The sequence below is a fragment of the Zalophus californianus genome, chromosome 10, assembly GCF_009762305.2.
Source record: "Zalophus californianus isolate mZalCal1 chromosome 10, mZalCal1.pri.v2, whole genome shotgun sequence".
NCBI lineage: Eukaryota > Metazoa > Chordata > Mammalia > Carnivora > Otariidae > Zalophus > Zalophus californianus.
In genome coordinates, this window is record NC_045604.1 from 31,176,284 (window position 1) to 31,320,462 (window position 144,179).

The 144,179-nt window shown below is 35.7% G+C and overlaps 1 long non-coding RNA gene across 1 annotated transcript; it reads left to right on the forward strand.

Moving 5' to 3' along the window:
* Positions 1 to 1,803: 1,803 nt before the first annotated feature.
* Positions 1,804 to 48,578, forward strand: LOC113931831. The gene is made up of 3 exons (XR_003522880.1): positions 1,804 to 1,969; positions 37,663 to 37,811; positions 47,992 to 48,578. It is a non-coding gene; the product is annotated as an uncharacterized LOC113931831 (long non-coding RNA).
* The last annotated feature ends 95,601 nt before the right edge of the window (positions 48,579 to 144,179 follow it).

The window sequence follows — 144,179 nt, forward strand, 5'->3', positions numbered from 1 at the left end:
CTTATTATTCCATGGGTTCCAAGCTCTGAACCAGTTGAAGGGCTTCTTAAGCCCCAGACTAATGTTCTGGGAAAAGTGCATTCCTTCAACAAATATGGAAGCTTCTATTGTTGCAAGATTCTGTGCAAAGGCTCTTGTGGGGCCCAGAGAAAAATATGGCTCCATGCCTGGTACTCTAATGCCTATTTATAGTCACATGTGGATTACTTTTAATGGTATGGTCTGGGTCTGAACCAAACACACTTACATGACTGAAGTAGATGTTCTCCATTTATGCTGAAATATTCAAATATATTATACCAGAAAGAAATAAAGAAAAAAAACTTATTCAACATCATGATGAGAACATATATGGCGTGTAAAATGAATGAGAGTTGGTTTGAATCAAGTACCATCAACTACCAACTCCATGACACTGGGTAGTATAGGCCCCATTTTCTCATCTACAAAACAGGGATAACAGAATAACTCATTTACTAATAGTTGTAAAGATTAAACAAGATGATGTGAGATGCTGTACCCATTACCTGGCATACACAATAAGAAGGTACCTATAACAATGATAACCATTATTATTTTAGAAGGCAACATATCTAGTTGGAAAAAATGGACATGCAATCAGTCATATATGGATTAAAACAATGGTAGTAAAGTACCTGTTTTTGCCAACAAGAAACAAAAGTAATAAAATGGACTCTATGGGTTGTTGCAACGATTAAATTAAACAAGACTGACTAGGTCTTAGCAGGTACACAGCAAGAAAGAGCAAACTACTACTCACTTAGAAATCCCTTCACTTATTTTGCATAACTCTGTGGATCAGTATAAATGAATAGAGTTATTATTTGTCAGAGTCCACTTTCCTCACCTTCAAAGCTGGAAACATGGGACTTGATCTCTGAGATAACTTGTACCTCTAAATCGTTACAAATTCACCAGAGATTTTTAGGAATCAGATGAATGAAATCATCCTGAAATAGCTGAAATATAACTTCTGCCTGCCAGTTTTGTGAAATTTTTGCATTACCATAAGAGGTAAATTAAAAAATGACTTTGGAAAAATTATACTTCCTCTTCATCCCTGCTTAGCTGAAGCCGTTTCTTTGATTTCCTTGACATTGTTGCCTTTTAATGTTTTCCAGAGTTATTTTCCCACCTGCTTTCTCCAAAACGTAATAGCTCCTCAAAAAAGTTAATTCTATTTCTGTGTCATGATTGACTAATTTACCCTGCTAGTTTAGAACTGCAATAAAGCTTCTTTATCAAAATAAAATCTGTGAATTCATCACTGAAAAAAAATGATTTTGTGCTTCAAAACGTGATTGAGTTCCACAAAGGAATGAGATTGATAATTTACTTTCTGTCACCTCCAAAGTTAACCGGGAAAACAAACAAATAAACAAACACGTTTTTCTGACAGGCAAACAGGCAAATCACAGGCAAAACTGCAGGGCAGGGGGATCCAAAGGAAAAAAAAATCTTGAAAAAGCTGAGCTTCCAATCTCCTCCCACTAGTCTCTGTGAAGGATGACTTCAGTCCCTTTCTTAACTAATTCTGTCACTGTAAAATCCTACAGTCATTCTTCCACACATAAAGGACAAATAAGCTCAAGAGGAGGATCTAGATGCTTTCAGTTTTAACTATTCACCAATGGTGGAAAAGGCAGAATGCCTAAGCTATGTCCCGGTGGCCAATAGGATGGCTGTGTGTCTCCCACATGACTCGCTGGCCCTGTCTTTCACATGGGCTGTAATTTGGTTCAATTCAGAACTGCAGATAGTACAGCTTTTACAGGAGCAAGGGATGCCCAAGCACAAGTGGCTGAGTTCCGAGTGACTTTAGGAAGCGCTTTCCTGCCTCCCTCCTTCAGGAAAACGGGGGATTCTGCACCTGTACCAGGGACAGTCTGGCAAAAGCCTGCTCTGCCTCCGGGGACAAGGAAATAGCACCAATAACCATTTTGAAATTGTAAGTATACATTTCTTTCCGTCAAGTGTACTGATGAAAATAGTTTTATGTCATAAGCATCAAAGATGTAAGGATTTTTAGGGCACTCTTTTGTATGTGTCCGGAAAGGTATTCGGCAGGCAGGAAGATATTTCGGGGGGACAATTGTTGCATGCTTTGTTATGTTAAGGATAAAGAATTAAAAATAAAAGTCAGGCATTCCAAAGAGTAGCTGCAGGAGGGCTGCACCCCGGAACCTTGCTCCTGTATGCTGCTTTGTTCCTAAGGAAAAAATGAAGGCACACACATATGTACTTAGTTCACTTCTTTTCGTTCTTTATGTCTAATCAGATCTGATCTGTCCCCAAGAAAAATAAAAGGCAAACTTTGCTGACTCCACTGACAAGGGTACCATAGACTTTCCAGACATCTGACAGTTATTATAATTAGCTACGAAAGACTGCTAAGACACTTGGGGGCAAATAGCTCTTAAATTCTGAACAATGGCTTCAAGCCAGAGCTTTCTTTTTATTTATTTTCTAACCACGACTTTTCATTTATAGTAATGATAGAGACCTAGCTGGTTTCGGTGTTTTCGTCCACAAAATGGGAAATAAAGTCCCGGCAGAAGTGAAAGGTGACTGGGTAAAGTGGTCAGTGTAAAGATAGAAGGAAAAGACAGCTTTCTGTATCAGGATCCAGCCTTCCATGTATAAAGATTTTTTTTTTTTTTTGAAATTCCTAATAGGGTGGAGTGAGGATGTGGGGGTGGGGAGGAGGCATGCGGAAGCTTCTTTATAGAATGCTTGAAGAATAAAAGAATTTGGGATTTCTTCTTACTAGAAGGCAAAAGATACACTTAGCATCTAACTTACATGCTTGGTAAGGTTTTTTGATGGAGTTTCAAACAGAAGCGACATACAAACCAGTTTTTTTTTTTATTTATAAAATAATTGGAAACAAATGGGGGAAGAATGATCCTGTATTATTGCTTTCTTTTTACATTGAGCTAGGGTAATCTAGCAATGCGTTATGCCTTTACTTCTAGAATCATCCAAATTCTTAAAAAGTTATAAGCCAAGTCTCATAAGAAATTAAAAGGCAAATCAAATCGATGTGATTGTGACTGATGAAGATTTTGAACGACAAAGCCTCCAACAAAAAGAGAGTTTGTAAGAAAACATTGCCCTCCTTATTTTTAAAAAAGAGTATCAACTCCATCAATTATTGAAAGGAATTATTCAAAGGCTCCAGACATAACTAATTATGGCTTAAAGAGATCTGCCAGAGCAGAGCTTGTGTTCTAATTATAAAAGTCCAAGACGGTAGGATTCATTTTTTAAAGAGGACTTGGACACAAATTTTCACATAATGTTTTTAAAATACACCATTTTTTTTTCTTTGTCTGCTCTCATGTTATCTACACCTCCCCCACCGCCGCCCACTGTGTGCTGAGACACCTGAAGGCTAGACATAATGATCAACAGAGCTCCAGCCTGTCTGGACTCCAGCCAGGTTTTTTTCCCCCCTCTACAATCAAGGAGCTTGCACGCAATGCATGCCGAGCCTATTCCACTGCTATGTGCAGATCCGGGATGGAAGTCTTACACATACTGCGGAAAGATTAAAGACAACAATATCCCCTTTCTTTTACCCCAGACAGCCTCAATTTTTAACCCTTTCATTACCTTTAAAACCAAGACGTCTTATCCGTTCCAATGCAGGTCTCAAGGGACCCTGCAACTCCTGCATCATATTATACAGATACACATGCCTCATTTGGTATAGAAATCTCGACAGACCCATCAGGGGGATATTTTAGGATTAACAGTGTGCTAACTAAACAAAACACAATTTACTCGTATGGGAAATGCATTTTTGAATGAACTTAAGCTGTATTAAATCTGGAAAAAGTCAAAGGTCTGTGGAAAGATTCTTGCAAATCTTGCAGAAGGTTATAGCATTTCTGATGATGCTGTTCTTTAACCGTCTTTCTCTCTCTCTCTCTCTCTCTCTCTCTCTCTCTCTCACACACACACACACACACACACACACACACACACTCAAGAGACACATTCAGCCAGGCAATTATATCATTATATCACAGAGAAACCCTGGTTTGCTGGTGATGTCATCACATATAAAATTTCGCCTTTGTGGGCAACATTTTCAATCACCTAATCGCCAATGTCTGTTGGGTGTGTGCCCATAGGAAGTTCACATGTTTGTGGGGTTAACCAACACCCACAGGAAGGACTATTTTATTTGTAGTTATCTCCTTCTTGAAGATGTGTTTATGGGGCAGTATGGGCATGTTTATCAAGGTATCTGTAGTCAGGCAGAGTTTTCTGGTTCTAGGAAGCCTTACTAATATGCTGGTTGAACATTTTAGAGGTGGCTGAATTTCAATTTCAGTGCTATGAATAGGATGTAGAAATGGTGAACATTTTGCAATCACTTGGATAAAAATGCTACAATACTGATAGGTGTTATGACTTAGTGATTCTTATTTGTCAGTTAAATTTTTGCAAACATTAAATCATTTCACTCTTAACTTATTGGTTAAAGAAAAAATATATACCAATGATTTTAAAAGTAATGCTCATTTCATGTGCTCTGGTTTAGAGGATAATTGGGTTAAAATTTTGTGGGCTGGTGCAGTATTTGTATTTATTTTCAAGTTTATTTTATGGGTCTTACACTAAACAGTTATATACCAAACAAATTGTCTAGATTTTTAATAATGTGTATATTTAAGTGTACTATTTTATTTTACTTAACTCAAATAGAACAAAGTTTAATAATTTTATGGAAACATATTGCCATAGCTGAGACATAAATATAGAACAACCATGCATACATGATGTCTCTTAATTACTAAGTTTTGATATGTAATTTAAGTTAATCTTCATTAATATAGAACGGCCGGGTATACTTAACCAGTTCCTATATACCAAGTATTTGATACAATATTTTCTTGAATTTTGGGATTTGCTCTGAATACTTCTTTCTTGCATACTTAGAAAAGGATTAATTTTGAAAGGATTTGCAAGACATATGTATATGACCAGCACGATTTATATACCAACGTACAAATTAATGAAATTAATTTTGCTGAGGTATTGTGTGATTGTTTTAAAACAAGAGAAAAAGTGTTTTGTTCTTTTTTGCTTTCATGTTACTTCTGTTGAGAAAAGTATATAGCTCAAAGAACAGACACATTTAGTACTTAGAAAAAACAAGCTACACAAGTTAGGTGACATTCTGTGGGGTAAGACGCCAGTGTGAACTAATAAATAACTTTTTTGAGAAATTTTTGGGCTTGACTCCATACTTTTTACATAAATAGTTTTTCCAGCCTATAGTGGAGTTCTTGCCTGAGGATGAATTATATAATTGTTTTGTCAAACATAAAAAATGAACAAGTAGTTGGATTTAAATTTCACCTACTTTCTAAAAACAGAACATGACTTTGCCCACTGGGGATACAGGTTACTAAAAAGGCATCTTTCAAAGAAAAGAAGATAATGGACTTGATTGAAATAGTTGAACTACGTAACGCCAATTCAGAACAAATGGTTTTTCAGAGCATAAAGGAGAAAGAACAATTTACTATAGTACAGTTTATTCTTCTTACACAATAGTAATGATTTATTTGAAACGGCAGAACAAACATAGTAAATATACAAAAAGAAAAAATACAAAACAACTGATATCTTATGTCAGAGATATGTCAAGATTCTTATTTCATATATTAGAATATCCTTAATTCAATCATTTATCTGAAGACTTTAGTGAAAACCTACACTCTTGCTTAGCATATATGTTGATATTATAATCATGTGTTCTTGAACATGTGTATAGATTGGGTATATATAAAATATATTTGAATGTAGTTTTATGACCAAAAATAATCGTTGGTATTTTATTATAGCCAGAGTTTTTAAATTTTTTAAATGATCTTGAGTTAGAATATTAACATATTTTAATACAATGAAATTTAGATGGGGAGGTCAACATAGCCACGTCTATGCTAGCAGGGGGACGTACTCAGATAATGGCTAAATTAATGTATTGATGATGTAATTGCAAATGTCTCATATCAAAACATATTTCAATCGTATCAAAAGATATGACTCTAATGTGGCAAACAGTATAAAATGTTATTTTTTAGAAAAACTTCATTTTTTAACATTATGAAGATGATTTCTAAAAGTAGACTCACGCTCATATTTCTCTTTATTAAAGAACAGATTGGGTTTTTTTAAAAAACTTGCCTTTAGGCTTGAGACCTGAAATTATTTTGAGTAGATGCCCGAGCACTGCGCAGAGAATGCACAGGAACCTCAAGTCACAATGAGAAAAGAAAGAAAATTGGTTTGGTTGCCTCATGCCTCAGATTTTATTCTTTCTAGCCTACATGCAGACAGCACTCAAAATTAATTTGAGTGAAAACTATCCAGGTTATTTTCACAATTTTCAAAAGACCCACGGTCCTGTTGATATCCCATTAAGGAGTAGTGTTCTAAGAGTGATTGAATGTTCCACTGCCTGAAACTCAGTCAAGCTCAGTGAGGCGCTGGGGTCAAATGGGCTCATGAATCACAGATAGGAAATGAACTGTGTATTGCATATTTGGAGGTTGAAAAAGAAACATTTGGGATATTTTACCGTAAACAGATTTGGGGTTGATTTCTTGGCACATCTTTTTAAACATCAAGCCTGCAGTTCAGCTGAAATAACTTTTTATATGTATAGCTAAGACCAGATGGCCACGTGCTCCTTTCTTATTTAGATGAGACTTTTCCTTTCAATAACATCTTTCTTCCTGACCTGCTTAAAAATTCCAGCGAATGAAATCAGCACAGGATTTTCAATTCTAATTGACCATGTGCAGAGGAAGGGCCAGTGGAGAAATCAGTGGAGGCATTGTAAGGCTCACTGCCTCAGTTTTGTCTTTGTGTTTTTCCCTTACTAGCCAATCTAAACTAATTGAAAACATTTAATTTTTATTAAAATTATATAGCTGTGAGATTAATCCTCAATGCAAATTATGTGAGTTGGCTGTTTCTGCCATTTCATCGTAAGTAATCCAAAAAAAGTTATCATGCACCTCCATAGTCTCTCAACTAGCTGGTAAGCAAGTGATTGGTTTAAAAAAGCATTAAAATACTGGCATAATGATTGAGTTAAGAAGAATGATGATACTCAATTTATTTTGAACACATCATTATTGGAACATACATATACTTATAAATTTACCTTGAAAATATCCACTATATAAAATTCTTGGTCCATTATGTGTGTAGTCATTATATAAAAAAGAAAAAAATTCTGGAGATTTCATTTGGACTTGGATTACTAAAAGACAGCAAGCACTGAAGATGATCTAATATAGTCAGTGGCTCACTTAGCAAATCATATATGCTGTGAAAGTGGCCATGTGAGTTTTCAGGTTTTGTTTCTTCTGGACAAGTTCTTGACTCAAATAATTTTCTTCATAGTTTATTACTTCAAAGAGTCAAATATGTTCTCTTTTTAAAAATTGAATTTTCAGATGGTAAAAGTGTTAGATGAAAGCAAATTATCCTTCTGATCCTGTCATTGTTTTGACTAATAAAGATAGAAACATGTACCAAAGGTGCATATTTTAAAAGTATATAATAGATATTAGAAAAAATCTGAATTAAACATCAGTGTCATTGAAAAATATTGGCCTCACAGTAACACTGTCTCTGATTTGGAATTCTTTGCTCATTCTTCTGCAGGTAACCTTTTACCTCAAGCATATCTACTAGTTGTCAAAAGTGAGATACCTCATCAAAGGCACACTAGTGCAATTGTTTAAAAAATGCAGCTTATGACTGATCAGATCAATTAGAATTTCTTTGCATCAAAATTTCACAAAAACTGAAATGCCGTTGCCCATGGGATTCACACCTTTGAAGGCATGTTCTAACTACCAACATATAAAGTCAATTCTTTATGAACCTTGTAAAAAGTCAATTTGTATTACCAAAATATTTAAACTCTCATTACATCATTAAGTATATGCATCAATTACAATGTCTCATATTTGATAATTTTCCTCCTGATTCATGAATTTAAAAAAACCCATTAGAAATATATGACAATGATTTAGCCCATTTTTATTCTGTTACCCTAAATACATGAAGTATATTTAGAAACTTGAGACATCAAAATATAAACAGAAAACAAAGTCTAAGCATAATACAAAGTCTAAAAATTATACAATTTTACTCTTAAAAGAACAAATTCTAGTTGACAGTGAATCTAGCCATTTATGTAGGAGGTAATAGATAATGGGATCTTGGGAAAAAATTAAAATTATATTGGTGCTGTAATTTCAGATGGTTAAAGCTAAGATGTTCATAACAGAGAGGTATAAACAAGGAATATAGTTCTGGGGCGCCTGGGTGGCTCAGATGGTTAAGTGTCCGCTTTCGGCTCAGGTCATGATCCCAGAGTCCTGGGATCGAGTCCCGCATCGGGCTCCCTGCTCCTTGGGAGCCTGCTTCTCCCTCTGCCTCTCTCCCTCTCTCTCTGTCTCTCATGAATAAATAAATAAAATCTTAAAAAAAAAAAGGAATATAGTTCTGAGTTACTCCCACTTTCTCTTCTTCCATGTTATTCTGAAAAATGACGGATCATGATTCTGTAGGATCACTGATAATGACAAATACTAAATGAATTTTAGTATTTTTATTTATATGGGGTCATGGTTGAGATTTGCTAGTCTGTTTTCCTGTATATCCCAATTCTTTAGATGAACAGCACAGGAGAAATTGTGATCAGTTTTGGGAGCTTTGCAGCTGTGTCAAATGTCTGCACCTCACTATATCCCCTTTCCTGGTCTGTAAAACTGTGATCATCAGTCAGAGAGAGAGATCCTCGAGAAACCCAGGCCCCCTTTAAGTCTCCAGGGACACCATTTGTATCTGTTTTCACGTTCCTTCTAAAGAATCGTTCCCCAGACTAGAGCACACATCTGAACATTTGAGGCTTCTCAACCCAGTTTGCTACGTTCTCAGCCATTCCTGCTTAGGTAAGACTTTGCCTCACCCTTAATTATGCAGCTGCGGTTCACACTCAGAGCTGAATTTTTTTTTTTTAATTTTATATTTTTAAACTGTGAAAGAAGTGGGGCAAACAGGGTATATGTGACATCAAAAGAATAAATGTAGGGGCAGATGCAGATATCTTTGGCATTCTGAAAATCTGCAGTGTCGTAAACAGAATAACAGGATTATACTGAATGTGATTGGACAGTTCTCACTTCCAGCACGTGGACTCTACCCACTTTGGAGTGGAAGTTTTCTCTCAAGTAATGCACTTGAGGTGGCCTCTTCATTCCTGCAGTTCATACTTGATTTGGTATGTTTCCTACAGGGAAATTTGCTGTTTTAACTTAAAGGGCCTAACCTTTCCTTAAGCAAATGTGGAATAGAACAAAGGTATGAAAAGAGATTATGTCCATAAGAATATGAGCGTGGGAACTGTACCAGAGAATCCAAAGTGAGGCAAATATGTCAAAAAGTTGATTCTAGTTGGTTCTATTTTTATCATCCATATGGATTATCTAGAAATCTGTATGGAAATGTAAACTCTGTGTGATGGAAAACCAGAACTAAACCAAAATTCCATTTAAGATTTTAAGTATTATGTTTACTGCTTAGAAACATTCATGAAAGAGACATATTTCACTGATTTGTAGAGTCGTCTGATCACCTTGTTGCTATTAACCATCTCTGGGATATCTATCCATCAACGTTTAAGGGGAGAAAATGTAACAGTCGGCCACTGCTCTGGTTGTTGTAAGCACTTCACAGAGTGCCTCCCCCCGCCCCCCCGGCCCAGCCCTGAAAGGACGGGAAGATTTAAGCTGACAACAGTGACCAGGAAGAAATTCATTCTTTGCTTAGTCTGATGACAGAAAAGGGTTAATTTTTCAAATCTCTGTGAGGAGAGGGGGGAAAAAACCCTGGAAGATAAAAACCAAACCAAAGCCTAAGCTGCTAGTGATTTGGTTGTATTTATGGATTATACTACATCTTGAAAAGAAGAAAATCAGAGCTGTAAGATGACGCTGCAGGGGTCGTCTGGACTTTTCACTGAGTCTAAAGTCTGTTTAGTCAATGCTTATTAAGGCCTGGATTTGACCTTTGCTCTCCTCACTCCTCCTTGTTCCAGGTGCAACATTTTTGCAAGTGCTTTGCCATTATTGGACACTATGTACCAGCTTCAGATTGTGAATGAACAGAGCGTGCTTAGCATAAAAAGCAATCCAGTAGTTATGATGCCCGCCTTAAAAAAAAAGAGGGAGAGAAAGGTTAAGAAGATCTGTAAACTTACATCCACTTTCTTTTATAATTAATACATGGCGACTATAGGTGTTCTTCAAGATATAACTAAATTTATGATTCCATTGAAGCTTACATTAAAACCAGTTTGGTACCTTATGATGAATTTTTGTAAGAATATTTAAGGTAGTGATTTCTGTCTAAACAAATTATCCTTGAAATTAACAGAAAATCATCTATAATTATTTTGTTTAAATTTTTACATACACACTCATAGTAATACCTGAAGCTCTTATGTTCTAGGTTTTGTTTTGTTTTCTAGAGGATTAATTTTACTTCTAAAAATTGCATTCACTAAGATAAGAAAACATAAAATGCCCTAGGATTTGATCCTGGAATATAGTCAAACTTGTTTACTTCAACAATTCTATAAAGTATATTTCTGTATTTACATAGTGTTTGATAACTCTAAGAGAAAACCATTTATACATATGCATTAATTGATATTTTGAATAAAATAGCCATGTTTTTGCCTCTGAAATGTTAGATAATATCCATAAAGCATAAAAAATGACTCAAAATTAATTATATAAACATAAAAGGGGATAATAAAGCTATTGGGTATAGAATACATTAAAAGCTTTAAAATTTTATTTTATCTTTCCGCTGAAAGTTTTGATTGACAGTTCTCTAAATTACATCATTACTCATTTTAAATATATAGTTTTGAACTTTGAAGAAAAGGAAATCTCTAACTTATGAGGAAAACAAAGGTTTTAAAATTTCACAAAAGAAGTCATATATAAACTTGTCTTTGTAAGCTAGAATACAGAAAGTAGGAAAAATCCTGATTAATTTAGAAATATTTCAAACTGCACAAAAGGTATAAGCAATGTAAAAATATTTTCATGTTTCTACCACCAAGATTAACAATTTTTAGTATTTTTCTTCATTTACTCCAAGCCGTTAAGAAATTAACTATAAACCGATTGAAGACTCCCATCCCCTTTCTGTCTCCTGATGTCCCTTTGGCTTTAGGAGTAATCACTACCTTTTGCTTGCGAGATCATCTTTCATATCTTCATTTTTAATCACCAAGTTATGTATCACAAACAAAAAATGAACAAAATATCAAATATGAAGTTCTTATATTCGCTGCTTCTTAATTTACCTTAAAATTATTGAAAAATTTTCAAGTGAATATATTCATTGGAAACCGTATTTATTCATTTCTAGTTTAAAAAAATTATGATTTAATATAAAGATTTAAGTTAAAATATTTCTTTGCCCTACCTCTACTAACTCCCTTGGTTGCAGAAATTGAGAAAATGTCTCCTGTCTCCCTTTTATTCAAATTCTTTAGAATTGAGCCTTTTACATTTTACGGTTTTCACATTACATAAGAGATTGGTAATATGACTAAAGCTTTATACTTTAACATGATCTCCATTGCCCTCATTTTATTGTTTTTATAAAGAAGCAGGTATTATAGGTAGCTTCATGGATATTAGTTTTCATATTTTTACACTCATAGTATCTCATACAGATGCTTATTTTAAAGTATTCTAAGGAGCCGCAGAGTTATGTTTGGTTTGATTTGATAGGAAAATGTCAGTAATGTCATAGTTAAAGAAATGAGCATTGACTTGAGGACTGTTTTTTGCCTCTTCATGTGGAGTCAGATTTCCCTTTAAAGGGGAGGAAATGCATTTCTGAAAAAAATGTATTGAAACCGAGATCCTTATTTGAGCACAGTATTGCTGTGGATTTGCATGAGCTATGTGGTAATTCATTGCCATATAGACCTCTTAATGCTATGTATCCCTCTGTGAGGGCATCAGAGTGGAAATCTGCATCAGAACCTTTACATAATCTTCAGAGAGAAAATTTTAGGATTACCTGAAGGTGAGTTTAAATTTATCTTTCCCTATAAATCCCTTACTAATTATTTGGGTAGCAATCTATCAAGAGATACCTAAAGTCAATTTAAAACTTAAGTCAAGATCTTAATGCCTCAGAAAAGATGCATCTAAAATACCTAGGTCAGATACTTGAGCTCGCTCTCCAACAAAACTGTATTTTCAACTTTCATTTATGAACTACATGTGTTATTTCAAGACTGGACAATAGTAACCACTAGTAAATATTTACTCCAGGCAATATGTAGGCTGACATAGTTTAAAGATGATAATAGATAAGTAAGCAAGACTCCCAACTTTTTTTCAGGTTCAAACCAGAGTATGTTGTAGCCCTCAATAAATGTGACCCTGATCTTTTAGGCTAGGTGTAAATAAAATAATAGTGGTAGTAGTGGTAGTAATACAATGATTTTGACTGTACCGTTTCTTAAAAGAATAAATTGCTATACAACATAGTTAAAATTTATCTCTTCTATAATTTTTGTATACCAAATCATTTATTGAAAGATATCACCTTTTTACTATAAAACGAATTCAAGAGTATGGAAAACTGGTCTTTAAAGGCTCTTCTCTTATAACGTGGCCAAAAGAACTGCAAACATATTTATGGAACTTTTTCACTTTTTCTTTCTTTTCTTTTTCTCAGCCACCTATGATCTTCCTTAGCCTTTAAGATACCCTACCAATATCCTTTCCCTTCAGATAATTTCATAGTCAGTGTCACTCATTGGTTTTTTTTTTTTTATTCTCGTTTCTCCAAAACTCTGGTCAATTTATTAACATCTCTCAGTATTTTTATGTCTGTTTCTCATTATAGTCACACAGCAAATAAGAACACTGGGTAAAGAATGAGAAGATATGTTAATAAGTAACTGTGTGACTCTTTGGGGACCTCAGTTTCCCTGTCAGTAGTTTAGGGAATTAGGGCTACTAGATTTCCAAGGTCCCAGGACATACCTCTGCATGATTAGCTGAAATTGAGACTATTAACAGATTAATGAATTCTGTGCTTTCAAAATAATCTCAATACGTTACACATGTGCCAAGTGGTCCAGCCTATTGAAAATCTACTCATATTTATACTTTTTCAAAACGATTCCTTTTAAATGTCTTTTCACTTGTTAAATCCCTTTGTCTATAAACTTTGATTCCTATTTGTGCCTTCCAAAAGATATTCTTCATCTGAATCTGCTGATTTCCTGCATGAAATAGCATATGTAAAACCATACAGTTTAAGGAGAACTTAGATAATTCATAAAATGTATTTTACTGATGAACCAAGTCAGATCAGGAAACAACATGGTCACTTCTTCATAGAGATTGTGTGTGTGTGTGTGTGTGTGTGTGTGTGTGTGTGTAGGATATTCTTTGCAAACTCTGTAATAATCTGGAACCACTGGGTTGTGCAACAAAAGAAAGGATTCACTAGATCTTAATTGTTATTATTGCAATCATATGATATGACTGTGGGGGTTTCCCAGATGCTGATCTGGACAGTAATACTAAGAGTTACAAAATAGACATCTTCAAGGTATTACCAAAGTGGTATTTCAAGTTAGCACTACCCCTATTTTTATTTTTGGGAAGTTGATCATTGAAATGCTGTTGAAGAACTCTAACAATGTTTTTACCCTGAATTTTAGCAATGCAAATTTACTCAGATCTCTTGTTTATGAGCAACTTAGGAAAGTTATAAATTCTCTTGCTAATTCAGGCTATGCTTTAGGTTTAAACTAGTTTATAACTATGGTATATGTAGATACAACTTCCACAGGGAATAAATGCAAGGAGTTGAATTTTCACTTTCAGATGTCAGAAGCAGGGCTCATACTAGAAGTCCAAAAATCAGGAGTGCAGCATGAGTGATGGGAATCCATGGAGAAAAATATCATGTCAAGTGAGTTAAATAATAAATGTAAAGTGAATTATAAAAATACACTTGAAATATAAAGGGTTATAACTATACTGAGGTTTTTTTTCTACTAAAGTCTATGTAAGAGATTTAATTTATCCTTTCAGGAAATTGTGATCAACAATTTAAGAACTATTCAGAGTATGTCATAAATTAGACAATTAGAAACTGATTTCTTATGCCTGTTTGTCTACCAAAATTATCTCTGCCTCTAGAATATGGTAGAAACACAGAATACGTCCAAATTAAATTGCCTTTATAGATGTTCACAGCATACAAAAATTAAGTGTTATAAAATTATCTATAATATGAAATTGTGGAAATGTCTATGAATTTTTTTATCCCTCTTTTTTAAAAAAAGTCACTTTATTCAAATAATCATATAAACCTAATCTTTAGAAAGGGAAAATGAAGGAGAAAAATAAAAGTATCATATTAGGTCTAGAAAGTAGTTTGTTAACTGGAAATGTGAATTATTTAATGAAAATCATGTAGACTTTCAGAAATATTTACCTATATCAGATTTGAATTTTGTCTGTCATTCTGTAAAGCTGTGATACATTATACCATATGCAAACAGTAACACACAATACATTACATCAAATGGTCACATTTGAACTTGGTAGGGAAAACTTTAATTCCATAATTTCTGTTAATGCTAAGTTGAATTTATGCATCTGAATTTCCATTATAACTCCTTTTGAAATGGGATGCCAAACCAAAGGAAGTCGTGAGCTAGGAAATACCAGTGCCTAAATAATATGCATAAAATGAAATATAACATTTTTCATGTTCACAATGTGGATTTCTTTTCTTTTAATTTAAGAAACTTATTTATTAGAGTCAAACTTCAGAGTTCAAGAGTTTGATGATCTAGTTTGTGAAATAATATTATTTTCACTCAGAAAAGGGCCTTAGAGGTTACTCGTAGACAAAGAAACTGAGCCCCGAAAAGAGAAGTGAGTAATCCAAATTCATGGAGTAAATTATCTTGCATGATAAGATAGAATTCTTTCCATTTCTCAGGTGTCTCTAAAAATGACTGGATAAAAGAAAACATAGAGATGAAAGCACAACATTTCCATTTGCTTAATAACATTAGTTCTGATAAAAGCCCTGCTACAGATAAAGCTGAGTCGATTTATTTTAATAAGAAGCATCAAACCTCCTACAGAAGCACTTAACCCCTTTGTTATGCAACTTCCCATTTGTGAACGGTCTCACACATACCCTATAGATCCCATGATACTAGGGATTTTTATTAAGTGCTTACTGCCAGTAAATCATAGTGCTATGTACAGTACATATAATTCTCATTAAAATTTCTATGATGTAAGTCCCATTAGTATTCCTTTTTTGGAAATGAAGAAATTTAATAAGAGAATGGCTAAGTAATAAGTCCAAGCTGACACAATGCCTGTGTGATGGACTAGCATTTGAACCCAAAGACCAGACACTTCACCTGTGCATCTAACTGCTTTTCTTCATGGCTTTTCTTCTATTATTGTCCTAAAATATGGGATAATAGGGTGGTGGGGGGGAACGTCAGTATAATAAAAATGCAAGATGGTATTAATTCTAGAAAGGATGCCTGCCCGATCTCACATTATCATGGGTAATCAATTCTTAGATGTGCAGGTCAAATCTCTCTAATGAGTTCCATTACAAGGAAGATTGAAACAGAACGTATATAAGCACCATAGAAAAGCCCATTTATTTTACTTATTTATTTAAAATTCCTATATACTGAGTTCTCTTGAAAGTCACTATAATAGGGTTTGACCTGTGTGGATAATACACCTTTTATTGTCACGCCAATTATATTTGTTTTATGAAATCAATTTGTTCTCAGTCATATTTCCCTATGGCTCATCAGTATCCTGTTTTTATCTCCTTTACCTCATCAACATATTATATTCTGCTATTCCATCTAAATACCAGTAATGCTGCAAAAAGTGTATATTAGTATTGGTTGCAAATTTAAAAAATTAATCTCATAGCATTTTAGTAAATGCACTGAACTCAGCTTTAAGACAATTTACAGTAGCACAGAAGTCAGCCTGTAATGGCCTCCATCCAAATGAATGCAGCCACCAATGATCCTCATGAAAGGACGAGATTATACCCACAGACAGTGCTATCAAACTGTTACAATGTGGCCATTTCATAATCAATCTAAAATGTTTATTGAATGTTAGCTCTAGAGAAGATATTGGACATCAACGTAGTTCGTGTTCTCATGGTTTTAAAAAGAAAATCTGTAAACAATTTCAATCTTGGATCAGGGTTAATGGAGTCTGTCAAGAAATAAAAATATGTACTTAGAAATTCTAAAATCTCACACCTCTCAATTTTTTTCTTGCATTTTCTAAAATTTATATAAACAACTAAAATTTAGTTTAGTTGGAGGCTTGGTTGGACTCACAAGACTTTCTCTCTCATGATTTTTTAAGTGTTATTCAACTGGATGTTTCTAGATGTGAAACTCTGACTCAAATCAACTTCTCTCTTGGAGAAGAAATGTCAGTCATTGCCCGAAAGTTTTCTTGTTGCTTCTCAGCTTTCTAAAAAAAAAAAAAAAAAAAAAGTTCTTGATTTCATGGCAGGTAGTGAAACTCATTACAGAAACTCATTCATTCCACAAACAACAGTAGAACATTTTTTAAATATACTACATCTGAAAGAATTCTTACTATATGTATTTTTCATTCACTTGAAATTATCTTTGAAGGTATTCACTGTTTTAAAACATGTATCTAATGTGCCTATGTACAATCTCAGCCTACTGTGGTAAAACTTGTTAAAGGTCAAGCATAATAATGAGGGACTGAAGATAGTTTGGCAGTTTCCTGTCTGCAATGTTGCTCTAAATTCTGACAAGTTCTACAATAAATTTGAAATTGTCTTCTAAATCTATGTGGGCCATCCTAAAGAAGTTCCATTATTTATCTCTGAAGAGTAACTACTCTAACCAGTCTTTCAAATGTTACTGAATAGTTATTGCAAAAATCATTTAAAAAACCCTAATTAGAAAGTTTTATATTTAAATACTTGTTCATAATTTGCATCTAGTTTTCTCTTAAACCTTCATATTCATAAGTGATTTTGAAATTATTCAATAAGACATTCATGTATTATTATGAATTTGTTACCATGTACATAAAGAGTCAAGTTAAACTAACATGGTGTCCCTGAAGAGTAGAAAGCAAAAGAGATGCTCACCAAATTACATAGATTCTGGTCACAGGGAAAGGTAGAGACTGGATCACTATGCTACTTTAATTCAATGCCTATTTATAGAACTCTTGTTTATTCTAAATACTGGCCTACACAGGTAGGAAGATATCAAAAACAGGAGAAAAACTTACTCTCCATCCTCAAAGTGTTCATAACCAAGTTGATTCAAAATAAAATAAAAGTACTTAAAGTAGTTAACTTTTATTCAAAATACAGGCTGAGGTTAAAAGACAACTGTCTTTCTATATGGTTGTAGAAAAATTTATCACAAAATTCTTAAATTTGAGGATAGCAATCTCCTAAGTATGCACAATCCAAAATAAGCAGAAATTTCAAGGAATTACATTTTCAAAATTATCCTAATTTCAATAATTTTCAAATAATTGATCCCATAATAAAGACCAGAGGAAATAGAAGCTCAGAATTATAAAAGTAAACATTGGATTATATACCGTATAATTTTGGGATGAAGTCTCTTCTTTGATTCCTACAATATCTGAAAATGGGATTTCAAGGATTAATCAAATGTATCAATTCATTTTTAGAAAAAATGGACAGATCTGTATTAATGTTTCTTATTTCATGATTGGAAGGAGTTTTTTTAAGATTTTATTTATTTATTTGACAGAGAGAGAGACACAGCGAGAGAGGGAACACAAGCAGGGGGAGTGGGAGAGGGAGAAACAGGCTTCCTGTGGAGCAGGAAGCCCAATGTGGGGCTCGATCCCAGGACCTGGCATCATGACCTGAGCCGAAGGCAGACGCTTAACAACTGAGGCGCCCCTTGAAGGAGTATTTTTAATCAGATAATTACTGCTAGTTTTGATACTGCATAAAAAAGTGTTCTCAAGTCATTATTAGTTGACTATAATCACATTCTCCCCAATTCTGAGAGCATATACATGAAAGAAAACACCAAGCATGAGACCCTCAATGTGATCAAACAAGTAGCTTCTGCTGTAGGACATTTGTTCCAACAAATCTACAGGCATTTGGAAGAACTCGGATACATTGCAAATAACACTTGGGATCTTAACATTCATTCATTTCATTCTCTTTGTTCCAGAGTTCATATTCATCAAACCAATGTTATCATTGAGAATGTAGATGGCACAGCATTAACACAGTTAGTGTAATTATTGACCACATGCTCTGGGTCAACTCAGTCCTGTCACTGCTTCAAGAATCTTCAGAATTAAAGTTGCCCTATTCTTGGGTCTTCAGTGTTTGATACCAATATAATCTTTTCAGCAGACCTGGAAACCAAAAAAGTAGTAGTCTCAAAATCATTTCAGAGCAGTAGAATTGATGGAATACCATGGTGCTTGTGGAGTTAGTCAGATGGAAACAAAATCGTCCCATTAAACTGCAATTTCTGGAATAATTTGGAGTCTCATAGCAAGAGTAGCTCTTGGGATCATTGATTTTAGAGCCATTGATCCAACTGACAGGTGAGTTCTTGCCACTTGTCACCTTGAAACTTAGCCCTATATTTCTTAGATACTTTATCTTACCAGTGAATCCTCATATTAATTCTGTATCATTCATCAGTATCACCATGATGACCTTTCTACTCCTTTCTTTGTGCAGGGCAAATGAGAAGGGGCTTATTTTGACTTTGACTCATCCACAATTAACCGTAAGGATATTTGAGCCAGATGACAGAATCATACTTTCTAGAAATTGCCATATCAACATCAGGGATTTTGATTCATTCTGGTGATGGACCTGGAGGGATACATGCTAAATGGAACTGCTAAAAAGACTTTAAGTTATGATAATTTGTGAGACAACATAGAATAGTTTTATGAAGAACACAGAATTTCAGGGAGATAGCAAGGGAACACACCGTGAAGACTAAATGGAGGCCAAGGGGCACCATGACCAGGGAATCAGGATGAACCCTATGAGGCACTCAGAAACAATAACCCCATTTCTAGTTTGGTTATAGAGACTCAGGTGCACAGTGCTACCTCCAGAGAAATTTCAAGTGTCATGAATGGTAGCCCGTGGCATTCTGTTCTCATCTCTCATTTTTGTGGAAGCCACACCTCAGTGTAGGATTCCCAGCAGCTATGATAACAGCTACCATGGTGCTCCTGGGGGAGTGTCCTCTCTTTCTGCTGACTCAGCTCATTATCTCAGTGAGCCTGTCAGGATAAATATTGTTCTTTACCAGCCACCTCTAAAGTGTTGACTATATCTCTTTGCCCCCAATACAGCCAGAGTTTTTCAAGAGTTTTGACTAATTTGTCATAGCTTTTATATGGTTAAATATTATGATGCTAGAGTAGCCTCCTACCTCTATTGAAACTGCTATGATTCCAATTGCTAAGAAAGTAACTGAGAAGAGAGATTTTTACTTAGCTCTTGGTTTTAATAGGTTTTCTCATTGGAGAGAAATGCCACCTCTAAATTAATGGGACCACCCAAGGAAAGAATAAAGAAATCATAATACAGTAACAAGGGAGTCCTCAACCTCTATCTCGGCTTCTTGTATATCTAAAAGTAATAAAGAATTAAAAGGTTTGTAATGGCAGTGCATGCCAGTTCTACAAAATAGCACAATCTGTGGTAAAACATAAAAAACAGAAAATTGTCAAAGCTATTTGCTTTGTTTTGGGTCAAATTTATATACTCTAATAGAGCAGAGGAAGTTATAATACAGGTGTTTGCAATCAAAGTCTTCATCTGTATTCATTTGATTTATCCTAATTTAGGTACAGATTATCATTTCACCTCAGAGGAAATGAAGTGTCAGGACAACTAATTGAAGAAACTGAGTTAGATTCTTTAAGAGAAAAATAAGAATATGTCAAATTGGGCCTTATTACACACACACAATTCTGAGTCACCATTAAAAAAATAAAGGGGTTATAATAACAGTATGAATCATTTTGAAATATATGGCATAGACCTTTGAGCATGCAGGCTGAAAACTATTTTATGGAGAAGGTCATCCAAGAGGATACACATTCTGTAGGCAGGCTAGTTCTTCAGGGAGAGAATGAAAGAGAGAAACACACACACACACACACACACACACACACACACACACACAGATGGATATATGCTGGGTCACATGCACAGTTTTTCCTTCCAGACTTACCAATTAAATGCCTGTCTGGAGTAGAATGAATAAGAGGGAAGAGTATTATGCTAGTGTGCTAGTGGAGTCTCTACACATGAAAAGTCAGGAACAAGAGAAGGAACTTTTCCCCATAAAGATATGCATGAAAGAAATAAAAGGCAGTAGAATATACAGTAGAAAAAATAATAAAATACAGCTTTAGAGTAAAAAAAAATCCCATCTTCTATTCTTTATCTAAATTAATATTCTTAAAGACAGCTAACAGATAACCTATATATATATGATCAAAAGGAGAGAGTTCTCCACAGGGATGAGTCATGACCAAAGGTTGAAGTGATTGCCAGAAGTTTCCATTCAGAGCCGTGGGTAAAGAGCCCTTGGAGATTTGCACCAGAGGCAAATTCCCTTTATTCCCCGCCCCCCCCCACCCCAGGGCTGAGCTATAGGGTTCCAAACTGCAGAGAGTAAAGTAAATTGATCCTTCACCCAAGCCATCCCCAAGAAAATTGCTTCTCAAGCTTCTGCCCACCCTTCTACCAACCATTCAATTCTGGTTTCACCATCAAATTAAACATGTCCTTTTAAATAGAAGATTCTATTCAGTGTTTCTAAAAAGGCTCCTTCTAAAACCACCTCACTATCCTAATACTTAAAACAGGGCATGGGCAAATATCTAGAAAAAAATTTTTTGTCCTATGAAAAGTTTTGTTATCTGAGATTCATATTTGTTGAAATTCTTCCACAAATACTTAAAATTGTGATCACAGGACGAATACCTCTCTAGCCAAGTCATTTCACCATGTAGTATTAATTAACTGTTGCAGATATCGGAAACAATTTTGCCCAAAATGTTGATGGAGGTGTGGGATTCTCTCCTATTCTCCCCCATTGTCTTCTATTCTCAGCCTTTCCATTGATATCAACCCTTTGCCTCCTGGGGCAGCTACCAGCGGATGCGGCCATAGCAGAAATAACCTTCAAAGTTGCTGCTTTTCAGCACAGACATTCTAGAGATGCAATAGTGACTACTGGGGTTGCCAGTCCTGAGTGTTGGAATAATTTGAGTACAAAGGTGAAGCCAATGCATCCAACAGATCTTTACTGACCTAGTTCTAAAATAATTCTAAGAGGGAGTCTGTGACAGGATTTGACAAGGAATTATATGGCAAAACCTACCTGAAGAGGGTGGTTGGTATTCATATAGCCATCTTTAAGACATCCAACCTTCTTGTAGCAGTCAGTGTTCTCCCTAAAAACAGAACAAATAGGGTTTGCCTGTTACCCACTTGTGTTTGTGTGCATGCCTGTGCGTGTGTGTGTGTGTGTGTGTGTGTGTGTGTGTGTGTGTGTAGACATAAAAAAAAAAGAGAGAGAGAGAGAGAGAGAGAAAGATTGATTTTAAGGAATTGCTCATGCAACTGAGGAGGCTGACAAGTCTGAACTCTGTAATATAGGCCAGCAGGCTGGAGACCCAGGGAAGAGTTGCAGTTTGGATCTGAAGGCAGTCGGCTACAGAATTCCCATAAAACACCTCGGGTTTACAGAGGCATTTATTCAATTTTCACATTGGGAGTACTCTATTCTGGGAATCCCATGTAGCTCATTTGTAAACACATGGTTCCTTCCCTCAGCCATGAAACACTTGCTACATATCAGGTAGTGAGGGGTGATTTGGTCATTCTAGGATTACAAACAGAAAGTATGGCAGGCGCAGATTTGCATTTTAGAAGGAGAATGCAGGCATCGGTTCAGATGAGGTAATGTTGTATTTGCCAAAAATTAAATAATGATCCAAGCATGAACTCTAACTTGTGTTTTTCCCAGACGGTTTACCCTCTAAACAAAACACTAAAACACGCAGCCATTTATTTTCCTCTTTATTTTGTCCTCATTTACACATTTGGAGCACATGCTTAAGTCAGTGTAGGTAGTTTCAGGCTAAATATAATTTTATTCCTGAAAGTGTAAAAAGCAAATGCAGCTCCCATAAGGAAGAATTCTAGGTTGTTAATCTTAAGAGCATGTGCCTGGTCACTAAGGGGCTGATGGTGGCTTGGGTCTCCCAACACCTATGTACCTGCTGTGCCTTGCTCAATATCCACTTCGCACAGGAACATTGACATTTTTCATTTGAAAATGATGCTATATAAAGTGTAAGATGCTTTCAGATGTGGAAAATGCACAATGCTGACATTCTAACTGAAAGTAATATTCCCTTCCTTTGCCACATATTTGCTAGTAATGCAACGGATCATGAAAGCTATAGTGAAATTATAAATTGCACATGGAAGATAAAATGTTGACTCTTACTAGAAATATAAAAATGGAAGAACGGTATTACCCTAAGGTTTCTCAGCAAGTTTGCCGTGTTTATATTCACTGCTTACACAAAACATGAAAACTGTCTCAATGTGCATATGTAAGCATGCATTGTACCACATAAGCAAAGATCTGATCCTGTTAACACACTTCCGATGTGAACTAATGTATGTGGCCATTTCCTAATTCACTGCGTATAAAGAATGGTTTAAAAAATTTATGTAATTTGGGGCACCTGGGTGGCTCAGTCAGTTAAGCATCTGCCTTCGGCTCAGATCATGATCTCAGGGTCCTGGGATTGAGCCCGCATCAGACTCCCTGCTTAGAGAGGAGTCTGCTTCTTCCTCTCCCTCTGCTGCTTCCCTGCTCGTGCTCTCTCTCTCTCTCAAATAAATAAAATCTTTAAAAAAATTCTGTAATTTTTTTTCTTTTTTTTCTCTTCAAGTGCTCAAGGCTGGATATGAGTACATTACCTGTGATAATATATGATTATTACTTATGAATTTTCTAATCCATTGAGATCATTGAAAATTTCATTTTGTTTCAAAATGCAAAACTGGGGAAAACTGGAAATTTTTAGTTTTTTTAAATGCATATTTTCAAGTATATACGCAAGTGCATTTAAATGTAGGCCTTACTATGTATTAGAGTTAGTATATTCTTATACAGAGAACTTAAGTGTATAAACGGTCATAGCCTACAGTTTCCCATTATTATGTTCCTATTGTTTTGTTTTCCATATACCTCCCTAGTTCATTTATGCTATTTCCTTCTACTGAAATGATTTTTTCCCTACTCTTCTCCAAATGTCCAAAGTCGCCCAACTCACTACCTTCTCCAATACACCGCCCTATCTATCACTGCTGGGCTTCATCTCTTCTTTAAACCCTAATAATCTTTCAGCTCTATGGCTCTCAGGGCATGTAACACTTTGCTCCTTGTGTTATTGTCTTTTCATCCTTAGAAGACCAGTCCTTGAAGGCAGGATCCCAATCACTCAGCAGAGTGCCTTTAATCTAGTAGGTGCAAAGTGAGTATTTGTTGAAATGCTGAATGGATGGGTGAGGACTTAGAAAACCCCTGCAGAAATCAAGAATTGGTTCTAAGAATGAAAAAGCTCTAGCAATTTTAAGAGTCCTAAATTTTCTCTGTCCAAATTGTAATAATCAAATGGTCCCAATTTTCTTTATAAGTTGAATACAAAAACAGGAATTGAGGGAATCAGATAGGAGTTGTAGGATTTTATCATATAAATTGCATTTCCTTTAATTCCCGTGACTTTACAAATGTGACCAATAAATGGCCAGCACTGAAGACAATGGTTACTTTTACAGATTTTAATGAGACCCTAAGTATTAAACCTTAAAAATACAGATAAAGAACTCATCAAAGAATAAACCGTGAGAAATAAATGAATCACAGAGAGATACCATTGTTAAGATTAGAAGAGGTGACTGTGGAATACAAGAAAAAGATGGAATCTTAAGAGATTTTATGGCTTATATACCTCTAAGACTGCCATCCATTCATTCTGTTATTCAACACATATTTATTGAGTACCTATATTTTAAGTCTTAATGTGCTTAAACAAGCACATTCTCTACTTAACAGTAAATGCACCTATGAAATCAGTAAGGTGACAGGCAATAAGTGGGATTTGAAATTTTATATAAGGCTGTCAAGGAAGACCTCTATGATATGGTGGTATTTGAGCTAACTATTGAATGAAAGGGTGGTGGGAACAATACGAATATTCAAAGAAAGCTTTTTAGACCAGGGCACAGCAAGAGCAAATGCCCTGGGGAATGAATGTGATTAAGGTGCTTGAGGAAGAATAAGGAGACCATTAGAGTTAAAACAGAGTCAACGAAGGAACAGTGGCAAGAGATAATGTGTGGGTGTGGGGTGGGGAGACCTCACAGGGCTCTTGCAGGACGTGGTTATGATTTGGGATTTTATTCTGAGTGAAATGGGAATTTACTGGAGAGTTATGAGCAGTGGACTTAATGTGATTTGGCTCTAACCCTAAAAGGGACACTCTGTCTTCTGTATGAAGAGCATGTTAGGCTAAAGAGGTGGTAATGTGTAAGGACGAAGCATGGAGAGCAGTTAGGACATGGTGGCATTAATCCAGGCAAGAGAGGCAGGTGCCTTGTATTAGGATGGTAGCAGTGGAGGTGGTGAGAAATAGCTGGATTTTGGATATATTTTAAGATAGAACATAGATCAAATTATTCGTTCAGATTTTTACTAAGTAGGGTTCTACCAGATGTCAATGAAAGAAAAGTCTCTCTTCTAAGAGACCCCATGATATCATGTTTATCATGGCAATTGTTTTCCTGCTTACTCTTTGGGGAGCTCATCTGTTAGGCCTAATCCCAGTTCTCAAAGAAGCCTGAGTGACATGCTTTGTGTCAGAAGTGAAGCCAGACCCCTGAGCTCCAAAGCTACTCTTCCTTCCACTATATTTCACATTTTCCCAGTTTTCTTCTGCATACCCAAGAAAAATTTTGACCTAAAAGACCATATGTAAAGTATTTTTAGCATTAAGAAATATCCTGAATATTGACTACATGGTTCGCTTCATAAAAAACCATTAGTATTTTCTTTTCAAAAGATTATTGTAGTGAATTTTTTATCAATGCTTTGAATTTTGTAGGCCCAAAACAATGATGCAATAATTCATATTTGAGTGATTTTTAAAAGGCACTCAATGTGGGGGAATGCTTACATTTGATTAGTGATATTTTCTTTGTTTCTTTGTTTTTAATATGTGTGTTTAAAATTTTTTTTTTAAAGATTTTATTTATTTATTTGAGAGAGAGAGAGAGAATGAGAGATAGAGAGTACGAGAGGGAAGAGGGTCAGAGGGAGAAGCAGACTCCCCACTGAGCGGGGAGCCCGATGCGGGACTCGATCCCGGGACTCCAGGATCATGACCTGAGCCGAAGGCAGTCGCTTAACCAACTGAGCCACCCAGGCGCCCCGTGTGTTTAAAATTTAAATGTTATTGAAAGCAGACCTGAAGATACCACTTAACAAACTATTTTTAAAAAGTAAAAATATAAGTGTCTTTCTGGTCTTGACTATTGACATAGTTTTTATTGTGAAATGTTAGCCAAGGAACTATTTATTTTAATTCTGAGAAATTTCTCGATCATCTATGCATTTACTTTAAAATATTAACGAATCAGCTAACAGGTTTTATTGTAATGATAGTATTGTGCTCAACAATACTTTTTACTGGACCATTAGGGTTCTACCTCATTCTTTTTTTCCTGTTCTTGAGTAAGAGTTGAAGTATTCTTAGAGAGTCTTAGCTGCTATTATATTTAGACTGCTACAGCATGATGCAAATGTCCATATTTTAATCAGGAAATATGGACATTGACATTAAAAAGTCTTCCCCCTCACATTCTTGTGAGTCATTTTTCCTCCACAAGATTCTTTTCTGCATATTTCTACTAGACCCACACCTGACTTAAATAAACTCTCAGCCTCTTGAGTCGAGCATTCATTTCTCTCTCTTCTCCGTCCTTTTCCTCTGAAAACTCAAATAGAGTTTAATGCATTGTGCATCTTTTGATGGTCCCTAAAATGCCTGATATTCAAGCCAAGAGATGGGAAGAATAACAGAGAATTGGACACAGACCTTGCTTTCTAAAGTCTTGACTCCTACATAATCATTTTAAATGATCTAAGGAAAATCTTGCCATTTGCCTTCAGAGGCTAAATAATTGATACCTGGTGACTCCTACCAGTTGCTTATTCTTAAAGGAGAAAAAAAAAGAGCATTTTGTCCAGTGTCCAAAGGAAAAGAAAATTTTTAACCTTTTTCTGTCCCATCAAAGGTAAGTTTCACCATCTCCTTTAAGATAGTTTCCCTTTGGATCTCTTTTTTTATTTTATTCCTCAATGTTGTGCTCACCTTTGATCATAGGAGAATTTGCAGATGTAAGTAAGAAAACTGAAGAGCATAAGAAACAGGAAACATCAACCATCTTCTACCAGGGTTACTCATTCCATGCATATTTACTGGACTAAGGATATATTAAAATACAGAAAGGAACAGGGTTTGTTTAAGTCACCAAGGGCATTCAAGATGGCACTATATATTGGTTAGGTATAGAGTGTCTTGGTCAGTTGGTGTCCAAGGCCCCTTCCAATGAAAATCTTCCATGTTCCCATACAGATGTTAAGGGGAACAAGTGATTTTTTTCCTGTCTTAGGAGATGCTATAATGGATGCATGTAGATACAGTGTAAGTAGGATAGAATAATTTATCCTCTCAGAGTCACTGATGCTCAACCTTATCTTTCTAAAAATTGGATTGATTGAAAGCCAGGCATGCTTAAACCCTGATTGCATATTTTAGATGTTTTCAAAAGATTATGTAAGAGTAGAAATTGGAATGTATTATCCTCTGTGCCTTCAATTTAACGTTCTGTTCTGTTTTCAATGAGTGTACTAAATATGATGAAAGATTATAATGAAATAGCTATTTGGTAGTTTTGTTAGGTTCCAGGGCCCCAAATTTTCTAATCCCATTAACAAAAAATACATTGCCCCTCAAAGCCACAAATATCTCAAATATTTAAGTTTTATGAAACTAATAATTAGCATTAGAAATATTTTCTCATACTTACAATATAACCAAATAATTTTTTCTTGAAATTATACATGGAAATTTAGTAACATAATACAAAAAATAAAGAAGTTCTCTTTTTATACTATATTGACAATAAATTTCGTAATCTACAGTGCTATGTAAGAGCTAATTATAAAAAATATTGCTGCATTATATATAATTAACATTGTGTGTTATGCTGAAAGAAAAACAAAGGTTGAATGGTTTTTCTTAAAAAACATTGTTAAAGGAAGAATTTTTATTATCTGAAATTATAATTCAAACTCGTATAGCCAAGTTTGGCTTGATCGCTATATACTGCCATAGAATTTACAAGAGAAAGTGCAAGACTTACCAAAAAGAAAAGAAAATCTGTGGTTTTCCTGTTCAATACATTTTTTCCCGAAACATGTACATGGCTGTTGATTCTTTTCCCACCCTGTGAAATGGAGAAGCCAATGAAGAAATAGGGGCTACCAAATAAACGGCACACACCCTGTTTCTATGAGCAATAAATGCTTATTTAGGGAATGAAAAAAACAACAGAAACAAGCAGAGCTGATTTGTGTCCCATTCTCTATGTACAATTTGACATGCCTATTTATCACACTTCAATAAAAGTGAGCTGAAAACTTTAGGGATATTGTATCCTATGCAGAATGGAAATGTAGACTGAACATCCGTCCCTGAAAGTTGCACACACATTGTTCTAGTTCCCTTTCATGGAAAATTTATGTACCATGTTTTTAAAGTTTCAATAAACCTTTTATCTGGAAGCAAATAAAATTTAACAAAATTCATGATGCATACTTAGGTTTTTTAAGTAATCTATAAGAAAATTCACAGGTTCTTGAAACACCAGGAATTCTCTTTAAGCAATACCATTCAGATTTTTTTCATTTAAACTTTTAAAATGCAAATTATTCTTTAATGTTATTTTTATCCTTAAATATCCACAGATTTTGTAAAGCAGAATAAATTCAGCTTCTGAATATATTTTGGATGAAATATATTCTACCTGTTAAGCTACCGAGACAAACTTCATGTTTTTACTTTCTTTTTTTTCCTTTTTTCCTTTTTACACTTTTTTTACTTGAAATTTATACACATAATTTCCTCTCTAGCAAGGCAAATTTGGTTTTCCTTGAAGGAGTACTACATGTAACTGGTAGGAAAAGAAAATGAAAGAGAATAATATGTGTGAAGTGGCATAATAATTCACCATTTGCTCTTATCGTAAGGCAAAAACTAGAAAGGTTGATTTTATATCTTAGGCATGTTCTGTTGTTTATTACAGAAGAATCAGCATTCCTGGTATTTATAGACCATGTACATGTCCAGTCCTGACCTATATTTATACTGCAAATAAAATTTTAATTGTTGCTTCAATGTAAGTGCCTTTGCAACCACCATTTATTCATGCTTGGGTCTTTAAAAACAGCTCTTCGATCTTAATAGTTTCTGCTGCTAGCACATTATTAACAAAATAACATGTTTCCCATCCATAGGTTCAGTGTATATTGCAGGGTGCATGCTTAGAAAGACAACAGCAATAAGAAATATGTTGAGGTGTGCTAACTCAAGCACAAAAAAATGCAAGACAAAAAGAGCTCTAGAAACCTGGCTGAAGTTTGGAAGAATTTTCTTGTTTGAGAAGAGTGGGATAGTTTTAGAGTTTTGTTTGATGATAACAACGAGGCTGAAGAGGGAGCAGGGAGGGGGGTGTTGAAACTGCTAAATCCTCTGTTAGAGAATTGGACCAGTACCCCAACTGTTTCCTAGCTCTTCAGCAAATGGTGTGAATGGAGATTGCCCAGCTCACACCTGACAGTCACAGCAGAAATTTCCCAGGTCCTACTGGAAATTTGCTAGGTACCAGGTAGACCACAGGAGCTATTAAAGATGTTAGAAGGCCAGAGTCACCAAGCAGTCAAGAAATAATTTTGCCACCTTCCATTCATATCCATGTTTTATCTCTTTGAAATACCTTTTAGAGAAAATTTACAAAGGACTACATATATAAATAAATACATACAAAAGAAAATAAAAAAGGGAAAGGCAGAAGTTAGGAGATAGATTTTCAGTGTTTCCTGAGGCAGGTTCCTAAAATGCAAATAAAAGCTAGAAAACAGTGTGACAGAGAAACCATCAAACATACATTTATATGATGAACAAACAGAAGAGTGAAATTCACATACCATGCACAAACCACTTGAACCAAAAGATGTTACTATTAGAAAATTTACACAAGTTTATCTTTGCTTTATCTATATTAGCTCTTTGATCAAAGTATTGCTCCAAGCCCAGTATAATACCGAGGTTCATATCCATAATATTTTTTTCCTTCCAAATCGCATTTTCAGGATATGAAATTTTAGTTAGTCCTTTCCTACATAAGCAAGATGATTTACTGACTGTGATAATTATGTGCTGAGCTCATTGTTGCTCTCTTAATAAATACACCAAATTTTCCCCATCAGGTTCATCTAAAAACTAGTAGTACATTGTGCTCTGATGGAGTCAAAGAAAGGAAGGGAAAGTTAATCTTGCCAGGCATTGGTAATTCTATTCAACCTAACCTACCTGAGAAATAGATGTAACCAGATCTTGGATGGCTCTGCGATCATTTCTTTGAACAATGTAACTCATATCATCTATATGATCTTTAGGAAGAACCATTTCCAACAACAACTTTTAATTTTATGACATGAATGTGTACAATAATGAATTTGCCTGTGAACATGATTATTTTTAAGTTTATCTTCATTGTTTCCATAAAAATTTATGGTTAATAATCAAAAGTTTATAGTTTATACTTAAAAGTCTTCCAAGAAGATCCTTACCTAAGAATTTTGGAAAAATATTTTATATTTTTCAAAGCATCAATTTGCAAATGGCATAACCTAGTACTAAACCTGCTGGGCTTTACTTTTCTTTCTCTAAGGATCTAACAAAAGAGAACTGTGATGGCATTTTTTGAAGTTTGGATTTACTAATTTGTTTTTCTTACAGAAAATATTCTGAATGACTGGCATATTCCTATAATTAACATATGTAGTCCACCCTATACTTAACAAAAATCCAAATAAATATGCTTTAAATTTAATCATTTTAAATTTGTACGCACTTTTCTTGCTCCTCTACAAACTTATTACATTTTACAGCTTAGAAAATATCTTACTTACATTTGCAATTAACAAAGCTTTACCCTGATACTTTTTTCAATTCATTTTTTTCTTTAAATTCAAGATATTCATTTTGTGGGTTTCAAATTCCACAGTGAATATAAGATTGTGGAGATAAAGTGTGGCATCCTTCTTTTCCACACCCATGTATATATAAAATATGAGAATTCACATTTATTTTTAATTAGACCCAAACAGCTCTGAGTATAACCCTTCTGCTTTAAATTTATATTTACTGCAGATTTTGCTAAGAAAAAAATTAATTTGGCTTTTAGCTCCTAGTTCAGTTACATGGGTGTATATTACCCATGGACAAACACCTCTGACCCTAAAACCCAGGCACTTTCCATTCTCATTTTTCTAACGTTAAGATGACACTCACTGGGTGCTTACCAGGAAAATACATAACTCTGGCTATGTGACACAGTTTAGGTTTCTTTTATTACACTAGAGTAGTCAAAATACATCCTTTAATTTGCTATATAGTACATCATAAAAACATTTCCTCACTTTTGCCATCATTCTTTATTTTCCTATTCATCTTGCAAAACCAGAAATAGACATTTGATAAAGCTTAATTTTGCATTTAACAGCTCTTGGATGGGTAATTATCTTTAAAATGTAATAAAACATTGTCACTTAAAGGATCGCCATTTATACCTAAAAATTAACTGCAAATTAAGTGGCTAATGCTGTTAAAAAAGAAAAAAAAAGAAATTCAAATCGAGTTCAGTGTTTCTAAGAAGCAGGGAAACCACGTATCATATCAGTTTGCTGCTTTCAAGGTCAGTACTAAGATCAGAGAGTCCCCACTGTATAATACAATTGGAAGATAAAGACACATTACTTCCCTGGGAAGCTTTGTCTGAAGCTTCAAGCACAAGTGGGTCAAGTTCCCAGTGATCCTTTGCGCCTGTCTAATTAATGATTGCTACATTTAGTTTGCCTGAGACTTTATGATGATATCCTCCCCTCCCACCCCCCCCCAAAAAAACCAAAAAAACAAAAAAACCTTACACACACCAAAATTACCCTGTTAGGTGTTCTCATTTCCAGAAGTTTGCAGTAAGAATAGCCTTTAAAAATCTTGTAACAATTTTTTTAAATTAGTTTCCTTCACGTATACTTGATTGTCTAGAAAATCTGTATTCCAAGAAATGATGATTTTTCTGCCTAAATGTTAAACACACAAATAACCTGAGATCACTTCAAATACTAATGAGTGGGAGAAATGATTACACTCTACAAACATGTGTTTAAATGGTCAGAATTCGCCTTGAAATGTAAAATTAATGATCATTTACTCTGGAGTTTTCTGTGAGTATTGCACAAGTTTGTGGAAATGGAGTCACTCTGGTATAACTATACAATGCTGCATTGTTTCATTTCCCATGTTTCTGTGTATACGTTACTGTTTCAGTTTCATTTGTCAGCAAATGTCTGTTTACTCCTCTTCCTGTTATTAATTATGGGAAACAGGTTTTCTTGAAATATATTAGAGATTCTTTTAACTCTTGTCCAGAAACTTCAAGGCAAGATATCGATGATTCCTTTAATGTCTGTACAAAGCCGGAAACTGAGTTAAAATATATTGTTGTCTCACAAAGCTTACAACTTCTTATCTCTCACAAAAAAAAAAAAAAAAAAAGAGGCAGAAAAAAAAAATCACAGCAGCTTCTATTCCTGTTACTAGACACCGGCATAACAGAGTTGGATACTTTCTTCATCAGCCACAGCTAATTGACTAACATAATCACCATGTGATTTCTGACCTCAAAAATGTTTCAAAGATCAACTCAAATAGTCAAGTGCTAAAAGACAATAAGATATATCCTAATGTAAGTGTATCCACAAAGAGACAAAAATACCGACCTTATTATTGGTGTATTACAAAGCTTTTTATACAGAAACATATGGTCAGTCCATCTAGTTCTCTGTCTTTGAAATAGGAGCAAATATACTTGCATGCATTAAAATCATAAAGGAGCCAAAACATCTGGAAGTTTTAGAAGAAAAGCAAAATAGTTATGGGAGGAAAGTCCAGATTAAAAAATGCAGATGTTTAATTGGGCTGTCAGTTATGTTACGAGGAAATAAGGGAAATAAGAAATAACCAGAAGCCACTGGTGGAAAATTAAAATAGTTTCATGAACCATTGCCAAGCTAAAAGCAATGAAATCGGTAACATAATATGGACAGGGGCTTTCCAAACTGAGATCTGAAAATGTTACCATGTGCAATTTTATAAATTAGCCATTTCTAAAAAATCTTTTTCATTAAAGCACAATAAAAGTTTTTCAGACTCTCCTCTCTCTCTTCGGTCATTAACATCGGGCAGTTATTCGGAGTTTGGCTTTCATCAATGACAAGCTCTCCCCCAACCCTCCTCACTCGGTTTCTAAGACCCTCTAATACTGCTGAGTGGCCAGAAATTACAGATGCAAGGAAAGCTGACAAATGCCTGCCAGACCCCTCCCCCAGTGCCTCGATAGTCAAAGCCCCTGCCAGAACATGCCTGAAAGCAGCGCACCGAGAGACAAAGACACAAAGATCCCATTTTCTCAGTGAAAATAGATTTCATGTGTAAAACACTAGTGAGAAAAAATTGAAAGCTGACACATATGTGCAATTTTAGAGAGGCAGGGCTGAATATTTCAAGAAGATTGAAATTGCATTTGATTGCATCAAAGCTTAACAAATGTTGTTTAACCTAAAAGTCTTTTCAGTCTGTAAAAAGACATTCAGTGGCAAGATATTTTATTTTTTTAAGCACATGGTTAAAAAGAAAAAAGAATCTTGAGCTCAGTGGAGAGATGTTGATTACATACTACTGTTGCATAAAAAATTAACACTGGCTCACATCACAGGGTCTACAAAATAAAGGGGGAAAGTTAAAAAAAAACCCTATTGAATCAAAGGGTTCAGAAAGATAATATTAAATCCTTATGAGTATGTTTCCTATAAAAAGAATCCCCTCCCAGCAGCCCCAGGGTATCATTACTGGAGAGGCAGCGAGTGGTTTATTAGAGATTCAAACCTTGGCATCTGAGCCTTGCCAAGCATGCAAGTTTTAGCTTGTGAGCCCAGGGCCCTTGGCTTGCATAGTCCCTTCTGGCATCTAACAGTGAGGGCCGTCTGGTTGGTCTCCACACGCCAGGCAGTGTGTGGGTGCAAAGGCTCAGACTGGGAGACAAAGGAAGATCATCATTTGCTATGGAAGGTCATGCTTCACGTGTTTCTTCCTACCTAAATTCATATATGCCAGCATAACATTTAGGGATGAAAGGAGAAATATGTGAAAAAAAAGAAGACATAACAAAATGAATCAGGGAATTAACCTATAACATATCTTCAAGTGATATTATAAATAAATATACAGAGAGAAAGAGGGCGAGAAAGAAAGAAGGAGAAAGACAGAAAGAGGAAGAGAGAGAAGGGAGAGAGAAAGTTCGAAGGTTTGACTTAGAATGATCTTTTCATGCACGGGAAAAAGCTTCTCCCCTCTACCTCCTTAGATTTTTAACTTTGGTGGGTGTTTGTATTTCTTTAACTTCATATACCATGCAAAGGCAATTCAGTTGTATATGAAAAGAAACTGTGAGGTCACTTTTATTTGTTTTTTTAAAAAATATTATTGAAGTGTAATTGACATACAATACCCTATTAGTTTCAGGTGTATGTCATAGTGGTTTGATGTTTTTATACATTATGAAATGATCCCCAGAATAAGTTTAGTTACCATCTGTCACCATAGAAAATTATTGCAATATTATTGACTATATTCCCTATGCTGTATATCACATCCCCATGACTTACTTATTTTGTTACTGTAAATTTATAACTCTTAATCCCCTTCACCTATTTTGCTAACCTAAACCATCCTCACTCTGGTAACCAACAAATTACCTCCTGTATCAATGAGTCTGTTTCTGTTTTACTTTGTTTTTTAGATTCCACGTGTAAGTGAAATCATACAGTATTTGTCTTTCTCTGTCTGACTTATTTCCTTTAGCATAATATCCTAAAGGTCCATCCATGTTGTCGCAAATGGCAAGATTTCATTCTTTTTTATGGCTGAGTCATATTCCTGTATAGGTATATACCACAGCTTCTTTTATCTGTTCGTCTGTGGATGGGCACAGCTGCTTCCATATCTTGACTATTGTAAATAATGCTGTGATGAACAAAGGGGTACATCTCTTCAAATTGGTGCTTTTATTTTCTTCAGATACTTACCCAGGAATGGAATTGCTGGATCATATGTATTTCTATTTTCAATTTTTTGAGGAACCTCCATACTGTTGCTGTACAAATTGACATTCTAAACAACAGTGTATGAGGATTCCCTTTTCTCCACATCCTCACCAGCCCTTGGTATCTTTTGTCTTCTTCACGATAGGCATTCTGACAGGTGTGAGGTGATGTCTCCTTGTGGTTTTGACTTGCATTTCCCTGATGATGAGTGATGGTGAGCATCTTTTCATGTGTCTGTTGGACATCTGTATGTCTTCTTTGGAAAAAATGCCTATTCAGGTCCTCTGCCTTTTTTTAAAATCAGATTGTAGAGGGTTTTTTTTAATATTAAGTTGTGCACATTCTTTATAATTTTGGATATTAACCTCTTATCAGATGTATGATTTGCAAATATCTTCTCCCATTCAGTAGGTTGCCCTTTTCTTTTGTTGATGGCTTCCTTAGCTTTGCAAAAATGTTTTAGTTTGATGTAATTCCATTTGTTTATTTTCCCTTTTGTTGCCCTTGCCTGAGGAGACTGCCCCCCACCTCAAATATTTCTATGGGACCAAAGAGCTCACTATGTTTTCTTCTCTCTCAAATTGAGCCTGCTTACATTCCCGTTGCAATCCTTTCAACAGCATGCTGTTCTTAAGAGATAGGTTCAATATTTGCAGAATACTTGGAATGGGCTTAATATATGTTGAAAAGCATTAGACCATTAACAGGTTAAAATGTAATTAGTAGTAGCTGTCAGGAGTTAGAGACCAAGAAAGTGTACTGGGAATATTTTAATTAAAAAAAAATTACAATAAAGTTTTTAAAACTTGAGAACACATTCTGTACTCTGCCACTCCCTTTCAAGCTCCCGCAGTTCTTAAATTCCTTTAGTCAATAGGAATATCAGAGAGAGAAAGAAAAGAAACTAACAAAGTACTTCATAATCTTAGATGACTGAGAGGAAAAATGAGAATATTAGGTTAATCCTATGACCACTAAAATGTTTTACACAAACTCTTAATTTCCACAACAATATTCATGTCAGGAAACATTCCAGCTCTCCTTCCCAGTCTAATCAAAATACTATACAGCATTTTGAACAAGATGTTCATAACATTAATTAATCAAACTGCTATTTCCATTAGGTTATTAAAAATAACCTAAATGTTCAAAGCATTCATCTATTTACTATCAAAAGGGAGTGTTCCACATATTTGAGAGTTGGGAGCATAATTACTTATGAGTATTCAGCCACTATAAGTTTAGTGAGTCTCTGAGCCTCAGTTTCCCTTTGTATAATATGAGGAATTTTGTCAATCATAGGAGATTTGGGGAGGGGGGATTAATCCACAAAAGCAGTGTTGGCCCCAAAATGCTAACATACATGTGTGCACAGTGGGAAGAGAGTGTAAAACTTTTGTTGTGTTTTAAAACTTTAAAGTTTAATATGAAGAGCAATCCCATGTCATTAATGGAGAAAGGAAGTCTCCGGTGAATTCAGTAAAATAAATCAGACAAAGGCTATGCAATCAGCACACCACGGACCGGTTAACTGATGTATTTGTACACATTTCAGAATATTTCTGTAATTTTGAATCTGATACTCTGCGATCTCAAATCTCTTAAAGTATATGTGACATATTTATATTAACTTTCTTCCCCCGTTAGTCATGTTTCTGCTAAGCGGATGTGCACAGAGTAGCTGAGTGAGCCAAAGTGAATCCGCATCAGGTCCCAAACCCCAAACAGAAAATGAGCTACCTTTGGCCCCACCCCTCACCGCCAAGCCCACTACGTTGGCCTCGCAAGACTTCAGAACAACAGTGAGGAGGATGTGTGAAGTTTTTCAATACACTTCCTAGCAGTACCAGCCAACAGGGTCACTCAGGCCTCTTCCGTCGCCTCCAAGCCCACTACGTTGGCCTCGCAAGACTTCAGAACAACAGTGAGGAGGATGTGTGAAGTTTTTCAATACACTTCCTAGCAGTACCAGCCAACAGGGTCACTCAGGCCTCTTCCGTCGTACTTCCTCGGCGGCCCCTAGAGCATCACCTCAGGTGCCAATCAACAAAGAAGAAAATTACGAAAAGAAAGCATATTGTTATATGGAAGATACCGAGGAAAATATTGATACTCTTTTAACAGAAATGCATTCTCGAAGAGAGAATACATATGTCTAACCTAAGAAGATCAACAAACTTACACATTCGAAACAGTGTTTCTTACAGTAATTTTTAAGCAAATACCAGGATTCCCTAATTTAAGAGTAAAAAGGAAAATAACAATGTGCTTGTCTTCATTTAACCTAATTGAAAGGGAGAAAACGGCATCGCTTAGTCACATTCAATATTTTCTTCTTTGAAAATTCAACTGCTATCATAGACTAGAATAATGATACAGAGGTAACATTGTATTATTTAGATAAATTAGTCTCTATAAGGAAATTAGGTGATGAAAAACAAAGCAAATATATTTAATATGTCTGCTAATAAAATCTAGATTTATCTATCAAATGTACTAATGGTAGGTAATATTTTAAAACCTTTTTAAACATGGGAAATACATCCAAAGGAAAACGAATCCTTATAACTAATTAGCATAGCAAAGTAGCCAAAGCTATCTATTTTATCTCTTCAGGGGTTTCTGGTTGTTACTTGACAAGACATTTTATGGTGGGGAAACCCAGACAGTGTTTTCTAGGGCCAAATTAGTAGCCCTTGAAAAGGAAAAAATTAGGACATAAGAAGTTGGCGGATCTTCTACGTCTTGTTGGATTGGAAAACATCCCCATAAGAGGACAAAAATCAATTTTAGCTAATTTGCTTAGCATGGCCTGAGTTTCATTTAATATCACTTTTTGTTTTGTGCAGGGATCTTGGCAAAATTTGCAACGAATCCATAAAGGAAACTGAAAGCAGTTTGATCTTCATCTTCAATGACAGTCCCACAAAAGTTGAAGAACCACGTTATGTCTCCAAAGAAGATTACAGTGGTGCCCTAAAATTAGGACATGATTAAGGTATGACATTTCTTAAAACCAGTTGCAATGCTTTTTCTTTCCATAATTTCTTCTTCTTTTTTCCCAGTCTCTCTCTCTCTTCCTTTTCTTCCTCTCATTAGCAGATTGTCTTTTATAATTGATGTTGTTTATTGTCCTTTCATCAAATATATGCCACATCACTTAAGCGAGCCATCCGACAGGGCACCTAAATACACATTAGAAGGTACTGGGAGCCATGAGTCGCTTTGACCGCCTATCAGGGAAGTTATAATAAGCATCTTGATGCCACTGAATGCAATGCGGTATTCAAATAATAGCCTTCATCTTTGCCCTCTTTAAATATAAAAGTAAACCTTGAAGCCTTTGAAGGACCCAACCAAACAACACACATGTGAAAATAGACCAGTGAGCCTTTGGGGAAAAAAAAATCCTTATGTAAAATCTGTAAAGAATCTTAGCAGTTTTTCAAGAAAGACCTCCAGGTAGATGATGGCTGTGAATGAGACACATGACCATCTCAATTATGAGGATCATTATTATGGGCCCTTTGTGCCATTTTTGCTCCCCGCAGGATTTTTCTTTTCTCATCAGGTTTTCAGGGCTATCTACTGTTCTCTGTGTGTAAAGCATATTTAAGTGGTCCCACAAGGCTGCACTAATTAAAAAAACAAAACACACACATACACCAAAAAAAAAAAAAAAAACTCAACCAAAAAAACCCCCCAAAACACAACAACAACAACCAAAGAACTTTGTCAAGTGGTCAGACAGACTGGAACTAGAGGATTATAGGTGAGAGGGACAAAATGAAGGGTTGAAAGCTATAATTTCTATTTCTGTGGTGGCAACCGCATCAAGCTATTGGAGTCAGGCAGTTTAAAGATATGGCTACTTAAGCATAGAGTCTGGGAAGAAGACATTTCAAAATATAACAGTAAATCAGGCCTCGAGTGATAAAGATGCACTAAATGATGGGCATCCCTTGCTGGGTCCCTTTCCTGATCGTCCTGGCTCCCCTCTTCCCCACACCCATGTCTTCCACTTCCGTTTGATTCCATCCCTGTCTTTGACAAGGCCATCTATTACTTTCTTTCCTCCCATTTTCATATATATATATATATATATTTTTTTTTTTTTTAAACCTTATCTTTTAACCCTAGTTGCTTGGCCTCTGACTACCATCGCATGCTCTGTGCTCCTAGAAAACAGAGAACATATTTTAAAAAGGAGACGCTGCATCTCAAAGGGCTTTTCCTTTGGCCAGAGAACAGTTCATTCTTGAACATGATCTGACTGTCGATTTTCAAAAAAAAGCCTCCCTAAAAATGGCTTTAAAGAACGTGTGTGCACATATGGGTGTCAGGCAGTCAAATTTGTAGATGGAGCAATTTGAAGAATGAATTATTATAGTGACAGGATCGCTTATAAAATGATGAGAAATATAGATGTCTGTCTAGCCTATGTAATATTCACTATGATCTTGGGAATTTTGGTTCATAATTTGGCCTTATCCTTATTTTTTTATTGGAATTAACAGAGTCAGAGAGTTGGTAGAAAGCATAGAAATTTTGTAATACAGCTCTCATATTGAAATGAAGCTAAGTCATTCTGCTTGTCTATAAATGCCATTGGTTTAATTTTAGTTTTGCATATATTTAGACAAAGAAAATATTTTCCCAGAAACTGGTTACAAATGTTTGAGGAGAGATATAATCATTAAAATATGTATGTAGTAAAATGTAACTATCATTCAATAATTGATAATCTATATTGAAATTGCCTGGGGATTTTATTCATATAGGAAAACTTACTTTCATTGTTAATATATCCTCTGATCTCTATATATGTATAATATGTAAACCAGCTCAAAGTATCTATATAAATGAACTTTATTTTTGCATATAAGTACAACCCCCTTTTGACTTTTTTGTGTTCTGATTACATATTACTCACAGTTCTGTAGTTTTAACCAGAACAAAAGGATTGCCCAGAAGAAAAGAAGGTAAGTTATTTCATAAGTTGGGTTGGAAATTCAGAAGTTCTTTTTCCATTACCAGCATTGTGTTCTTAAAAAAAAATAAGACAGACTCTTACTTTTTCATTTATGAGTATTCCCATAAGAGCTAGCAGAAGTCGGGGTAGGGAGGAAATCCACCATAGATACACAGCTAGACCCTATTATTAGAGGCAATTGGTTGCATCCTATAGAAAATATAGTTTGCTCTTGAAGATGGAATAGGCTTAATGTTAAAAAACAACAAGATATTATACATACCAAAAAATATATTTATAAAACAAAGATTTTAAATTTTTAATTATACCCCTAAGCTGGCTTTCTAGTTTTTCTAGGATATCAAGGCATAAAAAAGAAAGAAAGAAAGAAAGAAAGAAAGAAAGAAAGAAAGAAAGAAAGAAGAAAAGAAAGAAAGAAAGAAAGAAAGAAAGAAAGAAAGAAGAAAGAAAGAAAGAAAAAAGAAAAGAAAGAAAGAAAAGAAAGAGAAAGAAAGAAAGATATTTACTGAGATTAGTGTTGGGAACATCACATAGAAATATGTGTGGTGATGTTACTGGAAATGAGTATTTTTGTAAAGTAAACAAGTAGAATGTCTGAGCTTTAAAAAGCCTGCCATACTGCCTTAAGGTTAAAAATGCAAGTCTAGATATATCTAAGAAATTGTAATTTCTTTAACTTTTTTAGTTCTAGGCATTTTCTGATGCAAATATTTAAAAGATGGCTTTGTCTTCAGTTAAAAATGAACATTTTGATGAAGTAGTACTACTTAGGTTGTTTTCACTGTCTATAATTAAATGCTACTTGCTACTTATTCAGGGCATACGTTTCAGTCCCAAATCACTGAGGACACATCTAAGTGACATAACATTTTTTTAAATTAAACAACAATTTTGTGGCAGTTTTCAAGTTTATTTTAATTTGTGTTTTAGGGCCTTCAAACTTAGTTAAATAGCACCAAGATCTTGTCTCTATGATTGTCATAATTTAAATAATAATATGGAGCATGATAATATAATGAATACAGACTTAGGGAAAAATTACATTCCCTTAGCCAAAATGTGGGGGAAATCAGAACAAATGAGGATGAACATGATTATTTTTCGTGGTACTTTCATAGACTATAAAAGTTGGGTTTGATATATCTTGTCTTAATGGTATATGAAGAAACCCATGGCTGACATCAAAGTTTGTAGGTGTGTGGTATGTGTATTTTTAATAAAGATATCTATGATCCAACATTGCAGTGATAATTAGGCTTCACGTTAAAACTACCTCTTCTAGAATCTTCAGGGACAAGGAAATGCAGCTGTGTATCACCTGCCCTTTCTACAGATAGTGCCAAAGGATCTAACTCAATGCAAATTCAAATCAGAATGCACAAAAATACAGTATTCCCAATCTGCTATTTATATTGCCAGATAAATTTTATATGCACAACAATATTTGTCCATTGTTAGTTTTTATGTTGCACAATTATACTAAATTTTGAATGGCATCTTTAACAAAAGAAGCCTAGAAACATCCTTTGGCGAATAAAGGAAAAAGTCATCACATACCCTTGAGAAAACATTTTCAAAGCTATTGTAGGGATTGATGAAAGACACATTGAAAGATGTTTATGGCTCAAGAATATATTTCATTTAGAAGCTGGGCTGTGCTTTAGTATTTTATCAACTTCATAAAATACTTGATTGATAGTGTTTCAATTATAAAGGAAATTTAGAAAGAGAAGAAATGTAAGTGAAAATCTTGTTAGGAGCAGTAATTATATAGATAGCGAAGTGACTGCTTATTTTTTCAAGATGAAGTTTCATTTTAAGTAAATAACATTTTCAGGGAAAGAAGCTGATTAACAAAACTGAACATTCACACAAGGTAGTGCAAAAATTGAATCCCCCCATAAAAAGGGATTCAGTGCTGGTCTACAATAATTAGCCATATTTCTCCACTAAAAAGAGGTCTCTTCAGATCTTGATGGCTAGTGTGGATGTGGACATTTTGAGTGTAAGAAAAGGGAATTTGATTCATGTTCCATAGTTACATGGCCATGATGGAAGGCTTTAATTTCTCCAATGGGTATCACGGAACTTGTATTGACTAAATAGTACTTAATTTTTCTCTCGGCCAGGGTTCCTCAGCAGAGGCACGTGATATTTTGGACCAGATAATTCTTCGGCATAGGAGATTGTACATTGTAGCATTGTATGTTGTAACACTTTTATTTTTTTTTAATTTTTTTAAGATTTTTATTTATTTGCAAGAGAGAGAATGAGAGAGAGCATGAGAGGGAGGAGGGTCAGAGGGAGAAGCAGACTCCCCGCCAAGCAGGGAGCCCGATGCGGGACTCGATTCTGGAACTCCAGGAACATGACCTGAGCCGAAAAGCGTTGTAACACTTTTAATCAGCATCCCTGGCCTCTACTCACCAGATGTCAGTAGCATGCCTCTCTTACCACATTGATATTATCAGACATTGCCTTTGGTTGAGAGCCACATGTCTAGATATTTTTCATTTCTTCTCTTATCTCAATTGAAAATGAGTTTTGTTGGCTTTTTGCATTATCTTTAACAGACATTTTCTATAAAGTACTCTTATGTACTAAGTGAAAAAGTGGTTTATAATGCGAATATTTCAGCAGGATATAAACAATTGGAATCTCAATGGTACATTCATTACTTGAAACATTAAAAATTGTATTAAAAATACACAAATTATAAAAAAAATACACAAATTATAAGGGATATTGAATGTGAGCTCATACTTTGTGCCATACCTGAAAACTTGCAATGTAAGCCAGGGAAATTAATGCAAAATATGTTTGCCTCTGATTGGACATGAAAACTTTTTTCTTGTGTATTATAGTTAAATATAGCAATACATTTTCAAAGGTAACTTTCTGCAGCAGAGAACAAACTAAGACGCTACCAGATAATTCTTCATGGAGCTGATTATAGCAAGATAGTGGCCCTCATTGTGCTTTCCATAAATGTTGGCTTTCTCCGTGTACTAAAGCACAGTTTCCTTGGAATGGCACACAAAAGACTGAAAACAAAAGAAAAAAGTCTGCAGAGAACTGGGGAGATCATCATCAAAATGGGCTGATAACCATGTATTTAAAATGCAGATTATTAGCGATTTTTTTAACTAACAACGAGGTAGTAGAGAATTATTAATTTGATATGTCTTTGGGACTTGAGAGTTGTTTTTTCTTTTGATGGAAATATGTTGATAAGAAAGGAAAAAAAATAAGCTACATGGAAGTCTAAGAAGCAAGCCATCAAAAGAGAAGTATGCAGAAAGCAAGGAATCCTAAGTTTTAGACAATTGGAAAAAAAATATGTTGATAGTATTGATCTATTGGTCTTCTAAAAACTGTGAAAGTCATTAAGCCAATAAGTTTTAGCCTGGTTTAGCTTTAACAAAAAAGCTATATGAATGATTTCAATATATTAAATGATGTTTTATTTAGCTTTTGTATACAATTATAAATATATTATGAATGTGTTTGGCTTCCCCAGTGAGCACCTGGGAAGACTGAGCTGATTTGCCCTTCCTTCTTGATGGCATTCATGTACTTTTTCCAAAGCTCTTTAAGATCGTCTACTTAAAGACCCTCTACTAATGATATGGAGGCATTAAAATTTAAATATAACCAATATTTATTTTTTATTATATTTTTCAGACTTGAGATTAAAAAAAAAATCTCTGGATCCATGAAAGATAAAATAACAGGTTTGCCTTTTAAAGACCTTGAGTTGTACACTAAGAATAGATATGGGCTGAGTTCCTTTCTAGCATGACTTGGATTATCACTGAACATATAACCATGAATCTATAATGCCAAGAGTTAGACATAAAACTTGGAAAGCTTATAGTTCCAACTTGTAGTAATGAAATTATAAAATAGAGTTATGCTTATAGCTTTTTCTTTCTTTATGAAGAACTCAGAGTAACAGTGCTTTTTTTTTTTTTTTTTAATCAACAGTGAAGTCTTTCCCTGGTAACATATAAACAGAAAAGTGGATATAAGGACTTATCATTGTTACTGAATTTTTAAAAGTAATAAAGCATTTTTATGGAAAATATGTAGAAATTGAAAATACAATTTCCTTTACCAATGCACTGTCAGTATTTCTTGCAACTTAATTACTAAAGGATGACTTTGATTATCACACATTTTCTAGGTCAAAATTTCCCAAACTTCTGCCATATCAGAATTACTTGGAAGGCATGTTAAAATATAGATGGCTGGGTTTCAAGCCCAGGGTTTCTGATTCAATAGGCAAGGCCTGAGAGCTGCATTTCTTGCAAGTGCTCAGGTAATCCAGGCCCAGAAAGGCCCATGGCTCTAGACACATGTTTAATTTCTGATCTAGCTTCTTAGTGTGCTTAGTAACTTTCTCTTTATTGAAAATGGGAAAGGCTGCTTAAAGGAGTTGTATAAATTTCAGTTTACTCATCTGCAGTAGACCAAATCAGCTTTGTCACTGGGAAGAATGACTTATGACAGTGGATGTTTTTAATAAAAGATTCTTCACACAGCATTGAAAGACAGGAAACCTTAAAAGGAAAAGAAAACTGATAAAACTATGCCCAAACAGGGATTTAAATTGCTAAAAACCTTTTAAAAAAAATGCTGCCTGCTTGCAAAGCAAAAGTTCATTTTCCCACACTAGAAAACACTTAGTTATCAATATTTTGTTCATATTTTTTCCTTAGTCATCTTTTTTCCACTTGCCAGAAAAGAATTAATCATTCTCACCACTCACTGTCCTGCCTCCCAAAGTATACAATTGCTCTTGCCCTTATATATTTTACAGCTTAAAAATGTACAGCACAACCCTACTAATTCAAGACTTTTATTTAAACTTTGGCAAGGTCCTATTAAATTTAAGGTGTCATTAAACTACAGGACATCTATTATATTGGATAAATTATTCAGGATTCAAAACAATCTTTTCAAAGGTATGCAGGGCTATCACCTACAGTTATATAGGCTGTGCACTGCACAACTTCAGGAGGCACCATTGATCTAGACGATGATGTAAATGGTACTCTCTGGAATTGTGCAATCAGGTGTTCCTTAGTCAGAAATAATAGGCCAGGTTTAATAAGACAGCCATAAAGTTCTTGTCTTAACTCCAAAATTCTTGGAGAATGAAAGAGACATGGCAGAAGAATGGCACATGTGATTTATGTCTGATTTAGTAGACTGCTGTTAGCTCAATGTGAGTCAATAATAATCTACACCTGCCCACAAAAACCGTGAAAAGCTTAGTGTTTTAGTGGGTTGGGTTTCTGGTGTGAGGGAAATGAGAAGTCTCTTAGCTTCATAGTTGGTAGAATGAATCCAGAGTTGACCACTTCTCAGAAACTATTTTCAATCCTGCCTTGTTTGTAGGTAAACCGAGGCACCAACTGCTAATGTTCATTTACAAAGAGCACTAAACAGATGTTCCACACTCAGCATAATAACTGAGAACCTTAGACAGAAACGCAAGAAATTGTTGAATTTTTTTCAGTTAACTTCAGTGACCCGTGAACAAATATGTACTGGTTTTGCCAGTGAGGTATGCCAAAATAGCACCTTGATTCTGGCTTTGGAATAAAAGTTCATGGAGTTTTTTGATGACTTCTAGCCTTTGACAACACAGCAGGGGAAGCTGAGAAAGGAGTTATTTTTAGCTGAATCCTGGAAAATCATCATCCAGTTTCCTCTGCTCAGTCACTAATAATCACAGACAGCCTTAAATAGAGTTGTTGATTAATTAATCTATGTCCAAACATTTTATTTTTTTCTTAATGCTATCGTTCAGGAACACTTGCAGTTAAACCTTGTCGTCTGGTTCTTCTCCTTAGAAGATCGTTAGCTGATAATGCCTATTAACACTTTACAGACGCTTTATAAAACCAGCAATATAATGCTTTGAGAGCGCCCACTCTTTATTTCCCACCCATTTTAATAATTCTGGCCCATCCTTTTCCACAGAAGCAAATGTACAAATGTGGAGACACTTCCGCATGAAGACCGAGTTCATAATGTGCATATCCAAAGCATCGACATTGATGCCGTATCCATGGTTCTCAAAGGGGAGGGTAATCTGTGATAACAAAATTGTATCCCTTCCTTCCTGCAATTACCTCACTATCCTTATAGCCTTGACATCTGGAAACCGACTGATACAGTAGCAGCTGTGATTCCTGTTCTACAGCAGGAAGTTGACTACACGTTCCAAAGTGCCCTCATTGTTTTGATATTTTCTGGCTGCTTCAGGAGCTTGGATAGAGGAGAACACACTCTTTTGTACCAACCGCAGTTTGGAACCATACAACAAAGTGTATCTTGTCACAATCTGAACCACTTATACGTATGGGAGTTTCTTTTTCTTCATGACAGATGACTGTTCATTGTGGTCATAGTCCAAAGTTAGCCATGTTAGACATTGTACACTTTATTAGAGAATTAAACCTGATTTTGTTCATAATCGCACTATTTTCCATAGTTTATTTGGTGGTTTAACCTCTGCCATAATTTTCTCAAGTAATCAGCATGGAAGAAGTCTTATCCAAAGACATGCTTCTATCTAAATACTTGGAAGATAATTGCTTAATTTAAGTTAGAAATTGTATTAGTATTAGAATAGCATTACAGTATTAGAATAGTATTGTGAGAATCATTATGCCTTGCATTTGCTCACATAGGGTCTCACTTAACAGAGATTTTCAGATCCTTATCAATCTGCCAGAAGTCAAGAGATCTCCAAAAGTAGTGCAGAATTATTAGTATTGGGCAAACGCAATTGTATTTTATCTTCACTAAACGTCTGAAACTATTTTGTGTTTTTGAGCCAGTAAAATTATAATATTGTTTATTCAGAATGCTTTTATTCCTTAAAAAGAATCAAAAGAAGTAACTACTGTGTTGATTTACTGTTAATTTATCTTTAAAATGGCTACAAATAATAGTTTTCTTCATTATAAGAGCATTAGTGCTTTTTTACTCATCAAATTAAGAATGAAATGGATTTTAGTAATACCCTACAATTACCTTATTAATCAAAATTATTACCAGTTATCTCCGTGAAGCTAAACTGGTTTGCTGCAGAACAGGTTGAGGACTGCTGTGATTCAGAGCATAACTCTCCAAGAATATATTGATATGATTTTTATTTAATTTACAAATTTTACTAAAGTTTTCCTCTTTCCTATATTTCCCCCAAGATATAACAATATCCCCCATTGTATATTTTTATTTGCCTTAAATCTCCAATTTAATTTAGTTTTTCTTTTTTTTTAAAGATTTTATTTATTTATTTATTCATGAAAGACAGAGAGAGAGAGAGAGAGAGAGAGAGGCAGAGGGAGAAGCAGGCTCCCAAGGAGCAGGGAGCCCAATGTGGGACTTGATCCCAGGACCCTGGGATCATGACCTGAGCCGAAGGCAGATGCTTAACCATCTGAGCCACCCAGGCGCCCCTTTGCTTAGTTATTTCATCTGGAATTTTATACTCATAAGTGATGAAATCTCAATCTCTCTTTCATAATTGAATAGTTGATTTAAAATAATTATTTATGTCTTCTATTCTAGTGACTATAATCTCTGATATTCCCTTCTGGCTAGAAATATTTTTATGCTGGATTTATAATAAATTTCCTGTGATACTGATTCCGTGTATGCTTAAGCATTTGTCAGTTTTATCCAACTGTTCCTGTGATAACCAGAAGTTATTGTGCCTTCTCCTAGTATTTTAATACTCCAGTGTATATGGAGTGTTTAAATAACCATAAAAGCAATATTTGTTTGCATAGTTATTGGTTTGTTTACCTTCACTGCTCCAGAAAATCTTGCTGGGCAATCTGCCTAGGGCTGATACTTATAACCATTAGCAATTATGGATTCCAGAAAGTTGTTGACATGATTTTTTTAAAAAACCATTTCAAAATCAGATACAAAATATACAGTGTATTCCTAGGGTAGTTTTTTGTAGCCATTCATGCTCTTTCCCTTCTTGTTTATCTTAGCTATAATTCACTTTTCATCAAGGTGCATTGAGTAATAGAAAATTCTATATCAACTTTGGGTTCTTCCTAGACATTCATAGGCAGATGCGTTATTTTCAAAATTAATAAAGCAGAATTATTTTTATATGATGGTATTTTTACACATCATTTGTGTTTTGCAGGGGTTTGGGTAATATGCCAGTGATGTACTTTTCATTGTCAAGGAATCCATCTACACAAAAGAGGCACGGGTGCAGCATCGAGCAGGTGGGGACTTCTGTCATCTGACATACGTATTGAGCTCTGGGGGAGAGAACAAGAAGAATGCATAGGACACTGCTCTCAGGGAGGTTACACTTTAGAGTCTGTACTAATACTGTGCCACCGATGGGCAACAACAAAAGCTAGGCAAAGACTTTTTAACAGAAACCTCTCCATTCATCCCCTCACTGGGACAGGCAACAAAAGAAGCCTCCGTTTCTGAAATATTTAGAAGAACAGCATTAATGAAGAGTTCAGTTACAAGCTTTGGTTGTGATTTTGTTTGCTTGTTGATGGGTGTTTTGCAGAAAAGCCTGATGCGCTTGAATTGTCCTTTGAGCATGATCTGCTCTAGAAATAGTGCTGAATAAGCTTTTTCCTTTTTCTTTCATTTTTTAAATAACTTAATTTTCTAAAAAAAACCTGTCAGTCAGAAAGTTGACTTTTAGAATTTTGTTATGTCATGATAGAACAAAATGTATCAAGGAAGAAAAAAATAAATACTATTTGTGCATATGACGTTTCACCTTTAAACTATTTCCAACCTGACTTCAGTAATTTATTATCAAGATTTTAGCAGTTTATTGTCAAGAGAGTAAAATTTGACAAAATAAAAATATGATTTTTGGCCTTTAAATATGCTACTTAGTCATCCCCAAAGTTTCACCTAGAAAAGAAACCGGAAATAGTTCCTAAGCATAAGAATAGAGAATAGAAATAAATGATATTTATTTAATATTAGATTCAATCTTGGCAAAAAATATTCTTAACTTGGGATCTATTTTTTAAAATTATCTCTCATTTTTTAAAATTAAAAGTGTCAAAATGTAAATGCTTAAGACCTAAAGTTTACTGGATTCTGGAAACTCTCACTGGCATACTGTGGACTAAACACAATATTTGTTTTTGACATAAATTTACAATGAGCTACCAAGACTATGTGCAAATCACAATGAGTGATTCCTTTTGTCAGATTTTCCAAAGAACAAGACATAATGAATCTATTATGAACATCTCCCAGATCATATTTTCCCTTAAAATGTAACATACACATTTAGAATTTAAAGCTAAAAACTTGTTAACATATCACAAGTTTTCAGTAATTAAGAGACTTGGTCAGGAGAGAATTCAGTGTGATTTTGCAAATGGGGTTGCAGCATAAATTTTATTACAGATTGTTAGCTAGTGTGGTTCCTCACGAAGGTCAAATGTATGTTTATGTTCTGTGAGTCTTCTAAGCAAAGTATGTCCTTACTCTTTAAGAAATACATAGAGAAGAAGAGAAGAAAACAACAGTGTTCTTAATTCCTAAGATACAAATGCCAGTAAACTGTACACATCAAGATATTTGGAATTAGAGTCTAGTCACTTTAAACCCAGATGTGTGTATTTTGAGCACATTTTTTTGAGCACTACATAGTCATAAAGTAACCTAAAATAACAATGAAAGAAAACTAAGCTCTGCTGATAAAATACACTTTACTTTTTATGTGGTGTTAACAAAATGACTTAGATGGAAAATGAAATCTGTCTTAGCTTAAGACAGAAGCACAAAGACATTTCCCTTCTGGACAACAGACTTTGGCATTGAAAGATCAAAGGAACAATTTTATCTGCATTGTGACTACAGACCAAAAAATTTTACAGTATTCCTGTCTCCATGCTAGAGCTTATGTGTCTTTAATGGCATTTAAATTATAGCCCTTCTGCAGTCAAGCAGTCAAAACACCACGTCATCTGATGAGACACCATATTATAATCTGTCAGTATGTCTCATTTAAAAATTCTCCTATACTGTACTTGCCCTCATTTTTCACTTCTGCAAGAAAAATGGAGCAAATTGTTTTTTAAACTGGGTTTACAAGTTGACCTAATCAAGCTAGACAAAAGACATACTTTGGTTTATATTATTTTAACTTAATTAATTTAAAGCAATTTGTAGTTTTTTTTTTCCTTTTTATTGTGATAACCCCTCTCCGCATTTTTTGCTTGTTTGTTTTTGGGGTTTTAATCTTTCTTACATATGAAATGATACATGGTTTATTATAGACAAATATTAAATGAAAATCAAGAATGTGTGTCCATTAGAGAATAATAGCTAAAATATTTTGTTCTTAAAGCAAAGTATTTTATATTAAGCTAATATATAATAGAGGGATTATTATATATAAATGGAAGGAGCTGTTTTCTGAATTTTTGTGTATCACACAATATAGATGGTGTTTCAAATGTCACTGGGGAAACAAGTTTCAAATGTGTTCCTTTAAAATAATGTTTATTGTAGTGATTTAGCAATCAAAACTTTCTGAAAATGAGTATTTCGCTTAGAATGTTCCTGCAGATAGGAAAATAAGATGTTACATTTTCTACAGAAACAGTGAGTTTTTTTCTCAAAAATGTAAAAATTTTAAGAATTTTATTAAAAAGATATCAGCAAGAATATGTAATCAATTATCTTATACCTTAATACTATCTAATATTACATCTATTTATAAGTGGTTATAAGAGATATTTAAAAAAGTAAAATTTATTTTGTCTAGAAACATGTTAGATTAGTAACTGATAGATAACTTTGTTTCCATGTTTCAAAAATATAACGTGGGAATTCATGGATTTTCAAGTAGATTCACCTAAGTTTTTAAAATAATATTTTTAAATCATATTAAGGTTGGGATACAAGATGCTTGTTGACAATAAGTGATTTTAACGTGCCCATGCGAAGCATTTATTTTTTTTAAATGAAAGTGACACTACCTTAGATAAGCTTCAACTGAAAATATTTCTATTATATTATGTACATCTGCTTTGGAAAGAGCCAACCATTACAAGTAAATTGATTCTTAAATTTTCAAACAATTTTGAACAACTTTTATCGCTAATAATTATGTGTAGAAAATCACAGACGAGTATGCTGCATGCTACATATTGAGTAGGAATGATGGGAATCACCAGACATACAGTAGGTTTGAGGAGTTAGGCCTAGAAATGCCAGGGTCCTTCAATGTATTTTACTTACCTGAGGAAATGCAGAAGATATTTACTGAGCTTGGGACAATTTAATATATCACTTTTTCATGGAATCAGGATTGGATGTCTCCATAATTAGTTGATATTTGACAAGAAATTATGACAAGTATTTTATTTGCAGAATTTGATGTAGCTAAATGGGGCCTTATAGTGCAATATTCTGATTTAAAATATGTATTTTTTTTCCTTAGGTAGCAAAAAAAACTAGTGATTTTTAGTGATGAAACAATAGAGTAGAATAAAAAAATTTCCATGTATGGAAAATAGTTGATCTTATATCCCCACTCTCTTCTATCCTAAAACCCAAGATATATCTTAGAATTATTTCTGGGAGTCTATTATTTGATAAATACAAAAAATTATATGCAATACAATGAAAACTTATAAATCCATTACCCAGTTTAAGAACTAGAACAGTATTGAAAGTGTTTCTTCTTCCCTCTCTCCTTTCTTCCCCAGAAGCTACAGTTATCAAGGCCATTACATACAAAGTTGTGCAAAGTGTGTACTTAACAAATGTACAAGATGTGCACTTTCATATCCAGCTGGGCCTGATATGAATGATGCCCTTTGAAGTGTGCAGTGTAACCTACACAGATTTTCACAATGGCTCTGCCACTTTCGAGACTTGTTTTGGGATTATCTTTTTATGTATGTATGATAATTTTGCTTGTTTAAAGCTTTGCAAAAATGTCATTTTCTAATAGCCTTACTAGTACTGGCTTTTTTCACTAAATATTATGTTGCTAAGGGTCATGGACATTGTTGCCTATAATTATATGTTTGTTTACTTCACCGCTATATAGTATTCAATTGTGCAAATACCCTCAATTTCTTTTTCTCTTCTCTTCTTTGACATTTGAGTTATTGCCTGCTTTGCAGTTAAACATGCTGTTGCTATAAATATCCTTGCATATGTCCTTTGGTGCACATGGGCAAGAAATGTTCTAATGGACTAGAATAGGAATTTTGGAATCTTAAAGCTTATGGATGGAGTAAGGGTGTACGTGAAAAGTAAAAACTTAAAAGCTCTGATGAGGGTATATAAAGAATATTATGATACTCGGTTACATAAGACTTTCTTTAAAAGACCCAATTATAAATACTTGCAGCATTTGTATGAGTACTATTTGTGTATAGACCTCAGTTCCATTTATAGGGAGCTATTTGGATGGCTCTATAAAATGCCTGCCTTGCTAAATCAATCAATCATTCTAGTCCAAACCCATTAGCCAGAAGAAGAAGCAAACCCAGAAGCCATTTTGGTTATCTTAACATGGATTAAATGAATTTATTTTAAACTCAGAAAATGGGGATTAAAATGAGATGATTCAGCCAAAGCAAAAAGGATCAGTTTTACTCCCCTTTCCACATCCCATTCAGATTATTTTTGGAAATACTGAATACACACCCAAAACTGAAGGTTGTGATTACGATTCTGAGGCAGGAAAATGTACCAACAATTATTAGATAGGGAGATATTTTTATGATGTAAAATATATATAACCTAAACTTTAGACCATTTTTAAGTGCACAGTTCAGTGGCATCAAATACATCGAAATCATTGTGCAGCCATCACCACCGTCCATCTCCAGAACATTTTTTCATCTTCCTAAACTGAAACTCCATATCCATTAAACAGTAGGTCTGCATTCCCTCCTTCTCTTCCCTGGCCCCGGCAATCATCATTCTGCCTTCTGTCTCTATGAACTTGACTACTCTAGGTACCTCAAGTGGCATCCTATCATGTTTGCCCTCTTGTGATTGGCTTATTTTACTTAGCCTCTTCAAGGTTCATCAGAGTTTAACAAAACTTCCTCATCTTTTTGGGTGAATAATATTCCCTTGTATGTATACACCACATTTTGTGAATTCATTTATCTATTGATAGACAGTGGGTTGCTTCCACCTTTTAGTTATTGTCAGTAGTGTTGCAAAAAACGTGGGTGTACAAGTATCTGTTTGAGTCACTGCTTTGCCTTCTCTTTAGGTACGAAGATTTTTAAGAACTCCTATAAGTCAGCCTCCTGAGCAGCTACTCCCCTAGGTGTCAAAAGAAAACCTAAAAATATTTTAAGATTGACAGAAGGAAGGATAGAGACAATCTACATTTTATAGTTTTTTTTTTTACAATGTTTCCCTTTTACTTGAATGCATTCATTTCTTTCAGGAATTACAATTAAATATTGATATAATATCCTATTTGTTATTCTCTAACTTAAATAATATGTAATTGCTTGAGAATTTTAACTTTAGACATAAAGTTTTTACTTTAAAGAACACATTTGAGAAATACAATTTTTCTCCTGCTACTTCCATTAATAATGGGTTATATTTGCATGGAATACTAATCAGCAAAATATTTTCTCCTACTTTGTTAATATTTGCCAGCACTCACAATGTGATGATTACTTGATAAATGAGTATATTAGATAGATAGGTAGAAAGATATGATACATAAATAGATGATAGAGAGAAAGATAACTAGCCAGTCTGGCTCAGCTTTCTTATACCTGTTTTACAGAAGGGAACTGAGATTTTGAAAGGTACAAGGCCTTCAGTTAGAAAGTGGCAGAACTCCGAATTCAAACTTGGTCTTCCTGGCACCAAAACCCATTCTAACCATTATAGATTCTGTCCTCCTTTAGCTATGCTAATCCTCACCACAACATCATGAAGTTGATTGGGAAGTTGAGAGCTATTCATTTTCTCTTGAGAAATGGAGTTCTGACAGATTCAATCATTCATTTAAGATTTCATAGCTGATAGGTGGTACAGCAAAAACTCAGGTCTTCTCTTCCATTCTTTACACTCCGCCTCCACCCCATAGCTTACGCAGCCATGACTGCCATTGGTTTTTGTGGAGTTAACATATTGTATCCCAAAAGTTAAAGTCTGAACTATCTAAGCATTCCATGCTCATGGATTGGAAGTACCTTAAATATATGTAGTTTTTAAAATAAGCAAAGTGTGCAACTTGCCCTATGCCATACTTCTTTTATCAACAGAGGAAGCATCACATTTTAGATTTGAGTTTAAAAATAGTTCTCCGTCATTTGGACCTTAATCTCATTACTCTTAGGAAGAATTACTGTGAGAAATTTTCCTAAATATAAACTGAAGAGTGCATTTGTACTTTTGTAGTGTTAAAAATACTTTAAAGCTTTGATGCAAATCCTACTAGTCCTGAGCTGATGTGACAGGAATTGTGCAGGTACTTCAAGACCGAATCCTTCAAAGGGTTCCACCTAAGCTTGTCTTTATAGCTAACTGTGGATCACTAGCACTATTCAGTATCTTCCAGTGTGCTAGTTTTTAACCCATAGAAAAATTCAGTAATTATTGCTAGAACTATTAGTAACCTAGCTGTGTTTGAATTTTAGTAAATACAGATGTTATTTGTGCATTAACGTGTGAGGAAGAGGGTATCTCCTAAAGGTACTTACTCATTATTTTTTGGATTAATCCAGTTTTGTGTCAAAGAACTGTAGTTTCCACACACTCATATGCAAATGAATAAGCATAAATGTAATGAATTTACCTTTTTTTATATATAGACTAAAAAAATTCACACTCTAGTCACTTCATCAAAGTATCTTTGCCCCTTTTATTGCGACGTATTTTCAAAAAGAAGGGGGGGAAGTGCATTGTAAATGTTAAAATACAGAACTATATGAATGAAGTGCTCTTTAAAAATCCAGACCCAAACCCTCTTTGGTTTCTATTAAGAAAACAGATATTACATCCTCTTATTACAAGTGTGTTTTTTTTCTCACCTCTCCCACTGCTGGGCTTCATTTCCACCTAGAGACATCTGTATACCAATCCCAGTAGTAATGCCCCTGCTCTAACAAGTCACAGCTCACATGACCCTCTCTCCTGGAGAATGAATTATTAGGTAATGTTTACTTTTATCCAATTGATTTCACTTCCTCCACATTTCAATTTCTTTGGCATAATACAGAACAGAACTTAATAATGACTACTTAAAACTAAAATCAAGGAAAGGAAAAAATATTTTGTTGGTAAAAGATGGTTGGTAATAATATTAGAATATTTTCAGATGCAAACAAAGTAGAGTTCACTGGAGAAAACTAGGAACATACCTATGTTTATACTTTTAATATAGACACGACTTTAAAGATGCAAACATTCTGAAATATTTGTATAACACAATTTCATTTCCAAAGGAGAATGGTTATTTGTCCTCATTTCTCCGCATTTAAATGAATAAACTTTGTTTTTCTTATGATGGATTAGCTAACTGAAGAGAATTTTTTTCCCCAGACAAAGTATAAATAGTTGTTTCCCAGACATCAACTTTGCAAAAAGCCTGACATTAACAGCTGATGTAGTCGTGTATGTTTGGAAGAGCTATGTTCTGATTCTCAGAAGATACCTTACCAGAGTCCATTTGTTTTAAAGTTTGTGAAGTGGCCCTTCTGTAATGATACTCTTCCTGTCACTTCCAAATATCCCTGTACTAAGGTACCTAAAAAGTGAGACACAGACTGTTTTTTAAAACTCTAAATAAATTGAAGGTAAGACATATTCTAAAATAATACATGGGGATAGATGAGTAAAAGAAGGCATTAACTAAAACAAAACAAAATAAAACAAAATAAAATAAAATAAGGATGGTAGTCAAGAAGGCAGAGAAAGGGAAGCAATATGGAGAAGTAATGGGGGAGTTCTGTGGTTGTCTCTACTTTAGAAATATGAGGAATCTATTGGGAAGAGGAAAATAAAGTTTTAGATGGCCTATTTACTTCTAAAAAACTCATTACTTAAAGCAAGGATATTATTTTTAAAAATATATACATGTATATTACTAAAATACAGATATATGTGACACACACACACACACACACACCCCAAAACTATCAATGCAACAATTCCTTTGTTTCTTAGAAACTACACATGAATTTCATTTTTTGAATAAAATGTACTGGTAAGCACTGTAGCAATTTCTAGAATTTGGTCACTCTTCTTTATGGTGGTAATTTGACTTGAATGTGTTAACTTGAATATTTAGATTTGAATGTGGCTGGAATTTTCTAATATGATCAAAATCCAGAGTATTTATGCGTTTTTTGCATCTGTGTTTTATATATATATATATATATATATATATTTTTTTTTTTTTTCCTTTTGACTTATCTGTTCAGAAATGGATTTCTACTAAATTTTCTTAGGTGCACTTGACAAGCTGTTGCTGAAAAGTATTTCTTACTTTTTTATTGACTTATCTTGTAGATGCACTAATGTGCTACTGGCCATGCGAATTACATACAATTCTAGGAGACAAACACAATCTCCAGTTACAGATGAAGGGCACACATGGGTTATCCAACATGTGAGTCATCAAGAAATGCAATACTGTGCAAAGACTGGTGAATCACACAGTCTGTAAACGTGGCTTTTTGAGCTTTTGACACCAATGCCTGCTGCAAAACATAGCAAGGAATAAGCAAGAAGAGGAGGGAGGGGAAAGGAGGGGAGGGGAAAATAAAGGGGGGCTCTCTATAATCAGTTTTTACTGTTCCTTAGTTTCTTGACCAGTGAACCAAGGACAGAAAGGACACTTGCATTATTTTTTGTTACAGTTTGTTACAGTTTTTGTTTGTTATAAACTCTTTGTTACAGTTACCATTCTCATGTACATAGTGCCATTTGAAAATTCTAAAATTGATCATATTCAATTTAGAATTGTTCTTTAAGTTTTGTAGCCTATACACTATAAAGTGACCCAAGGAGTAAGTTTTTGCGTTGTTTATTTGATGTTGTCTTCCACTCTGTGATAAGCTGCATGGGAGCAGGGACTGTAAGCCTCACAATTACAACGACCCCAGTGCAGGAAAGAAAGAAGGGAGAAAGGAGGGTCTTCTAATGTTATTTTAACATCTGTGAAATGTATTCACTTTCTAAAGCTCTGTCTCTTCCCTGTCCTCCTCGTCTTGAAACAATTCATATCAAAGAAAACATCTTAGCACAAAAAACATTAATTGTTGCTCTAGCCCATAATGTAGATATACCGCTAACCATATGAAAAACAAACAATAACCCTGGTAATTCTGTGTAGAAACTGTCCATACATTCAATTACCCATCAAGTAGGATCCAAACTCCTTACCACAGTGCTGAAAACTCTTCATACTCTAAGCTCAGAAACTGAGCATCTTCAGACATCCCCTTTGCCTCTCTCCTTACCCTATGTTCCAGCCATATTGGTCTAATATTTGTGTACTATTTCCCTGGCACATAAATTGTTATGCCCTGTTGCCATCTCCTTAAAACTCTTTCCCCTTGGAATGCCTCTGTATGTACATTTTTCTTCACAAATAATTTCTACTTGTCTGTTAGTGGACAAGAACTGCTCAAAACTTTCCAGAATATTTTCATGGACTTTGTATTTAGAGAAAAAAGAACATTAAAAAGAAAAGGATTTAGGGATTGTGCAGCCCATCCTTTCCATTTTGCAGCTGAGGAAACTGAGGCACAGAGCGAAGATCCTGCCCAAAGTCACACACCAATCAGCCATAAGGCCAAGACTAACTACCCATCCCTCGCTGTTCTCTTCAGTGGTGATCACATCTGCCTTCGATTCAGACAATTCTGGAGTTAACCTTGGGAAATGTGTTAACCTTTCTGAGTCTAAACCTAAAATTGGACATAAAAATAGGTAATCTAGAATAGTTTCTTTCTTTCCTTCCTTCTTTTCATAGTCTTTTGTGATTCCCAGTTTAGCCATTTAATCTGCATACCATACAAACTTTCTTACTTTCAGAAAGAACTGGGCTATAGCAGCAGAAAATAGTAGTTAGCACATAGACTACGGGGTTAGATTTTTTTGGTTCAAATCTTAATCTACCTGGGTGCTTTGGGCAGGGCACTTAACTGCTGTGCCTCAATTTTCTCATTGGTAAACTGAGAATAATTAACTTACTGAATTCATTCACACATGCTTAGTCAGAGCTTTCTGTTCTAGGCTTTGAGGATTTGGCAGTGAACCACACAGATAGAAGCGCTAATGGGGTTCCATTCCAGGGGAGAGATAATCAACTGATAAATTATACCTGCCCTCCTCTTCCTCCAACCCACAGTAAGTGCTCTTTCCTCTGCCTGGGAGTTGCCTTCCTGCAGCTGTCTAAAGGGTTAGCTTCCTCCCAGGATTCAGGTTCTTATAATCACCTTCACTGGGCACCTACTTTAAATTTCAATCCCACCCTTGTCACAGTTCAATTCCCTTTTCTGCTCTATTTCTAAAAATAATGATTCCTTTTTACTGTCTAACACACCATATATTTTTATTAGTTTGTCTAGTTTATCTTGCATCTTCCTTACTCAAATGTAAACCCCATGGGGGCAAGGATGTTTGTCTGTTTTGTTCTCTGCTGTATCTGAAGAACCTAGGCCCGCTTCAGTATGGGCCTAGTGTGGGCCTGGTATCTATTAGGGATTCCTTATCTATTTATTAAGTGACTGCATTAATATCTAGTGTAATGCCCTGTGGTGATATTTGCAATTAAGTAAAATAAAACAGAATTAAGTGTGTAGAGAGAAAGATCTGGGCACTATTTTAGATAAAGTGGTTAGGGTAGGCCTTACTAAGAGGGTGACCTTTGACTAGAGACACGAATGAAGTGAGAAAAATAAGCCATGGGGATAACTGATGGTTGAACGTTTTAGATAGCAGGAACAGCAAAGGTCCTGAGGCTAATTCATATTTGACATGCTCTATTAATGGCAAGGAGACACAAGTGACTAGGGCAGAGTGAGTGAGAAGAGAGGTAAGAGACAAAGTGAGAGAAACCATTCAGACCATTCGTGTATACCATTGTGAGGACTGTGGATTTGATAATAAGAGAGCCAACCAAATTGAGGTATAGAGAGATGTTGAGAGAGCTGAAGCCAAGTATCTTTGGTACAAGTTAGTTACTGTATACCAGGGACTGAGTCCCACTTGTAAGTGACAAATGAAGGCAATGAAAAGAACAAATAAATGAACACCAAATTTCCTTCCCAATTTCTACCCTTTATAACAACAACAACAAAATGCACAGAAGGCAACTTAGGATAGAAAGGGACATGTGGAAATTCACAAGTTACACTGAAAAAAAAATATACATAAAGACTGGGTATATATATATATATATATATATATATATGATGGGTTATAATCTTATTTTTAAAAAGGCATATCACATGTAGCAGTCACACTCATAGAACCTGAAACAGTGTAGTCCTAGTCTGTGTTATGGATTTTTCTGCGCTTACTTTTACTCTTATAATACACAGCTGTATTTTATCAAATAATCAGTTAATGAAATGACAATAGTTTCCTGTCACAGAATTTGTTTATTCCAAACTGCTGTTTGATCTCACAAACACACCAAGACATTACCAGCCAGACCATTTAACCTCTTTAAAATATTCCCCCTGGAGGAAATGAGTTTTTACTATTGATAACGTCAATCCAAATTCTGTATATGTTTATATTCATCCTAAAGCAAAAAAGTACATGGTAACATTAAGATTTTGCTTTACTCTATACCTTATTGATCAAGATTTTGTATTAATTATTTTCTACCTGCAGCACAGCTTCTGGAATCTTCGATAAATATGGCGGCATTTCTGAAGAGAAAAATTTCAAATCACCTAGTAATTAATTCATTGTCAAGGTGGCAATAGATTCAGTGTAATACCGAAGCCTTTTCTTTCAGCCTCACCAGAGAAAAAGGGAACTGCTTTCTTAAAAGACTCAAAATAGGAGTCTTTGAGGGTTTTTAAAATGAAGGGTCATGCTTATACTTCTTTATTTAGTCCAATTCTTGTGTAATAGTGAGCATCTAATTCATTTAGCAGATTTTATTTGTCAAGCTAAAAAAGCATATGCTATATTTAGTTCCAGCAAGAATTGTAGAAATCAGTAGAAAAAATTCACATAGAGTTAGTAGAACATGCAGCCTTTTAATTATTTTACTTGTCCAAAGGGCACAGCAATTGGGCAGACTGCCTACTATACATTATAAATTAATTCCATTTGTCCTGAAAACTCATTCATTATTTCAGTACTTGGAATTTTGGCTGCCCTAATTAATCTCTGTTTTATAACTCAGGCACTTGAACCTCTGCAAAGGCTGCATTTTTCCAGCCTATAATCACACTCTCAACAGACAGCCAAGTGCTGGGGACAATGGCTCCTTCACCCTCTCAGCTATACCTCGGCTTCCGTGGAGACAAACTTTCTGTCTCTGATTTATGTGCTGAGTCCTCCTTGAGAGAAATGCTTGGGTAGAGAAATGCACATCCCTAAGGCAGATTACTTGCCTCAGTCTGTGGCCCTATTACCCGAATTCTGTCCCTTGAGCACTGGTAGAGAGCCAAAAGCACCTTGGAATATTCCCTAGAAGATAGGAACCCACCTTGCAATCAGCCTTTGCAGGTTACATCTGCTTTCTTTTAAATCCATGCACTGTGAAGTGTGTTGTACTCCGGGGTCTTGATGCTGCGCTTCCTCACCATGGCAGAGGGGCCTGGAGCAAAGGGATACTGGTAGGCGCATGCTGCCAACTCAGGCCTTGGCAGCATAAAGGGTCAGCAGTTACCATCTTGCAGTTCGCTCTCACAGTTCTCTTGCTACATGACTGCTCTTTTGAAATGAATAGAAAACTATTTTTAACTTCAGTTATTGTTCATTTAGAATGAAAAAAAAATGTGCTTTATCTGACCTTTTCTGATTATTTTCCTTTTACTTCATATAATGATGCAGAGAAAGTCCTTACAATGAATTCTGTGTTCAAACAAACAAACAAACAAACCCCAATTTACTTGTCAGCTAGTTCTTCATTTATTTCTGGAAAATCTACTCCCTAAATCTTATCAAGGAATCATAGAAGAAAGCTAGCACATTGTTTTGCTTATTGATTCTTCTGGTAATTGTAAAGGTAAGAATGAGGCCATGACTCCATCACAGATAAGGACAGGGGTCCAGGATGGCTCCTGATGCCTGACTTTATAGAAGATTGCAGACCTCTGAAACGAGCTTTGTTCCTGCTCAGACAAGGCTTCAGAAGATTTGTTTTTTCCCATGTGTATGGACTTCCCACTTATCACTTTCTATTTTTCTATATCTTTAGAGTAGTTTTATATTTTAAGAATCCAATTATCTATATTTTGGTGTGTTTAGATTGGGTTGGGAGTAAAAGGCAAGAGACAAAGCCATAAATAGCAAAATTCAAACTAGTGTAATAATTAGCCCATAACCTAAATGTCTATATTAATAATACAGGTTGGTAAATGTCTCTCACAATGTATTTTTAAATTATTTCTCACATAGATCAAGTAGAACTTAAGCTTTATAGTATTTTTTTGGAAAGTCAATTCAATAACAGGAAAATATACTGAGAAAATTCTATTTTAAGGTCCAATGTATAATTCTGCAGGTAATGTATTCTTTCATTCACAAGTTACACTTTACCCTTCTTCATTTCAAATATTGAAAAATAAGGTGGCTATTGAAGAAGAAGAAGGAGAAGAAGAAGAAAGAAGAAGAAGAGAAGAAGAAGAAGAAGAAGAAGAGAAGAGAAGAGGAAGAAGAAGGAGAAGAAGAAGAAGAAGAAGAGGAGGAGGAGGAGGAAGAGGAGGAGGAGGAGGAGGAAGGGAGGGGGAGGGGGAGGAGGAGGAGGAGGAAGAAAGAAGACAAAGTATCCAGGGCTTTAAGAATTAGATAAAAAGTTTTTATTTATTGCAAAACATAAAACATTCAGCTTCTTGTCCCCAAGAAAAATAACAAAGGAAAAAATCCATTAAACATTCTTGCTCTTCAAAAACAAAATTAATGGAAGTTTGTTTTATGACATTTTGAGATCAAACACATTTCCTAGTGGCTTTTTGGGAGATGGGAAAGAAGGGCTGAGTGGACAGAATAGCTGTCTATGTGGTACCAGTGTGAGGACGCTAATGTGAAGGGACTGTGAAATTCTAGATTCTTACATGCAGTTAAAAAAAATAAAAGAGCTTAAAAAACAATTTGAATAGGAGATAAGTGATATTAGAATTAAAGATTATAAAACTCTGTTATCTTTTGATAAAAAGATATTTTATGAGTGTGTGTTTGTGTTTTTAAGTGAATGAGAGGTAATCCAAATTTATACTCACTTTCAGCTAATAATCTATAAGCAAGTAAGTAGTGCAGATCTGTTTACTTAAGGTATAATACATGCTTATTTGATGTCAAATCCTCATACTAATATTCTCTGAAATTAAAACATAAACTCTTATAATTTTAAATTTTACAAAGAAAAACCAAGATAGAGCATATTTAAAAGGGTTGTTTGTTTTCCTTTTTCTTAAGATGAAGTTGTTGTTCGAGCAGGCCACTTAAAAATCTTTCCTTTCGCTCCCTCCCTCCTTCCTTCCTCTCCTTTTCTTTTTGCTTTTTGTGGTGCATTTTACTAAGAAAAAATGGTGGTAGCTTTAGATGAGAAAATATTTTATTTATTTGTATTTGAAGCTTTGATGTGCAGTTACTAAATTAGCAATAGAAGTGGAACGTTTGATTCTCACGTTTGCTTCCAGACATAAGAAAAAATAGGTTGTTCCTATTTGGAATTTTGAACTTCAGATTCCTGCAGCTTCTCCTTATGTTTGCAAGGTTTTGTAAAAACTACCTGAACACACTCTACTGAGAATTCCAAAACAAACTTTATAAAGTCATAAAGTAAGAAAATTGATGCAGCCTCCAAATTCAGCCTTATTCCTGTGGAAGGATATTTGAAAACAGCTCTGGCACACATTTTTATGCACCAATCTCTGAAATCCCTGAAATCGTTAAAAATATAAAATATAAAAATATAAAAAGAAAAGGAATGAGTACTGAGCAAATGTTTCACAGGGCAATGTACAAAAGCATGAAAATAACTCGACGCAAATCACCAATCTTTATTCTTTCAAATATTCCTCCAAATGGAAATGTCCTGCACGTGGAAGAATTCTAAAGACTCAACCTCGTTAAGTATAGAACTTTGAATAAAATATGTTTTTCCTTTCCCACCCCCACCATCCTATAAACACACAAATTGTCCTAAAGAAGAAATGTTATGTTTTGGAAAAATACACTGTTTTAAAGTATGTAAATATACTGAATTTCAGGAGACATCTGTTATGAATTTCTTGGTGTGCTATATATATATTTTATTCCATTATTTCTTCTAAACTATTCCAAATTTGTGATAATGGATTTACATCTCATTTTAAATTTTACTATCCATTCCAATAAGATATCTTTAGAAACTATAGAAGCTTATGAAAATTGTACTTTCAATGTAATATTGGTTTTAACTGAAGTAAAAAGTTATATTTAAAGGCAGTAGGAAAATTGAAGCCCTTGCCATTATTTCTGCATGTGCCTCAGGCCATTTCCCATAATAGAAGGGAAAGCTTATTTGTTGATATATCTTTTGTCTCCGATAGATATTTTTAGCTTTTTGATAATAATTTTGCATCCCAAAGAAAAGATATTTCTCTGGAGTGCCTTCAAATGTTTCCCATATAGGATGGGAAAACTGTGGTAACTTGAAAGTGCTCATTGAAAGATATTTCATGAAGCTAATCTTGTTTATTGGAGTTACAGTCTTGTAGTTTGTGTCCATAGAACTGCACACTTTTTATGGTGGTTCTTAAATCAGTATAAGTTAGCAAAATTTTATATCATTCAGGTGACCGTAACAAAACTGGGCAGAGTGTAGAATTGAGAATGTGAAAGAAACTATTTTGAAATGAGCATTTAGGTCAGAAACTCCGTTTCATAAAAATATTTTTGTTGCCCTAAAACAACAAAAAGAATTGAGGGGACTCTTTGACAAGTTATTGCCAAAATTATTTTTTCTTTTTTTGGCAGAAAATAAAAGCTGAAAATAGACTGAAGCATAATATATTTTTATGGCTCTCTCTCTCCAGAATGACAGAACTTTCTGTAAATCTCATTATGTAAAATATGCCTTCCCTGTGGTAAGTATGAGGTATGGGGAGAAACTAATTGGATTGCTCAAATTAGTCATTATGTCTGAAACTATTTTGGGGATGCTTCGCCTTTTGGGTTAACTATATAACACAATTTGTTGCTTTCTTGTGAGAATTCTGCTTTTGAGCAACAAGCAGAAATTCAGTGTAACATTAAGAAATGCAATTTTAGGCACAATACGATGACCACAGATGACCACAATGTAAATAGGCATCTCAAAGAGAACGATGTACTGAAAAATAAAGTAAGAGTTGATAGCATGACAATGGAATGATTGTTAACTTTTTGGACATTGATGTAAACTGAATTTAATAAAAGCAAAAGAAATGTTAGAGAAAGAAGACTCTAGAATAACTTATGATTTTGTTAAGGTCTTTCTAATGGTAACTTCTGCGGAAAATATCTTCTAGCTAAAATGATTTTAATTAAAAAAAATAAAATCCCAAAAGGTGAGAACATTTGCCTTTGAGAATATTATAATTGATAGCATCTTAACTATTAGTAAATAAGCCCTTGTGTTTCTTTAAATCAGCTGTGAAATAAATATTCCACTTGCTAAGATTTATTATAAATATCAATATTTATGTTAATGTGACTGATTTTTGGATAAGCATAATCCTATATACACACCTGAACTCCATTGGCTCCTTGGAGTTAATTGCCTCGGAAGGTGGCACCACAGGCCAGGGAATCTGCCTTTGATCACGTTTTGGGAATTGTCTTTAAATCCAACTCTATTTATTTTTAAACCCCATTTTTTAATTTAATTTAAATTCAATTACCCAACATATAGTACATCATTATACTGAAAGAAGACAAGTCTCCATCCTTTGAGGGTGATTCATATTTCAAGAATAGCTGGAAAACCCATAATGTTACAAAATTTGGTGCATAAAATAGTTTGATCATTGATTCACAAGGACTGGAATAAAACAACTAATCTAATATTCATCTGTGCTGAATGAAATACCTCTGAAGTTCATTTTGGTAAACAGAACCAGATTAGCTGGATATTTGTTCTGAACACCCACTTAGAGGAACACTGAAAAAGTAATGAGATGGGAAAATAATTTTTACTGGACCTCAAGGAGGGAACAATATGTGGTTAATATATTTAGATAGAGGGCGTGAAACTCCCCCTAAAGGTATGTTCTGGTAAGAAGAGAAGTAGGTAAGGAAGAACTTTTATCTAACCAGAGCACATCGCTGCCTCTCTGCTCTCTTTTATATCGTCTTTTACTAAACAAAACTTGGGGACAGTTAAAGAATATAGTTTTGAATGGATCCCAAAATTATTATGCTTCCCATAGTACCCACATGTCTTGTTCAATTGAGATAATATAGAAATATTTTCAAAAATGAGAATATTATCAGAAGTATAAAGTCTCTCAAGAGATATTTTGGGGCTAGACACATGTTTATGATTGCAGTGTTTAAAAACATGATTATCTTTATTCATGTCATCTGAAGAAAATATATGGTCCATTGCACAGAAGAGTAAAATTCATAATCTAATAAGATGCTTTTATTAAAGAAAAAGAAAGAGTTATTTGTCTGAAATTTAACCCCATGCATTGCTTTATATCAATGAATCAGATGGTGGCCAAGATCTCTGATCAGCATTAACCCGTTTGCACTTTTCCACACCAGAACCTTTGAGGATGATTAGCTTCTGTGATTGAGGCTTGAGATTCCAGGCCATCTGGATGTGTGGGGCCCCAACACGGAAGTTAGCTGCTTCTACGCTGTTTTATATAAAGTCAGGAAAATGAGGAATAGATGGACATCGACTGTGTCTGGTTGAGCAGTTAGATATAGATGTGTGCCTGAGAATCAAGGAAGAGACAACAAGCACACATTGAACACATACTATGTTCAGGGAAACATGCCAGGTCCTCAGATGACTTAAGAAACAGTTCCTGACCTCAAAGATCTCACGGTCCAGTGGGGGAAAACAAGCAAAGAAAGAGAAGTATACAAAAAAGCACTTTTTCATAAAAGTATTTGTGTATCTATTTTTCATTTTCAGAGTCCATTTCACAGAGAAAATATATATAATATTGAAACTAGAATTCTTTGTCTTCTTGCTGTCCATGTTTTTAATCCATTATAATTGCTTCTTCTCCCCTCATTTTAAAGTTCAACAGGCAACATTAAATGGCCTTTAAAAGTCTCAGGGTGTATATGGAACATTATGTTGTCTTCTTGCACAATTGAAAATAATTCTTAGCTAATAATTATGCAAGAAAAAGTATTAAAAATAGATGCTGAGTAATTATAAAGAGAGAATTTGATAAGGAGGTGAGGTGGGCAGTAACCATAGAATTCTGTCACTCTCTGATAGCTTGTGTCAAATTATCCAGAACTTTTGAGTCTCTGTGTCAATTGAGTATATAATTTAATATTTTTTAGAGAATAAATATTTGTCTTTATCCTATGGCTATACGATATGTTTATTTGTACAATAATCATCATTTTGGCATATCTACAGTCTTATGTCTGAAATTCTTTGACATCTAAATACTCCCCCCGCAAATCTATGCCTTTGAGACCCTTTTGCAGAAGAAATTTAACAGTATTTGCATTTGTGTAATTTACTCATCGCTAACTTCATGCTTGGAATGTTGCAGCTGTTTAAGCTTCAAGGCAACACTAAAAAATAGTTTTAAGACAGGAAACTGGGAAGAGTAGTGTATTTAATTCGAGTTTCAGAGGGGATATAAAAACAACTAAATTGACTTTGATCCAAGATTATCTGATTAATACCGTCACTGATTAAAAATTATAAGCTATAAAGCCACTCCATTATTAATAGTAAATAACTAATTGTTACAAACAGTTCTACAGAGTGTCACTGTGTCTGTTTCCCTCAGTATTAATCTCCAAAAACCATTTATAATTAATACAGGAGAGAAGTTGCTCGTAAATTAAGTCCAAAAGGAATAATTTCAAAAAATATAGTACAATGATATCATATCTTTGCCAGAAACTAAGAGTTTGCTAGCTGGATTAGTGGTGGTGGAAGGGTGCCTTTTCTGGGTTGCAAATAATAAATTCATAAAGATTGCTTAAATCAAATCACAATTTTCCACTTTAACCTAATAATATCAAAGATGGCTTACCTCCATGTCTGATAGATTTTCATATATTTCATGGTACTTTTTGCAAATTTACGTCATCCAATTTTCTGCAAATATGTAAATATGAAAGGAAAGCAGCCCAAAAGTGAAGATTTGAAGATTTAGATGGGAAGGAATCTTTCTTACTATGAAGTCACTTTCCTCTATCTGTCTCTCCCAATCTCAAAACAGATTTTAACATACAATAATTTCCATGTAACTTTTTTTTTGGAGAAGAAACGTTATAAAGAATATAATTAGTCGTATAAAATGGTCAACGTATCTGGATTATTGCTACACACTTAATAAGGAACATTCTTACATTGGTACAAACATCAAGTAACTTCTGAATGAGGTCTTTTGTCTTTCCTCTCTTCAATTATGATTTCAGTGATTGAGTTGCCACATGGTCTTATTGTTCAAGAAACAACTGATCTATTAATATTTCTTAGAAGAGAAAAACACTGGATTTTTAACTAAATATTGGGTTTTTGCCTGTTTATTCTTTTAAAATGCAGAGTGGAGGAAATATTAATGAAGCCCTATAGGAATTATTCTCTTTGACTAAGAAAGATAAAAATAGAATAAAAACTATAAAAATCACAGAATCTTAGGTCTAGACAAGGTCATTTTCCAGGGTTCAAATCAACGCATAAGGCCTTTAGACAATTAATCCAAATATGTCACATGACATATATTTGATGAATACCTGTGCTACAGCATTTCATTTTCATAAGATTTAAAGAGCAATATGATACTTAATGGAGTAAAAGAGTAACGGACTCTTGACTTGTGGCTGGAATCCTTTCTCAGCCTAGAAGTCACTGTGGAGAGAACATAGCAGCCTGCTGGTTGTATTAGGTAAAGTTCTTGCATATCCGAGTTTACTTTAGGTGATTCATTCTTAAAGGATAAATTCTTATAAAGGTGATTTTGATGGAGTAAAACAAAATCCATGTAATGCATATCAGAACTTAATATCAATTTTTATAAACTTCCATATTTTCCAAATATCGTATTTTATATAATATTAGAGCCATAAGAAATAACCTTTTAATAGAGGAGCAGCTTTGTGGTTAAAATTGTCAAGTTCTGCTAATCTTACTAATTTTAAATGTCTATGTGGAATAGAAACGTAGAAAGGTATCATAGCTACTTTTTTAAAAAATTTTTTATTGTTTTGTTATACCTTAAATTCTTTTTTATTTTCTATTTTTAGGCTGCTTATCCTATTCTACTTATTCTATTTTCTTTTTTTAAAATTTTCACAGACTGTCCTACTTATAATACATTTTTTGTTTACTATTTTTCATCCCCTTTCCGCCATCCTAATCATTGAAACATTTTTTACTACCAAGTCAGTGCTTACTCAAAGCTCATGGGAAATAAAATAGTATTATATACATTGTTTCACACAGATTGATGTAAAAAACATTTGGTATCCTGTTGATTGAAAGAACAGATGCCCGTATAATTCATGAAGCCAGAAATACCTTCACAATATCTTCCAAAAATAGTGAGGTATTTTAATAACATAGTTAGTGGGGAATGAAGTCAAAAGCCTAGAAGAATTTAAATTGTAGACTGAATTTTGAATGGAACATAGACAATTTGAAAGATGTTTCAATATTTAAGAAATATTATTGTAATCATTCATGTGTAATGTAACATAATAAATCACAACTTAGTATTTGATTGTTTCACATGAAAAATAAAAAGTCTATCATCTTTTTTTTTTTGATTATGCATCTCTGGTCTCTTCCACAGACAAATTTTAAGCAATCTATATAAGCAAGGTCTGCCTTTTTTCAAAAACTAATACGTTTTTCCTGGAAAAAACACTTATTTTCTTCAATACATGTGTTACTTTTAATTTTCCATAATTAATTTACTTGTTTAAGAATATAGCCGTAATAAGACAAGTTTTGTAACTAACATGGTATGTTTATTGGGGGTTAATTCTCAAATTATTTTAAATATCAGTCAACATGCCTATTCTTTCCAAACTGAGGGATTAATCAACCATTCTTGCAAAGTCTTAGATCAAGGGCACTCACCATGTTTCCTTGCTAAAAAGAAACACTGCCAACCATGGCATTGACACAGTTTGTGGAAGTCACAATGGTTATACTATTGGCATAATGAATCTTCATTATGAAAAAATATTTTTTAGCTTCAGTTATGACTTGAATTTTTCATTATATTCAGCTCACTCCAAACTTCACACTAGTATTGTGCCTTTTCTATAAAAAAGAGGTTTTATTCTAGTTAAAAAAAGACATTTTTTGTAAATTGGTTATTTACATGATTGATTATTCGTAAAGGGATAGTTTAAAATCCCAATATAATTTAATTACAAAATATGCAAATGGATTTTGGGAGAATGTAGTAATGTGTATATTTTCTTTTCTTCTTTTCTTTTTTTTTTTTTGCTTCAGGAAGAAGTTTAAATTTCAGAGCAAAGAAACACTGAAATATTTTTCCAGTAGACAAACCTTCAAACATTAAAAAATATGAAGATTTGATGAATGTTTAAAGATAAAATGATACTTAAATACTAATCTAATTCTATGCATAGTCAGTTACATACTTATTTGATTTAAAATAATTTACAACATAACCTCAAAAACAAGAAACTATTTTGAAAGATGACAAATCATCCTGAATCCACTCTAGTCCCCACACTGTGCTAATGGGGATTAAGACAGGGATGCATTAGGTTAATCAAGGGCTCCTAACTTCAGGAGCGTTTAAGATTAATTGTAACTTTTAAAGTAGACATCAATCCATCCTCTTTAAAACTACCTGTCTTGGAAGAGTTCTCCCTGCCTGTCAGTACCACCTACCAGGTAAGGAACAAACATAGCAGAGTGCTGATCTTACTGGGAATGTTATTGTGCTTTTATTTTTTTTTTTAAGTGATATATCTTGAGGCTATTTAGAAAAGAAATCTAACATTTCTCTCTCTCTTTTTTTCATCTTAGAAGTGGGAAAGCAGCTGTTTTTAAAGGGAAGAAGCATTAGACTCTTGGAAGACCTAGATAAAAACCTCTATCCTTTAAAAAATAAGGAATATTATGCTATCCTTTGCAGAATATCTATTCTAAAGGATTATTTGGAAATAAATTGAACTAGTGTAGTGAGGATGATTTTATTATCCAGATTTTATCTAGGAAATTAAAGCTCAAAGAAGTTATGTAACCAAGCCAGTGAGTGGCAGATCCCAGTCCATTGACCCAGTTTTGGTGCTTTTAGTTATTTTCCGGTGCTGTTCAATAAAGAATACCTTTCAAATTGCCTCAATACACATACATGGAAAGCCTTTGTACATATAAACATAGTTTGTATACGTTCTCCGCAAAAAAAGTTTTAATCCAGCTGTGATAATAAATGATTAACATAAGGAAAGTCAGAAAAGCAAAAAGTATCACTAATGCTAGGCTTTTATTAAAAGTGGTATTCATGTTGAAGTTATAGGTTCTTTTTTTTTAACCTTCTCTATTAGATTAAACTTTGATTTGTGATAGTATATATAGTTTTTAAACAAACACACCAATATTTATGTCTATGAACATTTCCAAGAACAAACACCACAAAGATGGCTAGTCTGTAGATTTCCACATCTTTCCAGAAAATGAAATTTCCTTTTAAAATTATAAGGGCCAATAAGTGTCCATTGGACTGATTTTTCTGTGAAAAATATTAAAAAATCATTCGTGGTTTGTTTTGGAACATATACACTATATGGGTTATTTATATGTAAATCCAGTTAATATGTATATCAAAAGGCAATCTTTTTTTATTCAGTTGCTGGTAATGTTGCCAAGTAGTACAAAGGTTGTGCTGGAAATGCTTCTTTTCTCCAAAGCAAATTCATAAGATATTTTATGAAGTGAATAGTGTGGAATTATTTCCACAGTTTGGGGAGGGTAGGAAAACCAGAAATATTCAGACCCTCTGCTGTCACCAAGGGTTAAAGGCTATCAGGAATTACAAAGCTGTTGGAAAACAAAATTACAGGCCCCTCTGGGGTGTCAGTATTTCAGTAGTAAAAGATGTCTCATCTGAGCCAAGCTCTGGCGTGACTGGCCCTGATTTTTCTGCATTCTCATGAAGAACGAGGTCCAAGTATTCAACTTGGCTCTCTTTGAATCGAGTCAGTTTCTTACCTCTTTGATGCTTTCACTCTTTCTACTGAAGTAGCCAGAAGTCCCAATAATTCCAATTATAATTACCAAGAACGAGCATTTCTGTAATAGGCACTCTAACTGTATAATTGGTAAGGTGAAAATGTTAGTGTTGAAACATTTTATGAGATTTCATATCCTGAAGAGAGGAAGAAATCGTCCAAGAAAATGGATATGAACCTGAGAAAGGAATCTAGGGGCCCCAAAATACCACTTAAACTGGCATCTCATTTATTCTGGGTTTTAGAGATGGTGTCACTTTCTTCCAGGGGACTGGGGAGGGAAATGCAATGGCTATTTTTCTAACACAACATTTTCACTTTTTATGTTTCAAAACAAAGATTCATTTCCATAAACAGAAAATAAAACTGACTAAAATATAAATCTGTTCATGGATATGTGCTGTCCCTAAAATGTTCAAACCAACTAGAATTAATAAAACTCACATGGTTGCAAAATCTCATTCTCTTTCGTTTGTCCAGATCAACGCCCACATGCTCAATTTAGGTCAAGGCATCAGGCAGAGGAAAGGACTGGAGACTGACATTGAGATGCTCTATTTCACACACTTGCCCTCTGGAAGCACTGGCAGAGGCAGTCACTTAAATTAAATACAGGTCATCAGACAAGATATATAATCTATTCTTAAAACAGACAACTTCAGCATCCCAAATCCCTATGGCCTTTTACTGAGGCACATCACACCACTTCTTCATGTTCCTCTGTCAATTCATGTTAGGGTGTGCTGTGTTGAAAAGTGGTATTTCATGTATTCTGTGACCCTCTTGCTCAAAGCAAAGAAATGGCTTTGGTTTATTTACGACCTACTAACCTTAAGCAAAACTGAAATATTTAATGTTCTCGCAAGCCTAGAGATGAGAAATAAAGGTTAAAATAAATCTGGCCTTTTTTCAAGTTGGTCTTATTCTGTCCACACAAGCCTCCAAAGTTATGAGGAGGTGAATAGAAAGATATTGATCCATAAATGACCTACTGCCGTGGCTCCTTTCATTCAAGGAAGACGATGCAAGTATGCAGGTTGCTACCAAACACACCAATATTTATGTCTGTGAACATTTCCAAGAACAAACACCACAAAGATGGCTAGTCTGTAGATTTCCAAATCTTTCCAAAAAATGAAATTTCCTTTTGAAAATTATAAGGGCCAATAAGTGTCTATTGGACTGATTTGTCTGTGAATTGCCATCTCAAAGAATTCTGGAATTATGAACAATGTGTTCTAAAAAAAGAAACCATGTTTTCTTAGAGAAAATTTAAATTTCAGTACTGTTGAATCTCAGTGTTTCAAAAATCATTGTTTTATAGCTAAGGATTAAGTCATGAGAATAAAGGTGTGGAAGAGAGAGATTTAGAAGATACGAGATAATAATTGAAAGCACACATGAATTAGTAGAAAATTAAGTTGACCAGCAAGTAGAACACTTTTTCCATATGGAATAAAAATAACCTAAAGTTTATTCTCTTGTCTGACACAAGGGAACCTGCAAGTAAGAACACAGACATCTTATTTCCACTTCTGGAACATTTACATTGCTCAGAGATGAGATTTTACCTTCAACAAACTATAACTATATGAAGCATGCATCTAGTTTATCCCAGGGAAAAAAGAAATTAATCACTGTATTTATCATTGCTATTTTATGTGTATATGGCAAGACATCTAATGGAATTTCTTATTGTTATAAGTGAATCATTTTTATAGTTAGGAATTTTAAGTTAATTATATAAAAGACTTGTAGGAAAATATTTTGGAACACAAATAAGAACATAGTTATGCATTGCGATTAATTGTAACTGCCCTAGAGTTTTGCTTATTAGTAAGCCAAATGCATATTTTGTATTAATGCAAAATACACAAGTTAGAGTCTTTTATCATAGCATCCCTATTATAATAATATTAACACATGTAGCAAGAGAGGAAAAGGCATGACTGAAAATGTTTGTAAGTTGACCTGCCACTAATATTGTAACAGGGGCAAAAGAGCAGGAGTGACGTGCCCTCAGTTGTAATTGATAACACAGACAAATGAATTCGCAGTCCCTTGATAATATTCTTTCCAGCAGCAACCCAGAAATACCTACGGATAAAGCATTCTCCTAAAAAGTTTTATTTTGTAGGAAAAATTTGGTTATTTCAAAAGAATTAAACACTGTAAAATTTAGATTAATCACTAGCTTATATTCTAAGATTGTCGCCTCAGTACATACTCCCCGTAGATAACTAAAAAATCAGTTTCCACATAAACATTTATCTAGAAGGCACTAAACAATCAATGGCTTTAAGATATTAAAGTGAAATATTAGAATATATAACCGTTTAGAGTACATATTTCACTTACATTTCAAGAACAATTGCCTTGGTCGAACAGACCATAGTCACCTTCAAAGCACTATTCTAAATTGTTGTGGGTCGTCTTACCCACAGATAATTGTAACCACACTGGTTGCCGCTTAAATGTATGAAATAGTGACTTTCTATCCTGGTTTTGATACATACAAAGTGACTTTTTTAATTGATGCTAAAAAATTATTGAAAGTGGTTCTAAAAATATATTCAATAGAATTTGCAATAATTTAAAAATAAGCATAAGTCACAAAGCACTTTGGATAAAAGGAATATGAAAAGAACCCCCAAAAAGTGTTAGGATTTTCATATCCAAAATAGTTAGAAATGAATGGTGTTGTAGCATACGTAGATTGTTTTTACCTTTTAGCATTTTAATGAAATCTTGGTGCCAAAAGCAAAGAAAAATGTGTGGAGCTGGTTTCTTCACTTATTATTTGTTCAATAGTTTAGAAAATGTACTAATTTTTATAGCCTTTTTAAATTTTATTTTTCTATAACCTATTTTAGAAAAAAATACTAAATAAAAAAGGATAACACTAACATTAATTTGATTTTAGGAAATTTATGAAAATTTCTGTTTAATTTGTATAATCTAAATACCTCATTTTACCTTCTATAAGCATAACAATATTTAAATTATAAGATATTGTTTTGATTTGATACTTCAGCCTCCTTTGAATAACAAATTCTCCCTGTCATTAAGAGTGAGATAATTTCATCTCTGGAACTAAGCCAGAATAGGCATATTTTTTTTAGCTCAGTGAAACAGATCCTTTCCTCTCACACAATGTGATGTGGAGGTTTGCCAAACTCTTGGTTGGAAGAATCACATTCTTCTTTCATATTCTTTTGAAATGGCTTAAAATGCATAAATGTATGACTAAAGTTACTCTGTTGTTTCTGTCTCCCGCCCCTTTCTGAGACTTACAGATACTGTAAAGTCAGCAGAATTCTCAGCGTAGAGGTTGCTTCAGTGAACATTCAACGCTGTCGGTGAGTTTGGAATTAAAATCAAAACCATCGACCGTTGATTGTACCCTATGGCTAACCATCATCATCATCTACTACTCCACGACTTTCAGAATTTGCAGAAGACGGAAAACCAAACCTGGACACCCCAGGATGTTCTCTTCCCCATGCAGAGATTATTTTTTAAAAGGTCACAATCAACATTCATTGCTGTCGGTGGGTTGAACTGTGTGGACAAGCTCACTGAACAATGAATGCAACTGTGGCCCCACTTTTTGCAGACACAATCAAGAGATACCCCACCTTTATTGCATGTAGTAATATTGATCTTTCACTTTTCCAATCAGCAGCATCATCAGGTTTACTTACTCAACTTTTATCATAATGATCAGATTTGGATGAAAAAGGCACTAGTTCAAGCAAGAATAATACTTCTCTACATTTCTGAATGGTACAGAGCACTTTTTTTTTTTAAAAAAGGTAACCTGTTTTATTCATAGAATCTATAAGATAAATAGTTTAAGTGAGCACGCCTTCCTACTGTCGCAGTGTGGGTGGCAGAGAAGACAGAAAGACACACATCAGCACCCACGCCATCTGGCACCCATGCCCTTAATAACAACAGCACTTATTTTATCATTCTATCTCTTATTGGATTTCTTGGTCAAATTAGGACAGAAACACCCGATTATTTTATATTTCTGTCACTCTGGGTGGGGACTGACTCAAGTAATCCTTCCTCTTGCTATGGTATTAGCTAAGGAGGAAAAAAATGCATAAATAACTATGTAACTATCAGGACCCTGTGAGAGTCATATGGTAGATTGATTTCTCTAATTAAGTCCAACTTGAAGATAAAACTTTACCCACTTTCTTTGTGCTTTGCCTTCCAAGATGCTGATCTGTATTATTAGACTTACAACCGTGGTCTATTAATTGCCTCATATTACTCATCTGACTTCTTTACAAAAAGGCTATGTATGTCATGGTTTTTCTGAAATAGTTTGGCTCTCTGTTTTTATATTGAACTATTGTCACTGAATTCTACCACAGCAGTTTTAAGTTTATCATTTGAAATAATAATTATTGTATTGCTATGTGTAATAATAGTAATTATAATAACATAAATCCTTTAAGAATGTTTATGTTTGGAATATTTGGAAGGCTTGGATATTCATATTTTAAAATCTGTCACATACATTATTCTTTTCATTCCTTGCCCTTTTCAACTTTATTTTCCTTCAAGTCCCATTGCAGAAACCCATTCCTGGGACCTGGCTCCAGATCTAATCATGACCATAAAATATTTCACCACATCCAAGACCTAAACTCTGGTATCTCACTTTCTGCCTATCATTTCCTACTATTCTAGTTTCTCACTCTCTTATCCACAAGGCGACTGTCTTTTCAGTTTTGGTGTTGCTGGGGAAAAAAATGTCACAGAATCATGTGGATGTATGTTAGTACGTATCCATGGGTTTCCAAGTTCCTTTGTCCCTCAACTCTGACCTAGCATTCTCCTACCCCACTCTCCCCTGTCAGCCCAAATGTTTTCCTCCTTCCTCAGCTGCTTCATCATTCCATTCCCAATGGATGAACTGACTTCTGGTTTTCACTGAGTAGCTTTAGTCCACCAAATTGCTCCCTCGATTTCCTCAGCTATACTTACAAACATATAGGTTCCTGCCCCATAGTTATCTTCCTTCTGTTTTGCTCAGGACACACCTTACTCTATGATATCCCTCTCCTCATTCACTGTCTTGGTTCTTTCCACTTAACATGTGACAAGGTTGGAGCACCTGGGTGGCCCAGTCGGTTAAGCATCCGCCTCTTGATTTGGGCTCAGGTCATGATCTCAGGGTCGTGAGATTGAGTCCCACGTCGGGCTCCATGCTCGATGGGGAGTCTACTTCTCTCTCTCTCTCTCTATCCCTCCCCCTCTGCCCCTCCCCCTGCTTATGCACTCTCTCTCTCTCTCTCTCTCTCAAATAAATAAATAAATAAATAAATCTTTAAAAAGAAACTTATAAGGTTTAGCTTTCTCTCTTCTCAAGCAAAAAACAAAGGAAATTTAAGAAAAATCTCTGTACTCACTTCATCCCCTTTGTTTCTCCTCTTCAAAGCTGAGACTTTCAATATAGTATACAACACTGTCTAAATTTATTGGCTTCCTATTTTCACAACTACCTGTAATTTGTCTTCTTCTTCCATTCCTCTCTCCACCTGTGTATGCTATTGTTCTACTGAAACTGCTCTTGACCAAATCACCAGCAAGCTCCATATTGACAAATACAAATCATGCTTTCCTGCTTGGACTCCCCTTGATGTCTGTCACTATTCACACTTCTTCCTCCTTTAAAGTCCAGCCTCCATTGACTTTTGTGACCCTAATCTCATTTGAATTTTTCTGTCTTTATAACAGTGATGTCTTTTTTCTTATTTTAGAAGCCTATCTTAATCTGTTTAATCTACCATTGTTTTCTTGTGAGACACACTGTTGACTGAAATTTCAGAGTTTCTTCTCTTCTCATGCTTCACAATCTTTGAAGGAATTCAGCATATGTATGATGTTTATATCTACTTAGATTCTGCTGATACTGAAATTTTTGTCTCCAGTCTAGATGTCCCAAATCTGCAAATATAATTATCTTCTGCTTTTCCCATAGACCCAAGTGCATCCATGGCCACAGCAAACTCATCATCTTTTCCCCAAGGGATAACACCTTTCATCTACTAGACAGTCAAAGCCAGAAATTTTTATATACTGCATCTCTTATCTCTTGCTTTCTGTTCTCTTCTGCACATGTAATCACAATGTCCTAAAGATGTGCACTTCTTGGAGCACCTGGCTGGCTCAGTTGGAAGAGCATGCAACTCTTGATCTGGGGGTCATGAGTTCAAGCCCCGTGTTGGGCATAGAGATTACTTGAATAAATAAAACTTAAAAAAAAAAGATGTTCACTTCTTGTGAACTAAAATTCCAATTGTTCTGTGTACTTCTACTACCTAGTTTAAAAACTCATACTCCTTACTTGGACCATTCCAACAGTCTCCTAATTAATTCCCGTCTACAATCAACCATCTGTTCAATATTTTCTCCACAGTATTTTTAAATTAAAAACTTGATTATGTTGTAGAACTCTTTAATGCACTCTGAATAAAGTTTTCTAATATGTTTAGTAGATGGATTGTTCTGGTGGAAAAAATGTGAATATTAGCCAAGTAGAAAAAAAAAATGGAATTTTACCTGGAATTTCACATAATCCCTCAAGATTTAGTTTAGAACATTAAGGAATTAACTGAAATTGTAAAAAATTTTCTAAAGTTACTGTAGTTGAAGATTTACTAATCTTGAAATAGTGAAGACCTTTTTTTTGATATTAACAGAATCAAAGCAAAAAGAAAAAATCATGGGAGGATCTTAATCTTCAATCTGTAGCATGTCCAAAAAATACATAAAAAGACAAATGTCCAAATGGAAAAGAATATGATCAATAAGCAAGACAAATTAAAATGTTCTTAATACATAAAAATTTAAAAATGTTCTTAATATAGAAAAAGCAATGAGGGAAAAATTAACACCTCAAGAGATAAATGAACAACAGAACCAAACAGAGAATCACAGAAGAAATGCAAATGAGTGATGTAAATTTTACATATTTTATGTAAAATTCTACTTCACTAATGAAAATTCAAACTTAAAACACTGAGAAGTAATTTATCTTTAGTAAAGCTAATTGATTACAAAAATGACACAGAAACTATTAATGCTGAAATGAATGTTCTCATATCCTAGATATGATTATCTTTGATTTCTCCTGATACTTACTTCCAAGCCTGATCTTACTGCCTATTTTAAACATGTGATCTCCCTGGCAGTGCCTGATTGACCAGGTGTATGCTCTTGTCCCAAGGGTAACCAATTTGTAGGCTTGGCAGAAACTTTTATATTTTTTTCTTAGGAATTTGAACTAAAATACACTAAATCAGTCAGGATGTAGTAGGTGTATACAAGATCTATAATGTCACAAAGATAAGGGGTGGATTGACATTTTACCCTGCGTATATGTCAGTAAGTCAGAAGTAGAAGGTGGTCAATGAAGAGCAACAATAAGAAGCAGGTGTGATATTGTACAGTTCCCTGAGAGATGGATGGGGTAACTTCAGTCCACAAAGTTCCAGGTCTAGAACTCATTTTCCCAGCTGTCTTTGCTGGTTTTGTGTGTGTGTGTGTGTGTGTGTGTGTGTGTGGCTTTTAGATGTCTACAGAATGACTGAAGCCTTGAAATAAACCCTAGTTTATTTGTTAGCTAAGGCTGGTATCTATCCTTTGCCTTCAGAACCATATAATACTCATGAGAGTTTGAACTGATGCCAACTTTATGGAAACAATTTGGCATTATTTATCAAGAACTGTAAAATCTTCATAAACTTTGAATCAATAACTATATTTCCAGGATTCTCTTTAATGTAGATATTCAAAGCAACATTATTTTTAGAAATTTAATAATGGAAGCAAGCTATATGTTCAACAGTGGAGAATGGGGCAATGAATTATGACAGGAATATGATAAGAAATAATAATAACCCAAAAATGTTTTAATGAATGGAGAGCCTGCTTATAATTAAGTAAAAGTCAGATTGAGGATTAGATCCCAATTTACTAAAGGAGAAACCATGAAGAAATTAGTTAGCCTTCCTAAGCCTCAATTTTCTCAGCTGTATAGTTGGTATAATATTTCTTACCTGATAGTGTTGTTTTGAGAATAAATAAAATAATTCATGTAATGACTTGAGTATAATTTCTGACAATTAATAAATATTTAGTAGTAGCAGGGAGTAATAGCAGTAAACTCTATCTTATGTATGACACATTATTTTTGTTTAATTCTTAGTGCTGAAATTTTGGTGATTTTTCTTTTCAAATGCATTTATCTTTTCTTCTCCTTTTTTTTGCCTTGCTATTTTTTTGTTTTGTTTTATTTTGTTTTGTTTCAAGCTGATAACACATATATCTTTACTGTCCTAAAAGACAGTAGGTCTTGGGGCACCTGGGTGGCTTAGTCAGTTAAGCATCTTACTCTTGATTTGGGCTCAGGTCATGATCTCAGGGTAGTGAGATCAAGCCCCATGTTTGGCTCATGCTGAGCATAGAGTCTGCTTAAGATTCTCTTTCTGGGGTGCTTGGGTGGCTCAACCAGTTAATCATCTGCCCTTGGCTTGGGTCATGATCCCAGGGTCCTTTCTCAGTAGGGAGCCTGCTTCTCCCTCTCTCTCTGCTGCTGCTCCCCCTGCTTGTGCTCTCTCTCTCTCTCTCTCTGTCAAATAAATTTAAAAAATCTTTAAAAAAAGAACAAATGTTTAAACTGAATAATTAAAAAGAAGATTCTCTCTCTCCCTCTCCCTCTGCCGTAACCCCCACCCCTGCCACTCAAACAGACACACTCTCTCTCTTTAAAAACAAAATAAAAATGTTAAAAAAAAAGGCATTGGTCAATTGCAAAAGGAAATAAAGTTAAATAGAACTATCATTTACTTTATTGAATTTACACAATGATCTAGGTGTCCTTCAGTCTTCACAAGAACCATTTGAGGAAGAGATCATTATTTTGAAGATGGGGACAAGACAATAAGTAATATGACCACAGTCACAGAACCAGCTGAGGGATGGCTCTAAACTATACCACCTAGTTTAAATAGAAATTTTGAGAATCTAACCTTCAATGAATAACTATTTCTGAGAAAGAATAGTGTATTCCTTTAAAAATAATGCCTTGGCCAAAATTAACTTTTGTTGGGATTTACATAATATATAAAGGCATGATCTGAGAATAAGGTATGTACTCCCAGACTCCATATTTGGAAGAATGGTACTATAATTTAAGTGATTTAAGACCTTTTTTTTCCTTGTTCATCAGAGAAAATAATCTCCAAAAGTCAGAGCATTTACCTATTTCATTTGTTGCTCTAACCTGCATTAAGAGCAATGTCAAACACATGATAAGAGCTCTATAAATATTAGTTGAGTGAATGAGTCATGAACATGGCTACTCAGCAAGCAGCACCTCCAATGACTGACTCATATGATACAATATTTTAAACTAGATGCTATGAGTCAAAGTTGAGTCTCTTTGAAAAGTATTTTTTTCCAAAAACTACATACAGAAGTAGCCTTTATTTGTAGCCTCTAGAGTGGAGTCTTAACATTTACTTATGTATTTACCACATATGAATTTAACTACTATATTTCTTTCAATCTAATAGATAATTAATGACAAGACAAAACAGTATTGTCCAAAGTAATGAGAAAGGGGAGAAAGGAAGAAAGAAAGAAAAAGAAAAGAGAAGAAAAAACAGAAAAGGAAAAAAACAGAAAAGAAAAGAGACCTTATAGAAAGCCCTAAGCTGTGTTATCATATGAGGAAACAGTAAGAAGGCGTTGGCTTGAACCAGGAAGAAGGCTCTCATCAGACTGCAAATCTGCTGGTGCCTTGATCTTGGACGTCCCAGCCTCCAGAACTGCGAGAAAAAATTTTGGTTGTTTATAAGCAACTCAGTATTTGGTATTTTCTTACAACAACCTAAATGAAGACAGATACATGATTCAAACTAGATTAATGAAGTGATGAGAGAGAACCCAGTTATCAGGACATAAAATGGAGTAGAACCTAAAATTCAACTGAGCGAGACTTCACTAGTTTATCAAAGCTATTTCCTGATTCACATGAAAATTCAAAACCCTGAGGATAAATAGAACATTCTAAAGTGTGACAGAAAAATCAGCTGACCTATAGGGATCTGGAATTTAAATGACATCAAACTTCTCAAAAAGTCTGAAAGTCAGAAAACAATGGAAAATTGTTTTCAAAATCTTGGAAAATAATCTATCTAGAATTCTATATTCCTAAAACTTTCATTAAGTAGAAGGGCCAAATAATGATATTGAGTGGAAGCCAGCCTCTTTGTAAGTAGTCCAACTGCCTTGAGGGCGCCATGTTGTGAAGAAGACTAAACTAGATGACCACGGAGAGAGAGACCAAATGGACAGGCCCTGAAACTACATAAAGAGAGATGCCTGACCAATCCCCAACTACTGTATAAATGCTGTGGTTCCAGCTTCAATCTAAATGCAACCTCAGTGAGAGACCCCAGGCCACAAGGGCCCAGCTGAGCTTTTCCTAAATTCCTATTTTACAGAAAACAAGAGGTAATAAATGATGTTGTAGCATAATGTCACTAAGCTTTGAGGTGGTTTGTAACATAGCAATTGGAAATGTAACTAAAAATTTTTACAATTTATGAATTGTGGTCCACCAAAATGAGGAACTAAACCAAGAAAAAGAAAAACTTTAGAGGCCCAAAACTCAAGATTGGAAAGCTTGGCTTGCAGGTCCAGATTGGAGCAGGACAGAAGATTCTAGGAGAGAGAAGTCTGAGAAGAAAACAAAGCTAATGGAATATCTGCTATATTCACTAATCCAATAAGGATTTAGGTGCCTTCTCTATGCCAGAAACAATTCTAGACACTGGAGATACAACAGAAAACAAGTGCCTATTCTCAGAAACTTGCATTTTGGTGGAGGGTGAGACGTAATAAAGAAATAAGCTAATAAACTTATAAATATATCAAAAAAAGAAGGAAGGAACAAACCCTGATCATTATAATCTTAAAATGCCTCAATTATAAGACACATCTCAATTTCAGATATGTTAAAATGGAAAAGAAAAGATTCATCTTAGAGTCAACAAAATACAGTAATTATCCTCAGACCTCCACCATTGATGAGTTGTATTCCTTATATTAAACAACAAATACAAATAAATCTGAAAAGATAATGCAAGTAAGGAAAAAAATGGTGGAGAAGTTTTGGGACTGATGTCAACAATTTTTTTCCCACCATTGACCACAAGTGAAACACATATTTTGAAATTTACATGTGTTTTAAGAGTTTTCAAGGGTTGTTTTAGTTATACATGATTTTTATTCTAGATGCTAACTTTAAAATCTAACATTCCCCTTGACCTTAAGTTAAAAATAAATCCTGGTATATGAACAGTTTTTTTCTTAATTTCTAATGCTATAAATTATAGCCTAATAAGAAGAGATTGCATTTACTTAGCAGCCAAATTTGTATTGTACAAATCTTTTCTTTTACTTTACACAATGCCATCACAATTCAGTATAATTTTAATGGGTCTTAATCAACATTTTCCAAGTCCTCACCTTCTTGAGACAAATTCACTTATTGTTCCTTCTACCTCTAAGAAAGCAATTGTGAATACCTTCAGATTGCTTTAAACCACCCCTCCCTAGGCAAATTTTCCTGAAAAATCAACAGCAAGTAATAAGAATAAAAGATTCCACTATGTTCACTGCCTGAATCTCTCTCAACCCTGGACAGACAGATTGGATCCATGCACGCAAAGCCTTAGCTAGTGGCGCCAAATCACACAAAGCCATTTTTAAGATGCCTGGTCTATGCTATCAATCCTCTTACCTTAGGCAACCCCCTCCTGCTGGTTAAGTGCTAACACATGCTTTACAACTGCAGGAAGGGATATGGTTTACAGATTAAAATTAGATGCAGAATTAAATTGCTTGAACACAGCAAAAAAGAAGCGGGTAGTAGAAGGGTTGGAGAAGACAATTTGGGCATGCGAATACTCACGCACACTTAATTCCAAGACTTGTATTTTCATGAATTTCCATTAGAATTCTTGGGTTCAGGTTCTACTTTCATTACTGAAAGTCACTTTCAGAGCAATAATACATAGGATCTGTCAGAGGATATGCAGCCCCATGAAAATGCATGTTCAAAATGTGGAATTTACAGTCATAAGAGATCTCTGAGTCAAATACCAGAGCTCCTTTTAGAACGCCAAGTAGAGTAATTTAATGACTACTAATGACATTTGTAACTTTTCAGGCTACTATAATAAGAGTAATCAGATCTCAGGCCTCAGGGTGTAACATGATCACCTGTGCCTTTCAGAAAGGAATTTCTGTACACATGGACAGTGCTGCACAGCTGGTCAAGCACATTATTGGTAATGTCAAAAGGAAGGGGAAGAGAGATCACCTTCTCCAAATCATTACATGCCTTTTGCAACTTGTAAACACAAACTAACAAGCAGTTAAGATAGATGTGTCTTTATTAGATTTTTAAAAATTGCCAGTTGTTGCCTGAAAACCTAAGACCTAAACAACTAAAAAAATGAAAGAAAAAGAAAGAAAGAAAAGAAAGAAAGAAGAAAGAAAGAAAGAAAGAAAAAGAAAGAAAAGAAAGAAAGAAGAAAGAAGAAAAGAAAGAAAGAAAAAAAAAAAGAAAAAAGAAAGAAGAAAAAGAAGAAAAAAGAAAGAAAGAAAGAAAGAAAGAAGAAAGAAGAAAGAAAGAAGAAAGAAAGAAAGAAAAGAAAGAAAGAAAGAAAGAAAAGAAAAAGAAAAAAGAAAAGAAAAGAAAAGAAAAGAAAAGAAAAGAAGAAAGTTCATACTATATACTTTCTTGGTGTAGAATATAAGGCCATAAAATGAAAGTTATTTACTCATCACTAAACAAATATGTGTTAGGAGCCTATTTATTTACTGGCATTTTGCTAAGTGCTGGGGGATACCATGGTAAGTACAGTTACCACTTCCTAGGAACCTGAAGTCTAGCGGCAGAAAAAGATATTTATCACATAGTTGCATAATTAGAGAGCTCTAAAGTAAAAGGCTAGAGAATAAAAGGAAGACCACCAGAACTTAAAAAAAAAAAAAAAAAAGATCAAAGTTGCATCTTATTTAACTTACAAAGCAAGAGAAGGTATACCAGTGAAGAAATTCACTGGGTCATTTGCTGACATGGAAAAGTTACAGATTTTTAAGTGCTAGACAGGGGTATTCTTAGTGATGTGCTAAGTAAGTCTTGAAAACTTGCTCTCTGGATAAGAAGATGAATGAATCCAAGGTCTATACATGGTTGGGCAAAAAAAAGAAAGAAAGAAAATCTCATAGTTTGTTGGTCAGTAATCGGTATTCAGTTAGGTCAAGTAAGGGTTTGGTGTACCAAGGTCATTCAAAGTTTCATCATTTTTATAAGTTTCAGATGGTTTGAGCTAGTTATGATGAAATTTAATTTTTGTGTCATTCAGGCAAGGGCTGCTCTGGTGCAAAAATTTCCATTTACAGATGTAAGAGATAATTGGTAAAGGAGTTGGAGTCGGGGGGGTCAGGGAAGAAAGACAGAGCATCCCAGGCAGACATGTGAGAATGACATGTGTAGATGCCAATCGTAGGATAAGAAAGACAGTTCAAGGAAATGTTAGAGGCCCATACTGTGTGGCTGGAAAAGAGCCTATAGAGAGACTGCTGTCACTTGAGGTTGAGGAGGTGGGTTAAGGAAAGGCCATATAAAATATTTAAGCCACATTAAAAGTTTTGGTCTACTGTCCTAAAAACAATAGGAGTCTACTTAAGGACCTTTAAAATACATGGGGCTGAAGGGTATTGGATGTTCTGATTAGTGTTTCAAAAAATCACTAGTTACAGTGTGAAAGATGAACTGAAGGGTTTGCTAGTTGAGTTGCTTCTATAGCATTTAGGAAGCAATCAACATTGTCCACAACAGAGATGACAGAATTTAGAACAGAGATGACAGAATTTAAAACAGAGAGGATTCTGGTAAATATGGATGATTTCAACAATGAAAGAAAGTGATAGTGTGAGGGGAAATGATAATTAGGGCACCCAAATTTCAAACTGCCCCCATCATTCAACATAATACCTAGTCCTTGATCCACCCATTTCCCTGTCTTAAGGACTGTGGTTGGCAGCTTCTCAAAATGGGCCCTAAAGATCCCCATCTACTGATATATACATTCTGGTGTATAAACATACACCTCCTCTTGAATCTGAGTTGTACCTAGTGACTTAATTCTAACAAATTGTGGTGGAGGTGATGGAGTCACTTCCAAGATTAGGTTACCAAAAAATGTAGTTTCTGTCATGGTTGCTCTCTTTTGCTTTCTCCTGGATTACTCTGGGAAAAACCACCTGCCATATCATAAAACAGTCTCATGGAAAGTTTCCTGTAGCAGGGGACTGAGGCCTGCCTGTAGCCACTTAAGTGAGCTTGCAAGAGTGGATCCTCCTGTAGTCAAATCTCCAGATGACTGAAGCTGAATGGACATCTTGATCACAGCCTTACAAAAAGACGTTGGACCAAGAAGAACCCAGACAAGCCATGCCAGACCCCTGACTCCAGAAACTGTGAGATCATGTCTTTATTCTTTTAAGCTGTGAAGGCTTGGGGTGCTTTGTTACACAGCAATAGATGACTAACTTTCAGCAAGCAATTTGCCCTTTTTAAGTCACTTTCATTAAAAAAAAATAAAGCTCCAGATATACTACTTTACACTCCTTCACTATTTTATCCCTTATCACTTTTCTTACTGCATTTTCTTAAAATGTTATTTTTATTGAAATCAGTGTACAGACATGATAGAAAATTTAGATAGTTTAAGTCTGAATGATTTAAAACATGATAAAAGAGAAAAGAATAGGAATCGTGATATATTTATAAACTCATCTCTATTACAAGGCTAGGAGGTATTCTGCCTCAGTAAATTTGGCATTCTCAAAGAATAAATAAACTGAAAGAACTCAAAGTACATTTATCTTTTCTGTTTCATTAAATTTGAGTTATTTTTAGTAAACTCTAGTAGTACTAATTAAGTAAAAATAACTGCCTTCCATTTTCTGCTGTAATTATATAATGATAGGAGAAAGACCTTTTCTGTATCTTGTTCATAATATCGGCTACTACAAAATAAGAATGAACTTTGGGCATTTATAAAATATGAAATTAAGTTATTTCCATGAAAATCTTGCCCTCTGGATACTGCAGGACTTTAGTCTTCAGTAATTCCTTCCCCATCTCTAGCCCCAACTCAACAGATTTCATGGAGGTTCTAGGAGATTTCACAAACCCAATCAAACCTTACATTGTACTACCCACCTTCTTCCACTTCTCCTTTCTGTTGAATTATAACCATTCCTATTTAGCATCACTGTTCTTTTGGCTGCATGTAGTCACACCCAGCAGACACTGCTTTCTCCTGCTGACAGAGCAGTCTCATTGGGTAACAACAACATGGTTGCCAAGTTCTGCCACTTCTGGGTACCACCTCTCCCCTGCAGTGCTGACTCAAGCTGCCAAAGCTTCACAATATGGAGAGCTAGAGAATTTCTTTCATTTTTCAGTGTCACACTCCCGTAAAATGCTACCAAAGAACTGAATTTTTTCCACTACCACATAAAGCTGTAATGGAGTAGTTCTTTCTGTTTATTCAGAGACTCAAGCATAAATCCATAAGGTGAAGCCAGCAGACTCATTTACATACATGTCAAGCACCTTGCTAAATTCAGAACTGTTTTTCATATTAAGGCTAAGTCTGAGGCTAAGGTTTTATGATTGTACCAACCCTAAAAATCTTTTTTTTTTCCTTCTTAGAATGAAGCTGTCTGTAAGGAAGTTCCTCAGCTCTTCATGAAATAGATTCTTGGGAAGCCATAGTGAGAATCATCTGAATTACAGCAAAGGCAACTACTTAGCCTCAAACTGGTCTGCAAACTCTGACTTCAGAGTGGTTCCATAAAACACCAGTTAAGTAATCCTTTACTCTTTAATTTTTCCTGTTAACATCTACAATGACAGTAGAAATAGTAAATACCTCAAGATTTCCCAGTAAGAACACTGAATTAAGAAATTGGGAGAATTGCTTCAGCCCAATTCTACCATGAACTACTTCTAGGATGCAAATCAGACTGACTATTCTTCCAGAATCTTCCATGCCAAATGATTTCCTCATCTTTAAATAAAATTTATGGAATAGTAGATATCGAAAGTCCCTTGCAACTCTAAATCTATACAATTGAATTGAAAAAAAAGAAAAATTTAGAAAAATTATTTAGCCAAACAATCATATATCTTAGAAACTTTGTTTTACGTTTGCCTTTATTGATATTGGAATTTTTTTTATTTTCATCAATTTTAAACCATTTATTTATTTTCTTACTTGCTTACTTATTTCTTTTGAGAGAGAGAGAAAGAGAAAGAGAGAATCCCAAGCAGTTCTTGGGGCTCTATCCCATGACCCTGAGATCATGACCTGAGCCAAAATCAACAGTTGGGTGCTTAACTGACTGAATCACCCAGGCACCCCTTATGTCATTTATTCAACAGAGACATAGAGAGAGGAGGAAGTATTTGCTGGTTTGGATCAATAATCACACTGATCACTCTAAAATATGTAGATAAGATTCTTTTAAAGAGCACACCTTCAAAGAAAATCAAATAGAAAAATATATATTAAAGCAGGGCAAGTATAAGGAGGTATAAAAACAATGACAATAAGAGCAAAGGGAACAAAAATAATCCCCAAGTTTCCATTTTTGGGTTTTATTTCATTTCCACACTTTGAGGAAGTCAGCAGCAGGTTATAGTTTTTGCTGTTTTCTTCACACTTGTAATTCCCAATGTGTTTGAAATCTCATTCCAGGCTAATTGAAATAGGAGGAATGATTCAGACTCCTGATTTCAAGCCTGGGCATCAAACTTGATTCACAATGCTTTTATTACTAACTTATATTCTACCAAGAGCACCCCCAATGTAAGTAAAACATGCCAAATAATTATACATGTAAATTATCAAGAAGCATAATTTCATTGTTAAATATTTACTTGATCTTGTATAGTATTTGCATGGGTATACAAGCTCTCCCTGGGTAATAGAAACACTATATGTCTTCTAGTCTATTTGACTCAGTGCCATCAGAAGGAAATATCAGGCACTGGGGGAAAATTTTGCACTTTGATTCCACAAGAGTAACTTGCTCCTCTTGCAAATCTTTACTGAAATGTCCAAAAGGAACTAAGAGTAGAGCACAATTGAAAAAAATAAGAAAAATGTGCTATTCATACTCCCAAATTTTTTGCAGAATTTTTTCATTAAATTAGGAATATAGGCCGATGAGCTTAGACTGAGGGAAAGACTGGCACCCTCAAATATTGCAGATGGGAATGCAAAATAGTACAGCCTCAATGAAAGAGAATTTGGCAATATCTAATAGAATGATATATGCATTAAATATAATTAAAATACTTAACAAACAGTTCACAAAATTAAAAATGAACTGAAATGGATCAAGTTAATTGCATATCCAGTTGGTAGAAGACTTGACATAATACATGATATTATGATGGTACTACCTTTGTGGAATATATCTCATACAGAGATACAGAGCTATAAATTTCACTCAATAGTTTAATTCTTCAGTAATTTGGTATTAGAAAGCTATTTTATGTAAATTAGAGAATAATATAAATAATTACAATAATACATAATATGTTAATATTATTAGAACCAAGATTTTTAGTATAAAAAGTAAAGAGGTACAAATATAAAATCAAAGAATTTAATTAAAAATTATGTAATGCTATATTTTAATTGGAACTATTAGAATAAACATGTCTTAAAAGCCAAATAAACATGTTCTCCCAAATTTTGTCCACAGCAAAGCCCAAAAGTAACAACAATCTTGGTAAATTGCATTATGTGTTCAAACCATTATCTGTCTCTTTCTACTAGAGCCATTCCTGCAGGACCACTATCAGGCATCCCTTCCTATGGGAGAAGCAAACTTAACAGGAAAAGCACAATCACAGCTTGGAGAAATGCCTACATAACGTGCAAGGTATTCAGCTCAAAAGGAGAAGGCAATGTCAGTAGACTGCCCCAACAATTCAGGGACACAATTTAAATGTGAAGGGATAGTTTGAGTTCAAATATATAAAGGAGAAAAGAAAAACTGGGAAAGATATTTTAAATTTTTCCAAGAAAACACTGTTTTGTTTTGTTTTGTTTTTTCCAATTACAGTTTCTGAGGCAAAAGTGTGTATGTAGGATGGATTTACTCTCAAGGTGTGGGAAAGATGGGAGTCAATCATTCGCCCCTTGATGGGAGAATTTTCCTAGCTGAGCTTTATGATCATAACTGGTAAACTCTGATCAAAAGATATTGATTTTTTCTTTTCTGATTTTTCTCTTCCTTCCTATTATTTTTTTATATATAACACTAACTCTCTCCTGGGACTATGACTAAATTCAAGTTGTACTAAATGATGTACTGGTATTATGTATAGCATAGCAAAGCATGTTCACTTGAGCTCTGGGCATAGCATGTTTACTTGATAAATATTACTTAAGGAATTAGTAGTTAAATTTTCAATAGCTGCCATGGCATCTTTGTTATGAGGATTTGGCTGTGTTTTCAAAATGTTGGGCAAATAGGAAAGGTTCTGTGGATTTTTTGAGGCTCTGGAGTACAAGGGGTACCTGAAAAGATGCTGAAGGAGCAATGCCTGTCCCAGTGGAAGGTAATTGTGGCTGCATCGGCTGAAGAAGAGACCAGAAATCACTTGGGCACCTCAGATAAGATCCTTTTAATGAGGACACAGCAGAGGAAGACTAAATTGAGAGAAGATGATTTTGCACAAATTGTTGTATTTTTACATCTTGGCTATAAAAATAGAGATAAATTAATTTTATCAGATATTTAGACTTTGTTAAAATAAGAGACATATCCCAAATATAAGTTGATTCTGAACCCCTATTTTTCAGCAAAACAATCCTCAAGATGTGTTTGAACCACCTTAAATATAAAAAAAATTAAGTGAGTAAAAAGGATCTATTAAAATATGTAATTTATTTTTTAAAATCACATATTCTATGTTCTCAAGAAACACTTACTAACATTCTAAGATAAAGATTTTCTGTAGACAAATTTGGGAAATGTCTCTATAGAGGCATGTCTTTCTGCCTGGGGTAGACTATGGGTCTCCAGTGAACTGTTAAGTGCCCATAAGACACACCGGCCTGCGTGTGAGACAAAGCCTGTGTGGTAATTATTTTCTACTATCTTAAAACATCTAATATTTTAAATTAGGGTAGGATTTAAATACAGTTGACTGAGCACAGAGCTTAAATGGTGTTGGAACAACTAGATTCACATGCAAAACAACGAATCCAGACACAGACTTTACACCCTTCACAAAAATTAACTTAAAATGCATCACAGGCCTAAATGTAAAATGAAAATTATTAAACACCTAGAAGATTACAAAGGAGATAATCTAGATGAACTTGGGCTTGGTAATGACATTTTAGATACAACACCAGAGTCTTGATCCATGGAAGAAAGAATTGATAAGCTGGGCTTCATGAAAATTGAAAATTTCATGAAAATTAAAAATTTCTGCTCTGCAAAATTCACTGTCAAGTAAAGATAAGCCACAGACTGGGAGAAAATAATTGCAAAAAACATATCTGATAAGAAATAATAAACAAAGAATAAACAAAGAATTTAAAAATCAACTATAAGAAAAAAGACAAATATTAAACAATAGGCCTCACAGAAGAGATTTATGGATGACAAATAAACACGTGAAAATATGCTCCAAAGCATGTCATCAGGGAAATGCAAATTAAAACAATAATGATATATCACTTCATACCTATCAGAGTGGCCAAACTCCAGAACACTGACAGCACCAAATGTTGGCAAGGACATGGAGCAACAGGAACTCTTATTCATTGCTGGTGGGTATGAAACATGGTACAGCTACTTTGGAAGACAGTTTGGCAGTTTTTTACAAAACTAAACATATTTTTCCCATACAATCCAGCAATCAATTTCCTTGGTATCACCCAAAGAAGTTAGAAACTTAATACCACGCAAAAACCTGCACATGGATTATAGCAGCTTTATTCATAATTGCCAAAACTTGGAAGCAACTTCAAGTAAGCAAGTGAATAAATAAACTGTGGCAAATCCAGACAATGGAATATTATTCAGCACTAAAAATGAATGAGCTATCAAGCCATGAAAAGGCACAGAGGAGCCTAAAATCCATATAAGTGAAAGAAGACTATCTGGGTGAATAGGTAGAACATGGAGGATATTCCGGGCAGTGAAAATACTCTGCATTATAATTATGGATACATACCATTACACATTTGTCCAAAGCCATCAAATGTGTAACACCAAGAGTGAACTGTAATGTAAACCATGGACTTTGGGTGATAATGATGTATCAATGTAGGTTCATCAATTTAACAAATGCTCTAGTCTGGTGGGGGATGTTGGTAATGAGGCAGGCTATGCATGGGTAGGGGCAGGGAGTATATGGGATAGCCCTGTATCTTCCTCTCATTTTTGCTTTGAACCTAAAACTGATCTAAAAAAAAAAAAAGTCTTAAAGAGCATGAGAATTAATGTAGCACTCAATTTCTTATCAACACAAGATACCATAAAAGAAGGAAACAATACCGTCATGACATGAGAGGAAAAATACATTTTTCAATCTTAATTTCCAAACCCAGACCAACTGTTACCATCCTTGATGACTTGAAAGTAACAGTAAACTTGCCAGAATGTGGGAAGCATAAGAAAAGTTAGAGAATAGCAGTTTGGAGGCATTTATATCTTCATTTGAAGAAGTAAGCAGTTAAAATATACTGTCAATAATGATGGAAAAAGAAACAGCAGTTTCAGTATATTTTTTAAAGCCACACGATTACCAACAGAGAAGCCATATACCAGAGGGTTGGAGAGGAAGGAGTTAGGGAGAATCACAGCAAGCTATCAATAAATTATGCTAAAAGTGGATACATTAATAAGTAATTGCATAAAGATACCATTTAAAAATATAGAAAAGACAAAAATTAAAAAAAAATGATTTCTGAGAAGTGAAACTTGGGGAGGTTAATACTGTTGTATATATGAACCCTTCTATACAATTTAACCTTTTCAAAACCCTGATTTATGTCATTTTATGAAAAAAATGTTTTTAAAAATAGAAAATGAAATTGCACTAGCTTAATCTGTGTTTGACTAGTTCTAGATGGAGCTAACGTGTCACGTTTGTTTTAATAACCCGTGTTCGCATGACAGTGTTCACGGTCACTAAAGGAGCTCTTCCACCACTGACACCTTATTACTCTCCATCCTGAAGCTTCACAAAATTATTTCTGGGAGTCTCTGAGATGTTTCACAGGATTCCAATAACAATTACATTCTCGTTCTCTCTGACCCCTGCTGTCAGTATCAACTATGAAGGTTCTGGTGTCCTTTCCAATGATGCAATTGCCCAAGCCACTAATGACTTGACTCTGACTTGACAAACTGGTGCTAAACAGATACCATATGGTTCTCAGGAGTAACTGGGGTGGCTGCCCCTCTTTCCCACCCCCTCACACTCATAACTCGAGGTTTCAGAATTTTCCCCGTAAAAAGAAAATTCTTTCAGCTTCTGGCTACAGTTTTTCTCTACATAAAACTCAGGGAGGGATGGATCTAGGGGGTCTAGCAGGGGACTCTCCTGGGCAGGTCCTGTTCTGGCTGCTCTGTATCCTGCTTCCTACTCGTAGGATGACAAGGGTGTGGCTGGCCTCAGTCATTTGAAAGATGACAGAATCTACCAGTTCCCTCATTTCAGATTCTTTTTCCAGATTGGCTTTATTTTTTCAGACACAAGTTCTCTACACAGTAGGTGTTATGACCGCATAGCTACCAAAACAGACCTCTCCCAGCTTTGCAAACAGAATGACACTAAGAGTGACTCATAATGTACTCAAATTCGAAAACCTTAGGATAGGACTCTTGCTGAATCAGGCAATCTAGGCCAATCAACGATCACAATCTGAGTGGCTAAGGAGGCAGTCATGTAGGTCCATGACAGTTCCAACAGAAAGCCTGTAATCAACAGTGTAGGGAAGATCATTTTCCAGAAGGATGGGAGGGAAGGGGCAGTGTTAGTTCTCTGCACACTAGAAGATACACTGAGGTACAGGAAATATCCCAGTTGCAAAGTCCTGTAATGACCAATTAGAGAATACAAGTTGAATGATTTATAAATTGAGTGCTTTTAGGATATGACCCTCCTCACAGATAGCTGATATGTGTGTTCAGATGGTGTAATTTGAGATCGGCAAAATCAGAACTATATTCATTCTCAATCTTATCCTGGAGCCTAAATTTTCCACAGCTATTTTGTGTTTGGTTTAGGTAAAGGCTCTTTTCAGGTGTAATAAAGGGTAAGTGCAAAGTAGGGGAATTATACATTATCCCATTATAAATATTAATAACTTCCCTCATATTGGTTTCTCAGATTAGCTGTATAGTCAAGGAAAGGCTTGGATGAAATGAATTATATAGCAAGAGTTTTAATGCCTATTTTTGTGATGTGATGCTTAGGGAAAATATCAAAGTATGAAGTCCTATAAAAAACAAAACTATTATCCTTAGCAAGAAGTAACTCAGAAAACATGAAGCATGTGGTTGGGCTCAGGAGGAACAGGACCGTTCCCACATGCACATACTGGTTAAATGTCAGTCTTTCGAATTAGAATATCAGATTTGAATTCCAGTGATGAGAGCTTGAGCAAGTTCCTTCACACTCTGCTTTGGTTTCCTCACTTCTAAGCTACAAGTGCTTTTAAAACTAACCTCATGAGGCTGTGGTGAATTTAAATAAAGAATATATAGAAAACACAGAGTGGTGCCTAGCATATAATAAGACTTGAAAAGTATTAGCTATTACTATTAGCAGGAGTCAGCTGCTCTGAAGGAGCAATGGTGAAACGAAAAGGGAGGCAAAGAATTCGAGAGCCCGAGAGGCACCGACGGTGATGTTTTCCTACGGCATTCCATTACTGTGGCAAGCCCTAGTGACTATAGAATTGGCCTGGGCGCTCTGGTGCCCAGAGCTTCCCACACAGGTTTTGAGATGGACTTCTGAGGTTTTTGCCATGCCGAGGGGGCAATGCTTTATTAGACAGTACAATGCAGACATCACAGTTTCACGTAAATTGGATACTTTCCTGAGTTTACTCAATAGCTGCTTTTAACAAAAATCTAAACATGGATGTTACTTAGCCAGTCAGTAAGAATGTTGTATGTATCTTTTAAAAGAAAAAAAAAAGTGTAGGGTTTCCCTACTTCTCCATCAAGTTGATAAGAAAGTAGACACACACACACACACACACTCTGGATTTGGGATCCTAAGATTGAACTGAGCTTCAGCCCAACTATTAATAGCCATGATATTGCATGAGTCACAGAACTTTTGGGTCCTCAGTTTTTTTTTTTTATTGGTAAAATAACAAATTGGATTAGTAAAAATCGTTTGTGAGGCTCTTTAGGAAAAAACAAAAAACAAAAAACCTTGCCAGGCAGCCTGGGGTATAAAACAGATATCAGTGACGCTTCTTTGATTAAAATAGAAAAGAGGTCCTAGAGATCTGAAGATTCAGATCTCCTCCAGCCCTTTCTGTTTCTAGTCAAGTATTTCAACTAGATTACCCACTTCTCTGAAGTCGAGTTCAGTTAGTGTACCACAGCAGTTCTTTACCACATCTTTCACCTTTTCTGTTCTCTACTATATATTTTGTCTCCTCTTCACTTTAAGCCTCCTTAAAAAATATTTTTATATGTGTCTTAGTTATTTTAAATAGAATAATCAGTAAGCCATGATAAGAAACCATTTTAGAGTATGATAAAAGTACACTAAATGTTCATATTAAGTAATCATCAATGGGTCGCTCTCAATAATCAGTGAATTGCTCTCAGTTTTCTGGCCTCAATTTGGTTTGAGTTTCTTGTTGAAGACAAGAAAACACTTCTCTCTTGCAACTCATGTTTGTATCTTTTTTAAATGGGTATAACAAATATAGCTTATTCTCTAGGATTCTAGTGCTTGGGGAAAACCACCTGGATTTGAAGTCAAACAGCTGGTTTTTAAATCCAATTTCTGCTCCCTACTAGTTTTACAAAATTTAATATAATTGTTAAACTTTTTGAGCCACATGTATAGATAAATAGTGTTCTTCATTGCATTCGTGTTACTTTGAGAACACCACACTTCCCTGCTCATCTTCAGGGTTTAAGCTCCTACCTCCTTGCAGCCCTCTCCGATGATCCCTCTGCTTTCTCAACTCTTGTCCTTGACAGGTCCCAGGGCCCAGATCTTGGTCACGTGCTTTATTTGTGGGATTCACTTGACGATCTCAACTAGACTGAAGATTTTGAGCAATTTCTATATCCCAATGGTTCCCAGAATCATCTCTAGCCCAGCCCTGTTCCTCACTCCAGACTTGAGTATCCAACTGCATCCATGGAATTTCCAACGTAATTTTCAATACTTTTAACATGTCCAAAACCAAAGTCCTTGATTTTTACCTCCAAATCTCTTCCTTGTACAAATTTTCCCATCTCAGTTGAAACAACTATGTCATGATAATGGTTTAGGTCAAAACTTGAGAGTCAACCTTGATGCCACTTTTCCACCCTTAAAATCAAGTCAGGCATGGAATTCTATTGGCTATTCCCTACAAAGGTTACCATGCTGGTCAGGGCCACCCTCATTTCTGCATGAATCATTATGATAGCTTCTAATCTCATCTCTCTGGCTCCCTGTTTCCTTTGGCTACCTATCTATAGTCTTCTCTTTATAAGGTAAAGAGAGGAATCTTTTTGAAATGTAAACCTGATTATGTCACTCCTCTCCTTAAAAGTCAGCAACTGTGCCCCATTTTACCTGGAAAGAAAGTCCCTATAATGACCGACAAGACCCTACATGGCATGCCGACTTCATCTCCCATTGTTCTTCACCTTGTTTACTTGCCTCCAGCCATACTGGGCATCGTGCTATTATGCTTACAGGACAGTTACACATTTGACTTAAGATCTGTTGTGAGCTATGCCCAGTGCCTGTAGAAACTTCCCACAGATAATCTTATAGCTGACTTTCTTATCTTTTTCAAGGCTTTGACCAAATATCACCTTCTCAATGAGCCTATTCTGATCATGCTATTTTATTAAGCAAACTATTCTCTACCTTCCAAATCCCCCTTACTTATATTTTTCTTTGTTCCATACACTTGGCCCTTCTTAATACATTACATAAGTTATGTGTATATTACATATGCTTATTGAATATTTTCTCTCTTCCACCATTGGAATGTAAGCTCCTTGAGTGCAGAGATATTTACTTTCTTCACTGATACACACTAACCTGAGTAGTGCTTAGTGCATAGCAGGAAATAAATAAAATCTTGGTTGACTGAACAAATGAATACATACATACATACATACATATTTTGCTGTGATTTTGTGAGGCTTAAATAAAATACTGTATCTCACAGCAACTATCGCAGTCCCTGGTACAGAGAAAACACTAATAAATGCTTTTGTTCTTAATCAATTTGTTCAGAATAAATTCTGGGGTCATTGCAGCATTGAAACTACTATCTTCATCGTGTAGAATAAGTTCCCTATATGAAGATTTATATGAATCCTGAAAATGATTGGGTTTTAATGAAGAAATTTAATTTGAGGGATTTTTGGTTATAAAATCTCATGCTTATTTACACAGCGATAGAATTTTTGTTGTAAAAAGATGTTTCATGAGCATTTTCTCAAAGCAAGAGTGATTGTACCGTAATTTTTCTGCCTGGGATTGAGTAGCACATCCTTTTAGTCGTCTTGCAGGCTGTCTTTATCTGAACTTATTTAAAAGACAATGTCTCTAAAAAAAAATCACCACACTTTATTTTGAAGATTTTGAAGAAGTAACTGTCACATTTCTTACACGTATTTCATTAAGAGACTAATAAAGGAAAGAATTTCACATTTTGCTGATTTGAAAAAGGAAAAGATGTTCTTAATGTCAAGCCAACTATTCAGTTCCTCAATGTCTGTGACAGGTGAGGCTTGTCAGATCGTATTTCTGGAGTTTGCAGGCCTTTGGTTTCCCACTTGAGATAAAGGGGACGAAGAACAATTTGAAAATTCCTCTGTGTAGGTGATTCCAGAACGGGGATAGTCTGTGTCATTTGCAGCATCTCGGGCATGTTTATAAGTGCTTGACAGGGTGCTAGGTGCCCCTCTCCCAGGAGCTGGCTTACAAGAGGGACTGGGGAAACCTCGTGGGTAGAAAAATGTGGTAAAGGAAAGGCTACTCTACCAGAGCCTCTGCTGTGGTGAAAGAATCTAATTTCATGTCTGTCAGTTTCTTTCTCTTCCCTGGCCTATGCAAGACTTTTCAGAACGAATCCAGTTCCAATGTTTATTTTAGGTATTAACATAATATGGCTAGGGCAGATAAAAGATGTAAATCTTTGCAGCTGCAATAAAAAGACACATACACAAAGCAACTCACTATGGGTTTTCTATTGTTATCGATATTTAGAGCTGATAGCACAGATGAAATCACCATGTGGAAAACAAGATTCTGATCTACAACACCTTATAAAAATAAAAAGAGCATTTATCATCCGTTTAAAGGGTAGTGTGTTAACAGGCTCCAGTGTGAGCCCCGCCTGAGCATGGGGTAGAAGGTTTACAGTGGTGTCACTTCCAGCTACCAGCAGGTGCTGGTCTGGATGTCAGTCTAAAGACCCGATTCATTAAGTTCTGCCACTCCAGGGCTGTACTCTTTATGACAAGAAAAACAAGAAGGAACAGTGAGTCTCTTATATTTAACCCATAAAACTTAACACTCTGACCTCAACCATATAAACCAGAAGTGAAAGAGGCAATTGCAAATCTGACCAATAAAACTGGTAAAGCACTTACATGCTGAGATTAAAAGACTGTATGTCTAGGTACATGAGGAAAAGAACAATTTGCAAATTCCTCTGTGTAGGTGATCCCAGAACCAGCATAGTCTGTGGTCTTAGCAGCATTTCAGGCATGTTTGTGAATTCTTGGTTGGCTGCCATGTGGCACCCCCAGGAGCTGGTTTACACGAGGAACTGGGGAAACCTCTTGTGTAGAAAGACATGCTAAGGAAAATGTCCCACCAAAGGGCCCCACCAAGCCTCTATTGTGAGGAGAGGTGGGATATCACGTCTGTCAGTTTTCTTCTCCATGTCAGGAGACCCATATATGGATCTAAAAGACCCACGTGTCTTCTAGAAAGAGAGAGGCCTCCAAGTAGAAATGAGAGAACTCTTTTATCGTGAAGTGCAGACACAGGTCATAAGGCAGTGCTACAGAGGACATGATAGAGCACCAGGGTATAGAGAGGAATTTTCCAGGTCTCTGGCAAACATGAGGCTTTGGTGCACAAGAGTTTCAGCTCACACTGCTCCACTTAGACACTGGTGGGACTGATCGTGAGTTTCTTTACATGGGAGAAAACAAACAAACCAAAAAATCTACTATTTCTAGTGTTTTGCTGTATACAGGGCTAAAATAAAGTTTTTGAAAAAAAAAAACCTTTCTATATTCTACTGGAGGTGAGGTAGCAGGGAAGGAGACCATTATTGAGAATGAGGACTTGGCTGATGGGTCTTTTGTCAGAGAAAGCTCCAGAATGTGTGCCTGAGTAAATCTGGATAATTTGGGTAGGCGACAAACTGTAACCTTGACTTCTAAAGAAGTCATAGATAGTTAGAGCATGGGAGAAGGAAGAAAAGGTCTTTATGAAGAAGAACTGACCCTGAGAAAATGGTCATGAACCAAGTATTAGGACTTGACCAGGAAGAAAGTTTAGTACTGTCTCATATTTATTTAAATTACTTTGGTATTTATTATGCTCTGATATAATCTCATACTAATACCCCCACTGGTAGTAAAGTGCATTACATACAAGAGTTTTTTATTTGCTATATTATTGATGAATTTAGAGAAAGTGTTCAGGATGGGACAAAGCTGTGTGAGGAAGAGGTGAGTGGAGACTAGGGGTTCAGAAGAAGCAGGCGGTGAGAGTTGAAGTAAACTTCCTCAAAATACCTTGTGTGGTAAGCAGCATTTTAGAATGACTCCCTGTGAACTTAATAAGGTGTAACTATCCTAATTATGTTATATTACTTGGCAAGGTAATCTTAGAGATACAAATAGGGTTATTAATCAGTTGACCTTAAGATAGGGAGATTCTCCAGATTGGTCCAATCTGATTACATGAGCCTTTTAAAAACAGAAAGTTTTCTCCAGCTGATGGTAGAAGAAGGAGTCAGCGAGATTTGAAGTTTAAGATGGATTTGACAAAAGATAGATTCATTGCAGAGCTGGGTTGGGGGGTTGGAGACAGAAGAATTTGTAAGCAGACTTTTAGGAATTAAAGTTACCCTTGGGTTAACAGCTGAAAAGAAGGCTGGAACCTCAGTCCTAGAACCACAAAGAACTGAATTCTGCCAAAAACTTGTAAGAAGTTGGAAGTGGATTCTTCCCCAGAGCTTCCAAATAAGAACCTAATCTGGCCAATATTTTGATTTTAGTCTTGTGAGACCCCCATACAGAGAGCCCAGTTGAGCCCTCCTAGGGGTCTGACCTAAAAACTGTGAGACAATAAGTGGTTATTACTTTAAGGTGCTAAGGTTGTAGGAATTTGTTATGCAGCAGTAGAAATCTAATATACCTGAGTAGACTTGAGAGAGAAAGTGTTGGCTTCCTTTATTAAGTGGCAGATCCTACCACTGGTAGGTTAGGTTGTCTCAGAGCATACCCAGAAATGCCAGAAGAGCAGGAGTCAAAGAGAAAGACCAAGAGAAAGTGTCTGCCCTCCTGCCTAGAGCCCAGTTGGTAGTAATTCTGGTCTAGATGCCAAATGGGTCAAAATGACATCTCAGGAGAGGGAGAATGGCTGACACTTTGGCTAGACTACCTCAGTTGGTTGGAGGGAAGGAGGAAAGAAATTATGATGAAAAGGGCTTATATTTTTATTTTCTTTAAAATACCATCCCATAGAAAATGTAGCCCAATTCATGGGCTGGAAACTGATCGATCTATCATAATTTCTCCTCTTTGGGGAGGAAGTCAGTGGAGAGAGGATCATTGAGGAGCCTTGAGATCTTTCCCCAGAGAGTCATTGTCTAGCTTGTGATCTCCAAAACATGAGCAGTCCCAGCATGGATGTTTCTGGTGGTAACATCAGAAGACAGGACTTTGTGAGGAACCTCAGTCTTTTTGCGTCTGACCAACAGCAGTATTAGGGTGAGAAGCTCTCACCCTAGCAAGCAGCGGGATGTCAAGAAGATACCTCCCCACCTCCAGGTCCCTGGTCAGGAGAGGAGGAAATTGGCATATATGGGAGGATAAAGTAGTACTAGACACATGCAACTCACCTTAGGAATACTTCAGCCCTTCAGCCAGATTGAGCAATAATTTAAAGGGAACCCAAAGTCTTGAAGCAACAGACAGGGGTTAAAACCAGGGTTACGAGAATTATACTTAATTTGAATAATCCTTGGTAGACATAAATGTGTTTATCTGCTCATAAATATATTTGAATTTCATGAATCTCACACTTGAAAACAAACTCGGTAAATACACTTTCAAGTACTTACTTCTCAGTTCAACACAGGCACATTAATCAGGACATTATCCTGGGAATGAGAAATGCAGCACCAACTTGGTGCTTCCTTCTTCCCTTCAGATTTAGTTGGAATGCAGTCCTCCCTCCTAAGATGGTAATTCCTGTGTTTTCCAATAATATGCGTGCATTAAAAATGGATTTGGCAACTGCTTTCATTTTATCAGTCACAAGTGCACTTTATACAAATATTTCCAAATGGTAAGTGTTTTTGAAGATGAGATATTTTAACTGAAATCTATGCCCAATTCTGAGAGAAATGCATCACACTGAACCATTTTATTTCACAGGATTTTTCTTTCTTGGCCACTGGCCCTAATTTCCTTATCTTGAGGAAAGAGTAAGAGTCAGAGGGATATAGTAGAGTGGAACCTATGCCAAGATGTAGGATTGAGAACTGGTACCAGCAATTACGGACTGTGTGAACTTAGAGTTTTTCAATCTTTCTCAGCCTTGTTTTCCCCATTTGTAACTGTGAAGATTAAATATTATAATTTAAATGATGGTTTAGTACTACACAAATGTTAGTTTCTATGATTTTTAAAAAAGCAGCTCTACAACTAAATGACTAATTATTTCATTATTCAACTATTATCTTCTGGGAAACTACACTCTCCCATTTAATTCTTTTCATAAAAATAGTATGTTTTGACTTCACAATCTATAAAATCTTTTAATGAGTGGAAATAAGAATATGTTGACTTTATCCTATAATTCATTTCCAAAAATCATTTGCCTTAAAACTTTTGGCATCCCTAAAAATGGTTTAATTTTAACTTTAAAACAATAAATGAAGTTAAAATGTCATTATGAAAGAAAGTCAAATTTTGTAAGTATCAACCAACAGTAAGCATCATGTCTTTGTATTAAAATGGCATTTTTCTTTACTCCAGGAGAAGGGAGGGGGGTGTCATATACTACAGTTGGCAAAACTAGTGAATTATAAATTAATAAGAGACCTATTGAAAATACACTTATGGAACACCTGGCTGGCTCAGTCAGTTAAGCATCCAACTCTTGATTTCAGATCAGGTCATGATCTCAGGGTCGTGAGATGGAGCCTCACATTGGGCTCTGCACTCAGTGAGGAGTCTGCTTGAGATTCTCTCTCCCTCTCCCCTTGCCTCTCCCCCTCCTATCCACCAACCTCCCATGCACACATGTGTGTGTGCACTCTCTTTCAAAATAAATAAATAAATCTTTAAGAAAAAAAAAAAGAAAATAGACTTTTGATGAGAAACCCTAATTCACCCCTTAAATTCAAGATAGAAGGCACCTGATCTCCCAGAAACTCTTCTGCATATTATCTGGCTAAACATTATCTGGAAAATAAAAGTTCACTAAAGCCAAAGATGGCTTTCTAGTATGTTCTTACCAACACATATTTGAAATAATATGTGAAAACATGATTATAACAATGGGGAAAAATAAACTTTGGTTTGGAGAGTAGATCAAGATTTTGGGATCTGAGAGATCAACAAAACTAAATTTGATATACCTAGAGACCTTCAGACACATTATTAAAGCTGATTTGATATTTACTGCTGCTGTTGTTCATTTCCAGAAGGAATCAGCACGGGGGTAAGGAAAGAGAGCTGGTTTTGCAATAGAGTACAAATCACAGCCCTGCCATTTACCCCTGTGTTACCCTCTGGAATTCAGTGTTGGTGTGTCTCACTTTGAAAGCAAAGGAGGGGGCACCTGGGTGGCTCAGCTGGTTAAGCATCTGCCTTCGGCTCAGGTCATGATCCTGGAGTCCCAGGATCGAGTCCTGCATCGGGCTCCCTGCTCAGCGGGGAGTCTGCTTCTCCCTCTGACCCTCCCCTGTCTCATGCTCTCTCTCTCTATCTCATTCTCTCTCTCAAATAAATAAATAAAATCTTAAAAAAAAAAAGAAAGCAAAGGAGGTAATACACATGAAAAAGTGTGACAAAGAATTAAGGGTCTTGGGTGCCTGGGTGGCTCAGTTGGTTAAGCGACTGCCTTCAGCTCAGGTCATGATCCTGGAGTCCCGGGATCGAGTCCCATATCGGGCTCCCTGCTCAGCAGGGAGTCTGCTTCTCCCTCTGACCCTCTTCCCTCTCGTGCTCTCTATCTCTCATCCTCTCTCTCTCAAATAAATAAATAAAATCTTAAAAAAAAAAAAAAAAGAATTAAGGGTCTTAAGGGTAACTAGTCCCCATGTTTCAGGTAATGCTATTTTTTTTTCTGATGCCATTCTGCCAGTTCTTCAGTCAACTCTCATTCATGGCAATCGAGTTTGTTTTGGAGGCCAGGAAGATGGAGGGCAGTGGGGAAGGCCTGATTAACTGAAACTGATTGAAACTTCAGGATTCTCTAGAGACTGACTGCTTTAACCTAGGCTTTAATAAAGAAACAAACAAACAGACAAAAAACCCAAACCAAAGCAAAAACCCAAACCCCAAAAAGCCTGTTTTATGTTTTATTTGTTTTTACTCCATTTCTGGAGATACCAAAGCTCAGCCAAGCCATCAAGCAAAAACAGAAACAAACAACAGCAAAAACTAAGAGAAGGGGAAAAGAACATCCCAGTGCGTATAATTCACAAACTGATTATTAATACTAGACATTGGAGAGTTGACTACATTTATATGATTAAAAGGTACAGAAAGCTCAGAGGGTCCCCCTGATGTAGGGCAAGTCCTATACATTTTGCCAATTTTTATGGTGAGCCAAGAGAGAGAATTCAACCGAATAATTTCCCTCCACAGTATTAGGCATGTGACAGAATTGTTTAATTGTAAAACAATAACATCATTTTATGTGGTTTGACTTCATGCTTGCGTACAAGCCAGTGTACTCAGTAGCGATGACCAGGTATTACACATTCCACTACAGAAGAAACTGTAAAGAAATTTAAACTCTTTTCCTTCTCATTCCTTTCTTAAGCATGAAAAGAAATTTACTTGGAACTGAATGTGTTTGTGTTTTAGGGCTTTGTAATGGAGTTATGATAAAAGCCCTCTTGTCCCTTCCCTTCAGGTGTTTTTAAATGTTTTTATTTACTGTTTGAGCAATTCCAGGAACTACTCACCTGTGGTTCATGGTATTGACAGGTCTTTATAATGAAGCACAATTTTGGGGGTGATCGTGAAGCTTTCATAGTTTTCTGGGAAATCTCTGCTCTTGCGGTGGAAGGCTGCCCTGCTCTGTTTGATACTCATAAAAGGAGCCTGCCAATTGCAATATAACAGCAAGTACTCAAATAGACGTGTGGAAATAAGAAGGAAAATATTTGAGCTAACGGATGTCTATGGAAATGATGCATAGGAGAGTTTAGCTGGATGGGAGTTTATGTGGTGTCCACCCTGAGGCTGCTTCTGACCCAGCCTGAGCCTATACAGACATAAATCTCACCTCAGAGGAGGGAATCTCTTTGCACAAGAGCTGTCTTTCTCCCTCTCACAACTGTTGGGAGGCCTGGTAATGGCTGAACTCAGCACTTTTGTTGGTGAGCTCAAATAAGGACTAAGAAATGTTGGCAACCCCTACCAATCAATGGCAATTGGAACTTTCAATAAATGATGAAGATTTAATGCTCTTCTGAGGTTAGGATAAACTTTACAATATAAAGAGTGGTTCTAGGCCATCTTTTATTTGGTTCTCATATAGAATTAAAAGTAGATTTGGGAAAAATGTGAAGGTAGGACCAGATTTTGAAAAGAACAGTGATAGGTCTTCCTCCCACAGTTTATTATATCTGCCTGAGCTATTAGGCAGAACGATGCTGGTAGTGTTGAATCCTAATTTGCTGATTTGTTAGGGTGTAAGCGGTACATGCACTGATTTATCTACACCCATCTACTCTCCTTGGTCTCTGTGGGCTTTCAAAAACTCACAAAACTCATTTGGCACCACCAGGGACCCAATGCACAGTGATTTTTTTTTTTAAATTGAGGTATAATTGACATATAATATTATATTAGTTTCGGATGTACAACACAGTGATTCAATATTTGTATGTACTATGAAATGATCACCACAAGAGATCTAGTTTCCCCAGTCCTAATTCCCCTGTATTATTAACTATAGTCACCAGGCTGTATATTTTCTCCCCATGACTTACCTATTTTATGACTAGAAGCTTGTACCTCTTGACTACCTTCTCCCGTTTTGCCAACCCCCCAAAACCTTCCCTTCTGGCAACCACTTATCTGTTCCCTGCTTCTGAGTTCTGTTTGTTTTATTTTATTTTTGTTTGTTTGTTTTTCAGATTCCACATGTAAGTGAAATCATACAGTATTTGTCTCTTCTCTGTCTGGGTTATTTCACTTAGCATAATACTACTATGTTGTCCCAAATGGCAAGATTTCTTTCATTTTTATGGCTGAGTAGTATTCCTCATTATATATACGAATGTGATATGTGATATATCATCCACTGATGGATACTTTACTTATTTCCATAGCTTGGCTATTGTGAATAATGCTGCACTGAACATAAGGGTGCACGCATCTTTTCAAATTAAAGTTTTTGTGTTCTTTGGATACATACCCAGCAGCAGAATTGCTGGATCATACGGTAGTTCTATTTTTAGTTTTTTAGGAACCTCCACACTGTCTTCCATGGTGAGGCACCTAGGACAAAAACCTCAGGGTTGTCTCTCACTCCTCCCTTATCTCTCACATGACATTTGTTGGCTGATTCTGACATCTCATCTCTTCCTCTTCTATCCTCTTTCTTACTGCATGCCCTGGTTCACTGCTTATTATTTCTCATGTATATAATGCATTAGCCTACTCATGGGAATACTTGCGTCTGAATTAATTTATTTGTTTAGCCACTGTCTCCTCTATTAGTTGTGAATTGGTTCAATGGTAGAAACCATGTTTTAGTCATATGTTTACATTGGTTCTGTAATGTCTGATAAAACCCACTGCTTAACATTTGTGTATATGTTTCTGTTTCTGTATGTTTTTGTGGATATGTGTTGTGTGTATGTGTTGTGTGTGTGTTCTTCACTAAAATCCAGCATCACATCAGTAGGACCAAGCTGTAAATACAGGTGAGCCAGGTGACAGAGTGAATGATATAAGTACTATTTTGTGAACGCCAACATTGTACCAGGTAATTTTGTAAGATCAGTCTCACAACCTTCCAAGGCAGCTCTTATTAGTTACATCTTCCAGATTAGTAAAAAAAAAACTCCAAGAGGTTAAGAAATTGTCTAGATCCATCTGAGTCCAGAACCTTTATATACCTAGAGACAAGTGCTGGGGAAGGAAAGAGAAGGTGTTATAAACAAAACAAAACAACAACAACAACAACAAATAGGGAAGTCTTGATGATAAGCTTTGCTTGTTTTAAGTTTTGCCCAGATTCCCAATCTGTCCACTAGACTCTAAATAAGATACACTATCAGAATTCATTTTTATCATGAGAATTACATTTGGACGAACAAGAAAAAAGAGTACAGAGTTAGATTCCCACTAGATATTTGCATATAAAATTACTTTCTGATTGTAGAGCTGCCATTTCAGTTTGAATGTGCATAAGCCCATGCATGCATGTGTGTGTGTTTTAATGTTTGGAGACCCAACATTTGGACTCCTTCAACTGATTTAACTGAAAAGTCCCCTGGCAGAGAAAATTCAACACTACGCATGTGAGAATAGCTATAACTTTGTGCAGTTTGCTTGTTGCATTTTGAGAATGCTGCAAGTTCTTTCTACTCTTGACTTGATCTAATGAGCTGGTACCTAAAGTTGATTACGTGATTATATTCCAGAGTATTTAAAATAGCTTATTTATATCTAGTCAGATGTGGTAAGTGTTGAGAGTGACAATTTGATATTCTTTCTCAGATTGGGAATTCTTTTCAGAATCAAATCATGAACTCTCATGTACAACATATGCTTGAAGAAGATTTGATCAAGTTACTTTGTATCACATGTTTTGGAGAAGTGTTAATGGCTGTTATATTTGCTCTGTTAGAATTTATTTTTAAAATAGAGTTTAATTCTATAGGCATCCTCCTGTTGTGCTTTGGTGGTTCTATTTTTACTTACTTGGCTAACAAGAAAAAAATCCCAAGTCAATCAATTTGACAACACTGGTTGTAGAATCACCCCATTTCCATAGAGGAGTTTGCTATAATTCATCCAATACTCCTTAAGAGTTTTCCATATACTAGGAACCGTACTGTACGTTTTTATCTCATCTAGTCCCCAACAACCCTGTAAGTTGGGTACCATTATCTCTATTTTACCGATGAGGAAGCTGAGACCCAGAACACATGAGGGATCTGACAAGGTCAGGCATTGGGTAACGATATGAATCCTACCCTAGGCTTTTGAGAACAGAGCAGAATTGTATAGACAGTTTCCCTAAGCCTCAAAGCCTATTAGCCATTCCATATCTATTTTAGCAGTTCCTTGTGGTGTCTGAAGTGTAAAGACTACACTATCCAAAACACTTTGGGAACTAAATGAAGCCAGATTCCTAGCCTGCTTAAATAGACCAGAGACTTGAGTAACATAGCATTGTGAGTACAAATTCAAGAAACTGAAGAAACACAAAGGGGGTTTAATTTGCTTTCTCAATCAATGATTAACATTAAATTATCTTCTAGTAATATAAAAGAAAGCTTCTAACTATGTAGTTCTCACTGATAAATAGCTCAAGCTGTAGAGTTGGAAGTTTAAGAGATCATCCTACTTTCTATACTTTTTTAGCTTTGTGACATTATGCAAGTTTCTTAACATCTCTGTTTCAATTTCCTTTTGTGTAATATGAAGATAATAACAGCACTTACGCCATAGAATTGTTATAGTGATTAACTGAATCCTCACTGAGAATTATTGTTATGATGGTTATTAACATTCCTTTAAAACTTGGAAAATATAAGTTAGATGATAAAGCTTTTCCCATGGTTATTACTATATTTCAAGATACGCGATTGTAACTGAGGTATAAATAATCTACGTAATGCACTATTTTCCCCCTGCAATTTACATTGCGTAGGAGATAGAATTACTCCTTTACTTTCTGTTTCTCACAATAAAACATTTAAGGGGAAGTTAATGTAAAGTACTCTTCTTGTCTCTAAGAAGCATTTTATAAACTATTCTGAGAAGTCAATAATTTCCTATAATTTACATAGCACTTTAAAATTTCTTGATGTGTTTTTACACATCTTACCTTATATTTACAATAACTGTGATGTCGGGAAGCTAAATATTACAACTCTTATTTACAAAAGTAGAAAGTGAGTTTGAAGGAGAAGTTTCAGCAAAGGAAGAATAGATACTCTGTCTTCTAATTCTTAGTCTCTTGTGTCTTCCTCTAAGAAGACCGACAAAATAGCAATGCTTTGTTCAACCATAAAGTGGAGTATCCCCTCTTAGCCCATCCCAGTGGAACATTTCGCCTAATCAGGAAAAAAGAACACAGAGAGAAAAGAAAAGACTTTAAAATCACCTTGAATCACCTTTAAAAGTACTGGAATTTTTTTCTCTTTGATGCTAAAGCTTTCTGAAACCTTCTAAGCCAACACAGAATTAATTATAAAAGTGAGGGCCCAATTTATTAACTAGAGATAAGTTCTTTTCTCCTCAAAATCATCATTCACAATTCCTTCTCTTACTGATTAAAGATTGTTGGAGAAACCAAGCCTACAAAGGAATTCTATAAGAAATCTTCTAGAGGAACATCATTCTAGAGTTATCTTAATTTGCATCTTAATATCTTTGCATTATGATTCAGTGTCAAAATAAAAAGTTAAAATACTATAGAGTAAAATAATTTTGCAGGTTGCTAGTTTGAGAGATTGTTACATTCTCCTGTGGAGACTGGATATTGCAGGGTAATGTGTTCAGCCTCAAATTTACAAATTAATTTAAAGATTAATAAGAAAGTAAATAAATGTTGACTATAACAGGTGATGGGGACTAAGGAGTGCGCTTGTTGTGATAAGCACTGTGTGTTGTATGGAAGTGTTGGATCACTATATTGGACACATGAAACTAATATTGCACTGTATGTTAACTAACTGGAATTAAAAAAAAAAGACTTAATAAAAAATGTAAAATAGGGGTGCCTGGGTGGCTCAGTCGGTTGGACATCTGCGTTCAGATTGGGTATTGATCTCGGGGTCTCTGGGATCAAGCTCTGTCTTGGGCTCCCTGCTCTGCAGGGAATATGCTTCTCTCTCTCCCTTTGCTCCTCCCACCCTCCACTCATACACTCTCTCTCTCTCAAATAAAAATAAATAAAATCTCCTTAAAAAAATGTAAAACCGAAAAATAAACACACAACCCCCCCAAAAAACAAAACATTAACAGAAACAATTCACAAGTGTTTCTCTCTTCCTTTGAAGCAAAGGGAAGCCATTATATTCTCACCAATAAGATAAAACAGAAGAACCTGGGTAGGTTTACCAAGAAACTTTATTTTTTTACGTCAAGAAACTTTTTAAAAGAGAACCAACTCCTATCCTTTGCGCTCCTTTTCCCTTTGTCTGGAATGCTGGCAGGATGACCGGAGGTGCAGCAGAAATGAGGGAAAGGCCAAGAGAATACAAACATCTTCAGTCAGGATATCACTGAGCTCCTGCACCAACCATGAATGGCCTACGTTTCAGTTTCTTATTATCACCAAATGAATGAATGGATTCATAAATGAGTGAGAGGACAAATAAACTCTGATTTTTATTCAAGTCATTATCACTTGGGATTTCTATTACATAAGGCCACACCCCATTTTTAAGTGACATAACACCTGTGGACAAAAGTAAGCTCTGACAGTAGCTTAAAGTCGGTGAGTCTATTCCACCCCCCCAACATATACCCACCATCTGTGCAAAGATACAACACAAATCAAGCTCTGTCATTCGTGGGTAATTTCCAAAGACATTCACAAATGTGGTTTCTCATTAAACACACACGCACACACACACACACACACACACACACTCACACTTTTTAAACATGTGTTTTCTATTCTTAAGAAAATTAGTTCTATAATGACTATTTGGATTAAAACATAGCAATTGATACTTGTTTTCGTTGACTTTAAATAGGGATATGGCAGGAAAATGGTACAAAAAGCCTTTTTAGTATATTAAAGCGGTACCATGACAATATGTTTGAGAAACTCAGCCCAGAAGCCTGGATGCACTTCTAATGTTTGGTAAGAGCAAAGGTTGCTGGGGACCTGGATGCTGACATCTCTCAGGTCAATGCGTGTTCGGAGCGCTGCTCCAGAACCTGTTCTCTAATCAGAGGGACTTCTCGTTTCCCTAAGAGACAGAAAAAACTTCAGAGGATTCCTCAATTTTGTCATGGCAAGCCCTGGATATTTTTTTTCTTTTTGGTCTCTTTTGAAATCTTGCCTTAGTAACAGATAAATTCTACCCTCAGGGTTTTAAAATAATGTTAAGCTTTATCATAGATAAATAATAAACTCTGTAATGAATGACAGCAGGTTGAATCCCTTGTCATTATTTCGATTTAAATGGATCTTATAAATGACCTATTTTGCATATACAGTAGACAGAATATAGTTCTAGATGTGTCAAATTATAAAACTAGAGGCTAATTTTGGGGGGTGTTTGATAATGAAGAATGAGGATAGGAAGATTATCTGGGTGGGCCCACTGTAATCCCAAAGGTTCTTATAAGTAGAACAAGGAGGTCAGAGTTAGATAGAGAGCTTTGAAGATGTCATGCTGCTGGCTTTGAGGATGGAGAAGGGAATCCATCCATTCCACGAGCCAAGGAATGCAAGTAAACCTCTGGAAGCTAGAAAAGAAAAGGAAACACATTGTCTTCTGGGGCCTTCAGCAGGAAGATAGCCTTGCCGACACCTTGATTTTAGCTCAATAAATCCATTTTCTACTTCTGACTTTTAGAATGGTAAGACAGTACATTTGCATTGTTTAATGAAACTAAGGAAATTTGTTACAGCAACAATAGGAAATAATAGAGGGCTTATGTTTGATTTGAATTTTGAATTCGGCAGAAAGATCAGAGAGTGTGCATTCCCATCAAATGGAACAGTAAGTTCTAATGCATTAAGGCTAGATGGAGAATGGCAAGTTTATTGGAATGAAATGTAGGATACATGTGAGAAAGAGATATGTATGTGTAGGAGGTGAAATTAGGCTACAGGAGGTGCTCATGGCCTCAAAGAATTTATCTGCCATTCTAAGGAATTTGAACAATAGAGAACCATGGAGAATGACTTCATTGGGTTTGCATTTGGGCAGATTGAAAAAAACAGCAATCACGTGAAATGAAACTAAAAAGTAATGATACCAGTTAAAACCCAAGGTGCATAGGACCCAATGGAAACCCTTATAGGAGCCCCAGGATAGAGCAAGAGTAGAGCTGAGGTGATGGTTAGGCACCAAAGGAAAACTTGCCTCCAGTTCTGCTTTGTATCTGTAGTAATTGAGAAGACCTGGCAGTATCAGAGGAACAACTGCTGTTCAAGGGCCTTAGAAAGCGCTCTCATCCCTCCACCCCTGCCAAGGAGGACACACAGTAAGAATGTTCAACAAGCTGGAGGCTTCACTTTGGAAAATCAGCCTTAAAAGTACACAGTTTAATTACTGTGGACCAAGAAGGACAGTCCTATTTGTGATTAGAATTCATGAACTTCTACAGGAAAAACTTTAAGTTTTGACTTATCTTAAATTTTAACTTGTTGACATGCATAGGAGGTTAATCATATCAATTTCTAAACTAACATAAATAAATAAAATGTCATTTTGACAAGTCTTTAAGTGCTAAGTAGTCAACATAACTACCATAACCACACTCCCTAGGAGAGCTGTCTTATGTACATCACATATATAATAATGGTAAGTCATTGATTTTGACATGTAACAGAATTTGAATCTTCAGTAGATTTTCTTTTGTTGAAGAAATTCACCTGAAGACGTGATACTAAACGATGCCTTATAAGCATTCTTTGTTAAAAAGGAATTTCAAAATATTTTACCGACCTTTTTACTTTCCTGCATCTGTAGCCCAAATCCTTACTTTCAGCCATTAGCTGACTTCCAAAAATGCCTCAACATAGAGCAAACATGTGCTCAATTTCCCTCTCAGGATGTAGCCCCATAAATAAATGTATTTGTGACAATCTGTGTGAATCTTTAACGTGTATTTTGAAAATTATTTATCAAATGCAACATATTATCTAAATAATTTTAACCTTCTGTCTTCTCTACATAATTCATCAACTTGTCTTTTCACCCAGAAGTGTGGATCAGCAATGTGATAGACCTCAGTTGATTTGACATGCTTCTAAAACTTAGGAAGAACGTGTCGATGGAAACACTGTTTACTATATCTGAAAAAAAAATTTTGCTGCTCCACAGATCTATGTGAACTATTAATAAAGTTAATCCTCTCAGCATACTAATTTACTAAAGGAAATCACCATTAGGTCCACTCTGCATAATGACAGAACTATAATAAAATGAATTAAGACTTATTACGATGATTTCAACCTCATGATAATGATATAAAAATGATTAGACAGAACAGAAAATTGAAATTGGAAACATGTGGGGACCATCTTTCTGGATTAACTTCAAATTTTCTAGGAGTATTACTCAGCTGGTTGCCCTACTTTTAGTCCTATTAGACTGCTAAAATCAACAAACACATTTCCCCAAGCAGCCAGGCCAGGCTTAGATCAGTCCCTAACTCAGGATTCGCAGATTAGAAAAGAGCTGAGATATGCCTGAATTTGACATATAAGAGCTTTCTATGTAGTTTTAATAAAAATGAACAGCTGGATTAGACACTAAGTTAAGGCAGTATATGATGTGGATACATAGATGATAGAGAGAGAGAGAGATAGATAGATAATAGATAGATGATAGGTATATAGATAGATCTGTCGATAATCTGCCAGGTCCTATGCAGTGCTCTGAAGAGGAGAATCCATAAAGAGTGAGGGCAAGTTGAGGTCACCAACTTCACTATGATAAGAAATACAACTTTGGAACTAATACGGCTCTCATTACTGTCCAGTCTTTATTATAGCTATTTGTCATCTTATATTTCTTCCTCTCACTAGACAATGATCTCCTAAGATAATAGATAAGAAAATAAGTTTTAACCGGTTGAGTCCTGGCCCCGCCTCTTATTAGGTCAGCAACTTTGGCCACATTATCCTACATTTTTAAAATCTCAGTTTTCTCATCTGTGATGGAATGGAATGATAATACCCTCCTCAAGGGGCACTGTGAGTTAAGGTTAGAGAACATGTTGAACAAGAGAGTTTGAAACCCAAATTTCCATTCAGCTTCAGCCTCGACCTTTGGAGGACCACTAATCCCCTAAGAGAGCCTACAGCGTTGTCATGAGAGACATTGCCGTGCTTGCCTATGATCAAGGATTGTGTGATCATGGAGGCTGCCATCAGAACTGCTAGGCATCTCAACATTAGTAATATAAGCAAGGCGTGCCTTAAGATTTGTCATTAATATCTACTCTCCTTCAAATATAAATAGATGAGCAATCTATACAAAATTTGGGTTGACAAAAATCTCTTTATGCATAAATACATCAAAATTCTATTCATCAATAGAAAAATAGATACTTATGATTAGTAAAAGGATGTAGAAATTAATAATGATGGTGAAAGCTATTAATCTCATATGCAAAAACAATTAGACTTTTGGTTGTTTTAATAAATAGAGAATAGACTGACAGTTAACACAAATCATAAGAAATTTGTTAGTAGGTAACTTTACAAGGAACCTTATATTCTTCAAGCCAAAAAATGTTATAAAAATTCTTATAAAATAATGGCCCAAAGCAGAATAATAGAGATCAGATTATACTCAGTTCTAAATATTGTAGTGTAATAGCATTCATAAATAAAGCAAAATGCTTTCAAGAAGTCTATTTAATTTTATTTAAGTTAAGTTAGGCCCTGCCTCTTTTAAAGAAAAAAAATACTATTTGGGAATTTTATTTTGGGAATTTCTATAAAAGAAAAATGTTTGCTTTGTTATTTTAAAATTTCGTAAAGAAAAAAGTTCCAAAATTATGCAATATTTGTGATAAATAATCTTTTTTGAAACAATGTAGAATATAGAAAAGTATAATAACAAATAATTATCATAAATAATTTACTAATTTTGTTAATTTATTATCTTTATAATTATTAATACAATAAATCAAAAACAGAATGTATGCTTTGTTATTTTAAAATTTTATAAGGTGGAAAAATATTTCAAAATTATGTAACACCTATGATACACAGTCCTCTATTGAAACATAACACAGAATAGAGAATATGAAGAAAAGATAAAAGGTGGGTTTATGACTCTAGAGAGCATGAGAAGTTGACAGATCAGAGGATTTAGAAGTTGGATATGGAAGGGACAGGAGAAAGGTGACATCTACATCTGTGGCTTAAACAGCCGGGGACATGGTTGTGTCATCTATAGAGAGACTGCTACAGGGGGACCAAATTCAATGGAAAGAACATAAGTGTAGACTGGGTCAGGCTGAGATGAAAAAACCCGTAACTCATCAAAATAGGCAGAAAAGATAAGCAGTTAGGTGCTAAGAAGTCTGGAATGAATGCATCTATTTCGCATTTCTGTGTAGACATAATAAATTAAACCATGAATATACATGATATTGCTGAGAAAATTAGACAGAGCCTAGAGGAACTGCAACATTTTCAGAGAGTGCCCATGGATTGTGTCTACACTTACACAAAATATTAATAAGGCATTAAACTCTCAGATGTTTTCATCTTTTAGCTCTCACTAGGAGCTTCCTAAAAGCCCCAGCTGCTATAACCTAAAACTCTTAAGTACAACAGTTTATCAGTCCACGCCTTTGCCTGAAGTTTCCATCAACTCATTCGTTCATTCTTTCATTCATTTATTCAACAATACTATTTTTTGAGTACTTGTTATGTGACAGGTACTCTTCTAGCACTAGAGATATAGCAATTAAAAAAAAAGATGCATAATTACCACACTCAAGGAGCTTACTTTTTTAGAAGGAGTTGTGTTATAAAAAATAACAGAAATATGTATTGTATCAGGTAAGTCCAAAAGGAAATATAGTGAGATCAGAGGTATAGGCTATGATAGGGATGATATTTTATGCAGGGTCAGAGAAGGCATGTCTGAAAAAGTTATTTTTGAATCGAAATCTGATAGAAGGGAGAGGATGAACATTCTGAATGGAAGAAATAGCAACCACAAAGGTGCTGTGAGATGTTAGCCTATTTGAGGAAGGGCACAGAGACTGGTATGATGCTGGGGCAGCAAACAAGGATGAGAATAACGGGAGAGGACATCAGAGAGTAGAGAGAGGGCCAGACTTGTAGCATGTATAGGCAACTTTAGGCAACTTGCATTTCATAATGCCTAAAATGAAAGATTATTCAAAGATTTTAATCTGGTCAGTGGTATGATCTGACTTCATATTCTGAATTGAAAGTTGTGATCTGACTGATTCATGAGGAATAGATAATAGGAAGTCAAGGGCAAAAGAAGGGAATAATAAAATAAAAAATAAAGGGAGTGAAGGGTTATAAGTGAATGGATTCCTGTTACAGTTTGAAGAAAGAGTCAATAGGAATTTCCCATTAGGATTTATACATAGAATTCTGAGGAAATAAGAGGCGTTGTGGTAAATTGGTTGCAAAATCAGCCTAAAATTCTTTTACCTATGTCTTTATTTATGCCTGTATCATACTTTTGGAGTCTATTTCCTCTTGAATCTGGGCTAGCCTTTACTTTGTTGGGTAAATAGAACAAGGCAGAAGTGGACTGGGTGCCAGTTTGTAGCTAGGTCTCAAGAGGACATGTATATTTCCACTCACTCTCTTGGAACTCTAAGAGTACCATGAAACAAGCCAAGAGTAACCTGCTGAAGGATGAGAGTCCCTGGTTGATCAGCTTGCTGACGATAGACACATGAGTGGGTTATCAGCCAAGACCAGCACAGAGAAGCAGACTTCTGAATTAAACAATTGTTTGCTACTTAGGTCATTATGCTCGGGATGTTACTGTGGTTTATTGTGGCAATAAATAATGTAAACAGAAATTAATACCTGAAAGAAATAATGCCATAACAAAAACTTAAAATATGGCATTGGCTTTGGAACAAGGTGGCAGGAAGAAACTGACAAAATGGCCAAAATAAAAAAAAAATTAACAAAAGCTGGAAAAAAAAGTAAGAAAATGTATTATAAGGCCGGAAAAAAAAGGAGAGCCAGGTTATGCACTAGTAGCAGAAAAATCTGTGTTCACTTGGAAAATGGAAAAAAAATTAAAATAAAAAAAACACCTAATGAACCTTCAGATTTGGTTAAGAAGACCTCCACGTAGAATATTGAGAGTGTCAATTGCTTACTTCCACCTGCATATGATAAGTTACAGAAGTAGATGAACTGAAGAAAGACCTGAAATTTGTAAGAACAATTTAGGGGAACTATAGAGGAGAAAGGTCTTATTGCCTTGGAAAATAAAATTGATTTTTATCTCTAGTCTCTAGAGCAAACAAAAGATTCTAAAAGTAAAATAGGGTTTGGGGAGGAGATTAACTAAAGTGGGTGCTTATGCAAGCCCTGGTAATACTTCTGAAAAAATTAAGTTGGTTTCCAGTGGGCCATCTCACCTAGGAAAAAGGATTTCGGAAATTTTTTTAAGGTTATTATCCCACAAGGACTTGATATGCCCTAAATAACTATAATTAAACCTGGAGAGAGAGGTTTATCTGTCAAACTGTAGGTGCGGCCTTTGCACAATTAGAGTTGGATGGAACCAAATTTATAGAAAACCTAGGAAGTTTTTAAGGGAGTTATATCAGCAAAAGTGCTGCCACACTAAAACTGAAGCTGTTCAAAAATCAAAAGGATTCTTGGCTTTCGACTTTCTATTGGCAAGAAAGAACTGAGAAAATTCCTCAAAGGCTCTATTTTCCAGTGTTGTCTTCAGAAGTGACCAAGGAGAAGAGAAAAGGCAGTAAGTCTCAAAGAGCAAAATCAAGATCTTACAAGGAGGCCAAAAGTCATAGAGAACAATTGACTTAGGAAATGCTTCCAAATATAGAAGACCCAGGGCCTAATCAAGGAAATCTCTCTGCTGCCAGAGCCCAGAATATTTACTCAGTAGGATCTCAGAGAGCTATGAATCAGTGACTGATATGCCTCTTATTCTTCACCTTTTCAAATGAGAATGCTTGTTAAGGGTATCAAGCTCCTTTTCCATGTTTGTATGTTAAGATGATGTGGGGTAGATATCTTGGCTTTTGGTTCTTAAATCTCTGGATCAAGAGGTGCCATATCAGGATCTGATGTAAAACCCAAGATACTGAATTTTGTACCTCATGCTGTGATTGGATAACAATTTGGGGACACTGGAAGGAGGTGGGGGAATTTTGTATGTGGAAAGGATATGGGTAGTTATGACAGAAGGTTGACTGTTGTATATCAACGACAAAAAATGCCCACAATTCTTCACCTTGTCCTCTATGCCCTTTGTATTGCAGTTTTGCGGTTTCTCTCATCAAAAACTACTTCAATCTAGAGAACATTGTAATTTCCATTAACCTACATTTCTAATTTTAGACCAGTAATATACTATTTTGAGTACTGCTGCTTTGTAGTAAATTTTGAAATTGGGAAGTGTGGATTCTCCAACTTTGTTCTTTCTCAAGATTGTTTTGGATATCCAGTATTGAGGTGTAATCTGAATATACAATACCTGGTGTTTAGTTTAAAATAGAATCAATATCTAGTCAAAGATATGTAATTAACATTGAGAAAAAGAGTATTTGGTACTTTCCCTGTAAATATGAAAATCTTTAACACACTACCAGTTACATAACATATGTATAATAAGTGTTAATTCCCATTTAAGTGTACTATCTTTTCACACACAAGATGATATTCTATAGCCTAGGATATATTTTGGCAGCTATTAAGTATTCTGTGTGTACAGACTTGAGATAATGGGATTTTCTATCTTCCAGTGTAGTAAATAGACATAACCTCTAATGAAAGATTTGAGATCACAAAGTTAAAACATGGGAATCTTAGCAATACATGGTGAGAACTTAAATCTTCTGGGTCTAGATGTACAGGACCCCATGGAATAGTACAGGCCAGATACCCGCAAGTGCTGACCGAGCTAGGAATGATAATATCTGATAAGCTGGGCTGCTTCGCTTGTCGATATGGAGATCCAAGAGAGCTGTCAGGCATTTTAATGCCGATGAACTGTAGAGCAACTTGTGCTTCTCTGACTGTGTTTTTCCAGTCTGGGATGTGGGGAAATAACAGACACCATAAACCCTGGGAAGCTCTATTTAGTGGCCTGGAACTCTGAGTTTCTTTCTAGGCTGATTTCTGGGTATTGCTAAAATTTCTTAGAGAAAACAGGAACTACTAAAATCAATTAACTCTGTCTAAGGGTTTTTCTGCTCTTCAGAGTCCTTTTTTTCAACCCCACTTTCTGGGTCAACATCCCTTTTACATTTTCTCCTCTTTCTTTAAGGCTTGCTTACCATAAGTATATCTTTCATTGGACTTTGTTGTGCTCATCCTCTATTCTTTATCATTACAAATCCCCTGTCCCTCTATTTTTCCTTCCATTCCCACCACACCCCAGCTAATCATCTTTTTCTGCAAAGGCTTCCTAAAAAACTAATACTTACAATGAAATATGAGGAGATGGTGACAATTGTATAAAATAGCCACACACTAAATGTGCTTTTAAGTAGCTATTATATTCTAGGCTTTTTGCTAGCTCCTGGAGGCACATCTATAGACAGATGGATACCTTTCCACACTATTAAACATACATACATATATATATGTAATAAATACTATGAAGTGTGTAAGATTCTACTGGGTGAAGCATTTGGCCAGAGATACCTAGAGGAAAGTGAGACCTGAAGAACAAATAAGGGGAAGATGATGGAAGAAACATTCCAGCCAAAGAAAATAACATTGAAAACCCTGGAGTGAGAGAAAACAGTCTGTTTGAAGATCTGAGAGAAATCTAGTATGGCTGCAACTCAGAGAGAGAAGGAAGATGAAGCTGTTGTTTTAGAAAGGAGTTACATGAAATCAGTACTTGAGACCACTTGTAGGATTTTACCCTAATGTCTAGGGGAAGACTGATGGTTTATCCAGAAGGCTGACATGATAAGCCCTATATTTTCAAAAGAGAGACTATGGGTTGCAGATGGGTTGGAAGGGGGCAAGATTTGATGTGGTAGGAGGCTATTTCTCAAGGTCTAGAGGAGAAACAACAGTGATGTATATGTGTCATGCACGTGAATAGAAAGGAAAAGGAATATAGTCTTTAACTCCTTCAGAGATAGCAACTGCATATATGTGGGTTGTGGGAGGAGAAGGTGTGGGGGTGTGGGAGAATAACACATCGATTCTAGTCTGAGAAAGTAGGGGCATATAAAAATCAGATATGCTGTGCTCTGGAGATTCCAGAATGCTAGAGTAAGAAGGGTGTGCTTATTAGCATAGGCAGTTGGGGTCATTAACGGTTTGGAGTATGCGAAATGGCATGACTGGAATAATTACTTTATAAAGGAAATGCACACACTTTAAAACATTCTTAAATATTAAAGTCTGTTGAGTTTCAGCTTCTGCTAACTTAGAAATATTTTTTTCCTGCCTTACCTCATCTTATACCGGACTTCAATAAAATGGACCTTTCATGTGGGTAATAAAACTCAGTCTGTATTACTTGTAAAACTTGAGGATGTATCCTTACAAGGCATAGACTAAGGAAGGAGACAGCATGAGCCAGGGTCCTTGAAGAAAATCAGAATGTTGGTGACTGGATAGCTTCTGAAAAATGCATTAATTTCTATTTTTACTCCAAGTGGACCTTGGAAGAGAAGGCAATGAGACCGGGGATGAGCCAGAGACAAGCCCTTTACTGAACTTGGAGGTCCTGGCCATGGATTCTTACTAAACCTGTCATGGTGATTCTTATGTTCTTATTCTCTGGAAGAAGGCAGAAAATTTAAGGGTAGGTCCATGTCATTTTTTATAAAATAATATAAAAGAAATGAAGGAGAAGAGAAGAGTTGAAAAATAATGGTGCCAACACATTTATTGTAACAATTAGAGGGAGAAGTTTAATTTTCCCAGGTGAAGTGAAACCAGAAAATGGGTCTTCATTGTACCTTTGTGCTGCCTCCTTTTTCTTTTGTGGCAGAGAAATAACTGTATAGGGCAAGTCATATGTTCATGGGCTCCTCAGAGTTCGTTTTGTTGAGCTTTCCTATTTGATCCAGCAAGAGGAGGTAGCCAATATTGCTTCTCTTCCTGCCTCTCCAGTCTCCTCTCAATTCCTGGAAACAGACAGAGAAGTTATAATTTTGTTCCCTAAATCCTTCATGCCTGTTTTCCTGCTGTGTCTGTTATATATATGAGTCATTTTCCAAATGTTTAAAAGACAAAAATATTGTGTCAGAGCTCATTGCAGCATCTTGAAATTCCTTGAGGAGGCTGAAGCCTCTAATGGAAACCATCTTGGACCAAGAGCCTTGATATTAGCCTTCTAATTTACTTTGTCACTCCCTTGCTGCAGGAACTTGGACAAAGTAATGTGTGTCTCTGGACTTCAGCTTCTAGGCCTATGTGTAATGAGGGCATCAGATCAGATTAACCCTAATCGTGTTTTTATAGTTTGTTTTGGGGTTTTGAGGTTTTTTTTGTTTTTTTGAGGTGGGTATATGTGAGGACCCCTACTGACCTCGGCTAGATATATTCGGGGACTATAAACACACCAACACAGAGGTTATCATTCCACAGCTGTTCACAGAAAGCAACTGAGAGGGAAAGAAAGGAGGAACAGAACAATTACTAGGCTCTGGGTCATGTGACTCATGTTAGTATCTGAACTATATTTGGACCAAATCAGATACTTCATTTGGAATGTTGTAAGAATCAGCTTAAACTAGATTATGCTCAGGAATAAATGACCCCCGAATTATCAGTGGCATACAACACCAACAACGAGTTTTTCTTCAAATTTACATTACACATCCAGCATGGTTTGGTTTTGTGTCTGCTTCAAATTTTCTTCATTCCTGGGCCCAGACTGAAGGAGCAGCCTCTATCAAGGATATGCCATTCTTAAATCAAAGGAAAAAAGCAAATGGTGAAACCACATGAGGGCTCTTTAAGCTGAAAGAAGCACTCTTCCCTTCCATTCCCATTTTATTGGCCAAAACAAATCCTACGGCCAAGTTTGAATTTGATGGGGCAAGAGGTACAATCCTCTTACAGAGAAAGTACCAAATAACTAGTAACAAAAAAGCAATCAACTACAGTAACATTTTTATGAAAACTGAAGAAAGCAGTGGTACCATAAGAAAAATAAGGGCCTCTGACCACTGACATTTAAATAACAGTCAAATTGTGTCATACACAAGTGTCATTATTGATTGACTGCTTTTATATAGAGTAAAGAAAGTAGGATTAAGTGTCTTCCCAGTCCAGTTCTCTTACAAACTCTGGCTAAATTTACACCAATCAAAGCAACAAAACAAGCATATTCTGTTCAGTGGATTGTCCTCAATTGTTCAACAACCCCTGCCAAGCTTGTCCCTCATTTCCTCACAACACATGGCGACTGTTCTCTCTTACCTGTATGACCAATCTGGAGTGTGTGTATAATTTTTTTAAACTTGAAGCTCCACAGTTTTTAAAAAGGTCTATAAAGCACAGTATTTGTTCAATACATGTGCATGAATATGGCAAAGCATAACAAATTATCCCCTAAAGGAAAGCTAACACTTCTGTAAACGGAAAATGTGTCATTTGTTTTGCATATCATTATTTCAGTTTTGCAATATTTGAGTTTCTTGAACATTGATATCACACCTACACTACCTAAGAGATTAAAATAATTTAGGGCACTTTAGTTTTATAGCCTTCCAAAGACTTAAGCTATTTAGTTGAATGAGAGGAAAAAAATTGTACTAGACGAAAATGAACTTACAGTTTTGCTATATATTTAAAACCACCTAATAATGGACTTTCAATGTTTGTTGTTGCTTTGTTTTGTTTTTTAAGCGGGAAGGAACTTACACATAAACACACACATACTCCAGAGAACATTCTTAGCAGGGCTTTTTAATATCGCTTTAATTATATACATAAAGTCTAAGTCTTCTACTCAATCTATATTAAATTCTGATATCTTTTCATTAGCTAGTTAAGAATTGAGAATAATCGGAAATTAATCACTTTTAAGTCAGTCAGAGAAAGACATGTATCATATGACCTCACTGATATGAGGAATTCTTAATCTCAGGAAACAAACTGAGGGTTGCTGGAGTGGTGGGGGGTGGGAGGGATGGGGTGGCTGGGTGATAGACATTGGGGAGGGTATGTGCTATGGCGAGCGCTGTGAATTGTGCAAGACTGTTGAATCACAGAGCTGTACCTCTGAAACAAATAATGCAATATATGTTAAGAAAAAAAGAAGAAGAAGAAGATAGCAGGAGGGGAAGAATGAAGGCGGGGAAATCGGAGGGGGACACGAACCATGAGAGACGATGGGCTCTGAGAAACAAACTGAGGGTTCTAGAGGGGAGGGGGTGGGGGGATGGGTTAGCCTGGTGATGGGTATTAAAGAGGACACGTTCTGCCTGGAGCACTGGGTGTTATGCACAAACAATGAATCATGGAACACTACATCACAAACTAATGATGTACTGTATGGTGATTAACATAACATAATAAAAAAAGAAAAAAAGAAATTAATCACTTTTATAAAGCAATTCTCTAGAAGAGGCAGGATTGGAGACTACCATTAGATAGTCTTGTTCCTTCCACGCTGTCACCTGATATTAAAAAAGCCCCACTAACAAAGTTTTGGGGGAAGGGTATATGCCACATTGTACTAAACTTTCTGTTGATTATAGGATCATATTGCAATCTTTCCTTTCCTGCCTCATTTCTCCTCCTCTTTATGCATCAACTCTTATAGATGCATTTTTCAAAATGATCAGCAGACAAAATAATCTCACCCTTTTCCCAGTTTAGTCGTATTCTTTTCACTGACCATGTTTTTGGTATTTGAAGTATGCTGCCCATGCGGCCAAGGTCAAAGACTGGCTCATTGGAAGAGTCCCTCCAGTGAGGCATTTCCAACTGTTATTTCTGACAACTCTTCATTACTTGCTGGCTTTATTGTGTTATGATTTTGTTTTCAACTTCCACATATTGATTTGTTACTTGTGGCTAGTGGTTTTTTTTAGTCATGTGATCTTGGGCCAGTTATTTAAATTCTCTTTGTCCCACTTTTCCTATCTGTATAGTGAGGAAAGTATGAGTATCTACCCATTTGTGTTGCTATGAAAATAAAATAAACTATTGTTAATAAAGCTTTTGAATAGTAAGTTCTTAATAAACGTTAACTATTACTATGGAGACAAATCCATGTAATAATCTCAAGCTTTAGAATTTGACTGCCCTATTAATGCAGCCCTTTCAGTTGATGCTTTTGAAAATAAAAATATTTCCAATAACATAATAAATGTGCTTAACAATTTTATTTATAAAACACCTTGCACATAATATTCTTTTATCTTTAAATTTTGTATTGTTATGTTAATCACCATACATTACATCATTAGTTTTTGATGTAGTGTTCCATGATTGCACATAATATTTTGGTAAGTTCCCTGAGGGTAGGAATCCCTGGCTTCCTGTCTTGGTTACTGTGATGAGAAGTATCTTGGCATCTGTTTGTTGACTGAATGAATAAAAGAATAATATTTTATCCTTGCAACTCCGGGTCTTGTGAAGAAATGATGATATATCAAACCTGTTATGTTAGTTTGGTAACTAATCAGTGTATTTAATAAAATACACTGATTGGATGCTGAGACAACAGAAATTTATTTTCGTACAATTCTGGAGGCTTAAAAGTCCAAGATTAATCAGGTGGCTGGGTGGCTCAGTCGTTAGGCATCTGCCTTCTGCTCAGGTCATGATCCCAGGGTCCTGGGATCGAGCCCCGTGTCGGGCTCCCTGCTCCGCGGGAAGCCTGCTTCTCCCTCCCCCACTCCCCCTGCTTGTGTTCCCTTTCTCACTGTCTCTATCTCTGTCAAATAAATAAAATAAAATCTTAAAAAAAAAAAAGTCCAAGGTCAAGGTGTCAGAAGGGTTGGTTTCTTCCGAGGCCTCTCTCCTTGGTTTAGAGATAGCTGCCTTCTCCCTGCGTCTGCACATGGTCTTTCTCAATGCCTGTCTGTGTCCTAATCTCCTCCTTTTATAAGGACACCAGTCATATTGGATTAGGCTCCCCCCTAAAGGCCTCATTTTAAATATAATCTCCTCTTAGAAGGCCCTTTCTTCAAATACATTTTGGGGTATTAGGGAAGGGTAGGACTTCAGCGAATGAATTTGGCAGGAGGGTTCACTATTCAGCCCAAAATACCACGTAACACTCTCACATTAGAGTCACACATAGAACCAGATCTCTTTAGTCAACAGGCTCATTTTTCCTCCATCCAAATGTGCTTTATCCCGGTAGCAGGGGCATGGGTGGGCAAATGTTTAGCAAAATAAGGTGTGGGAACAGAGACAAATCAGAATCAAAATAAAGGCACATACGAAGAAAAATAATACAAAAAAGCAGAAAATGAAAGGAAGTAAGTAAAAGAAAGGTAGAAAACAAAGCCTGGTTAGAAAAGAAATTTATCCTCTGTTTCAGAGTATTTTTTTTTTCTTAAAAGCTAACTCCTTGCAACATGAAAAGAAAGGTTATTATCTGTTATTAATCTAAGAATTAGGGGAAAATGTAACTTTGGCCATGAAATGTTCACCATCTTTCCTTATGATTAATCCAAAACCACGTGTGCTACTTTAGAATCCCACTTAAATCATTTTTGTTATTATACAGATCTCAGTCTGAAAGAATTGAAGAAATTCATTTAAAAAAATCTTATAGACAGCAAACTCTCAACAAGCAAACAAAAGCAAAACTAATTTGTAGGGTTTTTATTAACTGCCCTGCAAACTGACTCTGTGTTGGCCGGCAGCCTGTCACAACAACCACAACTGTGACGTTCAAATCATACAGCTAAAAGCCTCAGCCCTTGAACTAGTGTTCTCCACACTGCTTCTGCATTAATCCATGAACTTAATAAGCATTTGTCTCCCCGGTGGTGCCTCGCTGTCTAACTGAACTACTTATATCCTGTAAATTTGCAGTCTGTTTGACTTCTAGAAAACAAAGCAGTCAGGCTTGCCTGATCTCATCAGTTTAATCTCAGAATATCTCAGCTACTCAACAACCTGCGTATCTTTACGTTAAAAAAAATTGGCACAACGAGAGCTGTTATTAGAGACATGTGTTCCAGGCTGTGATCAGAAACTCTTAGTCTTTCTGGATGAACATGAAAATGTGAAATTAATATATTAAAAATGAATGTGGCTAGTGAATTACTATGTGCTGAAATTACCACAGCCGTCTGTAGTATGACGTCGTTCGGGTCTTGAGCATCAGTCAGAAAATACATTTTGCAAGAAAAATGATTAGTCAGGAGAGTCATCAATCTGCCAGATAACCCAAGAGAATGACTATCTGTGAGTGCTTCTGATATATTCATTATACCTACATTGGAAGATTCTTAGCTCTGCTAATGTAAGTCTGAGAAGTCAGGAAAATAGGCTACACTAATCAAGGGGGCTTGATTCCAGAGATACCTGTGAACAAACTTGTATCTTTTCCTGAACTGCATCCATAGTGGCTTGTACCTTCTTGGTACCAGGCAAATGGTACTGTTGTCATAGAATATTACAGGAAGGTGGGACCCCATGTAGAAAGAGTATCATTCATTATAAGAAAAGAAAATCTTATCAGTAGGCCATCTTCCTGTTTTACCATTTGGGAAGTACATCAGAGAACCTGTCCCAGTTTTGAGCTTGGTGCAGGGAAATAATAGGAATGACCAGCATTTATCAAATACTCTCTTCCAATCACTTCCGATCATAGGAATCATCGAATGTAATCCACATAATCTCCCTGTGAATTGAGTATTATCATCCTCCTTTAAAATCATAAAAGGGGAGATTAAATAACTTTCCAAAGGTGGCATACTCAGTGAGTGGTAGATCTTGGGCTTGAACTTGGGCATTGAACACAAGAGCATGTGATTAACCACTATGCCATATAGCAATTTGGGGCATAAACTTCCTGGTAATGAGGACTTGGCCTAAAAGAGAAAATGCTAAAATGGGAATTTGAAATGTCCTGCCCGTGTTACTTTCCACACACAGTAAGACATGTGTGAAGTGGTGTGAGTAGGATTAGAGGCCAGTTTCTTTCATAGGAGAAATAACAGCGTGACTCACTCCCTGTGGAGAACTTACTCTGTGAACACTCCATGTACCTTTTAAACATCCATGAAGTGTAAGGGCTTGGGGAGCACAGGATGGACATTGAGCAATTCGTTTACCTCCTCTGAGCTTCAGTTTCTTCACTATTTACTAAAGATAACAATAGTATTTATCTCCTACATTTGAAGAAGCGATAAAGACTTTCTCATTTCATCTTCTCAGAAGGAGTGCAAACAGTATTAAGAGGGACACTTTGTTAAATTTGTTTGACAGGTGAGAAAACTAGGAAGTAACAAAGTTTAAATTAAACTCAATAATTTTTGTATTTCATGCTTTTCCTCTGAAATCATGCAGCCTAACATAAGGCACTTTCTTCTAAGTTTCTAAAAACTTCAATGGGTTGGGAACCATCTGACAAGGAACTAGCATTTAGTTGAAACACGAGATAAGTGAGTCTCTTCTGAACCTGAGATCCTTTGACTTTGTGACCACCCAAGATCTGACCATCTATCGTCTTGACTTCTTCTGATTCTGCTGTCAAAGTTCTTTCATGTAAGCAGAAACCAGTTGTTACAGTGTCTCCCTGTAGCTAGTTAGCTGATTATTTCATGCTTCTAATTATACTGAATTATTGAGTCCAAGAAAATATATTTATTGTACTGTGAGCCAGTAAGTTTTACATTCCATGACTCCAGGTCAAATCCTTAAACTCATCAAGATACCTTGAAACACAAGTAGAGATGAATTAACTCCAATCCGTTTCAAATTCTGGGAAACAAATGAAAATATATGCATTACTAAAGTCAACTTGGTAGCCTTATATTATTTCCTTATCCAAAGGATATTATTAACCCTTGCATAGAAACAACTCACTGTCAAAAGAGCTCCATTTTATGGAAGGTCATTTCAGTTTTATCAGTCCTAATGTGGGATCTACTTTCCTAAAATCTGAAATAGACTGGCAAGTTTATGCATTTATACTTAAGCTACACCTGACATGCTAAGTGACTTTATTTTTAAACAGAACTGGTGACTAAATAAACAAACATAATACTCACATTAGAACACATATTTTAAGGTAATTTACCATTCTAATACCATCTGCCTTTTGCAGACATTAGAAACATGTCAGACTGAAGGTATAATTCAAGAAGAAACCAGAATTTTCTTTGAATTATTTTATTGCAACTATGTATTCTGCCTCTCTGGGTTATGTACAGTTTATATAATTTTGTTTTTGAAAAATCAAGCCTCTCCTGAGAGCTTTGTTTTCTTTAATTTGCATTTATTTTTATGCCTTGCCCTTGCTATTCTTATGCTCAAGAGCCATACTCAGTTATCATATCAAATAAACAAGAAAAGATCAACTTGCATGAGTTGGAGCAAAGAAGAAATGTGCACATACACAGCACTTGCCACTTGCCAATATATGGTGGCATCAACTTTGCTCTAATTTTTAAGAGATGAAAGTAAGATTCTTACCTAAAAAGAGGGGAAGTTTTGTTTAGATAAAACCACATCAAGATTTTCAAGTAAGTGAGAATTGTAGTAGTCCATGATATCAGATCTAACATCTAACAATGTAACATTCAACTTCCACTTCCAGAAATGATGCAGTGCTGCTATTGGACCTGACCACCTCCTCATTCCTTGCCACAGAAAAGAAACTTACCACTGAATAAAATATGCAAAGCAACACTGTAAGGTATTGGACAACAGAAAACAGAAGCATGTGATCCTTGAGGGAAGGAAATCCACCGAAGGAACTCTATGCTCCACCCAGGTTTTGCATGGAGGAACTTTCCAGACTGCAGAGCACAAGGAGGTAGAGACCCACATGGAGAACAGGGGCTCATTCTAGTAAAGAGGCTGAAATTGGAGTCTGGGCTGATGAGACAGCTGGAAAATGTGGGGCAAGATATCAGGAAGGAGGGAATTACCCCAAGTGAGAGGTGTCTGCAGTTTTCATGGGATTCACTCTCAGGCTCTCAGCTATGAGCTGGTTTACATACATACACACACACACACACACACACACACACACATACACACACACACAGAGGACTCTGCAGGCTTAGCACAGTGTGGTGATGAATGGAGACACCAGATGTCCTGCAGTGCTGAGAGATGCCAGATTTCTGGCCCAGCCATGGAGAATAAGCCTTGCTGAGCACATGGGCATTCAGGTGAAACTCTGGGAAGATCACACCTTGAAAATAAAGACCACTCTCTAGAGTAAGGGATGAAACCCAGAGCCAAAGTTAAAACCAAGATTCTGAGTTTTACCATAACCCATCACTTATTTATATTTCAATAATTCTTGTTATCTTGCATACATATTCTTCACCTTTGATTCATTTGATAAATAATTCAACAAGTATTCACTAAGCTCCTATCATATGCATCAGGGCACCATGGTAAGAATGATTTTTTTAGCACAATATGTAAAACGTATAAATAGATATACAAGTATATTAGGTATATATGTAACATGTATTATTTATGTTATATATTTATATGTAAATTTATATAAAATATGATTTTATATGAAATCTGTATAAATATATAGTATAGAAATACAGCATATATAAAATAGATGTAATATTAAATATATAAAATATCTTTCCAGTATTGTCTTCTTCTCATCCATTTATTCACTATCTGTCCATAAAAACCCAAATCAATTCATCTGAGCCTTTCTGTTATCTAATTTGAACATGATTAGTCTAAGAACACTATTCCCAAACTAGAATGAATGGAGCCATCACAAACCCTACAGTTATGACCAACAGGGAAACAGTCAACAATCATAAGTGAGTATATCAAGCATTGTTTGTTATGTGAATATAACCCATGCCTGACTTCACTATTATTGTTCCAGATCATAAAAAACAGGCCTTTTCCACCCAATCTTAAGGGACAGAATGAGAAATATAAGCTTGTATTTTAACATGCCAACTCTATAGTAACGTTAGTGTAATGACATTTTGAATGAATTAAAATTCTCACAGTTATCAAAGGACATTTATTAAGCAAGTAAGTTCAACAGCTTAAAGTTATTGGTATATTCTCTTTATGTGGACAAACATAAAAGGAGCACAATGACTATTGTTTCTCTTGGGGAGAGTTGAAAACGTAGCTCACACATCACAATGATCACATTATTCTCCCTAAACATTTTCAAGGGGGATATTTTTACCATTTTACAGATGGAAAAACTGAGACTAATTTTGCATTAAGTAATAAAATCCAGATTTCTCAAATCCAGCTCAGATTGCACTGGTTTGCAGCAAAACAGCTGCCTGACTTTAGATTTTCAAAAGAACTGTTTTTTATTCAAGGCTTACATGCATCTGTTGTTGGAGAATTTCAAAAAGGCAAGAGGCTATTTGTGTACAAGCTTCATTCTGGCAAATGGATCAAGTGGATTTTGCCATACTGTGGGGTGAAACCAGAGAAAAATTTGAGTTTATGATTTTTGTTACTTAACGAAATGATGAGACTTGTAGTGCTATAGTGCTATAAAATATAGTGATATATTTTAATGGAAGAATAATAAAACTAAAACTGCATAAAAATCAAATGAATTATAAGTATTTGCTATTAGAAAAAAAATCATAGTTTATCTCCTCTATTATGACACTTCCCTAAATTTATCAAACTTTTAAAATTTGGTGTTTTTAATTGAGATTTGCAAATAATAAGTTTTCTAGTATATATACATGTAAATCACGAGAAATTGTAACTTCTGGAAGCTACTGTGTATTACTTTAGCATTCAGCTCTATAATTTAAAAAACAAACAAACAAAAATCCCTGACGCTTAAGCCTGATTGCCTAAAACCAGTCAGTGGTTTTTACCCCAGTGACTGTTTCTAAAACAATCTATCTATGATGACATTTGGGAACAACTGTTGCTTGGGATTAGTGATATTAAGGACAGAAATTAAAGTCATGTCTTTCTATTAGTTTGGATGCTGCCCAATTTGAATCAATTTTTGCTCAAATAAACTCATAATTTTTAATATGCCTCAGTTTATCTTTTAACAATGTGTACCTGGCATCTAGCGGATAGAGGTTAGAGATGCTGCTAAATAACCTTTTATGACAGAGACAACCCCTACAACAAAGACTTATTCAGCCCCAAATGTCTACATTGCTGAAATTGACAAACTCCGAATTAAACTAGTTTTAATAGTAGTCACAAGTTTTGGGTTTTTTAGCATTGAAATAAACCTATTAAACGTAAATAAAATTGTGGAGAAAGGGAATTTCTATGGCTTCTTTGCTTGTGATTAAAAACATTATCAGCTATGGTACAGAGGTTAAGTATTTTGGATTCTTCATTGATTGAAATCAAAGGAGCCTTTGAATAGGAACAATAAGATAGTGTATTAGCTATAGTCAAAGTGTTGCAGTTTAGGATTATATTTAAATTAAATTCACTGAAATTAAATGAAATGCACTTGAAAAATCAAATGTTGGTGCTTTTTAGTACAATCTTTAAATATAAATCACATTCTCAAGCGTTTAATTTCCCAGCCAACATGCTTTAAGAGGCCACAACCTCACTAAAAGTGCCAGGAAATTGATGTAGATTAACCAATGCTCAAAATATACTCATTGATCAGGTTGGAAATGGTTTCTTGCAGAGCTCAGACTTGGCTTAGATGCCCCTCTGAGCACATTCTTTGATAATACGCCTGGAACAGTGGCTTACTCAATCAACATTTGTTGGTGGAAATGGTCTTATTGATGACTATTGGTCCTTATATCTTGAGAGCAACAATAAGTTATTAGTCCCAGACCAAATATTGCACATGTCAAAACAAAACCAATAGACATAAAAAGGTTGTGGAAATTTTTGAAAAGCGCTCTAAATTCATGCAGATTGAATGAAAACTAATTTTGATGCTGAGGATAATAGTAATGACATGAGTAGAGATGTGAAATCCATGTAAATTACACACAGCTTATGAATACTGATGAGGAAAAAAGCAAGACATACTGAATTTTTCCCCCTGAGCTGAATGTGTACATTCTTGCTTTTCTTTTGAGAAGTTGTTTTTTTTTAAGAACTGAGATAAACTGATAACTTGCCTTTATTTTTATTTTTTTAAAGACTTATTTATTTATTTGAGAAAGAGAGAGAGAGCGTGCAAGCATGCATAGGACGGTGGTGGGGGGGAACAGAGGGGGAGGGAGAGAGAAACTCAAGCAGATTCCACGCTGAGCATGGAGCCCACATGAGATCATGACCTGAGCCGAAACGAGGAGTCAGATGCTTCACTGACTGCACCACCCAGGTGCCCCCTTAACTTGCTTTTTAATAATATATTTTTATTCACAGCAATCTTAAGTTATTCATTCGCTTTGATAAGTTACTGTTTCACTCTCTGTATATGAAGTGGGAATGATATTGGGACATTACCCAGATAATTTAAGGGTGAAGGGTACTACATAAATGCACAGTATTTATCAAGAGGCTAGGCCTTATAACTTCCATGGTGATTTCATCTGGGCTTAGCTAAAGGCTTTTCCATTCTTGCTGGGTAACCAGTAGAACCGGGCAGGATCCTATAGGACCGCCCCAACTAGAATAATATAAGGTTCCAACCACCATGGTAAATGTGCTGTCCTAGAATCTTGTAGGCCCTGTGGCTTATGTTGATTAATCACCTTTCACTCCTAACTCTTTACGTTTAATATCAAGCGTTTTAAATACTCTTCCTGAAGTGATTCCCAAAGCTCTCTGCAGTTCTAAAATGCTGTGATTCTCTATAGGTGATATGGTTTCTCTTTTTCATGGCACAATTTCTTCCCTCTACAGCTGAATCAATTCCTGAGATATCATTGGGAACATCATATTAGAAATCACCCTCTTGTCATAAATCCAGACAGAACTTCACGATACGTTCCACAGGATCAGGATCTGAGTAACAAAGTCTGAATGTGTGAAAGCCATTAAAGCACAGTGATTTTAAGTATTCAAGAGTTCAATGTAATGTCTTTGTTATGTCTTTTGAACATTTCTCTAATATGAGGGTTAATTTGTGGAAGAACATGTTAAGAAAACCGTAACATGGAAAATCGGAGTTATTTAGACATATGGTTTCTAATTAATATATATTCTGTTCTAGGGCAATTTAGGTCATCTAGAAACCTCCCAGCTGGAGCAGTACATGGTTACTGGATTCCACTGTATCTGTTCTTAGTCAGAACCTACACACATTTTCTTAAAAAGGAATTTATAAAGCTCTTCACCATCAAAGATGGATTTTATTCCAGTACTTGTTTTGGAAAATGAAGGGTATTGCATATATTTCTAAAGAACTCATTTTATTAAAACTATTTCTGCTTGACAATACAAAGAAAGAGCAGGATAAGACAAGAAAAGAGGAGAAAAGAGAAGAAAAGAAGAGGAAAGAAAAGAAAAGCAAGAAAAGAGGAAAGAAAAGAAAAAGGAGAAAAAGTCGAGTGGAGAAGGGAGAACGAAAGCAGCAACCATTCAAAAATATTCATGGGCTACAGAGAAATCCGAAGGGCTCTGCTTTTAATACTCCACATCTGTCTTTAAAAACATATCAATCACATGATCACTAACAGCTGTTGCATTAGACTTCTAATCAGCCATGATTTTCAAAAGGGAAAAAGAATGCCGTTGGATCAGTTGATGGAAAGTTATTGCTTAGAATGCACCCGCTTGGTACCGGGAACCAATTCAAAATTTAAAGAGACAAAACTTTACGAAGCACCGTAAACACTATTCGTGTGTAAAGTGCTATGATATGAACAGCATAAATGGTCCCACATGTTTGGAAGCCTGAAGAAAACAATGCAGGTTGCACCATGTATTCAAACTGATATATTTAATGTGATGTGAAGTGTGTTAAGGAGAAAGAAAGAAAGAAGAAAGAAAGAAAGAAAGAAAGAAAAAGAAAGAAAGAAAGAAAGAAAGAAAGAAAGAAAGAAAGAAAGAAAGAAAGAAAGAAAGAAAGAAAGAAAGAAAGAAGGAAGAAAGAAAAGAAAGAAGAAAGAAAGAAAAAGAAAGAAGAAAGAAAGAAAGAAGAAAGAAAAAAGAAAGAAAGAAAAAGAAAGAAAGAAAGAAGAAAGAAGAAAGAAAGAAAGAAAGAAAGAAAGAAAGAAAGAAAGAAAGAAAGAAAGAAAGAAAGAAAGAAAGAAAGAAAAAGAAAGAGAAAGAGAAAGAAAAAGAAAAAAAAAACAACAGTTTCTACGTTCATAAGTCAGGAAAACACAAAAGCACCATATATTTTAATCACTGAACAGAATGGGTCCTCCAGCTTTGGGGATCCTATTCCTTCCTAGGTTCTGTGTAATTCCCACTCATGCTATTGGGAATTAATAATCCACGTGGGAGTGAGAACACTAAGGATTGTGGCAATTTTACATTTACTGGGGAAGAGGCTACTCCTGTTTTGAATTACCTTCAAGCTTTCTTGGAGACAACTTGTCAGGTCTCTAACATTTACCTTTTCATGCTAAAATATAATGGCAACGCACTAAAAAGTCTTGCATTGAAGGAGGGCATGTTGTTCCAAATTAAAGGGAAGAAAGTATTCACTTCCAGCACAGGATATTTCTTAATTCATCAATCATTTGCTGCTAGAACTGGTCACAGAGGAATCACTGGTGTCCAATAAGATTGAAAGAGAATTAAATTTACATGTGACTCTCTGGCAAAATAACTCTATCATACCCCAGGAATATGCAGAATAGGCCTGCTTCCTCCAGTGTCATATCCATTGAGACCATGGTGGTGATAATGTTTCACGTGTGATGGCTAAAATAAATAATTCCCTTTAAAGACAGATTTCCAGCCAGAAAGAATTCCCCTTCAATGACCAAAACAACTAATTTATCTTTCCCCTTATTTATTATAAAGAAAAGGCTTAGAATAATTATAGACATGAATATTACATCGTACTTAATTTCTTTGTTATAACAGGAACTTATTTATTGTAATGACTCTAAATTATCCTACAATATTTATGAGGATCATCATGATTGCTAACCATCATACCCTGCTCTAGAGCACAGCAAATATCTATTGCAGATGCATATGTGCCCATAGTCTACATTCCAAAATGATGAATATACAAAAGTATACAAGGATGTGGGCTTTGCTTTTCTAGAGTTCAGTCAGAAAACAAACCAACAATTGCAACTGGAATGCAAATGGAAATGAAGAGAAAATAATGATTTCTGTCTTGGAGTGGTGGGAAGATAGTGGGATGAGAACCTGAAGAGTTTCAGGTGATGCGATATTTGTGCTAGACTGGGCAATGTGTGCACAAGGGTGTACTAGAGATAAGAAAGTGTGTAACCAATGGCAAGGTAGACAACTGTGAGCATCCAGTGTGGCTCCTGTGTGGAACTCATATCCATAGAAGGAAAGAGAAAGAACATGAAAGCGAACACCTAAATTGGAGCCTGATTATGTGTAGTCATCAATGCCATGCCCTCATGTTTTAACTTTTTTATTTTTTTTTTTTGAGATTTTATTTATTTATTTGAGAGAGAGAGTGAGCGAGAGAGCAGGAGCGGGGGGCGGGGCAGAGGAGGGGAGGCAGAAGCAGACTCTCGGTTGAGCAGGGAGCCTGACTAGGGGCTCGATCCTAGAACTCCAGGATCATGACCTGAGCTGAAGGCAGACGCTTAATGGACTGAGCCACCCAGGTGCCCCTATTTTAACTTTTTTAAACAAACATGGAGAGTCCAACTGAATAAATCATTTTCACAAACTCTGCTTTGAAAGGCCATAAGACTTAACAAGAGACTCACCAGAGACTCCCAAATTGGTGAGATGAGAAAGGAAATAAGTTCCCGGATGCCAGCCCCCCTTCAGATTTCAGCCAGAGATGAACCTTATTCACCCACAAAATGTTATTGAAGAACAGGTTCTGCTGTGTAAGAAAAATAAATAAATAAAAGCAGGGAGAAGTTGAAAAATCATTATATTAAATATTTTGAAGTGGAAAAGACACAGGTACACAATGTTTCGGTTTGTGGTCTTTTGATTAGTTTTAAAGCCATTCTGACAGCTGTGTGAAGAATGGGTTTGAGGAAGACAGACCACTTGTGAAGTCAATGCAACAATTAATGTGAGAGAGAGCAGAAGCTGAGAAGAGGCCAAGTGAAAATGGAAAGAAGACAGATTTTAGAGATAAATCCGAGGTACACTACTTAGCACTCAGCAAATTGGAAGGTGAGATGGTTTGGGGGGAGGTGTGATGCATACAGGGCTACACGAGGTGTGGTCTGTAGAGCAGTGGCATGGGCATCACTTGTCTCAATCCCCACCCCAGACTCTCTGAATCAGAATCCCTGGGGCTGGAGATGGGTGGGGAGAGCCCCAGACTGGTGGTAAAACAAATCTGCTAGCTGATTAGTATGCATGCCACAGTTGTAGAAGCACTGGTATAGAGGGTGAGGCCAAATCCCTAGGTTGGTAAGTAGAGTGGAAAGCCATTGAAAATAAGAAAGGTAAGGATGCCTGGGCGGCTCAGTCGGTTAAGCTTCTGACTTTGGCTCAGGTCCTGATTTCAAGGTCCTGGAATCGAGCCCTGCATGGGGCTCCCCACTCAGCAGGGAGTCTGCTTCTACCTCTCCTTCTGCCCCTTTCCCTGCTCATGTGCGAGCACACACACACACACTCTCTCTCAAATAAATAAATAAAATCTTTTAAAAAATAAAAAAGGTACATTTGGAGACCTGAGATAATTGTTTCAGTTTTAGAGATGTTGTACTTGACTTAAGTAAAGGATAGCCAAGTAGATATTTAGAAATATGTGTCTGGAGCTCAAGACAAGAGTTGGGATGGACTATTGGTTAAGGTAGTAACACACTATTTTAATAGATAAACTCTTAGATTTCAGTGCCTTACCCTGCGGGCTCTCTCTCTCTCTCTCTCTCTCTCGTAAAGCCCAACAAATCTTCTTGATCAATAGGTCGTTGAAAGTTTCTCTGACTGGTGGCCTCAGCAATGTCAGCACTGGTTCGTCAGCCTCAGGCTGCAGAAGAGGAAGGACGTGGAAGAGCGTGCTTGGCCAGCCTGAAAGATGTGCATGTCACCTACATTCCTGTTCAGTTGGGAGAATGCAAGCACTTGCTCACATTTCACTGCAAGGAAAGTGGGGAAATAGATATTCTAGCTGGGACTCCGGGAAACAGAACTGACGAGAAATTGGCCGCTCTTGAAGACAGCAATTTGGGAATCAGAAGTACATAAAGTGCTTTCTGAAACCCTGGAAGAGGACAGGATTGCCCAATATAACATGTATTTTGCCAATTAGTGACATAAATAACACAGTAAGACATATCGATATGCTCATCAGCTGATGAGCCATATTGCATAATTCTGAGAAATAAATTCACAACACTTTCAAAAACGAACGTACAAAGTTAGGAAAATAAAGTAAGGTCAGTAATATTTGGATTAACAGATTCGTTTTTGTACTCTTGAGGAAGACAGCTTGTTTAGCTAAAGATCTGTTATAGTTTGTTGAGACTGAATAAAATACATCTAGTCTTTAGTCTTATCCTAAAATTGATTATTGTAAAATAAATAATACATACTGCTTTCTTGAATAGAGACAGAATTTACTTGAGATATGCTTTTTCCTAGTATTATTTATGTTTGTCTCCTAGAAGTGCTCAGAGATTTTTTTTCTTGTATTATATCATCTTGTTTTTTATCATAACCTGGTAGCTAGGATGGTAGATGATTTGAAAGGTGATAAAAGAAGGGCTTAACTGAAAAAAAAATTTTATCCAAAGGCACAAGACAAGTGCAAATCAGTCCTATTCATCAAGGAGACTGAGAGTTCCAGTGTCAATCTAATTTGATAGCTGGAAACCATGATCCATAGAGCATTATTTTTTCTTCTTCAGAAAACATTCCACTATGGGCCCCTGGGTGGCTCAGTCAGTTAAGCATCTGCTTTTGGCTCAGGTTGTGATCCCAGGGGCCTGGGATCGAGCCCCTGGCTGGGCTCCCTGCTCCACTGGGAGTCTGCTTCTCCCTCTCCCTCTTGCCCCCCAACCCCGCTGTGCTCTCTCTCGCTCGCTCGCTCTCCCTCAAATAAATAAATGAAAACTTAGAAAAAAGAAAAAGAAAAGGAAACATCCTGCTTAGTGGTGAGCAGGGAGCTAGGTAACCTAAAATAATTCCTTTACATGGTATGCAGAGTGTTTTCTCCAGTTAATTTTCATCTGTCTTCACAGACTTACTTGCTTTCATAGTTACTGGCTCGCCTGTTTCTCTCCAGCATGGCATCCTCTGAGCCCTCCCACCAGACCCCAGCAACCTTGAGTGGGGGCTTCACGAAAATCGGAGGGCTTTGCACAGCACCTTTGAAAAAAAAAAAACTGGGCAAGAGAGGAAAGCAAGCAGAAAGTCTGCAAGCCAGACTTGCGAGATGTGTTTGAGATGTTTTCTCTGTAACTTTTCCTTGTAAGCTAAATGTCCAAAGTAGTCCACTCCCCTTATGTATTGGATATTTATATTGGAATACATTTTATGGATATTTGACTATCACTTGATTTTAAGCCCTTTCCTGTACAGGGGATGATAGGACTTTCAGATGTGTTATAAAGTATGATAGAGATCACAACTAACTTAGACAAAGTGAGAACTCCATAAAGACCCCAAGCAGACTTCTATTTTATTATTTGGCTCCCATGACATCGCTAGATGGACCCTCCCAGGAGGGGGAGCTCAGGTGGATTGGAGGTGTATCCAGTCCTCCTCTGCAGAGACGGGCCACATGGCTGCCTGGGGGAGAAAGGTTGCTATGGTTACCCTAGGGGGCTGCTGAGCTGGGAGGGAATTGTGACAGCTGTGGCAATGTGGAGGGGCCCTTAACCTCTATAAACTTTTGTAAAAGTGGTTTCCTTTGTGATGAGCTTGAGATGTTACACCGCTTAATTCCATGTTGCCAGTGTATATCATGAGGTCAATAAAGTTTCCTTAGACAGTGTGAGCCAGACTGGTGTGTGCCTTCAATACATTACCCAGGCAACCAGAGAGAGGCCACAGCTACTGAGAGGGGTAGGGGCGTCCTAGTGACCTTTTGTCTAGAATGTGCTTTTCTCTCTTCCTGAGAAAATTCTAATCATATTTCAAATGTCGCTTCTTTCCCCAAGTGTGCCCCCCTCCTTCCCTCATGCCATCCCTCCCCCACCCCCAAATATACTTCCCACTCAGGATTCCTATTGCACTTTATTCCAAATTGCAAACATGAAACCACTATGTTAAGCTACATTGGTAGAAAGGGCTGCTTAATTGTGTTACAAATTTAGTGTCATCTCATCTTCATGTCTCTGATGCTAGTGGTCATCTGTTCTTTCTGAAAAAGTCAGGACAGGAAAAAACTCATTTCAGCCAAAGTGCAGGCCACGGGGATGTGAGGGGAGAAAGGACACAAAGCAGAGAGGAGGGCCACACAAATAGAAAGACCATGCCAGTGTTGATAATTAACCAATGGCAGCCTTTCAAAGATTTACTGGAAGAAAGTAACTCAGTTAAAAACAAAGAATAAATAAACTGAATGGGCAATCTTTTTTTTTTTACAAATAACCATGAGGGACCTAAAATAAGGAACTGGCGTTCCAATCTAGATTAATATCTATCCAGGAAATGCCGGATTCTGGCACGTCAAAGAAAGAAAAATCTTGATTGGACCAGGAAATGAACAATATCTTTAGCCACAAGGGCAAGTTTTGTTTTTTTTGTTTGTTTGTTTTATTGTTTGTTTTAGTTGTGTCATTATCGGTTTACTTCTTCATCAATATTTAACAAGGAAAACAAGATTAATAGCCAACATTTATTGAGAGCTTACGATGTGTCAGATACTGTGCTGGGGGCTTTATATATAGACACACACACACACACACATATATATATATACTTATGTAGTCCTTACATCAAGCATAAAACTAAGGATTTTTATTATTAATATTTTACAAATGAGGCAACTGAGACCCAGAGAGGCTCCTCCAGAGTCGGAGTCCTTTAGCTCCAGGTGCCTGGTTGAAAGAAGGAGTGTGGAGTAGGTATACCCTTTGTTAGGTAAGTTGGCCAGAAATGCGCTGCTCACAGTCTACTGGTAAGAATTACTCATATAGCCTTCATTCATATGTATGTGGAAGAAGAACACAAGGAGATCTGGCGAGATCTAACAGTCTCTAACAAACTCACTAATGTGTTATAATCCAGATTTGATTTATTCTTTACCAACTTTTTCAGCCCCAGTCCAGCCAAACTGGACTTCTTTCTTTCTCTTATATAACACCAGGGTTCCACTCTACAGAGGGCCTCCTCACATGCTGTTTTCCTTCCCACTTTAGGTAGCGAGTTCTTCTGTATTCTTCAGAGTGCCATTTAATTCTATCTTCGGGAAAGCTTTCTCGGGCTTCCTTTGCTAGATTGAATCCTAGGACAAGTTCTCATAACATCATTTGCTATTTTTGTTACAGTATCAACTTTGTGTTTGCAATGACCAATTTGTATGCCTCCCCTTCCCCAACTGTAATTTGAATGGAGGCTCTCTTTTGGTTCATTGTTTTATGCCCCGAGATCTACAACAGGATTTACGACAGATGCTAGTTCATTGAACGACTGGCTGACCTACTGACTGATTGGCTGAATAAATAAATAGACAGTAGGTTTAACAGCAGTTCTCTATCACTGGATGTACTCAGAGACTGGAAACTCACCTGCTGGGAATACTATAGAGGTGTTGGTATCTGAACTCAACGGATTATTTGCTTATTCATTCCATATATATGTATGGGTTGTCTGGTATGTGCCAGGGACTCTTAGGCACCAGAGAGCCTTCTAGGATTCAGTGAAACTTTCCATGAATAGCCATACTTGCCCTCAAATCCTGACCTTTGCATACTCTTCCTTTTGCTTTTTTATCTGATCATTCTTGAAAATCTTAAGAGTCCCAGTTTAAATGAGTTTCATTCAGGTAAATCTCCATGGTCCCCAAAGTCTGTGCTAAAGGCATAGATCACTATTCATCACTTACTGTTGTAGCTACCATGGGGTTTGTAAGATGACTGAGAAGAGGGATGGTCGACTACTACTGCTACCCAATCTCCATTCTTCTCCACTCGCATACAATAGGCTTTGAGCCGACCTCAGAGCCAGTAAGTTAAAGATTACATTTTCCAGCCCTCTTGCAGCTAGGTGAGACCATGTGGCTATATTCTCATCAAAGGCAAGTGAGTAGATGTATGTATGATCCTCTCAGGTCTTTTCCACACATATGATTATCCTTACGGTCTCTCCTCATGAACTCTCCATTTGCATTAACTGAAATAGGGCAAAAATTGGGGCAGACTTCTTAAAGAGTCTGTTAAGTGTTGAGAGTGATCCTACCGGTCTATGAATAGAAATAAGCATTTTTCTAATTCATTTCTCTATACTTTGATGTCTCTTTGTTACCAAAGTTTAGCCCTTTTCCTGAGAAGTACAAGAGATCATGTTTATAGAGTTTATCTTCGTATCTCCAGCTTGTTACACTGGATCTGGCATATAGTAAGTGCCCAATAATTATTTACTAAATAAATGAATGAATGAATTGGTATTATCAAAATGAGTGGTTTAATTATTCTGGCGAGGGAATGGCCAGTAACCTGGTGAATATCTGAACCAAGAAATAATGATTGGACTTGTTTATGCCCTGAAAACATATAACCTGGTGATTATATACATAATTATAAATAGAGATATACAGATATAACATGCATAGATCTATATCTATAAGTTTTCCTAGAGGAAATCAGTTAATTCTTTAAGGGCTGAGAGATAAATGGGAATAATTGAAATGCCTAGGTCCAAAGTGGAAGCAAAAGACAGTTTAGCAAGTTATTGAAGTTTTACTGTTTGGTTATATTTTTTATATATGTAAGCTAATATTTGGGTAAGCTCAATCTGTGATTAGCTCCTTATTTTAACTGGCCTCTATTACTTCCTTCTGAGTCTGGTAATATTTTTAAGCCTATGCATGCTTATCCAAGATCTAGTTAACTGTAGCAAAAAAGACCTCCAGAGTTGTCTTACCCTTCAGGCTACATTTTATCCTTTAAATATAGTTTATTCATTCTTCATAATCTATCTTTAGTAGGTGTTATTGTCTCCAATGCTGGACACAACTACTTCTATGCAATTATTTCCTTAATCAATCCACTTACTCATTTGACAAAAAAATCTTAAAATGATTATTCAGATCTAGGCAAGGGATCGCTGCAATGTAATGAATACTAAAATAGAAATATGCACAATTCATTGTAGCTGCTGAGCATTAGGGGAATCCTTACTCTTCCCTGAGGTGGTATTCTTTGAACTGAAGTGAAAGCTGTTAGGTCTCTTAAGGCCTGGGCTTGAAAGTTCCAGAACATCAGTTCTACCACAGGTTATTAGAAGCCAGGTATATGGTGAACTTTGATTCCCGTGGATGGGAAATCCCCTCCACTTCTTGATTTTTGTGAGTAGTAGCATGTGCGAAGGGAAGGGAGGTGTGGTTGGCATCCACCCTCACTATTTGCCACGTACTGTATACCCTAGACATCCAGAAATTCATCTCCCAGTATTTCACAAAACTGTGCTTCAATATTCATTCCCTTTATTAACCTCCTTTTTTTGTATATTGGATCCCATTGTTTACTTTCTGTAACTATCATATTCCGCTGTTACTTAAGTTATTTTAAAATATAGATTTTTTTTAACTTTTGTTTTCCTCTCTTAAAATTTCCTCATGTTCCTAATTAGGTGTTCACCTTCTTTTGCATTTTTTTTCTTGATGCCTTTATTTCCCTCCTTTATTTACTTTCTGGCATCTGTCCATTCAACGTTTTAAATGTCATGTTTTTCTTCAAGATTTACTTTAAATACAAGTTTTCCTCGGCTTATGATGGGGCTAAGTCCCAATAAACATATTGTAAGTTGAAAATATCATAAGTCGGGGCGCCTGGGTGGCTCAGTTGGTTGGGCGACTGCCTTCGGCTCGGGTCATGATCCTGGAGTCCCCGGATGGAGTCCCAGGATCGAGTCCCGCATCGGGCTCCCCGGTCGGCGGGGAGTCTGCTTCTCCCTCTGACCCTCTTCCCTCTCGTGCTCTCTATCTCTCATTCTCTCTCTCTCAAATAAATAAATAAAAAATCTTTAAAAAAAAAGAAAAGAAAATATCATAAGTCAAAATGCATTTAATACACCTACTTACTAAACAGCAGATCTTAGCCTAGGGCACCTTAAATATGTTCAGAACACTTATATTAGGCTACAGTTGGGCAAAACCATCTAATGTAAAGACAACTTTATCATAAAGTGTTGACTAGCTCATGTAATTTATTGACTACTATGCTAAGAGGGGAAAACAGCATCGTTGTATTGGTGCGTACCTTCGTGATCACGTGGCTGACTGGAAGCTGCACCCGGCTGCCCCTGCCCAGCATTGCGAGAGAGCATAGTGGCGCATATGGCCAGCCCAGGAAAAGATCCAAATTCAAAATGCAAAGTATGGTTTTTATTGAATGAGTATCACCATTGAATGAGATCCACACCCTCCTAAAGTTGAAAAACCATAAGTTGAAAGATCATAAGTCAGGGACCAAATGTACTTTAAACAATAGAGCCAGTAGATCTTTTCACAAATCCCTTTGAGTTACTTGAATGTCTTAGGGCATGTTCTCCAACTATTCCATAGTGGTGATGTTTTTTCACATCTGTATTTTTCAGTGACCACTTTCTTTTGCCATTCCTTCCTCTCTCTCCGAGTAATATTTGTGTATACATACCTATGTTGTTTCCTTTTTGAGTATTTGAAGACACCATCAATTTTTGGAAGAACATTGTGAGAGGAGTCAGGGCATGAGGAAATTTATTTGCCCTCAATGGAATGTTCTTCAATGCAAAGTTTATGTCTATGTGTATTAAAATTCACTTTAATTTTCCTTATATTGTCAGCTGGTAAACATCAGCAGCTGCTCCTAGCTGGTAAATCCCTTATTCTGCACTCTGCTTCTCCGTTGTGCAGATGACACACCTTCACACTTCCTGTCTCCTCCTAGATGTGTGTTTTCTGTACGCACTCCACTACATTCCTCGATCTCCTCTCTTCTGTCTTCCTCTTCCTCTCTCTTATCTCCCTTCTTTACCCTCAGGTCTTTCCCACAGGCAGCAACATGCTCCAAAATCATTTTCCCAAACAATAAGTCAGTAGTTTTATCCCTGGGGACATGCAATACACTTGGTGAAATCTGTGCTTTTCCACTGTTTTCCCCAGCAGTCTCGCCTAATGTTTTCACTTACCCTGTTTGTTTTCTTATATCCTGAAGTTCAAATTTCTTTCATAATCAGTAATATCAATATTTTTAAGAGCTTCAATTACTTCTTGAAATATTGTAGATTACAGTGTCAAAATAAACCTATTCTCATACATATGTATTTACATATATGTTACATATAAATCTACATATATATCACATATACATTTACATATGTTACATATACACTGACATATTATATACAGCATCATATATACATAATATATATATACACACACACACTAAATATATAATGTAAATGAAAAAGGGCACAAAATGCATGAGTTCTATTCAAAGAGTAATAAA